This window comes from Archocentrus centrarchus, chromosome 1, assembly GCF_007364275.1.
Source record: "Archocentrus centrarchus isolate MPI-CPG fArcCen1 chromosome 1, fArcCen1, whole genome shotgun sequence".
In the NCBI taxonomy this organism is placed as follows: domain Eukaryota; kingdom Metazoa; phylum Chordata; class Actinopteri; order Cichliformes; family Cichlidae; genus Archocentrus; species Archocentrus centrarchus.
This window is the reverse complement of record NC_044346.1, coordinates 27,423,295-27,527,782: the sequence shown is the minus strand read 5'-3', so window position 1 is coordinate 27,527,782 and position 104,488 is coordinate 27,423,295. Positions and strand designations below refer to the sequence as shown.

The 104,488-nt window shown below is 39.5% G+C and overlaps 3 protein-coding genes across 5 annotated transcripts in view; 2 read left to right on the top strand and 1 right to left on the bottom strand.

Moving 5' to 3' along the window:
- Positions 1–2,623, top strand: part of LOC115778228 (von Willebrand factor A domain-containing protein 7-like) — a 14,384-nt gene extending 11,761 nt beyond the window's left edge. Inside the window, exons 19-20 of the mRNA XM_030726293.1 lie at positions 2,390–2,484; positions 2,570–2,623. Coding sequence (XP_030582153.1) covers positions 2,390–2,484; positions 2,570–2,623 — 149 coding nt within the window. The remainder of the gene's footprint in view (positions 1–2,389; positions 2,485–2,569) is intronic.
- A 2,400-nt stretch (positions 2,624–5,023) lies between these two features.
- LOC115787861 (von Willebrand factor A domain-containing protein 7-like) lies at positions 5,024–22,703 on the top strand. Its single transcript, XM_030740619.1, has 19 exons — positions 5,024–5,122; positions 7,639–7,846; positions 7,988–8,195; positions 8,441–8,526; positions 8,668–8,761; positions 9,922–10,050; positions 10,409–10,595; positions 12,430–12,599; positions 12,697–12,809; positions 15,314–15,430; positions 16,328–16,534; positions 16,672–16,804; positions 17,131–17,283; positions 17,371–17,463; positions 18,132–18,241; positions 18,588–18,752; positions 18,917–19,216; positions 22,059–22,383; positions 22,483–22,703. Exons 2-19 carry the CDS (start codon positions 7,655–7,657, stop codon positions 22,701–22,703), a joined length of 3,003 nt encoding a protein of 1,000 aa, XP_030596479.1. The 5' UTR covers positions 5,024–5,122; positions 7,639–7,654.
- Positions 22,704–31,048: 8,345 nt separating this feature from the next.
- Positions 31,049–102,270, bottom strand: LOC115787502 (cytoplasmic phosphatidylinositol transfer protein 1). 3 transcript variants are annotated; one of them, XM_030740263.1, is made up of 10 exons: positions 101,995–102,270; positions 50,829–50,977; positions 45,347–45,435; positions 42,318–42,325; positions 40,923–40,994; positions 37,519–37,614; positions 36,945–37,100; positions 36,587–36,650; positions 35,320–35,459; positions 34,707–34,833 (listed from the first exon to the last, which is right to left on the bottom strand). In XM_030740263.1, exons 1-10 carry the CDS (start codon positions 102,040–102,042, stop codon positions 34,828–34,830), a joined length of 828 nt encoding a protein of 275 aa, XP_030596123.1. In that variant the 5' UTR covers positions 102,043–102,270; the 3' UTR covers positions 34,707–34,827. The 3 variants fall into 3 exon arrangements, with proteins under 3 accessions (XP_030596108.1, XP_030596123.1, XP_030596114.1); XM_030740254.1 differs by lacking the exon at positions 34,707–34,833 and adding an exon at positions 35,141–35,231; XM_030740248.1 differs by lacking the exon at positions 35,320–35,459 and having other exon boundaries at positions 31,049–34,833; positions 101,995–102,269.
- Positions 102,271–104,488: the final 2,218 nt, after the last annotated feature.

Here is a 104,488-nt window from a genome sequence, read left to right as displayed (position 1 = left end):
ACGGAGTGAGCTTATATCCCTGCAATGCTTTGGCCTATAAAGGCCAAACTTCACAGTAGTCTTTTTGGATCCTTCCCTGAGGATACAAAAGAGAGTAGGTTTCAAGTTCAAGTTCAAGTGGGTTTTTTGTCATTTCAACAATATACACTGTATAAAGTGAGACGAAACAACGTTTCACCACGGATTCAGCGGTGTTACATATAAGTATATCTAAATACAGTTTACAATATCAAAACACAACACAATTTACATAGTGCATTACACTTTTGATGTAATTAACTGTAATTATCGTGTGTTTTGTCATACAACTTACTGGCAGATCTTAACACCTCTTCCTTGTTACTCTTTTTTGTCTTCCTCAGTTAGGCCTATTTAAAAATGTATTCCTATCAGTTGTATCAGTAGCTTCCTGCAGTATTTCAGAGAAACGTCTGACGTACTTAGTGAACATTATTCACATAACTTACAGTTCTAACTCTATTACACATCACATACTGTATCCAACAATGCAACTCTTCTGCATGCTTGTGGCATGAATGTATATGGGCATCTTCTAAAAATACATAGTAGGAAACTCTTTCACTTTGCTTTACATCATTATCTTAGTTTTTTTTAAACAATATAACAAGCAGATGAAGGTAGATTAATTTTTTTAACACATTTTTCCATTTCTGTATAAATATGGACTAAAAAAAATTTTTTTTCATTCAAGTGTAAGAAAACGAAATTAAACAACTTTAATAAATTAAATAAAATGTATTAATTTAAATTAATTAATTTGAATTAAACAAAAATATTAGACTGTTATTTGTGGAAGAACGATCAACTAAAATGCTCGAATGGTAAAAATGCAACAAATACACATGACATACCTTAGACTTGGTTCCTCTATAAGGGGAGTGATGGTGTTTTTCAGATGGGAATAATAATAATAATAATAATAATTAATAATAATAATAAAAATAATAATAATAATGGTTTGTTTCTTTATATTTTTCTGGGTTCTTGTCTGGTTTTGTTCATGATTTCACTTATTCTATGCATTTCTGCCTGCCTTGCGTTTCTATGTCTGGCCTGGTCCACATCTCTGTGTTGGGTATTTATTGTCTCTGTTCCTTCTAGTCTTGGTTATCAGTAGTTATTTTCAATCCCATGTTTAATTATGTTCCGTGTTACATTATGTGAGTTCCGTGGTGTCCAGTCTGTCTGAGTCTTGTCTCTCTCCATTGTGTCTCTGGTGTATGTTTAATAATAATAATGCATTAGTCTTATATAGCACTTTTCTAGACACCCAAAGACACTTTACAATTTCATGCACTATTCATTCGCACCTCATCATACTTGGTGGTGGTAATTTACCAATGTAGCCACAGCTGCCCTGGGGCAGTCTGACAATCTCCGACCCACCAAACAACATTCACAATGACAGCATGCGCTCAGACAGGGACTCGAACCAGCAACCGTCCGGTTAGAAAGTGAGCACCTGCCCACTGCGCCACTGCCAGCCCAAATTATTCATGTGTTTGGGTTCCTTTCCTCCATGTGCCTTCCTCCCTGTGTCAAGTCTGCATTTCTGTCTGTCATTTCATGTTTTACTTTGTTAGCTCTTGTCTCTTGTGTTCTGCTGGATTCCCTGCACTACCCAAGCTCTCCGAAGCTGTGTGGCTAGTGCAGCCCAGCGTCTCAGTACTGTGTTCCTTCCTTGTGCAGACCCAGTCTCTTGTCACAGTGCACCCTGTGCAGCCTCAGGGTAAACTGAACTGGCAGCTTGCAAAACTGGACTTGTTGTTTTCAATGCAGTTACTGATCAGGACTGTTCTCTGTGTTTCTAAACCCTGCCGGACCAAGCAAAGAGACATCTGAATTTCTTGTAAAAGAGTTTTCTGTTTCCAAGCTTGGTGTAATTATGACTAGTCACTGTGTTTTTGAGCCAGCAGATAATAATTAAATCCTAGCCAACTAATATTAAATCTTTGTGTTCTGTTCCGGTGCAGGCAATTTTTGTCTTGTATTTCTGAGTCTGCAACTGTAAAACTGAGATTTTTCTGCTGGTTTAAGGAATTTTGAGTCCAAGTTTTCCATGATTGAGACTATTGACTATTCAGCTTCCTTCTTTGAACTTTCAGCTAATGAATCATCCAGATCTGAGCTGGTGCACGCTAAGACTGCACTTGCCCTAGCTAAGGAGCTCCAGCCAAAGACTGAACAGTGTTTTTATGAAACAGCTCAAGGCATTGCTTAGTTTTTGTGTTGATTTATCTGAGGGACCTGAGTCTGAGTATGTACTCAGTTTTTGTGAAGACTAATTTGTGTTTTGTTCAGCATGCAATAACAAAATCTGTTTGTGCCACTAAGCTTGATTCTAAGACTGGGTAGTGCACCTGTGCAGCCCACGTCAAGGACTGCAGCTTCTTCAGTGGCTTCCTCAGTGCCATTGCACCCTGCACCCAGACCTTCTCCTCAGGTGGGGGTGGCTTGGATGTGGTCTGTTCCCTTTGCACCTGTTCCTGTTCCTAGGGGGAGGGTGGGCAGAGCATGGCCTGTCCCTACATCCGTACCTGTCCCACAGGTGGAGATGCCCAAGGCCCAGCTGAAACTTCAGCCTCTGGAAGCAGCAGAATGAAGGGATTCTGACAAATCATTGGGCAACTCAGGAGGGGAATGGAGATCAACTGAGGATATAGACAGGTGGTGGAAAAAATACCCAGAGGACCTCCTTAATCCCACGTAAACACCTTCTGGGGATGAGGCAGACAACTCACCTATCACTGGTCACTGAGGTAGATAAGCAACTCTATGGTGGCAGGACCAATGGATGGATGGATGGATGTCTTCTCAAGGATATTCAAGTGTACAAAGGAGTTTGCTCATCCAATCTAAATGTGTTTTTGGGGACTTGGAGAAGGCATTCAACCAAATTCCTTGGGGTATTCTGTGTGGAGTGCTGCAGGGGTATGGGGTGTGTGGCCTGTTCTGGGCTATTCAATCTGCAGTGAGTGCTTGGACCACATTCCCAACAATAAGTCAGACCTCGTTTCCTGTGGGTGGTGACTTCCTTTGTCACCAATTCTGTTCAGAATTTTTATGGACAGAATTTCTTGGCTGCATTGATTGCATTGTATATATCATTTTGTTCTATTTCATTGGCCTCTTGGCAGTTTCTGGACACTATTTACCTTTACAAGAAAATAACTTTACTATTTTTGGACACTAGAACACTAAAAAACCAGGACATGAAGCATGTTTACACCTGTAGTAGTGTTTTTTTTTTTTTTTTCTTTTCAGCAGTATTTCTTCTTCTATTGTTAAGCCAGAGTGGCTGTCATGGCTGAAACTTTACACCTCTGGGGTAGCTGTACATTGACTTAATGCAGATGATGAGAAAGATGCCCCAAAAGACTGTCATAGTAACAGAGTGTTTCAAAAGCATCATCACCATTGTCCTCCACTCATTCACCTCATGCAGTACCCAAATGTGTATTCCAGACATACGTTTGAAAGAATTAAAAATACTGCTTGTTCCTTTTACATCCCACTGTCACTTCAGACACCATTTCAGACACTTAATACAAACCAGAGAATAAAGGAAAAGAAAGCCTTTAGTGTCCTAAGTACACACTGTGACCTGAATGAAGAAAGAAAGAAAGAAAGAAAGAAAGAAAGAAAGAAAGAAAGAAAGAAGAAAGAAAGAAAGAAAAGAAAGAAAGAAAGAAAGAAAGAAGAAAGAAAGAAGAAGAAAGAAAGAAAGAAAGAAGAAAGAAGAAAGGGGAAAGAAAAAAAGAGGGTGACTCCCTCTCATTTGTTGATACAGAAAAGTGCAAGAAGCATTTGATACTTCATATTGTTTGGTCTGTCCACATCTCTTTATCTCAGCAAGTGTCATTTTCTTCCCCAGTCTATTAAAACCTGTGTGTGCTTTTCAGTGTGTGTATGTGTGTGTTTCAGTGTGCGTAGTGCGTAGTGTTACAGTGTTACTCACTAAAATTTCCTATGCTGTATACATGGATTCACAACCACATGCTGCCAAGTGTTTTACTTGTCTTTGGTTTTGCACTAACAGCTTCCAGAATGCATCATAATTAAGATTTTATTTTTTTGTCCAAGATAATGCAAACAAGCCCCTCTGTTATGTATTTGAACAAGTTTGTTTGTTTGTATCCCTTGACATTGGAGTCATTTTAACATCAGCATTTTAACAGAAAAGATCACCATGACTGGAAAATCCAGTACATGCCAGTCTCGTAAGTTTTAGAAAATTTTCCAGACTGTTCCAGGCATTACAGCAGAATTTTATCATCAGCACAGTCAGCTGAAAAACACCATTACATCACTTGATTAAATGATTAAACATGTCAACAAATACTAAAGGAAAGAATGAAGATATACAAGCATTCTCTATATAAGAAAACCACTAAAGACAAACATACAATTCACACCAAGTCTGATATGCTGCGTTACTCAATAAACATAGCACTTGAGTGCAATCATCAAAAGCCAACCATCTGAATCCTACTGGGCTGATAGTCGTAGCCATAGCCATAACTGGCCAAATATTCCAAATCAAATGTAGGCAAATAGTAAAGATGTGGCACGATCAGTGCTGGCTAATTGTTCCTGGATGAGGCTGATCAGTCCTTTACTCATCTGTTCCATTTCAGAAGTAATTGCTTGTTATTTGTTCATGCTTTCTTTTAGCGCCTCCTGGTGGTGACGCTGGGCATCCACCACATTCTGTATTTGCTACAGAATGTTCTGAATCTGTGTGTTTTGCACAGGGGAGGAAGACCCAACCAGTGGTATTTCATCCACCTGTCCATTTCCAGAGACAGAAGTCCAGGGGGTTAGTGGAGCAGCAAGCTCAGGGACGCCAGGAAGCTCCATGTCCATCCAAAAAAAAAAAAGCTGGGTTGAACACTGCACCACCAAATCTGCGGCATCCTATTGGTTGACAAGCGGAGGGCGTACAGGTAAGTTTAAAAAGAAACACGGGTGGCCATATTTTAGGGACATCACAAGTCTGATATTCTGTGTTACTCAAGAAACCGAGCACTTAGTGCAATCATCAAAAGCCAACCATCTGAATCCTACTCGGCTGATAGTCAAAAACAGCCAGCTCTCAGAGGTAAGTGTTCAACACTATTCTTTTGTACATTAAAGCATGTAAATTAACTTAATTGTAATATCAAGAATGTGATCAATAATAAGCCATGATGAATATCTTATAGCCATAATTAGCCAAATATTCCAAATCAAATGGAGGCAAATAGCGAATTGCAGTGATTTATTTATTTTATTTATTTTAAAGATGTGGCACAATTAGTGCTGGCTAATTGTGGTGTGACTATTACAGTAAGTGGTCCAGATATATTTGTCATCTGGGGAAGATATTGCAAGTATATTGGTGATGAGACTTGGTTAAGGTTTAATTTAAGGTGTCACTGTGGTAGTTCTTCAGTTTTTATATTTTTTAAGCTTTTCTGTTTTTCTTGTCTCTATTCAATTACTGAAAATATATTTCCCTTTTTGTGCTGTATTTATAGTATTAGTATTAAAGTATTTTTCCTGCACGGAATCAATCTTTATTCTTTTTTAAATACATGTGCTCACCTAAAAAAAAAATTCAAAACAGTGCTTTTTTTTGCTGACCATTTATAATTTTCTAAAAACCAATTTTGTTTCTTTGACCTCATGGATAATTTATTTAAACGGCTATTGGGGTGTATGATTGTATGATAGTTGTCTTGAAATAAATAAGTACATGCAAGTGGCAACAGGAAATATTGAATTTGAGTAATGAACTGTGTTATTAACTGTACTAGAAAAAAAGTAGATTCAATGTGCAAATAGACTGATGAGATAAAACTGAAAGAATAAGACAGCGGGTGCGTCTGCAGTGATGCGGACGCTGCACCAGCGTGTCGTGGTGAAGAGGGAGTTGTGCGTAAAAGTGAAGCTGTCGATTTATCAGTCGATCTGCGTCCCTACCCTCATTTATGGACACGAGCTTTGGGTAGTGACCGAAAGAATGAAGTCACTACCCAAAGGGTGGCTGGCATCTCTCTAGAGATAGGGTGAGGAGTGCAGCTCAAATTAGAGCCGCTGCATGTCTGTCTCTCTGCTAAAGGTAGCGCCGTTGAGAAATGGTTGCATGACCTCAGACATCTGTCCCCCCTGTCTGTGTTATGTTTATGCTTGTTTTGGATGGATGTTCTGTTAACTGCAATTTCCCCATTTGTGGGACTAATAAAGGCATTCTTGATTCTTGCATGTTTAGTTGTGTTAACTTAGAACCTTAGTACAATGTATCAAACATGTTTAATAGTAAACATAAATACGAAGAAATTTAAATGAGCTAATCAATTTGTGATCATTTGTGATCCTTTTTGTAAACAGTCCCTGTACTGTACCTCCCCCTCTCCCTGAAGCCTGTGGCGAGTTAAAATAGCAATCTGCTGGTAAAAGTTCTTGTAGAGCACTGGTCACACCGACACTCAGCCAGACTGAAAATTCAGATCACAGAAACTGAAAATGTCCCGAAAAAAAAAAAAAGTTTTATTTGTTACCAATCTGCCGTTTACCAGGCCAACCATGACAGGATCTGGAACAGAGTGGCGGCAATGTCATCTCACCCCCAAGATAATAACTTATGTCTGTGTGCTGAGAACTGAAAGATCCTTCATAGCATTCTCAGTCAAATGCCGACCACCGGAACCAAACTGGATCCAGGAAACGCCGAGGCACAAAAAAATCCCGGGAATGATTCATGCGGCGGTGGGGTAGAACAAACATACCTGAGAGCAACAGACCAGTAGCAACGCAACCTGTAACACCCGTTGTGCCAAAAAAAAAAAAAAAAAAAATTATGTCTTTGCTTATATGGTTAAAAGAAAAAAAAAGTGCAGTCAACAGCATTTATGAATGCCATGTAAGATGAAGAAATGATCTGATTTGCAAGTATCTTTATGACTCAGTTTTTATTGTTACTATTTACCTACATTATAAGCAATCCAGTCCTTTTTGGCCATCTAAAATATCGTTATAGAATTATTTTCGACACGTTTCACAGATTAACAGGTTAACAAGTCATTTACAACCGTTCAGGCAATTATATTCTGGCAAATACTGGAAATCCCTTTTTGGCAGACGATCACTTTTTGGCGCAGCATTGGTGACATAACTGCAGATTGTCACAGACAGCTTTCTCCACTTAAGACTTTTAACTAAAGTTAAACCATTTCTTTCTATCAACAATCTAGTGGAAGTTATTCGTGCTATTACTACATCCAGACCGGATTACTGCAATTTATTATATACTGGACTGAGCAAAACATGATATCATGATTACAGTTGGTTCAAAATGCTGCTGCTCCACAGTTTCAGTTTATTGTGTCATTTCCACCAGTGCGTCTCTTTTATGATTTTACTTTTTGTTATAATTTACTATTATCATTAATTATTCATTTTATTACCTATTATTTTATTTATTAAATCACTGCTTGTACTATTATTTATTTATTGTTTGCTCTTAAATCTTTTCTACCCTTTTGTTGCTGTGCAGCACTTTGGTCAATAAATTGATTTGAGAGAGTTGGCAATCAGGAACCTCTTTTTCTGTTTATTTTCTCTTTGTTCTATTAGTTCAACACTCTCCATCATGGCTGTGAGACACGCAGTCATGCTCCTGGTGGCAGTTTTCCTCTTCCTGCCAGGTCTCACACATGGCTTCCACACAGCTTTTTCTACTAGTGCAAATCATCGTGACATCACCAAAAGGGCAGTTCTCAGAAAGACAGCTGAGGTCTGCCGAGACCTTGCTGCTGCTGGTGGACGCGACTTTAACCTGAATGTGAGCTCCCAATAAAATAAAATAGGGTCACTCCTTGTACATTCATGTTTAATTGGTTATAGCTGTGAAAAATGTAAAAATACATTTGAGATGTGACATTCTGGATGCTCAGTTAGGCACTTGGCTTTTCTTTGTTTCCAGATTGATGACAACCTGTCAGTTAGTCAGGTGCAAAGGGCCTGTTTCACCTCGTCCACCTCCACTGCTCTGCTCTCTACCGACATCTTCGAAACTGCCCTTAGCGCGATCTATGGTAGCAATGAAAAAGTGGATTTCTCACTGGTAGATGTACCTGAGTTCCATTTTCACAGTGAGGCCTTCCTGGGAGGACGAGATATCATCACAAAAAGTAAATTTTAAAGGGCTTCAAAATTAAGTATTTTACAAGTCATTAAGAACCTGTTCTTATTTAAAATAGAGACCTGGCAGAATGAACTGGTTTTTAAAATGGTGCTAGACATTGATTTATGATCCTGTGTGCCAATTAAACATTTAAATTATAAGTGCAACACAAATGAGAGTTTTGCTTTATCAGATGCATCTGGTCTTGGTTGCATTGGACTCTTACAGTTATTTATTTATTTTTTGTTTGAGGCATGTCTGTCCTGAAGGCTAGTGTGAAGTCAGAGAACTTTGTTACTGCAAGGGAGATTCTTGGACAAATTTGTCACATAATTCAGGTGAGGGTGACAACGATATCCCTGCAGCTATTTATTATTATTATTTACTGAATTATGTTAAATATTTGAAGTATGAAGCAATGATAGCGTTGGAATTTTTTTGTTTGTTTGTTTGTTTTTTGGATTTTCTGTATATTTAAGGACTTTTACAGCCACAGTAACTGGGTGGAGCTGGGGAAAACCACTCCTTACACCACTCTGATCAAACCAGATCAACCTTTTGAAAACTTGGCAGGTAAGATCCTTCCAACACAGGCTGAGAGAGTGAGAAAGAACATTTTTGCCTTGATTTGTATTTGTTAATTTCTCTTAGTCATTAAAGCATACAACTGCTTGTAATCATAACTTGTCTGATAAGTAAAGCCCAATACTCACTCTGCCTTGGCACACACAAAAACACACAGAAACTTCCAATGATAGAGAAGAAGAAGAAGAAAAGAGAGGAAAGAAATTATATGAAGGGAAAAGTGACAACCTCATCGGTTGTTTCTGCAGGCACGTTTTACAACCAACGTCTACCTTTTAAAATGAAATTAAGCGACCTCTAGCGGTCTTAGATGAAAGTGCACGTGAATAAGGTTTTCTCTGGCAACTCCTGAAAAAATACGTGAATATGGATTTCCTGAGATTTCTGACAGGTCTACGCGGACTAAATGGCGTTAGATGAAACCGGAAAAGTTAAAACAATAAATAAATAAACTACCCCTTACGAAAATCCACTATGGTTAACTATGGTTTTTCGTAAGGGCCTCTTTATATAACCCTTTATTTGAGTACATGAGCGTGCAATTCGCTTTATGTAACATTCCTAGAAGCACTTAAGTATTTTTCCCATGGATACTTTGGCTTGCCGACTCGAACAAGCTGGGATTGAATCTTCTGAGTGGCAAACTTACCCATGACTATGACCACATGACACACGAAGCCACAGGTAGGAGCGCTTTTTTGGAAACGCTCATATAGGCCGTATTTCAGGACCTGCAGAAACGAGTGATACTGTCGTTTGGTGAGGACATGTTGTTAAATTCATTTACCCATCAAACAATGGAGAAACATTTTAATGATCATCAATTTACCAGGTGTCAACAGCTGACATAATTTAATGCTTTTATTAGTCATTTACACATGCATGTTGATTTAAGTGCTTAAAGGATAAGCAGAGGAAGATGGATGACTGTTTTTAATTTATCATTTTTAAACTGGACACCTTTTTTCTATTTTAATTCCTCATAAAACCAAATGTCTCTTGCTACATGTACGGTAAACAATTACACCATTCTTACGCAACTGCAGTTCAGAATAAGGCTTGATCATTACCAGACCACAGGTGACACACAAGCCTATATATCATAACTTGTTGGCTTTATGCATAACTCCTCTCTTGCTTTGTTTCAGGTCCACGTACTTCAACCTGTAAGAGCTGTACGGGAGATGTTTGTGCTGACAACATTTTGCCTGAAGTGCTGAAACAGGGCCTCCTGACCTCAGGCTATTTTAGCAGCTTCTTTTCATTGAAGCCTGATGGTAACAATGTCATCTGTGTACAATAGCAAACTATTAAGATTAGTATTTTGTTTGTGTGTTTTTCTAGCAAACTGACTGTTTTTCAGGCACACGCAGCTATTTGCAGAATGCGCAAACAGCAGTCCACAGTAAAACTAGATTAGCTGTAGTAGTTGTTTTAATTGGAAAATATCAAAAGTTGTATATTAAAAATCTAACAACCAACAGGTGTGTTGTCCTACTTTAAACATAATAATTACCTAGCCATTTGCCATAGCCCAATTTTAAACATCTGCACATTTTGTGTCTTGTTGAGCAGTAATTAAGCTATTTACCTAGCTATCATCACTCAAAATTTCAGCCTATATTTTTTTTCTAGGTAAATGTAGTCATGGTGGGTCACTTGACAAGACAAGCAAAAGGGACCCAGTTGGGGGCATCAATAAGGATTCTGTTGATTCAAGTCATGGCACATTTCACCAAAAAGCAGCTAATCTGGCAGTGGATGCCACTATGCAACTGTTGGAAGACATCAGACTAGCTGTTGGAGACAAGAACTTTCTGCGGTATGGGAAAAATTGACCTGAGACATTTTTTGCACTCATAAAATCGTTACTAAAAATTGAAAAGTATTTCTTTTTATGACACAGCTCATTGGGACAAGGGGATGTAACCTTTTCCCAGCTTTCCATCCGGCCCCCCAAATAGTACTACCAGAGATACTATACGCCACTCAATCATGTCACGTTATAACCCATTAAATATCTGTCTTTGACTAGTCTGAATTATCAAAAGCCTTCAGCCACTATATCCATAGGATCCAGATGTGTAGGTAGCTCGGTGGATACCCGCATACAGTCACAGCCCCCCAAATGCGTCACAAACCCCACAGCCTAGCATCTACTATTCTGTTATTGTTAAAATAAATGTGCTGCAATTTTATGCCATTGCGGTTATACTGTGTGAGTCTATGTCGAAATCTTTTTATTATAGTCTAATATTCGAGCCTTTTGCCTTCATTCACACTGGGCAGAGGACTGAAGATTATTTATTTAAAAAGTAGGCACCTCACCATTGCCTGTAAAATGAAATTACTAAAATTTACCATAAGATCCACATTTTCTTTTTTTTAATGCTCTTTTAAAAGAAAAGTGTCCAGGGAGATTTAGAGGGGTTTGCATCTGAACTCTTCATGTTTCTATATTCATTTTAAAAACCTACAACAAAAACAGCTTCTGAAAAGTAGGTTGTACATAGGTAAACTCGTGGCTCTCGTGTAACATTTTATTGTTTCCCATGCTCATATCTATAATGAGCACAACTGCGCACAATTGCAGTGTCAGCATAACAGAGAAGAACATGTAAGTGCAAGACTTGCACATCACATCATTAAAATAAGTTTGAAAGGAAATATGATATATCAAATGAGAATACATCACTTAGGATAAAATATTAATTTTATTTTACTTAACGAGAGCATCTGGCCCTCACACTGACTGGTGAGAAAAATTCAGGCAAATGTAATTGATGACCCCTGCTTTCAAGAGTAAGGTCTATCCTTCCATCTATTTCTTTTCTTCTGCTCATCCAGGGCTGGGTCATGGGGGCGGCAACTTGTACTCTCAGCTCATTCTTCACCACAACAGATTGGTGCAGCGTCTGTATCACTGTAGTTGCGGCCAGTGCCTAGGGCATGCGTTGAGGTGAACCCAACTATGTCCAGCCAATATCTCTCAACCTCACACGAGCTCAGGATCCTTCCCCATCAAAAAGGTGTCCCAATAGCCATCCTTGATAGCCGGGGATTGGTCCACCAGGGCCTCTACCCTTGGCCACTGCCAACACACATTGCACCCAACCCCTACAACCATTCTTGTAGGTGGTGGGTCTACAGGAGGGCGGGCACAGTTCTCCTCTTAGGAAAACTGTGCCCGCTCTTCAAGCACCCTCCCCAGGCCTGACTCCAGGGTAGGTAACCCTATCCCAAGCAGGGTAAACTGTACCCTTAATTTTTCCTCTCATAGAGGTTGTGGGAATGACTCAAAGAGTAAAGTTTTCAAATAAAAAAGATCACCAAAGAGGTAGGAAAGGGCTAATAGTGGAATTTTAAAAAAGGATGGCTAAACAGATGCTGATGCCAATTACCACAAAAAAAAAAAAAAAAACACTTACCTATAAAAACATGGCAAGGAGTCCAACTACACAGGACATAATACAATTCAGAGGTGTAGTTGTAAAACGCCAGCCTCAAAGAAAATACTCTGGGGCTTAAAAGTGATGCTTTTGATGATGCACATGAAAAGTTTCTGCAAACAAACCAGTCGTTCTAAATGTAGAGAAATTTAATTATTTGTAGGATTAAAAAGAACTGATTTTGTTTTGTCACTTGTGTTCTTCCAGATTGATGGGCCTCTCCCACTCCTATGCACTGTGTTTTGTCATTGATACTACAGGCAGTATGAGTGACGACATTGCTGCAGCAAAGAAAGTTTCCTTTGATATAATTGACAACAGCAAAGGAACACTACAGGAGCCCTCTGAATACATACTGGTACCTTTCAATGATCCAGGTACCAGGATATTCTAGTGTTCTCTAAGAGAGCTGCAAAATAAAGTATATTTCTGCACAAGTCTGCAAGTTCATTTATTGCTATATTTCTTACCAAGACTTTGGGCCTGTGATTAAGACAACTGATGCAACCAACTTCAAAGACCAAATCAACAGGCTCACTGCGTCTGGAGGAGGGGACGAACCAGAGATGAGCTTGTCTGGCCTGCAAGTTAGTATACTGTACCTGTATTACTCATGTATATCCATGTGGCTAAACATGGATATACATGTTTAGCCACATGTTCTCCTTGAATCACTGGCTCTCTGAGTGCTGTCCGAAAAATGATGTGGGCTTCGTGGATAATTGGCAAAGTTTCTGGGGAAAACCTGGTCTTGTTAGGAGAGACGGCATCCATCCTACTTTGGATGGAGCAGCTCTCATTTCTAGAAATCTGGCCAAATTTATTAACCCTCCTAAAACCTGACTACCCAGGGTTGAGACCAGGAAGCAGACCTGCAGTCTTACACACCTCTTTGCAGCTTCTCTCCTCCTGCCATCCCCCCAAAACCCCATCCCAATAGAGACGGTGCCTGCTCCCAGTCAACCAAAAAACAAAGCTAAAATCACCAAAAAACTATTTAAGCATAAAAATTCAAAAACAGTAAATAATATAGCTTCCTCAACTGCACCAAAGAATAAAACAATTAAATGTGGATTGTTAAACATTAGGTCTCTCTCTTCAGAGTCCCTGTTAGTAAACGATTTAATAATTGATCAACATATTGATTTATTCTGCCTTACAGAAACCTGGTTATAGCAGGATGAATATGTTAGTTTAAATCAGGGGTCTCAAACTCGCGGTCCGCAGGCCGCATCCAGCCCCGCCCACTACTTCCGCTCCGCGATTTGATGTAAAAAAATATAAGACAATTTGGCCCTTTAAGTTACTTTTTTGACATTTCGCTAACTCCTCTTAATTGGAGGGGAAATCAAAATGTCATAAAAGTAACTTAAAGGGCCAAATTGCCTTATATTTTTGACATCATCCTGTTGGACCTCAGTGCAGCTTTTGATACTGTTGACCATAACATTTTATTACAGCCATAGGTATTAAAGGTACTGCACTGAAGTGGTTTGAATCATATTTATCTAATAGACTCCAATTTGTAAATGGGGAGTCTTCTTCACACACTAAGGTTAATTATGGAGTTCCACAGGGTTCTGTGCTAGGACCAATTCTATTTATATTATACATGCTTCCCTTAGGCAGCATTATTAGAAAGCATTGCATAAATTTTCATTGTTATGGAGATGATACTCAGCTTTACCTATCAATGAAGCCAGATGATGCACATCAATTAGTTAAACTGCAGGAATGTCTTAAAGACATTAAGGCCTGGATGAGCTCTAATTTCCTGCTTCTAAATTCAGATAAAACTAAAATTCTTGTGCTTGGCCCCACAAATCTTAGAAACATGGTGTCAAACCAGATACTTACTCTGGATGGCATTACTTTGGCCTCCAGTAACACTGTGAGAAATCTTGGAGTCATTTTTGACCTTTCTCAGAGTGATGCTGAAAAGCTAATTCATGCATTTATTACTTCTAGGCTGGACTATTGTAATTCAGTATTATCAGGTTGTCCTAAAAGCTGCCTGAAAAGCCTTCAGCTGATTCAAAATGCTGCAGCTAGAGTACTGACAGGGACTAGAAAGAGAGCAGATTTCTCCCATATTGGCTTCTCTTCATTGGCTCCCTGTTAAATCTAGAATAGAATTTAAAATCCTGCTCACCTACAAGGTCTTGAATAATCAGGCCCCATCTTATCTCAAAGACCTTATACAGTAGTCCCATATCAGCCAAATAGAGCACTTCGCTCTCAGACTGCTGGCTTACTTGTGGTTCCTAGGATACTTAAGAGTAGAATGGGAGGCAGAGCCTTCAGCTTTCAGGCCCCTCTTCTGTGGAACCAGCTCCCAGCTTGGATTCGGGAGACAGACACCCTCTCTATTTTTAAGATCAGGCTTAAAACTTTCTTTTTTGATTGAGCTTATAGTTAGGGCTGGATCAGGTGACCCTGAACCATCCCTTAGTTATGCTGCTATAGACCTAGGCTGCTGGGGGGTTCCCATAATGCACTGTTTCTTTTCATTCACCTTATTTACTTTGTTTATACTCCACTCTGCATTTAATCATTAATTGTTATTAATCTCTCTTCCACAGCATGTATTTTTTCTCTCCCCTCAGCCCAACTGGTTGTGGCAGATGACTGCCCCTCCCTGAGCCTGGTTCTGCTGGAGGTTTCTTCCTGTTAAAAGGGAGTTTTTACTTCCCACTGTCGCCAAGTGCTGCTCATAGGGGGTTGTTTTGACTGTTGGGTTTTCTCTGTATTATCGTAGGGTCTTTACCCACAATACAAAGCGCCTTGAGGCGACTGTTTGTTGTGATTTGGCACTATATATATATGACACTGAATTGAATTGAATTGAATTGAATTGAATTGAATTGAATATACATCTGCTTTCGCAGAAGTATAATAATGGAAACTATTACATTACACTTTAAGACTTTAATTACACTTAAAGGACATAGATAGGTTTTATAGAAATTAATGTTGTCCTAAGGTGTGATGTATTTTCATGATAAAGTCTCCAGCATCATTTTCTGAATAACAGTTTTATGTATCTGTCTGTAACAAATAATGCTTTATTTTTCTGTCCTTTAACTGAAAGCTTGCTCTGACATCAGCTCCACCATCCTCTAAAATCTATGTCTTCACTGATGCCTCAGCCAAAGATTCCCACCTGAAAAGCACCATCAATGCCCTTATAGAGAGAACCAAGTCTGAGGTATGCCTGAGTATGGGTTTCATTTTTACCATTCTTGCACTTTAAATATTAGTCCAACCAATAAAGACAGAGAAAAATAGAACAGAAACATGCAATGGGGTCCAAATCTCAGGCCATGAATTGTTATGAATTGTAATGTCAGCTCACAAAATGTGTAAAAATTTGCATCTCTTGGGGAACAAAGTACAGCGTTGCATCGTGGTGCAGAGGTTAGTACAGATGCATCTTTTTTTTAACCTCTCAGTAAACCAAGCTTACTGTATCCAATTACTATGTAGTCATTTTGGTCTACTTTATCCTCCTTTGGATACACCTTATAGTTTCCACAGAGAACAATGCACATACTGTCATAGAACGGCTGTGTGGCAGGCAGGAAGAGGACCCCAGTGCAGAATTCGCCAGACAGAAGTGAAAATTTTAAACTCAGCTTTATTTGTGAGTGTTGAACAAAATGCCAGACTGGACAAAGCTAGTGACAAAAACTCAGAAGAAAAACAAACTTGAGTTGCTTTCCAGAAACAACAGGACACAAAGCAGGAGAACAAATGATGAGGACATGACAACAGGCAAAGAAAACAGGACTTAAATACACCAGGACTGATGAGGGGACTGGAAACAGGTGAAAGCACAGGTGAACCAAATTACACTGAGGGGAGCAGGGGAAGCAAAACTGAACACAACAGACAGGGAGCGGACGACTATCAAAATAAAACAGGAAGTCAGACCCAAAACTGGGAAACACAAGGAACTCAAAAAAAAAAACATAACCAAACCCCACAACCAAAAGAAACCCAGTACAGACAAAATAAAGCAAAAACAAAACACGCAGGGTCAAAAAGACCCTGGAACATGACACATACACTAATGTATTTTTTTAATCTTTCCGTACACTTTTAGGTAACTTTCCTACTGACAAATGTTCTAGCCGTTCGTCGGCGCCGCAGTAGTGATGGTCAAGGTTTGTCATCTCGTGCACTGTCCCAGTCAAATACCCAGCTATATCGTGACCTAGCTCAAGCTTCTGGAGGTCAGGCCATTGAAGTCCCAAAGTCAGCTCTTTCCCTGGTCACGGCTGTTATAAAAGATTCATCAGCTGGTGCTGTGGTGAGGCACTGAGAATGAACATCAATGTCATACTGAGTTGTATCCCTATATTTTATAAGTTGGTGCCAGGTATTTAATACATTTTCATTCAACACTGATTGATTTCTAACTGCACCTTTTGTCCCCTTTTCTTTCAGGTGACAGTTTTCCAGGTAGCAATGGATCCTGGACGGCCTGATAATTTTAACTTTACAGCTGATTCATCAATAAACATGATCGTTTACATCACCGGCGATTCAGCTCTCACCTTCAGTCTCACCAGTTCAACAGGTTCAATTCAAAGACATATTTAGGGCATCAGTGTTGTTAAAGCTGTTGTTTCACAAAGTCAAGGCACTATGGATTGACTGTTTGCCACAGCATTGAAATACTCATAACTGAAGTTGATTAGGTTGTAGATATCTCACAGCGATGTGTTGCAATAATGCTACAGTAGTATTAAAAACAACAACAATAATTATATTTTTTTATAAAAGAGAGCCTTTACTTGTAATTTACCAGCAACTAAAATGTTCCCCAAAACAGTGAAATTTCCAAGGAGGAGGAACATGTTGCAATCATGCTGGTAAATGATGCAGCAATTTTCCGTTTTCCAGGAGTATCTCAGACATCAAGTCAGCTTGATGGTCCTCTGGCATCCTTCACCACAGTGGGAAACCTACGCAGAATAAGTCTCAAGACTCAAAATCAAACAGGTTTTTGGGGAATCAGTGTCAACTCTAATAATCCCTACTCTATTAAAGTCACAGGTCAGTAAAGTATTTAAAATGTAGTGTGTAGATAGTTTTTGATTCTTTTAAATTTCCTAAATAAGATGTGTTTTGTGTGTGTATAAGATCAAAGTTCTGTGAACTTCATCTATACCCTTGTGGAAGTACAGCAGGGAACCGAAGGCAGCATCAGTCCCAAGGAAGGACGTCCTGCTACAGGTCGACTAAACAACAGTGAATTCTTTATTATAATATCAATATATTCTCACCATACCACAAATGTTTGAGAAATGGCAATGACATTTAATTTACTTATTTATGTTTATTTGCACAAAATTCCCCCATTTTTTGTTTGCATTAAATTAACCTTTATTACTGATTAATGTCCATATAATGAAATGAATAGTTTCAAGTGTAAAGGAGCAAAAAAGTCCACATCATAAAGCTGGCAGGGATAGTAGAGGCATATTATCCACTGACTGCAAAAGTGACTGCAGTTTAAACTAAAGTATTTCTAAACACATTATTTGGTATTACTCATAAGCTGCATTTTCACTCACTACTTACTTTCATTTTCACTCTCTCTTTTTTTACATTTAGGCACCAAATATACCTTGGTTTGGGCAGGATTATAACACTGACCACATTTCAAAATTATATTTTATTAGTTGCCACTTGAAGACATGAGTGGTCCTGGTATACGATGTTAACAGTATCAAATACTATCAATACAGTCCTCGGTCAAAGTAAATAAAGGCCACCACATCTACCTTGTACACCTTACAGTACTCTATTCTGAAAATAGAAAACAATTATTTGTTTACATCATGTTGAGCTCTAAGGTTCTGTCACAATAATACTCTTTTGTCTCTTGCTATCACTTTCAGGTGGTAATATCACTCTCCTGGTCACTGTGACTGGAAGTGACACCGCAACAGTTACAGAGGTCACTCTCTTTGACAGCTCAAGACGAAAGGAGCTCACCGGATCAATACAGGCATGTCATATATTACACCTGGCAAATGTAAAGGACAGAACTAGTTGAAATTACACCTGACCACACCACAAGTTTCTAGACTTAGCCAGTTGGTCTGTGCTAATTGCACTTTCCAACAACTGATTTTTCCATAGTGGGATTTAGCAGGACACTTTTTTTTTTTTAAACTCTGCATTACCACTGAGTGATAACTGAGTGTAACTTTGGCCAAAAGAAGGCTTTTAATTTGGTTGGTCAGGGTCACGTATTAAAGTCTATAGCAGAGATTTTGTAGTCTTTCACACCCAAGAAGTGAAAGATACATCAATAACATTGGTCATAAAATCAGTCTCTCTGTTCTCCACAGGCATTAGAAAGCAGCAACTTTCTGGTAACATTCAAAGAAGTCACAGCAGGAGACTTTGTAGTCCGACTGAGAGGTGAAGACACCAGCTCCACATCCCGGTCTGCTTCATATACCTTCCAGAGACAAGCCTCGACCCGGATCACGACATCCAGTCTCTCTGTTACTGTGAGTATGATCATGTGTTTTCTGGCACAGTTCTTTGCATTGATAGAGCAAGATTTTAAACATCTTCCTGTCTAAAATCAACAGCCACTGCCATATTATTACATAAAATACAAAAATAATTGTTTAACTCAAAACTTTCTCTCCTTTCTCTTTCACTTTTCCAGGCTCAAGCTAACACAACCAACATAGAACCAGGCACTACCATCTCCATTCCTTTTACAGTGTCTTCAGTTGAAACTGGGACATTCACAGTGCGAGTCAGCAATGACCGTAGCTTTGGTATTACCTCACCTGCAAATGTCATTATTGCACCAAGTGATGGAGGTAAAGCCAATGGAACCATAAGTTTAAGTGTTCCAGCCAGCACTGCATCAGGCACAGATGTGACCCTTACTATTCAGGCACAAAATGCAGATGCCACTGACATCAACTATGCTATCCTCCGGTTTTCTGTGACTGCCAAGGTAAACAAATAAATATTTTAGGGGACTGAAAAACACTATAAGATTTTTTTGAAAAGATCAGAACAATCTGTATCACTATTCTGTATTGCCAAATATCAGACTTTTAAGTTTATGCAGTGCTTGAACTGTGATAAACCTTTTCAGTGCAGTCAAGCATTACTAGTGTTAAGAAAACAGTATGAGTAGCGTCCAAAGTAACAAAAAAGCATGATTGACCGAGTGGACCATGTAAGGTGTCTTTCTAAAGATTCCATCAGGGAAATCCATTGGCTAATGAACAGAAGTCTTAAGCCAGAAGGTTAATCTGTTGACTTTGCCACTGTGGGCAACACCTTTTTTTTTTAGCAAGCAATCCAGGTGATGAAGACTAAGCCATCTTTGATTTTATATTGTTTGCATGTAGACTGTGTATAAAAGCTGGACATATCTTCCAGGTCTAAAAAGTGAAGCCACCATCAAAATGCCTTAAACCCACATTTTTCCTTATGGCCAGCACGGTACAATTTCTTTGGCTGCAAAGACTTCAAGCCGAAGTCTATGAGAAAACACTACTTTTGGCTACTCTCTTATTCACAAGGGAACCTAAATTACATAGCTCTGCATATTTGATCTTGCAGGTTTAATATACCTTAGCTAATTTACTCTGTGACCTCCATAAACACTTTCTTGATGACACTGTTGATTACAACATGAGTTAAGTTTGTAAACTGTAGTCCTTACTAGAGTCATAAAGGGGCATAAACTTAGTCTTTAGCCAGTGAGCACGCAGTGTCCCTCACTTTCACAGTCAGGCCCACCACTCACTTGTTATGTCCAGTTTTAAGATTGTGATGATGAAAACATTTAGCCCAATACTTTTAACCCAGCATGGGATTTCACTAACCAATGTGTGAGGGGTGGGGCATCTTTTATGAACAAAATACACTGCCTGGCCAAAAAAAAAAGGTCACACACTAATATTTTGTTGGACCACCTTTAGCTTTGATTACGGCATGCATTCGCTGTGGCATTGTTTCCATTGAATTCCATCCATTGTTGCATTAATTTTTCACCAAGATCTTGTTATGATGATGGCAGATTCTGACCACTGTGCAAGGCCTTCTCCAACACATCCCAAAGACTCTCAATGGGGTTGAGGTCTGGACTCTGTGGTGGCCAATCCATGTGTGAAAATTATATCCCATGCTCCCAGAACCACTCTTTCACAATTTGAGCCCGATGAATTCTGGCATTATCATCTTGGAATATGCCCGTGCCATCAGGGGAGGAAAAAAATCCATTGATGGAATAACCTGGTCATTCAGTATATTCAGGTAGTCAGCTGACCTCATTCTTTGAGCACATAATGTTGCTGAACCTAGACCTCACCAACTGCAGCAACCCCAGATCATAATCCAGGTGGTGACTTTTTTTTTTTTTTTTGGCCAGGCATTGTATTATTTGATGAACTTGTTACATGACATAACATGGTTATATTCCCCACACAGCCCTGATTTGCTAAATTAGTGGAACAGTAAGACTACAACCTGGGTTATTTTCAACAATCACCTAAAACTCGAATAGAATAGAATAGAATAGAATAGAATGCCTTTACTGTCATTATACAGGATGTACAATGAGATCAAAAAATAAAATATAAATTAGAACTTCTAAAAATATTCTGAAAATAAAACAGTATGTATAAAATATACAGAAAATAAAATGTATAAAAAACAGAAAATAAGAATATATAAAAATATATACATTATAAAAAATAAAATAAGTGTATACATATAATAATGAAGATGTAAGTATTGCACTTGGTGAATGAATATTGCACTAGTGAATGACTATTGGATATTACACGATATAGGAGTGATAGATATTGTTCAGTATGAATTATATAAAATTACACAGAGATGTGGGTATTGCACAGCTAGAGTGGGTGAGTGTGTGAGGTCAGGGTGGTGATTGCTCTGGCAAACAAACTGTTCTAGAGTCTGTTTGTTCTGGCTTTGATGCACCTGTAGCTCCTGCCAGAGGGCAGCAGGTCAAACAGTTCAAAGCCAGGGTGTGAGCTGTCCTTGATGATGTTTTTTGGCTCTGCTGATGCAGCGGGAGGTGTAGTTGTCCATCAGGGAGGGGAGAGGGCAGCCAACTATTCTCTGTGCTGCCTTGACTACCCTCACCCTTCCTCATCCTGTCTGCCTCAGTGCAGCTGCCGTACCATACTGTGATACAGTACGTCAGCAGGCTCTCAATGGATGGTAGAAGGTCAGCAGCAGGTTTGAGTCCAGGTTGTTCTTCCTGAGGACCCTCAGGAAGTGAAGTCGCTGCTGAGCCTTCTTGATAACAGCTGTGATGTTACCTGACCAAGAGAGATCAGCAGAGATGAGGACACCAAAAAACCTCTCCACACGCTCGCCATTGATGTAGAGGGGGGCTGGGTCAGGCCTGTGCTTTATGAAATCGATGATTTCTTTAGTTTTCATGGTGTTCAGTGCCAGGTTTTTCTCTGAACACCAGGCTGTCAACTTCAGGACCTCCTCTCTGTAGGCTGCCTCATCTCCCCTTGAGATGAGTCTGACCACTGTGGTGTCATCAGCAAATCTCTGATCCATAATACTGTTTACAGTGGATTTTGAATCAGGATGTAGATTACTCATAAAGACATTAAGGAAATTAAATTAATGTCACAGCATACTAATTTTAAAAAATGTTCAAAAACAAAAAAGCAATGAAAAGAAAAAACTGAGATGGCAGCATTTATGCCACATAGATGGCAAATCCAATTTTTGTTTTGTTTTTTGTTTGTACTCTTTTGCCTTTCTGATTTCTTCATCTCCTTTCCCTCCCTTTTCAGGTTACAGATTTGTCCAGTCCAGTCTGCCAGGTAGTCAATATATCAGGTATTTGTAATGTCTCCTCCGTCCTCTGTGAGTTTTCTGAGTGGAAGTTCATTGCTAATCTCACCGATGGCATCAATGGGACTGGCATTGCAAGTATCTCCCTCCGCCAAGGGAATGGTACTCTTAATACTACCACAGTGGTTGGACCTGACACTGAGATTACCAAATTGGTTACCTACACTGCCTCCTGCTGCTCACAGAATGTGGAGCTGGCTGCCGTGGACAAAGTAGGAAATGTGGGGACATGTGTGGGACAAGCTAGAGTACTTACCACACCTGATGCTGAGACGACAACCACTCTTGTAATTACAACTACCCCTGTACCTACAACTACTCCTGTACCTATAACTACTCCTGTAATTACAACCACTCCTGTACCTACAACTACTCCTCTAATTACAACTACCCCTGAACCTACAACTACGCCTGTACCTACAACTACTCCTGTAACTACAACTCGTCAAGTGACCGAAACTACTACTATAAATACAACTTCTCCTGTCACTGCACCATTTAACACAACATCCACTGGAGGGCACACAATGAGCATAACACACTGTGTCTGGATCAGTGTTGTTTTTTCTCTCCTTTGTAAATAAAGTATATGAGCAGAATTTTTTACTAGAATTTAATCAAAATCCAGTGTAGAAAAAAAAAACTGCATCTTTTTCTCATCAGATATTACAGTTTCTTAAAGCTGTTATCATAAGCTTCTCATAATTTTTGATGGAAGGTAGTAAAATAATGGGCATGTTTTTTCAGTGGCTGGTAAAAGACAGCTTCAAGTAAACACATGTATTGAATTCTCTATATAAAATCAGCATTAATATCTTCTTTTACAAATCTATAGTCAGTCTCTTCCTTGATTCTTTTTAATCTGTTGATTAAAGTAGCAATTTCTTAGTTTCCAAAGCTGCGTTTCAGTAGAATATAAACAACACTTCCTACCTCCTGATACCTGCTCAGGGAATGATGGTTGAGAGAACGTCCATAAACAAAATTGATGTAACCAATCCAGACATCACTTCCTTTATGTGTTACCAGTGAATGAGACAACTTGGATGCTTATTGACGCTACTGTGGAAGTTTTATGATTTTACACTTGCTTATTGAAATAAACACAAATATACAAATATATATATATATATATATATACAAATATATATATATATAATGTATTTAAGCTAATAAATGTGATTTAATCAATTTACAAGTCTTATTGTCTCATTCCTAAAGAGGTTACCATGATATGTTGTATTTGCAGATAATTATGGGAATCCTCTGGCCATTATCCAAGAATATAAGATTGAAAGACTTAAAACTGAACACCTGAAAAAGACGGGAAAAAAGCTGAATAGAAGTTATTACACAATTAACCTAGTAAATGATATACTGTATGATCAACCACATACAGTATATCTTTTTTTTTTTCACTCTCTTGCTCTCAGCGGATGGACACATTTTTCTTTTCTCCCTAAGCCTTCCTTATGATATATTATTTATATATATATTTGGATTATTGGTACCAGGATTTCTCCTGATTGGACTTTGGGATACCTGGCTTATCGTGAAATTCGGCAAGTCTGGGCAGCCGTTCGGGCCTTGGTAAGGCCACTTGTGATGGGAATGCAGAGCAGTACAGACTCAAGCTCAGACTCAGTATATTTGGAGCTGAATTGGAAGGGTGTAGGAGTCGGTGGAAGGAGACACGAGCCGGTATGTAGTCTCAGCTTTATTAGGAAAAACTCACAACAAACTCAACTCCAAATATCACTCCTCAAAAGGAGGAGTCAAGCCCTTTTATCCTAGGCCTCTCTCTCCCGCCTTTTCCCTCCTATTCCGGTCTCTCTCTTCGCAATAAGAGCTTGGGGCATTCTGGTGTGAAATGTGCATATATGTGGCCACCACACAGGCCCCCCCTGAACACACAGAATGGCAAACAATACAATAATAAAAACAGCAACCATTTTAACTCAACATAGCAAAAATAAAATACCACATCAAGAGTATCTCCTAGGGGGTTTAACAAGGCGGCCACTACGGCTGTGCTTGGCGACCACAGGTGGTGAAAACGAGGGAGGGGCATAGCCCCGACTACGGCGAGACTGCCCCCTCGCAGGGGAAAAAACAGCAGCTGGGGGCAGGTCCTCCGAGTGAGGCATAGAAACGGGAGGACGACCGCGGCGCGGAGGTTGGGCCAACTCAATAGGACCATCCGGAAACATGTGAGCAGGCTTAAGGCGATCCACCGAAACCCGCTCCTGACGACCTCCCAGCTCAACCAAAAAATCCTTAGGTCCCACCTCTAGCACACGGAATGGACCATCATAAGGAGGTCGAAGTGGAGAACGGTGCGCGTCATGGCGGATAAAAATGTACTTGGCAGACATCAGGTCCTTTGGCACATATGACTGTGGAAGGCAGTGATGCGCCGCTACTGGGGCCAAAAACCTATCATTCCCCGGGAAAACCGGCCCGCTCCTTTTGTCAGCCCCCGAAGCAGATGCACCAGGAAGGAATTCCCCTGGAACCCTCAAAGGCTGGCCCAGGACCAGCTCGGCTGAAGAAGACTGCAGGTCCTCCTTAGGTGTCGCACGCAGGCCCAGCAGGACCCAAGGAAGGCGGTCAACCCAGCTGCTGTCCACCAGCGCAGCCCGTAAGGCAGCCTTCATGGTACGGTGGAACCTCTCGCAAAGGCCATTGGACTGCGGGTGGTACGCGGTAGTGCGATGGAGTCTGACGCCAAGGTTCTCCGCCACAGCAGTCCACAGCTCAGACGTGAACTGAGGACCCCTGTCAGATGTCAAGTCAAGCGGTACGCCAAACCGAGATACCCAGGAGGAGACGAACGCACGAGCAACATCTGCTGAGGTGGTTGACGCCAAAGGAACTGCTTCAGGCCACCGAGTCGTCCTGTCCACCATTGTCAGGAGATGGGTGAAACCCCGGGAAGGGGGAAATGGACCTACCAGGTCTACATGGACATGTTCGAACCTTCTCTGTGGTATGGGAAAGTGCTCCAGAGGGGATTTGGTGTGTCGTTGCACTTTGGCGCGCTGACAAGCAACACATGAGGAAGCCCACGCCCTGACCTCTTTCCGGAGGCCGGGCCACACAAACTTGGCCCCTACCAACTTAACTGAGGCTTTAACTCCTGGGTGCGAAAGAGAATGAACTGCCTCAAAAACCCGCCGACGCCAGCAAGCAGGAACCAAGGGGCGAGGCCTGCCCAATGAGACGTCGCAAAGTAGGGTTACGCCACTATCCTGAAATGAGACATCTTCCAAACGCAAACTGGACTCGGCCGCCTTAAAAGCCTGAATCTCCGTATCCGTAAGTTGGTCGGCAGCCATGGCAGAGTAGTCCACTCCCAAATGCACAGAACTAACCTGCGCCCTGGACAGACAGTCAGCCACCCGATTACACTTGCCGGCGACGTGCTGAATGTCAGTGGTAAACTCTGAAATAGCAGAAAGCTGCCGTTGCTGCCGTGCAGTCCATGGTTCTGAAACCTTTGCCATGGCAAATGTGAGAGGTTTGTGGTCTACAAAAGCGGTAAAGTCACGGCCCTCAAGCAGGAACCGGAAATGACGCGTCGCGAGAAAAAGGGCAAGGAGCTCCCTGTCAAACGTACTGTACTTTCTCTCCGCATCCCGAAGCTTCCTGCTAAAAAAGGCGAGGGGCTGCCAAGCACCACCCACCCATTGTTCACACACGGCCCCGACTGCAAAATCGGAGGCATCGGTAGTAAGGGCAACAGGCGCCTCGGGAGACGGGTGGGCCAGCAGGGCAGCGTTGGCAAGAGCAGCTTTGGCACTGTCAAATGCCTGCACCCGCTCAGGTGTCCACTCTATCTCTTGGTTGCCTTTCTTGCCCTTAAGTGCATTGTACAGAGGGTGCATGAGGTGAGCAGCCCTGGGGGATGAAACGGTTATAAAAGTTCACCATCCCCAAAAACTCCTGCAGGGGCTTCACTGAGGAAGGGCGCGGAAAAGCAGAAACCGCCTCCACCTTAGCGGGCAGGGGAAACGCCCCTTGGGGCGAAACGAGGTGTCCCAAAAACTCTATGGCCGGCAGACCGAACTGGCATTTAGCTGGATTCACAATCAAACCGTGCTCACTGAGACGCTCAAACAACTGGCGGAGGTGCACTGAATGCTCCGCGGCGGAAGGGCTGGCCACCAGTATGTCATCCAGATAGACGAACAAAAATGGCATACCACGCAAAACGGAGTCCATGAGGCGCTGAAACGTCTGTGCCGCGCCCTTCAGACCGAAGGGCATTCGCAAAAACTCGAAAAGGCCAAAAGGAGTGATAACCGCGGTCTTGGGCACATCACGCGGATGGACAGGAACCTGATGGTATCCCCTCACCAAATCCACCTTTGAAAAAATAGTTGCCCCCGCAAGATGAACCGAAAAATCTTGAATGTGGGGAACCGGGTACCTGTCATTAGTCGTCGCATTATTAAGGCGCCTAAAATCCCCACAAGGGCGCCACCCACCGTCAGCTTTAGGGACCATGTGCAACGGGGACGCCCACGGGCTGTTTGAGCGGCGCACAATACCAAGGCGCTCCATGTTTGCAAACTCCTCCCTGGCTATCGCTAACTTCGCGGCATCGAGACGGCGTGCACGCGCAAAAACCGGCGGACCCACAGTGGTAATGTAATGCTCCACACCATGTTTAGCTACGGCTGCAGAGAAGGTGGGAACCGTGAGGGTGGGAAACTCGGCAAGCAAACGCTGGTACTCATCACCTGTGGCAAGCATGTTAGCGAGGGGCAGGGGGCGAGGACTACCAAGTGTACAGGGGTAGGTATCAAAAGACACAGCATCTATCAAGCACCTATTAGCTACATCGACCAACAACCTGAAAGCACACAAGAAATCAGCGCCGAGTATAGGTACTGACACAGACGCTATCACAAAGTCCCAGTTAAACTGACGTCCCTTGAAACACACAGTCACCAACCTCATTCCATATGTGCGAATGGGGGTACCGTTCGCCGCGTCCAGCAGGGGTCCGTGACATTGTCCCAAGGCGTCCGCAGCTGAAGCCGGCATGATGCTACGCTGAGCACCCGAGTCCACAAGCAGACGGCGTCCCGAAGCAGTGTCCTCAATGAAGAGCAGCTTGTCCGAGCTGCCAGCGCACACAGCTGCCAGTGAGCACCGGCCCTCTCGTTTCCCTGGTGCTGGAAGGTACACGGCGGAATGCAGCGCTTCGCCTTCACTCCGAACCGGCGATGATAGAAGCAGAGCACTCTCTCCTTCCTCCGGCGCTCTGCGACGGCGGCCACAGCACCAGCTTCTCTAGCCTCCGTCCCTTGTAGAGCCGCACTCGGTAAAAGTGCATGCACACCGGAATGCCTGGATGCCAGCAAAATCTTGTCCGCCTCTTCAGCTAGCCCGCGGTAATCCTTGGCCCGTATCAGAGCGGAGCTGGCTAGCGCGGTGCGCACGGGAGGGGGGAGCTGGCGCAGGAACAGATGCGTAAAGAGAAACGAAGCGTCGCCCGGGCCGAGCAGAGCCAGCATGCGCTCCATCAGCTCGGAGGGTTTACCATCTCCCAAGCCATTCAGGGACAACAGGCGATCAGCCCGCTCTTCGTCTGAAAGCTGATAAATCCGCAGCAGGTTCTCCTTCAGCGCTCCATACTTGTTAGCAGGCGGCGGGTCCCGGAGCAGTCCCATCAGCCGGCGGGTAGAAGCAGAGTCCAGCGCCGCGACGACATGGTAATACTTGGTGTCGTCTGAGGTGATCCCGCGGAGGTGAAACTGGGCCTCCACATGCTGGAACCAAGGCTCTGGATCGTGCTGCCAGAACTCCGGGAGCTTGACCGTGGCCGCAAAAATAGCGGGAGAAACGGCGGCGGCTGGTGAGGAAACGGCGGCGGCTGGTGAGGAAACAGCGGCCGCTGAGCTGTCGTCAGCAGACATGTTCTTTAGTCGGGGTCACCAATGTAGGAGTCGGTGGAAGGAGACACGAGCCGGTATGTAGTCTCAGCTTTATTAGGAAAAACTCACAACAAACTCAACTCCAAATATCACTCCTCAAAAGGAGGAGTCAAGCCCTTTTATCCTAGGCCTCTCTCTCCCGCCTTTTCCCTCCTATTCCGGTCTCTCTCTTCGCAATAAGAGCTTGGGGCATTCTGGTGTGAAATGTGCATATATGTGGCCACCACAAGGGATTAGATCTTGGAGACATATCTGTTTCTGCACAGCGAGGAACGAACCACGAAAATTCGGATCATTTGGATTTTTCGCCATTGAGAGGTGCCAGAAAGACTAAAGGCTCTCAACAAATTAACCAGTGACAGCCTGTACCAAAAACAATTGTAGAATCTGAAATTTGGCTCCCTGATGGCCTTGGATGCCGGTTATCTCATTCTTCTCCTGGATACTTTGTAACAAATGCTTGACTACTCTCACCCTGTTTGCCTCAGTGCAGCTGCCATACTGTGATACAGTACGTCAGCAGGCTCTCAATGTATGAGCGGTAGAAGGTCAGCAACAGGTCTGAGTTCAAGTTGTTGGAAAAAAACAAAATGAGGTGATTTTTTTTTCCTCATTTAACCTATTGCGTTTGCTTTGTTTCCCTCTTCTTACTGTAAATGGCAGCGCGTGTGATGGCAGCAAGGCCACGGAACACTTGTCTCTGTCTTAGGATGGGTGTTCTGAAATGCTTGTTATATGCTTGACATGTAACAACAATAATTTGGTTCTAAATTGATTCTATATTTATGTACAGCACTTTGGTCAACTGTTGTGTTAAATGTGCTATATAAATAAACTTGATTTGACTTGACTGCCACATGATAGTAGCACTAGCACCTGATCTTATCTGTTTATGTACAGAAAAATGAAATGAAATGAAATATGAAATGAATGAATGAATGAAATAAACCTTTATTGTCATTGCACAATGTACTTGTACATTTGCACAATGAAATTGGGTTACAGATAGAGACGCTACTGAGCCTTCTTCACCACCGCTGAGCTTTTGAAACCCCATTGGAGATCTGCATCTATATACACCCCCAGGAACTTGAAGCTGGACACCCTCTCCACACACTGTCCATCAATGCAGATTGATTGTAGGTTGGACTTCCTCCTTCTTAAGTCTACAATCAATTCTTTGGTCTTGGAAGTGTTAATGACCAAGTTGTTCTCTGAACACCACTCCACTAGCCTTTGTACCTCTTCCCTGTGTGCCGTTTCATGGCTATCAGAGATTAATCCGATCAGGGTAGTGTCATCAGCGAACTTGATTGTGATGTTGTCTGAGTGGCTGCTGATGCAGTCATAGGTGTACAGAGAGTGCAATAATGAAATAAGTTGAGAACTTAATGTAACTCTTAAAGCTGCAGTATGTAACTTTTATAAAAATGTTTTTTACATATTTGTTAAATTTGTCACCATTTGTGACCTGACCACAGCAGCTTTAAAGTGCATAACAGTTCTTGCTGTAGGGACTCCCTTTGTGAACCCAAAACCCAAAAACCCCTCAGGAATGTAATTAATCATGGAGTTGCCGGATTTTATTGCTTTTTTTTTTTTTTTTTTTATAAAAATCTGTTGACAAAAACTTGGGGACAAACTTTAAGTGACCACAAATCTATAGTAAATGTTGCTAAAACCTTCAAGCTTTTAGCTTGGCTTTGACTTTTCATTTTTTTCTCTTTCATCTTTGAGATATTTCATATTTTAAAAAGAATTTTAAACAGTTTTTCATCAAATCAAAATTATAGACTCTTGTCTTGGGACAAATGATTTTGTGGGCGCTCGCATTCATAAAATCATATAAATCACTAAATAAAAATCATATTTGTGCCAAAATCTCTCAGAGAATTAACCCCAGTTATGGTTTATGAATTTTTACAAATAAATGTGAACCCTCAATTACGGACAAATCTTTGCACAGATTCTGCGGCGGCAGAAGTGTAGCAAAGGTCACTTGTGTTAAAAGAGCCAGTTGTATAGCTAGGTGGCCTGACTTGTGTGTTTTCAGTGACTTGAGAAAAACTTTAAGACTTTTCAACCATTAATAACTGCCCTGCAGATTTCTTTGCACATTTGCACTTGGGGTGGCTGTAGCTCAGGAGGTAGAGCAGGTCACCTACTGATCGAAAGGTCAGCGGTTTGATTCCTGGCTACTCCAGGCTGCAGGCCAATGTATCCTTGGGCAAGATACTTAACCCCAAGTTGCTCTCCGACGCAACTGTTGGAGTGTGAATGTGTGTGAATGTTAGATAATTAAACCACTTAGTTAATCATGGAAGTGCTTGTATGAATGGGTGTGCATAGGTAAATGTAAACGTGTTGTATAAGCACTTTGAGTGCTCAGACTGAGTAGAAAAGCGCTATATAAGAACTAGTCCATTTACCATTTACAAATCTGATTATAGACACAGATCTGAACATGGACACACAGATCAAAATACAGATTGCGATGCACACATGTGGATTTAGTTACGGACACACAAAAGTTTTGCTACAATAATAGTGGAGCTGCTAAAGTGCAAATCAAATGGACTTACCATCTGTTGTGACCACATGGGGGGGGGGTATGGGTTCTTTTGTGTTTTCAACATGGTTATTGTCTCTCTGGCTTCCCCTGTGGTATTTAAAATGGTTTACTCAGTTACTATATAAGTTGAACTATTTCTCATTTGGGCGGGTGAGTTTGTTGGATTCTGATATTTTGTTAAGCATATCTTTTGTGCAAAGTTTTGCTTAGTTGACCTCTTTTATGGGCCCACCGATTTCTTAAAATAGCTTATTTTCATGAATTTGTATTTGCTGACATATATTTTTGTCCTTTTTTGTGTACAATAAAACAAAGTTTGGAAATGATACCTGTGCCTATATGTCCTTGGCTGCTTGGTCCATGATAGTGGTAAAAGAATGAACAGAGATGCTTTTGCAATAGCTAATAAAGTTTGTTTATTTCAGAAAAAAAAAGTAAAACAATAATTACAACAAAGAACTAAATTAACCTTGTACTGCAGTAAAAACATAATACAACAGTTTAAGTGGAAGAACTAAGAGCAACTTCCAGCAGCTAAACAAGAATGGCACTTCTGGGGCCTGTGTCACAAAGCAGGATTAATGAGGAAAGAAACACATCTGCACATACTGCAGTACACTGAGTTGTGTTTGTACTCAGCGATAGATCCCAAGTAACTCAGTGATTCTGGTTTGTGAGACAGGTCCCAAATAACAGGAGACAGCACAACAGCCTGGCCGAATGCAAACTGCATCAGGAAGAGGGAAGGAGGAGTGAAACGCTTGGTCCTTTTGTCCAAAGAAATGATGATAAAAACTTGTTTCAAACAATACAGCAATCACAAAATCAGAGTATACAGCAGGTTTACTACATAAAAGAAAACAAAAGCCAATCAACCCTCAATAAACATGGCGAGTAAACATCAAAGCAGCCACACCACTAAAAAGAAAAGCTTAATGTTGTTGTACTAGTTGGAAAATCAATTTGCCCTGCAGGGTCATCAAAAGCAACCGGAGTCAAAAGTGCACCACTACAATGAGGAATCTTGATACTTAACTGAGAAAAGTAAACATAAACAAATTCCGTATGCGCAAATAGATGACAACTTCATTGATTAGACACATATTAAGTCTAGTCCTAGAATAAAACAGACATTTAATCCATGTCTGTGAAAATGCCATCCTAATCACACAAACACAAAAGAATATCCTTCTTTGTCTGTTTAAAATCTTTAAGCATATTCATGTCACATCAGTAATGAAACTTGGAACAGGTTCAATATAAGAAATCTGCTATATTAATCATTAACAACAGTATTTACAATACCTAATGTGTTACTCTTTTAAACAGAGCAGAGCTTAATGTGACACAATTGGATGTTTTGCATTATATTAATAGCCCATGGTAGATCAAGCATGTCCCTGGATCTCTTTGTTCCTGACAAGAGAGGTGGTCAATACCAGAGTTGTAAGTATGTATAATCTATACACACCAGATCAACAGAGGGCCAATAACCAGAATATAGCATTTGTATCCTCAAAAGGCAAAGACAAAAGCTACAGTTACAGATAAATGGCTACAATTTTTTTGTTTTTTTAACAATAGCAAGTGAGAAACTGTACAAAATATTAACAATATTTTATGACAAGATCATCAAGGACCTCTCTCTTTGACCTTCTCTCTCCGAACTTACTATGCTGTATTATGGGACTTTGGTCCAACAAACCCAGCAAGACCGTAATGTAACACATTCCTTCATTGTCAAATAAGGTGTCAAAGATTGGAAAGTGCAAAATGCATTGCGCTGTAGGCTAGTAATTGTATAAGGAGGGGGGAAACAAATAACTAGTTTATTAAAACATAAGTTAGCCCTGTTAATTGAAAATCTGGTGATGTTGCTTGATATGATGAATCTGATTATGCTGTAATTCAGCAACTTTATGTGGAGTCGTATCCTGTTTTTATTCTTTCATAAATGCAGCATTCGAGCCAGAAAAAGCATCAAAAAAGAATGCAATGCATTTTGTATTTTTGTTGCTGTAATAGAAGAGAGTTTGGTTTATATACATGTAGGTAATGATATCATTTTGCATGCAGAGGCACTGAGTTCAAAGGATTTATTAGGCCTACAGAGTATATTCTCTGGACATGCTCACATTTCACTCAAAATCTGGATTTTCTATTTTACAAAATTAGTACAGACTCCCAATGTAAGTATTCATTATTTCTACACAGTTCAATCACCAAATATAGTGAACCAATCCATCCATTTACATTATATCCATGTACTTCATTTAATATATGATGTGAACATTCCATGCAGCATATATAAAAACCTCTCTTTGATTAATACCATTATATTTTACTATCATAGAATAAATTGCTGGCCTGGCATATCTGTTTCTTCTACAGGGTTTTAGATGGTACCTAAGTGGTACAAGTCACAGATAACGGCTCACTGCAAATGATACTTCTGTTCCAAAACGGTTTTCCTCTAACACTGGTGAGACAAAAGATTAAGCACTTCTGCAAATATTTTGCACCTAATGAGGCACATACTCAAGTCAGCTTGATGCACATGCCCTTATCCTCCAATCAAACACTGAGTTACTACTACCTCCACTGCGCACAAAAAAAAAAAAAAAAAAAAAAAGAATTGGAATAAAACCTCCCAAAATGGCCTTGTTCCTGCATATGACATGAAAGTGATTTACTGAGTTGAACAAAAGGATCACATTTATGTCACATGAGATGTCCAGCATTAGTTTTAGGCAACACTTGACTTGGTTATAATTAAGTACTTTTGTTGTACTGACCTCTCAGTCAACTTAGTAAGATATATGCAGTAATAAACTTCAACTGTCATGTTAAAACTACAAATGCAGCAATAACAACAGTTTATTCAAAACATTACTGCTAATATGCAAATGCTCCAAGGTTTCCGATGTGTAAACATTTCCAGGGTTAAGAAGACTAATATACTACATACAATATTTACTGTATCATAATGTCTGTGGAGGTACAAAATGCACGTGTTTGGCAATAAGCAGGGAGAGAAATATACAGTACAATCCCTGCATTTGGAGTGCGTGCCAGATAGAGTCGGGGGGAGACCTGAGCTGTATACTCGATGATTGTACTGATCTTGCATCACTCACATTGATGGAGTTTGGAACGTGAAGGACGGGCAGAATCTGATCTAATGACTAGTTTGGATGGCTCAAGAAACAGTTAGGAGGATCTTTTATGAGGGTTCTTGACTCTTTTCAGTGTGTGTTTTTCTAACAAATTGCTTCTACTGTGCTACTCTAGTGCATGTCATTAATTACATTTCTAACTGTATACAAACAGCCATTTTACAGACTGAAAGTTCATTCATTTGCACATATTGTCAAAACTATTAAACACCAATGGCTCTGTGGTGTTAAGGCAACTATTCAAAGTTCAGTAGTTCATAGCCAGCTTTTTGCTTGATGATAACAACTAAGGAAACAATGAGTGTAATTTATTCAGATGAGTTAAAGAACTGCCAGTCAAAAATTATATTTCTGATGATCTTTGACTAAACACTGTGAGAGGTTGTTAGAATAAATGTGGCTGGCTAGAGTCACAGGAAGAGGAAGCCTGCCACATCAGAGTGGCTTAGCCTACAGCTGCCCTGGATGGTCTCAATTACACAGATGAGGCTTCTAGAGTAATTGTTGTTTGTCCAGGATTATGGCAAATCATTGGATATGGCTAGAGAATTTGACTGTCTGGGCACTGGTGTTTGGAGGTTAGGCTAGTCTCATTTGGGCACGTAAGACAACAGGTTAATCGGAATAATGAAAATAAGGGGTAGGGAAAGAGATTCCAAGTCCTTTTACTGGTCTTCCGCCTCAGCAAGCTCAGAGTTGGAAGGCGGTGTGGACGACGGGAGGTGGTTTGACTTGGGTAAGGGGCTTAAGGTCGAGCCCTGGGGGACGCCACTTGGAGCTGGGTCAGGAAGGGTCAGGGTTTCTGGAGCAGACTTTTTGCGGGGTCGGTCCTTGGGGACAGAAAGTGACTCAGGCGCATCGGTGCACATGGGTGTGGAGGGGGCGCTGGCAGGGCCAGTGAGGGCACAGGAGGACAGGGGAGTCTCGCTGATGGAGATTGACGGGGGAAACATCCCAATCTTCTGGTTGGTGGCCTCCTGGATGGTACGCTCAAACTCTCTCACCTCATCCATTGTCATGTCTGGATTAGAAATTTAAGATTTATTAAGACCAGTGACAGGAAGATGGATAAGATTTTGTTTTAATCCTTTGTATAACATTTTGAAAAGTGAAGATAGATTTTATTAGCAGAACCACAGGCATTTTTTAACAACCCTTTTTTTTTATTTATATAAACTGTAAAGCACTTTGGTTTTAAATCTGCTATATAAATAAAATGTACTTACTTAGTTACTAAGTAACTTGTGTTGCAAGGTCACATTCATAATTTTAATGACCAACATAATTTTACTGCTGGTCAAACTAATCCTTTTACATTACATACAGCATGAATTATATATTTTTTGTAATCATGTATGGCTAGCTTGTATGGGGCAGAAGAAGTGGATCCATGAGGACATGTATATGCAGCTGTGAAAGCTTCAGAGACAAGTCACCAATGGTTAAAATATGAGAGAAGAGGAGCAATGGAGTTAAAAACAAAAAAAACAATGAAAAAGACACATACGCTTGCTTTGTCATGGATCTCTATGTCATCCAGTGAAGATGCATTTGTTGTGGAATGCTCTTGCTGTTCGTGGCAAACTTTAATGTTGGTTTTCTCATGCATTTTTCTCTCGTAATCCCGCACATCATCCAAAGTCATATCTGGAAGAAGGGAGGAGGGGTGGAACGAGGGTCGAAATGTTGGTAACTCTTCTACAAGGTACTCCAACTGAGAGGCAGGTGGGGAGCGAGAGCGTTAGGTGGCAAAGGTAAGCTTTGTTGAAGTTAAAGCCATAGAGGTTAAGCTGCCAAGTTCCCAAGACCCAAAGAGTTTGCGGGATAAAACCAAACAACTCCGAGCCACACAAAGAGGAAAGGACTGATAAGGTCAAGGATGTTTCAAGACAAGGAAAAGCATGAAGAGGCTGGATCATTGCAAACATAAAAGAAACACCTGCAAAACTTATTCCACGGGCAAAAAAATAATTCCACATTAAAAAGATTTCAGGAGTATTAAAGAAAAGCACAGGTTGCTATGGTATTAAGGTTATGGGTTATGAAGGGGGGGGGGGGGGGGTTCAAGGCAAAGACATGGGGCTTATCATCTGTATGCCCTACAGTTAATGTGTTGCAGCCACTTATGCGGGTAAACAGAGCTGCTTATTGTGCAGCCACAAAATTTCACAGAAACAGACAAAGGTAGCTTTCATGTTTCAGTACGGACAACATTCCTCACCAAGCAATAAATTACTAGTTATTCCTTCATTTAATTGCAACGAAGCAGGTTGCAAGGTTCATAACCAAACTCCGTGGTTTGATATGCACTGCCACACAATTTATTTTAATAACACTGGTGCCTTTTTTACAATACACTTACCAATACTGTGTCTATGCATTACTTTGGAATTTCTCCACCATGAAACATGAAAGAATGTGAATAAAACACATTTCTATAGTGCAGGTTTCATTTGAAATAAACTTTGATCATGCTTGGAAAGTGTTTATTATTAGTGAATTAGTGGTGAGAAGATTTTATCCTATAAGAGGATAAACATAACTAGCAGTGACCAGGTTAAATAAAGGCTGAATGATTGTTCATGCATGCCAATGAATGAGACAGTAATTAAACTACAGTGATTTATACAATCAAAGTGCAACAAGGACTGGACATGTCAAATGTAAACATTTTGGGAATTATGCATGTGCTAACACTGTGTGCAACACTGCGTGCTATCACTCAGATAAGAAAAGTAAATACTTCAATGATGCATCATTTTAAAATGACCTACCTATCCACTCATCAACCCAGGCAAAAGCCTGTCTGTGTCCCAGCAGCAGCACATCCCGAACCACCTGTAACACAACACAGTAATGGGCTTCTATACTCACTAAGAATGAATGACATTGGAAGTAAGAGTCACAATGGGAGTTAGATGATTTATTTTGGGGTTTAATGGATGTTTTCATAATTAAAAAAAAATAACAATACCAGTCTTATCATTTGATAATCACTGAATAGTCTAGATGGGAAACAGGCTAGAAAAGCAGGATAGCTCTAAACATCTATTGCTTCAAGTTTAAAACCATTAAAAGAGGAAGTTTTACTATCACAAAAGGTCCACATTCATCTCAAAGTTGACGTCTCACCTTGTGTACAAACTGCTCAACTCGTGTCTGCAGACCCCACACCTCAAACTTTACTGTGACAAGTTTGTATGAGCACATGACGGGATCCTGCGTGTCCCTCCAGCCTTCCTGAAGCACCCCTCGCGATGTCTTCTGAGACTTGAAATATCTTAAGTCCTGTAATCGTAGAGTGACCACGCATGTGATATTATAACCCATATCGACATTGCATCTGCAACCTAGTGGAGACACACTTAGGGAGGAATCTAAACTTCAAACTGAATGGCAGCATTAAATACCACCCACAATAACCCTTTTGTCAATGAAAAATGTCGGACATTTGAGATAAGTGCAGCTCTCTAGTCCACATAAAATTTAACGGATAAAAAAAAAAAAATCATATGAAATGTATTACTATTTCCCCAGTAGAAAGATAAGAGCCTTTCCATTAGAAATGATTTAGCATTAGTGTACTGTTTCATCTAAATCACACTGTTTTACTACTGTTTCCAGCAACACACTTGCACCTCTCCAGTGGCGTTAACTACCGTTAGCCAACAGCTTTTATACACACACACACACCTACATAGCTCACCTCAGACTCTTTATAGTAGCGCTCTGGGATCTCATCGTAGGCGATGTCGATGAAGCAGACTTCCCTCTCCTGGTCCTTTAGCTCAGTGTCAAAGATCTGAAAACAAACAAGGCACATTTGCCAGTCCTCACTGCAGCATTTACAAATTACACACATAAACACATCTCAGAAATGTACTTACTGGTCGGCTCAAAATTGGAACACATTCTTACTGTCATCAATGCTTGACTTGTACCTTGCCACTCTAAATCCTCGGCACTAAAACCACATGTTATTGTCTACATAACCAGTAGGGGTTGCCCTCTCCCATATTTTTATTGTGGTACTTTTAAATGACATAGTGCTGACTGCAATTACTACATCATATGCTGAGAAGTCATCTGCCCTCCATTTTATTGATATTTTTTATTATTATCCTTTATTATTTCTCATAATGATTAGAGGGAATGTTGTGTTGCAGTAAGTAATATAATGCAATTAATGCATGCATCCATTTTTCCATTTATCAGTTCTTGTAGTCTATAGTCAGATCTTGTAAGCTAACAGCATCCTGCTAAAAAATGTGGATTAAAATGTGTAAAATTAAATCAAAAACGGTGGCATACAATAAGCTCCCTTGTTTGATTTGATTTTAAAGGCTAGACCTCTAAAAATTAGCAAAATTGTACTTTCTACTAGAAGAGCAACACAAACATCATAAACTAAACACTGTGGCACCAGATTAAATCCAAGGTTACAATTACATTCTGAAGCTATTCTGAGGAAACAGTGAATGAAATACAAGGAAAAGTGATAAAAGTAGTGACAGGAAATGGGTTTGTGTGAACAGATGAGAAAAAAAAAGGAAAATATCTGCACTCTGTCACTCTGCAAAATATCAACAAACATCTGCAGTAATGAATTAGGGGAATATTTTGGTTTTTGTGGCATTTTTAAACAAAGAAAAAACCAAATTTGATGTAAAATATTTATATTTTGACATTTTTAAAAATATCAAAAGATAAGCAGATAAATAGTCAAAAAATACTAATAGACTTGGGTTATGTTTGTGGATGTAATATTTAATCATGTGAAAATAATATTTAATCTTTTTTTTTTAATGTATAATAACAGATGCTATTGGAAGTAAGCCTCACAAACATATAGTTGATTTTGGTATTTTTTTTTTTTTGGCATTTTCATATCTTAAACGCCTGAGTTGCTTCTTCAATTCTAAGGAGGGCTGTCAACTTGGATGTGGTCCTGAGAGTCAATGATTTGGATGAGAGGTCAAAACAGCTTCATGAACCTAAAAAGATGTGCATTGAACTCAAGGGCTTAAGACTCCCATGAAGTGAATGACTGAGAACCTACAGACTTATTTTTGAGGAAAATTTTGATAATAGTAATAATTGCACAAGCTTTATCCTTTAACTATGAATCATATAAGTGGGTGAGTAGAAAAAAAACAAAGCAGGGCTACTTCAAATTAAGACCATTAAAAGATATAATTAGGTCCATAATTTGCTGTACAAAGACACCATTTTTATAGTTTGGCCTCTGTGTACTACCACAGTGGATTTTAAATCAAATAATCAAGATATGACCAAAGTGCAGGCTCTTCAATTCAGTGGGTTTTACAAAAAATTTGCATTAACTGTTTAGGAACTGCCAAATGTCAAGATGCAGCTTCTACTTTGACTCCTTGCATTTCTTTCCTTATTTTCTTTCATCCTTCCTCCATCTTCATGCAGTTGGCCTTTCTCTATTTCACTATCTTTTAGAGTGAACAAATGCAAGTTATGCTTAATAATGGGCACGAGGACAATTCTTCAGTCTGTTGTCATAAGAAATGGGGAAAAAAAAAACACACACACACACACACACACACACACACACACACACACACACACACACACACACACACAACAACATAGAATAGAATAGAATAGAATGCCTTTTACTGTCATTATACAGGATGTACAATGAGATAGGAGGGCCACTCCTGTTCAGTGCCATGCAATAGAAAATCAAATTCTCTAAAATAAAAAATAAAAATATTATTATTATAGCAGCTCACAGCTGCATTCTTATTATTTCACAGACTCCTTTATAGCAACATACACATCCCAAACTCGTGAATTGTCATTAAAAAAAAAGCCTTTTGTTTATTTGTAGTGTAACGTGGCTGCATTATTTATTCCATCACTAAATTTGAGTGTTTCTGCGTGTGCGTGTGTTGGTAGATGACACACTCTTCTATCACACATTCATATCCGCAGGCATCTCAAACTAAAATCTAATCCGGATCGCACACAGATATTTTTTCAAACACAACACAGATTTCTTAGTTTTCATTCATAAAGCGCATTTGCTGAAGGCGGTTTCTGATCTTTAGATTTAATTTAAAAAGTCGTCACACAGTGATCTTAACCTGCTTTCCAGTAACCGCAATACATTTAAAGCTATTTGTATGTAGCACACCACCCTATCATTCCTTTTTCTTAATGTCCGAGCGCTGGCAGCCTTTCACTCGATGACTAATGCCCACATAAACGTGAACGCAGAGAGTTGGTGATTCCAACAACCCAAATGAAATGAGCTGTCCAACAAGCGGAGCCATTTTTTTGGCAGACTCTTAAGGCTAATGCATTATTGGCATTACTACATGATGGGATTGCACAGGAAGGTCTATGTTGCCAAATCTGCTTGGATAATTTTACTCGTAGCCTTTGGAGAGATCTTATTTATTTATTACCATATGTACATTATGTGCCATTTTCTTTTAGATTGGCTTATTTTGCTTTACATATTTCTCTATGAGAAAGAGAGCAAACAGTCAGCAGTGTTACATTAAGCTGAGAGATTTGTGTGGGAGTGAGAGCCTGCCTGATTAACTGATTGGGCATATGGGCTGACATTAGCAGCAGCATGGGTGTTCGCTGAGAAACCAGAAACAGTCTATTTAACGAATAAGATAAAACTAAAAGTTTAACTTTCTACCATTGTGCTGTATATGGGTCACAATACACAGCACCTATGCTAAAGGTTTTATTATATTAGAACAGGAAGTCCAAAACTAATGGAACACAATGTCATTACTAATAACACATCAAGTCAAATTAATATAACTTGTATAGCCCAAAATCACAAGTTTGCCTCAAAAGACTTCATAATCTCTGCAGCATATAACACTATCTGCCTTTAGACCATCTGGAAGAGCAACACAGGAGGTGTCCATCTGCCTGCAGAGACATTTATGCAACAGACTGCAGATGTACAGAGCAGTCATACTATACTGTGTTCCACTGAGCATGTGACTAAAAGGAAACACCCAAACCACATTTCAAAGCTCCTATCACACACACACACACACACACACACACACACACACACATACACACACACACACACAGTGTACTTACATTGTCATTGCATCCTTTGTTGTCTTCATATTTTGTCTCTATGTGGATGGAAAACTTTGGCAGGAATGAGCACTGTGGATTATCAAAGAAAAAGATGCCAAACCACTTGTAAAAACAAATTAATGAGCAACCGATGTGCTTAACAGAAGCATTGTTGCCTTTACTGCTCTTCTGCATTCCAAAGGTGAGTAAAAATAGAAGCGATGAGCAGTCTATCCTTCAGAAAGTTCACATATTCATACACGCTTTACTGTAACATCTTTCAAAGTGCTTTTATGAGCACAGTGTCTGAGTTTGGAAGTTTTCGTCTCCATCTGTATGTTTATCACTGTATAGTTTAAAACAAGCTGTGACAGTGCAGTACTTACATTTCTACCCCCCTTGCTGAAAGTGACAAAACAAGACAATTTTGTTAGTCTGCTTCAAAAACTAATCTTGCATGAGTGTATTTACACTGACTCATACATAAGCACAAAATGCTCCCACACATGAACAGACAATATCGAGCATTCCTTCACTGTCATAACGCTGTCCTCTTTTTCCCCGCTTATCCCCACACCCAAAAGCGTCGTGACTCGCACTACTGACATTTCTCACTCTGCACAACAGAAGCCCTGTAGCTAAGCCTTAATCACCTTCATATGTCTTAAATGCGACAGCCACAGTTTCAAATGTATCAAGGTCAATTATGGGTCACAGAGGCTGTTCTGATTATTGGGGAAAACCTAGTGTGTGTGTTTGTGTGTGGTTGCTATGTAAGTTGTTTTGATCATTGCAGACACTAACAAACCTAATCCTTCTGCCAGAATTCAGCTGATGCCATACTGGGGCTACACTGCATACAGCAGAAGACTGCATAATTTAATCATGTAAAATGGCATTGCCGCTTCTAAAAAGAGTAAATGGGAAATGTTTTAATATGTAAATGCTGGCATTTTTGTAGAATTTGATAAGCAGTCAGATGTTTCAAACGAAAGACAAGATGCTTAATTTAGCGTGTTTATCAAGTACACAACATAAATAATTAAGAATAGTGAAAGACTGAACAGTGATTTTGGACACAGCAATTGTTTTATGTGCTTTTCTGTAAAACAGTGTTTTTGTACTTCATGACCACAGATTCAATATAAAATAATTACATTACTTACTTAAAACTCAGACTTTTTAAACTCTCCACCTTTATCACTTTTGTCAAAAAGATTGAAATTGAATACTGCACTGGCACAGCTTCAGTCTTTTTTTGTTTTTTTTTTAACGTATCTGTGAGATAAACAATACAGACAGAAACAGAAATGTGTCTCTTCTGAGATCTTCAATTAGCTCTAGAATATTTCCACAACAACTTGACTGTTGTGGGGGAAAGAAATGTGACAAATATGCAGTGAGGATACTTACAGTATATTCTGCAGAACAGCGCATGAGGTGACAGACATCAGGTCAAAGGAGAACACAAAAGAAATAGTTAGTCAAGCAGCCGTTAAAAATTATGCACAGAATGAAAAGTGAAGGCCACAACATATTAGATCATCCCTCCTCACTGACGTTCATTTCTTTCTTTTTTTTTTTTTTCCATTGCCTTTAATCTGTGTTGCTCATCTTGTAACACCTCTTTTTAATGATCAGAATCATTAAAGCGTCACAGAAATGTTCAGTTCTGGGCACTGTGGCTCTGATCTTTGCACTCCTGATTACTGGTTGCTTGTAATGTTGGCAATTCACGCGGTGCAGCTTATTCCACCAGTGTGCTCAATCTAGATCAAAAGCACTGGCAACTGAAAGTATGTAAATATATGTAGGCTTCGACATGGTCCAGTGTCAGTGACACCTCCATGCTGTTTCACATGCTTTTTTTTGTTTTGCTACCAAATTGAAACGCTGACAAACAGAGAAGCTGCGATGCTGTCACTGACAGTGTGATTGGTGTATCATTGTCACATTTTAGTTATCCTTGAAGGTTGCGTGTCAGCATTGAGGGTGAACCTACAATATCTGCAGTTTTTTGACTGCAGAGTCTGTCGCATGTAAATACACCATCACCTTTTTAAAGTTTAAGATTCCACTTTATTGATCACCATCTTTCATCTATGGCAGTCACTGACCTTTAACACTGAATTAACATTTTGCTTAGGGTGCTATAAAAGCGCTTATTTTCAAAGTCACTGCATCCAGCTCACAATCACTGTGCCCATACTTACTATGAGCCATAATGTGGTAAAATCTCCATATGTCCTTCAGAAATTACATATAGAGCTGCTAGAATCTGAGCACCAGAGCTTTCTGAACAAATTATGCCTTAGTTGCATCATGACTTTGACAAAAAGGTTTTACCATTTATTTGCATGACTTTCACAAACTGTTCATTGCTGCAGATAGTTATATCCACCACTTATCCAGTTTCCTCTTCTTTGGACACCACCACCATCCTAATATCGACATTGGCTAATAAATCTTAGGGAATCACCTTGCTGGTGCAGTATAACACTATTTTATGCCTGTCAAACTGTGTTTTTGCAACACGCTGCTAGTAAAAAAGTGGCTAAAGATACAATTTAAAAATTGGCTCTTTGCTGAGTTGTCTGTTATGTGTACACACAACACTGGTTCATCCCTTGATTTAGGTGCCTTTTTTATGCTTGAATGATTAATAAGTCGGTGTTCGGTGGTTTAACTAACAAACAAAAAAAACATTCCGAAAATGGTCGGTACCAGGGTTGGACTTAAAATGAGTGAAAAAGCAACCCATGTGCAGAGACAAATTTTGGCAGATCTTCAGAAAGCCTGCAGAACTATTACTCAAGACCACTTCAAAAAAATTTCAATGAGGTTTGGCTCCTTGGAAGCAAAGACCGGTCAATTGTGCAAGTTTTATTGGAAAATTACCATTACTTCTGGAAGACCTGGCCTGCTGACCTGTTGGAGCTGAATCTGCTGACAGTGCTTGAGTTTGATAGGCCCATATTTCTCATGATAAAGGAAAGTACTTTGTTCTTCACTCTGATAGTGATAATTGAACGCTGCCTATTGGACCTTGGCTGATATGATTTTGCTTAATACAGTATACTGACTGCATTCCTCCACCCGGCCTGATACAGCATCATCATCATGTGACTGGGGAAAGCTAAAAACCTAGACCAGACTAGAATTTTTTTAATTGCATGGATTAATGGTGGCTTGGATTTTACCAATATTTTTCTTTCTGCTATATACCCATCAGTATGTTTCTCTCATTATCTTTTTTTCTTTTACTGACTTTATTGACTATTCCCTGTCCATGTGAGGTGCAGGAACAGTCTGCAAAGCAAAATCAACCACATCTTTTATTCCTTCTAAAGGGCACCAACTGGGATTTTAAATCTTTTAGAAGTTTCCAGATGGTACTGCATGGTGGTTCAAACTTGATCACACATATCAGTGGAGGTATTATTTCATCTTATTTTATTGACTTATTTATTCCATATGACTGACACTACTCTCATCTCTCAAAGGGATCTGGGGTAAGGAGAAATCAGTTGGTATTACTACAAAAAACAAATACATTAAAAAAAAAAAAATCAGTGTAAAGAAAATGTTTAACTGTTGTCTTGTTGTTGTTTTAAATCGATAAATATACAACGTAACCCTGGTTCAGATTACTTGAGTCCTCCTTGTAATTTTAAAACTAGATCTAGCCTTGGTATTATTCATCTAAATGCCAAAACAATTAAAGGTTACAATGTTTTTCTCTGCAACCGCCCCAGAAAAGGTGGTTTTACATAAAGAACAAACTGCATGCTACCATCCAGTAGTAGCTAACAAGCTAATTTTTTACTATCTGTTAGTAAAGATTTTTAATTTCTTGCCTCTTGCCGTCAAACTTCAACTTTTCAAGGGCCATTTTAATCAGCATTGTAGGTTGTGATAGACTTGCCTGAACTAAATATTTGTTTCTTTACTTGCTATATTGTTATATTTGTTCTGCTGACCTCTGGGCCATGTCTCACTTGAAAAAGAGATTTTTGATCTCAATGAGACGTTTACCTGGATAAATAAAAGCTACAGACTTTTGCACAGTACAGTACATCTTTTAGAAATGTCCAGAAAAGATTCACAATCTTGAACCACATTTTATCTCCATGCTTCTTAAACTGTTATACTTTTTCACACTCGTCCACTTCATTTAAAACATGCAGCCAAGTGTTTGTACTAGTTGGCCAGTGCTAAGTAAACTGTGTTTTCACGAAACCAGCTGAGAAGCTGACCTTTGAAAAAATACTGTGCTTACAATGTGCCTGTAGTTCTAGGATTTTCACATTTACTGATTTTCACCTGACAAGTATTAGAGTATTAAGAGACCCTTCTGTTATAACAGCTTAGTCAGTTTTTGATCTAGCATGAGTAGTGAACAGCAGGATAGCCTGAGAAATACATGTGCACTGTATTCTTACCTGTTATGGTGTAAGGGTAGTAGTTCCATGCCTTCTCTGTTACATAGAAGATTTTAGGAACCACTGCTCGAGCCCAGCTGGGTAATTTACTGCAGAGAGGCATTGAGACAGACAAAGACAGATGAGGAACGAGAGACTGTGAGCTTGTACTAGTGAAGGAGGTATTGGGTTGAAACTGCTTCCTTTTGCACAGCAATCATCAAAAACTTGTTTTACACGTGAAAGGAAAATGGACTCAGAATAAAAAAAGTTGAACAAAAGGGCTGATATGAAAAGGGTGCTTCCATAAAGCTTTGATTAAGGGGAGAACAAGTGGTGGCTTAAGAGTTTCAGCCAGTCTAAAGTAATAAATGGAACCAAAAGACTAATAAAAGAACATTTTATAATAATTTATTTTGTTGATACAAATGTGGTCTAACCAGGATATTTAGCTGAAATGAGCACTCTCTTTTCATATACACACAGTTAAACACATTCATACTAGGATGGGTGAAGCAGTTGGGGGTTTAAAGACTAAAAGGAACCAAAAGATGCATTAATGGTAGCAACGAGGGATAAAGAAGTGCTCATCTTTCTCTCTCTCTCCTTCCTGTGAGCCATGAAGCAACATAACTGGTACATTTTTTAAAATCACATTTCAACAATTTCAAAAAAATCCTTGACACTGATATATAACTTATTTATACTTGAAATATTTTAAATATTTGTTTCACAAATTGTATTCATCTAAGTTAATAAAGCTACTTATGGCGACTCCTCATGTGGCTCCTCATGTTTGATTTGCCTGATTTTTACGCCTGATGCCCTTTCTGATGCATGAGTTATGTTTAGATATAGGTGTTACAGATAAACTAGTCATATCAACTATCAAAAAGAAAGCAAATTAGTATTTCCTAAATATCAAACTATTGGTTGTCGGTGAAGATGTATAAGTTTCCTGAGCCTGTAAACACTTTTTCCCTTTAGCATCTCTACATTATCCAACATGTGGCCACCATTTACAGAGTTTGAAGATACTGCTAATAAGTGTATTCGGGGGACTTCATGAGTGTCTGTGCTTGACATTCACTAATCTTCAACTCTTTACTTTGGAAAGCCTAAACCTACTTTGATTGACACGATTTCCAGAAGGAGGACAAAAATGGCGCTCCGTGCAATACGTGACTGCTGTGAATAAAACTGCCTTCAACAGTTACATTTTGTGAACATTGCCAAATATTCTCTCTCTCTTCCAACAAAGAGATTGACACTCCTCCTACACCTCCATCTGCTAATTTCTCCTATTCCCTTCTTACTCTTGTAAAGATCTTTGCCAGTATCTGCTGTGACATAGTCCACATTGCCAAACGTGCAAGCGTAATGGATGCCGGTTTTATTGAGGGAGAGAAAAAAAAAAAAAAAAAGCATCCCCATTTATCTGAACACATCTCAATTTTAATCAACTAACCTTTCTTCCAGGAAAGTTATAGACACAACAAACAAGGAAAACAGTATTCAGGTTGGACAAGATCGTGCAAAATAGTAAAGTACTGTGTGTGGCAGATTGTGAGGGCTAACAAGGCGTTTGAATATGACAGAAAGAGCCCAGATTGAGTTCCCTGCTAGTGACTTAAAGCTAAACATTTAATTGTTGCAGCTCCAGATGGATAGGTAGTTAAAATGAGCAGAACAGTAGTTAAACTATGGTAAAGTTATGTTATTCATTCTATGCAACCCAAACTAATTGGATTTTACATTAACAAGTGTATGTCATGAATATTAGTTGAATTTGTAGTGGCAAATTCTATAAAAATACAACACAAAAATACCATTTAAAAAAATATATAACAATACTACTTGTGGGTTAGATTTTTTTTTTTTTGTCTTCCAGGTGTTCTTGTCAATAGTGTTTCAAGCACACCTGAAGGGAATTTTATTGCATTTGTCACTATATCAGATGCCGATATTTGGGGATTTAAAAATCCCATATATCACATGAAATAAACACCTTTCCCTAACATTTGGTTTGCATGGTGATTTATTTACTTGTTTAAGCTCTGTTCGATTCTGCTGGGATCAGCTGGTTGCTGCGTTTGCTGTGTTCCAAACACGTGTGATGCCCACAGGGAAGTTGCAGAGTGCCCCCGGCGTACAAACTAAGCAACATCAACACTCATAATGTGGCTGAAGGGTGTTTCTCCCTTCACTTTTTTACATTTTTAATTTTCGATTGACAGCTGTTATAAATGCTGATACAGTCAGATCAGCAAATGTGATGATAAATAGGTCGTGCTCTATTTGCCACAAATGTTCACTTGGACTACAGGATGACCTAATTCAAATCTGGTCACTGTGTCCTCCCAAACATGTTTTTGACCATTACTCGAGCAATGTTAAAGGCAGATTTCAAGAGCATAAAACTATCCTATAACAGATGAACCCCTCGTGTTTAAAAGCAGGTGTCATGGAAGTCATATCTGACTAAGTGGTGACAAATACTTTCCAAAGGAAATGTTTTAGAATCTCACATTATAGGGCATTAAATTAAGAATGTTATTTCACTTTAACTGAAAGTACATCAGTTGTTTTCCATACTTATGCACCACTTATCATCTAGCATGAATTTCTGGATAATTTTTTTTCTTCACTACATATAAGACAGTTATGTAAAATGCAGCTTGACTGGTTGACGGAGGAATACACCTGCTATTTCCATTCAGAAGTGCTTTGTATTTAAAGCACTAGGTTCAATGGGCTTGAGAGGGACTGTTATGTGAATGTTATTTATACATTAATACATTTTACCCTATCAAAATGTCAGCTACCCTGAAAAGATGATTGCTTTCAATATTTCCATCACCTGCAAATATAAACATTCAAAAAAAAAGCTGAAAGTTTAAGTGATTAAATCTTAAACTGATTTGTTGTTTTTTTCTGTAACTTTTGCTGCAACTGTTTCCTTTTTTCCATCCTTGCCTGAACTACAATTTTGTCTATGTACATGATTGAACTGGTCTAAAATGAGTAACTAATATCTTGGCAATATTTCACAAAAAACATGCACTTAAAATACAACAGTTACTCAAACATGGTACTGCTGTTGCTTGAGCACCCCAAGGTTGTCATCCATGGATGCAAGAATATAACCCAGGTCTTATTCTGTGCAAACAAATTTTTTTTACCGTTGCCATTCATTTCATAATTTTTTTGTATGTTTAAACAAATCTCCAAGCAAGTGTCTTTCTGAAGACTTTGTTGCTCAAAATGGTCAGTTTAAACAGATGAGGACAGAATTGGTCTTGAGTTCACCCCATAGATTTTCAGTGGGACTCAAGTCAATCAGTAACGTTCACTGTGGTCTTCTGGAGGTAGATCTTCACCAGGCGCAATATGTGTTTTGGATCATTGACTTTAATGACCCACACCTAGTTTTGCTTTCAAAATCTTTACACATCCTCCTTTCTTCATGATTCTTTCCCCCTTGACGAGATTCCCAGTTCCAGACACACTGAAGCATCTCCACAGTATAATACTACCACCACTGTGTTTCACTGTGAGGACATTCTCTGGGTTGTATGCTTCTCCCTTCTTTCTCCAGACATACATATGCAGTATCTATATGGTCAAAGAGCTCTAGTTTTGCCTTATCTGAGCAAAGGACATGCTTCCAGTATACATAATCTTTCTCCAGGTTATCCTTAGCATACTTCAGTCTGGCTAGAAGGTGTCCTTTCTGCAGAAGTGGAGTTTTTCTTGGGCTGCAAACTCGCAGTCCATTCCTGTACAGGGTTCTAGCAATTTGCATTTAAGACTAGAATTCCCAACTTGGCTAAGTCATTCTAGTGTCTTCACAGTTGTTCCCAGAGTCCTACCTCTTACGCGTCCTACCTTTGCCAGGCTTGTTCTGTACTGGGTGGCTTTCTTTGAATTTCTTGATGATCCTTCTCACTCCGGTTCGTGAAATGCTGTGATAAACTTTATATATCCACTTCCTGCTTTGTGAGCATCAAGTCTAATCGGATTTCTTTTGTTTTTGGGATGATGCTTTCTCTAGTGACAGCTCAAACCCTTACTGACATTTTTATACTGTGTGTAAATTGGAAGGTAACCTTCAGTTTTAACTTGATTTTACAAGATTTGAGCATTACAAAGTTAAAGCATATCATTCCACAGAAGTGGTTTCTGCTATAGTTCAATAAAAAGATGTTTTTAAGCTAATAATAGTGACCCTGGTCATTTTTCTTTTTTCTGAAATAATTCTGTTACTGTATGCAAATTGAAATAATTTTGCAGAAAACTAGTACGTTTAGAAATGCTATGTTGAAAATCCCTTGTTCTGTTTAAAACTTTAAATATTCAGATGAGGACAAATTTATTAGTCTTCCTATGAAAGTTCCAGTTCAATACAGAGCAAACTAAATAAAAATACCTGAATGGAGATCCAAATGATCTCTGCATGCTGCCTGTGCCTTCTTTCTTCCTTTCCTCTGCAGAGCAGAGGTGTGCTGACTCAACATAATTAGTTCCTTGGCATAGCGAATGCTGACACGGGTATTTGTGCTCAGACAAATGGCCTACAGCATCTCTGCCTTCTTCCATTTTCTCTTTCTTGACCTTATTTATTCTCTGTCATTCTTTTTTTTCCTCCCAAATTCCCATCTTTCCATTAGCTCATGTTAGACTTTCCTGTAGTCTGTCATTTTGACAGACAGGGTAGTGAAATTTCTGTCATAATTTAAACCTTTCATTTTAATTAACAATAATAATGTGATATATCTAAATACTAATTAATTATAACACTTAATTAACAAGGAAAAAAAAAAAAAAACAGAGCCACTGTGGAAGCCACTAAAACACTGCCAGAGCTACCATTAAACACATAAAAATGAACCAATTGGACTTAAACTATATGTTCTTGATGGGTGAAACTGATGCAGAAGCCATTCTGACAAAACAAAGCACAATATATGTCCATAAATTTTGCTCTGAATGCTGGACCTTCCTCATTAACAGCTGGCAAGAATATGAAGAAGAATATGTTCAGGCAGTGTAAATTATTTCATGTTACACTATATCAGGGATCCTCAAATCCAGGCCTCGAGGTCCGGTGTCCTGCAGATTTTGTTTTGAGCTTATTTGGCTTTTTGGTAAGCTTTAGCTTACCAAAAAGCTTTAGTTCTACACTGCCATACTTGTTCAGTCAGCCAGTGTGGGAAGTTTATGAGTCAAATGATTTTACATTCACTGAGTAGTCCTCTTTTTTTGTAACTTTTCAACCATAGTGGTTTAATTTGTTCTTTCCACTTCTTCTGAATCAAACAGAAAATATGTGCTGTCGGCAAAAAGGATTCTGCCAAAGAAAGACTGCAAACAGAAATGTTGAGGAACTGACTGCAAACCAAATGACAATTAGATTAACAGTGGACAGCATGTAAAAGTATCCCCCACACTATTAATTAATCACATGTTGGCCATTAAACTAGCAGGAAAATATTCCACTGACCTGTTGAGGTAGACTCGCTTCTCTGTGTACTGTCCTTGGCCATGCGTTGGGTCTTCATATGGTTCATTCTGAACAACCTCCACTCCTTCCCCTCGATCGCTCTGTTCATGGCTGTGTTTACTGATCATGTACAGCTGTCCAATCCGGTACTGAAAGACAAAAAAATACAGACAGGGTAAGGTTACATTCAAAACTGTGAGAGAACCAAAAAAAAAAAAACCAAACAATATAAACCAGGGTTATTATAGTTAACGAAAACGAACGAAATAACGAAAACTGAAATTGAAAAAACATTGTCGTTAACTGAAATAAATAAAAACTATAATTAAAAGGAAAAAACGATAACTAATTAAAACTGAATTGTGAGTTTACAAAACTAACTAAAACTAACTGAAATTATCGATAAACTGACTTTCATTTACTTGTTTTTTTGGGGTTTTTTTTAAGCCTTGTGGATTGATATGAAATCATTGTTTCCGCTCTCGGAGTTTAAGCTGGGAGCGCCACAGGACAACTGTGTGAGTGCGCATGTGCGTGCGCTCACCGCGCTGGTCCGCAAAGTAATGGCTGCGGTCTGCCGAGAAAGCGGCAGAGTCCCGTATGGAGGTTCTTTGAGTACAAACACCTGCACACGACCACAAGGTAATTAACACACACAATCCAGCTACACAAGCATAAATGCGGACATGAGGTCGGCAACTTCTGTAGCTTGTGTACAGAGGCCGCAAAGACCCTGCAGGTTTAATTAGCGAGCATCTAACCAAGCTAGCTCCAAAACAGAAGCAGCTTCAGGCGGTGAGAACATCAGGATGCAGATGGATTTGACCTTTGACTCCTTCAAAGAGTTTGTTTTTGTTTAACACCACATGTAGGCGTTATTAATCTGCTGCACTGATGCTGAAGTTTATTGTGGAGTTTATTGTAGAATTTATTGAGTTTGGGAGTTCATGTTTTTCTTTGTTTCTCCCTGTTGATGTTCATGTGTGTCCTTAATATTACACAAATTTAGCATGTCTTGTGAACAGTTGGTTGTTGACTATATTTCTTTAAACTGTATCTTTTGTCAAGTTTTCATTACACAATAGTCACTTTTGCGCCTTGAATCTTGCACCTGATCAGGTATGAAAATACTAAAACTAATACTGAAACTAACTGAAACTAACTAAAACTAAGCATGAAACCAAAAATAAAAACTAATAAAAACGAGCAAAACCTCTCTGAAAACTAATTAAAACTAACTGAATTAGAGAAATAAAAGTAAAAACTAACTAAAACTAAACTATAATGTAAAATCCAAAACTATTATAACCCTGATATAAACACAGGTAACCAATTAATCCGATGTTAAATTAAAAATGAAAAGGTGTACATTTTATTCTCATTTTGGCAGCTGCTTAGTATTCAGTCATGTTTTGGTTTTTATTTTTAAAGGCAAATATTTGGTTGATGATACCATAATACCATTACCAGAAACACTAACAAAAAAGAGCATAAAGAACAAAAAACACTCACACTTTGTAATTCACTCATCTCTAAAACTGTCACTTAATAAAGAGCCCCAAACTGTGCTTCACTCATCTACAGCCTTTCTGAACCCTTGACTCAGTCTAACATGTTTGTTATTAGAAATGATGACTGCGGCCACAGAAAAGTAGACGCCATCAGCAGTTAGGGTCACCTTACAGTAGTAAGCAAGTAGAGATTAGGCTGCAGTACAATATTTAAGGACATTCTAACGCAACCATGAATTCCACCTGCTTATCTGTAGCACCATATGAGACCATGCAATAGCTCTTCTTTGAGTTTTAGATGTCCAGAGGGATGTGGAGATTGTGAATGAATTGAAAGCTTAAAGTGAGCATTTTGTGTGCTTTTGATATATAATGATCATATATAATGATTATTGTATAAACCCAAAGCATTGTTTTGTGTAAAAAGACCCAGATAGAAGAGACAGTAATGTGGAAACTACTTTTAAGGAGGAAAGGAGATGAGTGTGAGTGAAAGACAGAGGAGCATCAAAGATGGCAACTTAAAGAGCTTACATCAGATACAGAGGATATAGACTAGAAATTCTAGATGGATTATAAGAGAGTAAGACATAAAAGTGAGGCACCATATGCTTGGTCACATGTATGCTTTCCGTTCTCTCTGAGCTCCTCGCTAACACATGGGACTGCGAAGCGAAAAGAAAAGAAAAGAAAAGAAAAGAAAAGAAAAGAAAAGAAAAGAAAAGAAAAGAAAAGAAAAGAAAAGAAAAGAAAAGAAAAGAAAAGAAAAGAAAAGAAAAGAAAAGAAAAGAAAACAGTTGGGACCTGGTAAATCAAATTAACCATATTTGCATGGATTTACCTGACCTTTACCAACCTCAGCTGCTGGCTGAGTTGTGACAGGCTGTCAAGGGAAAATGAGGTGCTCAGGTGTTCACCTAAACTAGCTCCCAGAGGGGTCTCAAAATGGTGTCAGCAGCACCTAGTTGCTGCTGTAAATCTCTGATGGATACGCTTTTTTGGAGGCATGCAACAAAATAAATGAAACCATTATGTAAAACCCCCAAAAGTCATTAGTCCAAACAAGCAGTCACAAGAGAGTCCATAATATTAGGGGGGGGGATATAGAAATATAGAAAAATATAATAAAATAGAAAAACTGACAATTTGTTAAAATTTTTTGAACACAATACCTCAGAGTAGATGTATGAGGGTCAAATGATATGTATATATATATAGTATGTTAGTGTGACTGTATATTTCTGACTTAATTAGCCTAATTAATTAATAGTCTGGTGAAAGCCCATAAAATACAGCAATGTGTCTTCTACTGAGGAGGGGTGATGGTCATTGTTATGCTTAACAGAGCTTTCAGTGGCCAACAGAGCCTCGGGGACAAGAGTGTAATCATCTGAAAAATAGACACTCCCACCAAAGCAGGACGCAGACACAGGGCGGGACACAGATGATGAATTAGTATAGCTTTAGAGCAGTTCTGATTAAGTGTGGGCCACGAGGAAAAAAAATCATCCCTTTTGAATTTTAAACACTTCATAGCTTTCTGTTTAAATGAACGGAAGACTCTGTGTGATCAGAGTTTTGCTGGATTTTTAAAAAAACTGCACCAAATATTCAACAACTGTCTTGATACAGTACATGATATCATCAGTATGGGCAGAAATTCATATATGCAAAACTAAACCATGTAAACACATAGATGTGCACACTATCATCCCATTTTACATGTATGTTCCCTTATGACACAGTAACCACAAGTATATGGAGTACTTTTGTATATTATAAATCAAGAAGCAGTAACTGCTGCATGAAATGCTGCTGTGAGCCTGACATAATGAGTTTCCTGTGCTTACATTCCTCCGCTGCATCACCAGACTTTTGCATCACCATGCAATCTATGCATTAAAGGTCACAGACACAGCTGCATCTCCTTGGCTCTGCGTCCTCTGTGGTGGGCTAGTTTCACAGTGCAAAAAACACGACATGACTCACATCCTTTGTGGTTATTTTGTCCAAGGCCCCCCACTCTTTAGACAACATATATATGTGCCGTTTTGCAAAAGAAATACATGCATGCATGCTCGTGTCCCCACACACACCCACACACACACACACACACTAACCATTAAAATAGTTGTCTAAGCACAACACTATCTGACTAAAGAGTCAGACACAGCAGTGAGCTACAGTCAGAAATTAAGACACACAGCATTTAGTTGAACTTGGCATTCTCCCTCCTTGCAGACTGGTGAAATTAAAGCCAAAAAAAAAAAAAAAGCATGAAAATAATCACTAACACTTTTCTTTAAAAATTCAGCCTTACATTCAACAGAACAAAAATTTAAACAGATGGTTTTGGTTAAACACCCTAACCTAGACTGGCTATGACTTAGTAAGCTTGAGTGCAAAAGCAAGTGATCATTCATTGAAGCTACAGGTCAAGGTTAGTTAGCATGAAAACTGGAAGGGATATGAAACAAGCAAGTTAAAAAAAAAAAAAAAAAAAAAAAAAAAAAAAGCCTACCAGTACTTCTAAAGCTCACAAATAAACACTAAAAAAAACAAAAAAAACAAAAAAAAGACACTACAACTCTACAGAGATTCAGGATTTTAGATGGCATTTTAAGTGTATAACTATTACTGCCTTGCTCTCACATTATAGTTGAAAGCAAAACAGCTATGATTGTGTATAAATCACTGTTTCACCAAAAAAAAAAAAAAAATTCCCCTCCAACCTCTCAATTTACAGTTATACCGCATTTTATTTCGTTTATTTCATTCGCTTTCAAAGTGCTGGTGATGCATAGTTTCTGAATTTTGGAGAGCCATGAGGACAGCATAGAGAAGAAGTGATCCAAACACTCTACTGAAATCTAATTCATTACTTAACATAATACAGTTGGTGCCTCACATTCAACCAGTGTAATTTGTGTTAAATGGACTGTAATTTAATTAGCATATTTCTAGTCTTTCTGACCACTCAGAACTCTTTTACATTACAAGTAATGTAAACATGCCTTAGCCTTAACTTCCTTTGGGATCAATAAAGTATCTATCTATCTATCTATCTATCTATCTATCTATCTATCTATCATTTTTATACACATCAACACAGGATTGTACTTTATGACTTAAGAGCTTTGTCTATTGCACCAGTGGATGCATCAGGGGCAGCCTGGGGTTCAGTATCTTGCTTAAAGACACTTTGGCATGCAGAGCGGGGAGTGTTTAGGGGATCGAATCACCAACACTTTGATTAGTAGGCGACTTGCTCTACCACCTGGACCACAGTCAGTTGTTTACAGTTGGGTGTCTGGTCACCTCCTGATTGTTAGCTCTGTTTGTGGAAATCCAGGGTTCTAATTGTTCATGCAACTCAGCACTAACTTTGCTGTTTGGTGTCCACCAGTTTTTTTGCCAGTTGTTTTCTCTGAAAGATAATAATTTAAGAATGAAATGAACAAAATACAGAAAAAGAATGAGCAGACTAAGCTGACAGTTCTCAGAATACATAACCATTTTAACAGCCACTTACAACTAAAATTTCTTAAACTTTAGCTTTAGCAGCTGAGGAGAAGCCACTAAAAGGTTCAGTGGAGTTCAGCAAGTTCAGTCTACCGTAGGGCTGTCATGTTGCAAGATTATGAAATTCATCAGGCAAAAGGAGATTTTCTGCAGTCACAGCATACCTTCAGGACATTTTGACATCAGGCTCAGTCCTGAAATAACCCATGTACAGTGTGGTGCTCTGTACACACAGTCTTTACTGGAATACTGAAATGCATAACCAGGGTATACCCTCCAGCGTGGTGCAACAAGTTCAGTTGTGAATTTTCCCCACTACTAAATATTCCAAGCCTGGCATCACCAAGAGCAATGCAAAGCGTCAGATGCAGCAGTGTAAAGCACACCACATCTGGACTCTAGAGCAGTGGAGACGTGTTCTCTGGAGTGACAAATCACACTTCTCCGTTTGAAAATTCGATGGACCAGTCTGGGTTTGGCAGTTGCCAGGAGAATGGTACTTGTCTGATTGCATTGTGCAAATTTTGGTTGAGGGGGGATTATGGTGTGGGGCTGTTTTTCATGAGTTGCGCTCGGCCCCTTAGTTCCAATGAAAGGAACACTTAATGCTTCAGCATACCAAGACATTTGGACAATTTCATGCTCCCAACTTTGTTGGAACAGTTTGGGGATGGCCCCTTCCTGTTCCAACATGACTGCACACCAGTGCACAAAGCAAGGTCCACAAAGACATGGATGAGCAAGTTTGGAGTGGAAGAACTTGACTGGCCTATGCACCTGATAGAACATCTCAGTGTCTGACCTCACAAATGCACTTCTGGAAGAATGGTCAGAAATTCCCATAAACACACTCCTGAACCTTGTGGAAAGCCCTCCCAGAAGAGTTGAAGTTGTTACAGCTGCAAAATGTGAGCCGACATCATATTAAACCCTATGGATTGAGAATGGGATGTTAATCAAGTTCATGTCTGTGTGAAGGCAGACAAGTGAATACTTTTGACAATATAGTGTATGAATCCAAATATTTTGGGGCTGTAGCAGCAAAGCATATGTATTTCTGCTTTTAAAAAAGAAAAAGCTCTATATATAACTTGATCACAGCATATATCCAAAGCTATTACATCAAGTTCTTACATCACTGCTTTTGTCAAGTAGCCATTACAGTAACAGCCAGGGCAAACTGCATAACGTGCTATTTTTGCATCATGTCAGTTTAGCCTCTCCTGCTTCATTAATAAAAGTTCACCTTTTCATTGAAGTCTCGAAGGCTGCATTTCTAAAAACAGCTCTGGGCTGTGGGAGAGATCAAGCCTGCCAAGTTAAGAGCTACTGTAAATAATGCATATGCACTCCATCCCTCTTTTCATGCCACACAGAAACTCAGGGAGTGAGTGATGTCAACTGAAAGACACTTAAGTGACAGAGGACAAACCGAGAGGGACATCAGGAGTTTTGTGTGCCCTTTTTAAGGACAAAGTTAAAGAAAATGTGAGTAAGGTACAGTCACCTTGAAATAAAAGCTTTAAACACAGGGTTATAGAAGTGTGACATCAGCTTAATTCACTACTCATTTAGACAAGAAATGTCCTTATGCATTGACTGTGTCATTGATAAGCCATGGTGGCCTTCTAAAAAATATCAAGGACTAGCACATGTCATTTTGCCCTCTTTTGTGGGTCTATGTGATCATTTTAATTGTTAAAGAACACCATTAATATCCATGAACAGGCAAAAACCAGGCAGCTCCATACAAGGACAAGTTTGCACAACAAAAAAAAAAAGAATAAGATAAGTAAATAAATAATCAATCTTGTACTGATTACTAGAATAGCCTGCTATTTTCTCCCTTTGAAGTAATCACTTCTGTGAAAGCTGCAGTGCAGTATACTCAATTTGTCTCTTTTCTGAAAATCTGCACAGCATGATCAATCATTCAGCTTTATGGCACAGCTGGCACAAAGAGGCCAGTGCTTGCCTTGCCTTTATTTGATTTGTCCGATAACAAGCTGCTCTGGTTTGTTGTTGCTCATTAATCAATACTAATAAACTAGAGTGTGTTGCCATTATCACCCCCCATTACGGGGTCCTGGGCTGGTTCATTGTAACCCAAATTCACACACTGAGAGAACTACATTCTTACGGATGTGAAACAAACCCACTAAGGTATCTGGCTTGAGTGTCTCTATGTGCAAACTGCATAATCAGCACCAGTAAATTTCCATGTAAGGCAAAGTGTTCTAATTTTTACTTAAGTTTTGAGAAGACTTGGTGATAAAAATCAGCATCTGCCACTTTGTTATAGGAAAGCCACACTTAAAATAGGAAATGATGCTGGAAAATCATCTGCACACAGATTCTGATGCAGCTGTCCAAGAGAGAAAAGATCTCAGTAAACTAGCAAGCTACAGTATAATACTGATGTTTAGGGCTACACAATCAATCAAATTTTAATCTCAATCATTTGGCTTGCCATAATTGAATGAACATGATGGATTTATATTGGAAATCTGCCAATAGGAGGCAAAGCAAAAGCAAATCAAATGCTCCCTAAATCATTACCTGATGACGTGCCTGCAAGGCGCTAATCATAATTGTTCCCTTGAAGTTTCCTGGATGTAGTCTGAATGAGTAACAATAGATTAATAGACAAGACACACTTACCCATTCATAAGAATGGGTAAGTGTGTCCAAACTTTTGGCTGGTGCTGTACAATATACAACAAATAACAGAATCTCAAAACAAAAATCCAATGTCTGGCCCAGCAGAAGGCGAAGAGCTTGTCCCTTGAGGTGGACCATCGTTGATTGGATTTCAGGCAAGATATGCTAAGCAAGAACAAATTGATGGCAAAAAAAAAGTGCTGCAGAGTTGTGTCTGTGCCACAAAGCAACTCAACTAACTTATTCAACCACCTGAAAACAGACCACAAAATGGCAATATAATGAAAGCTGAAACAACAAATACAACGGATGTTAACGTGAATGATCCAACATCAACTTAGACATCCACAAAGGGGGCCTGTGCAGTTCATTAGTGTATCCATCAAGTTCACAAAGACACACTGAAATCACCAAGATAATCATATTCAGTTTGTCCAATAAACATGGTGAATAAAAGGCTTTGGGAAATTGGGGATATATTTGGGGATGTGTTATCCTTTGGGGGAACAACAGAAAAAAGTTACCCCCCACTTTTGAATCATTTTTCAAAAGTGGCAACACCTGCGCTGAACATCGCAGGGGAAAAGCAGAGGGACAACAACTGCCAAGTACTTTGCTATGAGTTTTATTCACATCCATCAGGTACAATGAGTGGAGTGAAAGACTTTATTTTGGTGGTTCTTTAATCTAGTTGTTGCCGAGTACCCCAAGATTTACTAATTAATTAGATAAATGGTCTTGAATTTAAATATACTACCCACTATAAAAGAATAACAACAAAAATGTCTAGACAGGAATCGCTGCTGTGAAATAATAAAATCATCACTGACATGAGGATCTTAATCATAAAAATGAGTTTTCCCCCTCCTAAAACATCTAACACCAATTTGCATTCAGCGTGTCTGGGCTCACACTCAGAAAAATACTATTATCACTTGATTATCACATAATTTAAAATATTCATTTTTCTTCCCCCTCCATTTCAGCTTACTTCTGTTTCGCTTTTTTCTACCTACTGTGTTACTATCTAAAGAAACCATAAACAGAAATAGCTCATTAAGCAAAAATCGTGTACTACTGCTACAAGTTCCAATAGCTTAAAGGGTCTAGACTCAGACTTACTTCTGCACTGGCTGTATTAATAAACAACATAGCTGTGTTAAGCTCTATCGATCAATATATGGTTTATCTGAACTCCCTCAGCATTTCTATGCAGTCGATAATACTACAGCACTGTCATCAAGAAAGGGGAGAGTCAAGGAGGAGAAAAAAAAAAAAAAAAAAAGATGAGTTGGCATCCCTGTATGGGCTGTAAAGCAGTGTTGTGTTCGGGGGGATGTGAGTGGACCAAACCAAAGAGAAAGAAAAGAGAAGAAGGAAAAAAGGAAAGAAGAAAAAAAGGAGAGGGGTTACTGAGGAAACAGGTACGGGAGGGATAGGGAGACATCAGAAAAGGAAAGGGGAGGTATGATGTGCACGACTGTGTTTCCGGACCTCTGGGTACATAGTAGAGGGAACAGAAATGAATGAGAGCAATAAAACAAGACAGGGAAGAATGGATAGAGGAAAATATAGAATAATTATTCATCTGACAAATTATCTCCCTCCTGTGTGACAACATCTCTCATCAAAGATGTGGAGGTCTTAAATACTTTAGGTCTACCTGCACACTCAGAACAACATAGCAATGAAAGATGTTCAACTTAGCTTTTAATTATAGATAAGAGTGAGGCTGTGGGGCTTAGCCAAAAAAAACACTGAATTAGTTTAGCAAAAAAAAAAAAAAAGAAAACACCAAGTCTATTGCTGTTGGTGAGAATGAGTTCTAATAGTGTTTACAAAAAAATAGGTAAGTATAACTAAGTAAAATTGAAAACATCTTAAAAAACATTGTTTTTTGCTGTAATCGGCATGCCATTTTCCATGGCCAGTTGAAAAACAACAAAAACCGAAACTGTTCAGCAAAAGGCCAGCAGTTGGATTTTGAATATCCACCAAGCACTGGCAGATATAAATAATTAACTGGATATTATAATGATGTCCAGTCAACATCATTGCTGACATAAATTGCTGTTGACATTAATGTTTCTCATACAGTATAAACCCTGATATGTTCATGTCCCACACATTCTGTTAATCAAATTTCCAAAATGTGATTAATGAAGTTGAAGAGTAAAAGAATAAAAGAAGCATTTATTTTTAATCCTGAATTACATTTACAGAGTACAATGGCCCAGTTTTCCATGCAGGGATTATGTCTAATCCTGGACTAAATACTTTTTCCTATTGTGGTCTTCATTGACTTTTTCCTTTTAGTCTAGGACCATGCTTAATCTATGACTGGGAAACTGGCTGAATATGTTTAGTTTTTTTGAGTATCTGTATCCCTTACTATGTAATACTCAGAGAATCAAAAGTGACCACTCCACCACTTACAATCCTAGTTTTATTTGACAAAGGTTAAAAAAATGCTATTACCAAGCAGTTTAGTTCCTCGGATAGGATTTAATTTATTTAGTGATTTGTTTGAGTCACAATAAAACTGGGTAAAATCTACAGCATCAAGCCTAGGCTATTAAGCTGACATAAAGAGCCTGACAAATGAGACAAGTTTAAATCTATGGCACATTTCAGCATCATTTTACAATTAAATGAATTCCATTAGAAAATTGAACCCCATAATATACTAGTTTAAACGATACTTTGCTTCCCAAGCACAAGATTACTGGTTAATCTGATGGAGTGCAAATTATATTTTACAGAGAAAATGAAATTAGCCTTCACTAACGAGATACACGGTGATCTATCATTCGCCGAGTAAGATAGAAAGATGTAAGGTGGAAATATGTAGCCTTTCCAAGCACGAGATTCCCATCAGATCAGATGGAGACAAGAATGGCTCCAGAAACTCTTCACATAAATAATGCAAGGTCACACACTTCACACGAGACGATTCACTTCTATGTAGCACATATTGTAACGTTCAGAAATCTCTAAAGCTCATCTTTTAATTTTTAAAAAATTTTTTTTCCAGAGCAAGTAAAATAAATGACCTCCTACATAGAGAAGTCACTGATATTAGCCAAATACTCATACAAATGAGTAAAGAATCAGTGAGCACATAATTAACCTGCAGTTTAACAAGGCTGCTCCTGAGCAGCCATGTCAGCACACCTCTCAGTTTGAATGCCAATGTGAGGTAATAATCAACACTAAAAGCTCTGATAATCACTGTGTCCACTTGCACGGGGCCACGTTAATGCCCTCTGGGAGTACTGTGGCAGCCAAAACTGAGGGACCATTTTGTGCTTGGCAGGTACTTACACCACTGACAACTTGTAGGAGCAACTTTGAAAGGAAGGCTGTATAAATTAGCTCAGTGTACTTCTCTTAGCTGCTGACTGAATGAGTCTGTGAGGGTAAGTGTAAATAGTGACTCCACATTAAAGTCCCGTGATTACATAAGCTTAAATGTAAGTTACTCAGTGGATACCACTGAGGACTTTGTTACTGGAAAACAGCAAAACGAATAGCTTTGCTTGTTTAGCTTCTCTAAAGTGTCCAGCTGGGTGAAGGTGATTTAAGTTTCTGATTAGGTTTTCCTGCTGGTCCCCCTGCGGTTCACTTTGGCAGACTTTGTGTGTTCACTCATAGTGATGAGCTTCCACACTAATGGCATGTTAGCGTGTAGGTATGAGTGTGCACGCAACTATTCCCCTGTTCCACTGTGTGTGATTTTGTGTGTGTGTTTGTGTGATTGTGTGTGTGTGATTGTGTGTGTGTGTGTGTGTGTGTGTGTGTGTGTGTGTGTGTGTGTGTGTGTGTGTGTGTGTGTGTGTGTGTGTGTGTGTGTGTGTGTTGCACATGCATGAAATGGACTGGCTCATAATTGGACATATGGGAGGCTGATCAGCGAGTCACCCTTAAAAGGCAGCATCGGTATTAGCCCCATAAATCCAGTACTATGAGGACAGTAGTAGTCTGGTCCATGTGATTGTGTTCTTCGAGACAGGTCAGAGTTTTACAACACATTCATTCTGCATTTATTTCTGAAATGTTACTTAGCAAAGAAATACCTTAAAACAAACACTTTTTTTTTTTTTTTTTTAAATGCTGGAATGCACAAGGCTCCCATTTTCCCCGTCTTTTACTGCACCATTTTTACACAAGAAAAAAAAAAAAACAAAAAAAACGCTTGTTTCTTTTTCTTGTGTGTTTCAGCTTTACAGTTCTTCACTTTTAGATAATTCTGCACTGGACTTTAAAATTATTTAATTTAGCTCAACAGCTCTCTGAACCCATAAAGTAAAATGTACTTTTTCAGGAAAATTCCAGAGCCTGTGTGATGGAAATGCTGTAAAATGTGTATGCAAAAAATATTTAGTATCACCTCTCCATGTAGCTAGGATCACACAGGTCTGCAGCATTTGATACATACATCTAACACACACACACACACACACACGCAATCCTATACCGCTGCCACAACCACAGGGCCTGTTCTGTGCACATTTAATCAACTGGGTGGCAGTGCGCAGTGCATTGAGCTGCACTCTCCAGATAAGATTATCCTTTAGCTGTAGCCCTGACAGTCAATAGGTGGACAAGGGGCATAATTAGTGTTTGTGTGTGTATATGTGTATTAGACCAAGGGAGAAAGGGTAAATGAACAACACAGACAAAGATGGTAAAGATAGAAATTGAGTGAATAAGAGAGAAAAATACAAAGACAAGTTATCAGTGTTGCCCAGCAGAACACGATAAATACAAGAAATCCATGTGAAGGATGGAAACACATCTGTACCACATCTATGCTTATGCCTTCTCTGCTCCCTATTCTGGGGGTACATGGAGAATTTACAGGTTGTAAGCAGGGGTGAAAGTAAGCCAATATGGTCCGGTAAAAGATTCTGCGCCGGTATGCAGTACCTGGAAGAGAGGGAGCGGCTGTCTGCTGTAAAGCCGTCATTCAGAACCAGTCACAGCTGCACTTTGGGTCAGAATAGATCTGCTAGCAATAAGCAGTCCAAAACATGACTTAATCAGTTAATAAATAGCTTTTTTTCGCATTTCAAATTGTTTCTGAACTGGTCCTGCTATGCTGGAGCCTCAATTCTCTAGCTTCCCCCCCCCCCTCTGAGCTCGAGGCTTTTGTCAACGGTCAGCCTTTAAAACATTCACCACTGCGTTTAATGTCTGTCTGCTTCATACAAAATATCCCAATTAAAAGCAAAGAGAGATTAACTAATTTTGTTTCATTTCATTCATATTTTGCTTAATTTCAACAACACAGCACAGCTCTAAAACACTGCTTATGACCGGAGATTTCATTTACACTACACGAGAGCGCATTTACCTCCAAAACACAATGGTTGTCAAGGGGATTGAGGTTGGAGAAAGTTTGGTGATTATTTCTTTCCAGGAGTTTTGTATTGGTGGACAGAGCCACAATGCGTGGAGGTGGTCATCAGTTGTGTTAAGTGTGCAGTGTGTGCAAACATCTCAGTCCCTTAACAATTGAAAAAATATATTCCATATTGTCAAGTGCTTCTATTTTTTGCCTTATACAGGTAGGCAACAGTAAAGTAAAATATTGATACTTTCGCCCCTGGTTGTAAGTGAGTATACATCAGAAAGTGCTGTGTGTGTTCAGTGGTAAAACAGAACAGAATGTTCAAATGTGTTTCTGGTCAAGTGGTTTTACTGCTTTAAAAGTGTTAAAGCTTTTTATTTAGGGCAGTCAATAAATGCTCCCAATATGTGCCAAAGTTAGAACAGTGGTGTTCTTCTTTCATTTCAGACTGCATGCAGTTTCTTAGACAGCCTCAGTCATCAGCCAAAACAGAATGATTCACAATCAAATTAATGCCATAAACAAGGCGCAACATTCATCTATGTGATAATGCTGGCATTTTTCACATTGTCTGAAGGGCACAGAATGAATGTTAAACTATAGAAAATAAGAACGGTACAAAGGTCAATTCCATTAAACCCTACTGAATTATCACATTTAAAAAGGTAATTATTTAAAAATGTTTCAGTTGTTGTGTATTGCTTTCCAAGGCTGCTGCCTTGACCTTTAAGTAAAACAAACTGAGCTGAGGTGTCTGCCTGTGACTTAATCTGATACCTGTCAGCTCCAAGTTCCTGCTAATATGAGATAAAATGCTGTCCAACAGAGGCATAGGGACAGGATGCACATCTCGCTGCAGACAGTACAATTAATCACCCAACGTATTATTATTCATCATATCACCACCCAAGTGGACAGGCCTTAGCACATGATGCACAGTAACATTTATACACACAAATCCAATGCCAGAGACAGTTAGGCAGCTGTTTTCCTGTGGCTAAGATCATGGTTACGACACCATAAGGAAAATGAAGAGTCAAGGAAAGTGCTTGACTCTAGTATTTTTTTAGATAATTGTTTTTCAACCAGAAGAAAGCCAAAAATTACACATAAAGTGAATAAAGTACATCCATATGTAAACACAAGTTGGCAAATCTGGATGCACCGGGAATATGCCTTTACAGGAACAGACACTGGAGCATTAAAGCAGCGCCAGACAAATTTGGCTGATATTTTCACATTAAAATTTCACTAATTCAAACGCTAGTTTGTCTGGATAATATTACACCCGTTTGGACTGAAAAAATGCTCAATATATTAAGGGAAGTTAAGTCAAATCCCGAGCTGGGCTGGGTGAAGGTCATGGTAGTGTGCCATGAATTCCAGTTCCTGTCACAATAGCAGTCTCTAACATGCCACCAGTGTGTGTTTGTGTGTTGTAGTAACTCGTCATATTTTCAGTTGGGGCAAAAAAAAATAAAAATTCACTATGTTTTCTTATATTTAAGTTTACTTGACTAGTTGGTTTATTTACTTTTATTTTCACCTGCTATTCATTTAGGTTAAGGTACTAAAACTACTTGGTTTGGGTTAAAAATGCACCTTTACATATCATTAACCACATGTAGAAAATATCAGCTGCTGCTGTGATAGCTACTTTCTGACTCTGTGATTAGAAAGGCAGTAAGAGTTGGGTGATAACTGATTCTCAAGGCAATATGCAAACACTACTATTTTTCACTTTTTAGAACAAAAGGAGGAAATACTTCCAATTAGCAAAGCTGGCAAGCAGACTGGTTCAAGGAATTCAAAGTCAATGGGTTTAAATTTAGCATCCAACAACATCCAAAGTATTATCCTTCTTATGTTAACCTTATGTTATCCTTCTTATGTTAATGTGCTACCATTTTTTTTTTTTTTTTTTTTTTTTTTTTGAGATATGCAAACGCTAACTTAATGGAACTAACGTTTTACCTTGTAGCAACCATCCAAACATTTCAGTCTGTGTCCTGTAGTCTGTGAGCAAAATATAATGCTAACCTTTTCACTCACACTGTGGACTGCCACTGCCATGTCAACTTTAAATACTTATAACTGAAACTGAAAGGGGTTGCCCATCTAATCGGAGTTAATTACTTTGTTTATCAATAATCTTAAAAGATGATGTCATACTGTATCTTCTAGCCAAGAGGTTTTGGTGCCTCTCTCTGCTTTGTGTGGTGTTAACCTGTGCAGTGTAAAACTGAAGAGTGAGCACACGATCACTGCCTATGTTCATGTCCATTAAGTGATAGTCTATGTTACTTAAAATTATTAACAAGAATTCTCAATTAAATGGGTTATTCTGCCTATGGGTGGGTTATACTAGTAAAGGATCAGAAGACATCCACTTAGCAAAATATCAACACAACTACCTTCTGTGCTGCTGTGTGCAGTCCCAGCGCAATAGTCCTTAAGTGCAAAAATGTAATTGACTATTCTGACTCAGCCTAAATAAAATACATCTAATATTAGTTTGCAATTTGCATGTGTATGGCATGGTACTCTATCCCTTTACTGCATGTTAATCACACTCCTGTAAATAAAGGGGTAGAGAACTGAAGATTATCACTGGAGCAACACAATGTCAATATTGTATTGTGGTTGCTGATTGGCTCCCTATTTGGATCATTCTGAGTGTCTAAGCCAGATTAGAATGAAAAAATAAATAAATAAGCAAATTAAAACTAAAGGTTCTGCCCTAAGAAGGACAACAAGAAACCATCCTCCACTGGCCACCACACACACACACACACACACACACACACACACACACACACACACACACACACACACACACACACTTCACATAAATTGCCTTGCCCCCCTTGCCTGGCCTGCAGATCTATTGAGATATTTAATCAGAATTTCAATAATGGATTCTTGGGGAAAAAAAAAAATAAAAATTTAAAAGGATACTGACGTTACTAATTTTTTTAACCAATTAGTCTTGTTTTATATTTTAATTTCCTATTCCTAAAAATACAAGAGAAGGAAACTTGTGCCTCTATGAACCAGCTTCATCTGATGTAGAAAGCAAGAGAGAGGAACTGAAGGAGCAGCATAAATCACAAAGGAGGAAGAGGATGCAGATAAGGAGAACTGTTCCTGATTCAGTGGATCCTCCCTCCTTGTCCTTTCTGGCCAACACAGGGACTGTAAATCCCCCCCAGAAACTTGATAGGATGTAAACAAACTCTTAGCCCTGTTCCACCAGACAAAAACCTGTGCGTTTGCCGGGAGGCACTAACACCTAACAGCAAGTCCATATTAGGTTAATTGGTGAGTCTAAATTGGTTGCAGGTGTGAATGTGTTTGTATCTCTGTGTTAGCCCTGTGATAGACCTGTGAACTGTCCAGGGTGTACACCAAAGCTTGCCCTATGTCAGCTGGGATAGACTCTAGTCCCTGTGGTATGGACGGACGGATGGATATTTACCAAGTCAAGTTCTCTTGGAGGCATCTGGATCTGAGCTTTTCAGTAAATAAAAGCTAAAAAATAAAAGTAAAAATGATTACCACGCTCGGGTTATGCCTAGTATTCTTACAGTTCCATTCTCTGTCCTTACTATAATCATGTCATCTGTCTTCTGTCACTTCATTCATTCCACTAATATGTCATTTCACCACTGCCCTGTAATCTAATTCTATTTGCTTCCATGTCAGTGAAACTCAGAATCTGTTTTTCATTTTCACACTCACTGCTTTTTCTCTTCACACTGTGACTGTGCAGATGGTCAGATTTCTGGGAGTTGTAAAGGTGTCATGAACATGGAGAATAACAGTTAATTTTGGGACATTTATTTTTACTCTGCAGACTTTAGTTTGGTCTAAAAGTAGTGTATGAGCTGCATGATTTTTCCAGGAAGTTCATGAGGTAATTTTCCCTGCTCAGATGCACTGCACACAATAGCTAAAACGGTAGTTCTAACGTTTTTCTGCTTTTAAAAGTCTTTTTCCACCTATTCTTTCCTCATAATACTTCTTATACATAATTATCTTTATGTAATTAACCTTTAAAAAAAGCCATGGGTTTACCTGAGATTTATTTCTGAACACCGAACTTTATTGCTCCAGTTTTATCTTTACTACATACTGCTGTTTCAGTCCACCCTACTCTTAGTCTTCCTAACTACACCTCAGGATTGAGGCTGACAGGAGACAAGTGAAATAATATTAATTGAGTAGACAACACATTGTATAATAATATAGAGCAGCTTTCCAAGTGTTACACTGAACATAACGAGAGTGAGACCGAGAGTGAGAGCAAGCAAGAGGGAAAAAAGCTGAGAGGGAAAGTGTCATTGTATATAGATATATAGACAGTAAGCAGAGGAAATCTGCCAGCTGGGCTCTTTAAAAAAGGAATAAATTCTGCTTATCAGCACCTGTAAAGCCAGTAACTTCATAGTAATGACAATCATTCATTACTGACAATGGTGTCAATGGTGGTGATGTATATTTCCCAAATTGCCATAGCACTTATTTAAAGAGGGACTACTAACACTTTTCATTATGAGTGGGAAATGTACATAAGTCATATTTTGATAACTGAATGCCAATTAGACAAAATAGTTTAAATGCTTACAAAATAAGCACTATATTTCGATGTTTTACAGGTCCAAAAGGGACCATATTATACTCATCTCCAACTCCATATTTATATTCTTGGACTTCCGACTTTGCATGATTCACAGTTGTGAGTGAGTGAGTGAGTGAGTGAGTGAGTCAGACAGACAGACAGACAGACAGACAGACAGACAGCTTAAGGTGAAAAAAGGAATTGCCAACAAGCCCCTATGTTTTCACAGTTCTGTGTGGGCTGTGTGCTCATGTAAGGTGCACACTTTGCTTTGTCTTTAAGTATTGTCATTACAGTGCACTGCATGTTGAGGGAACTAATATGAAAAGCAATTGAACTGAATTTTCAAAGAACAAGTCCACTGTAGGACACACAGCAAACCACAGGTCTCCAGCATATAGACAGACTTTGCGTGATCTGTACTGAATGTGTGTGGGTGAGGGTATGAATAAAAGAGTAACAAAGACCGTGTGTGACTGCTTGTCTGTCTGAATTCTTTAGTGTTTATGAATGTAGTGGCTCAGCAGACGAGTGCAGGTGAATGGTTTGTATTGCACTGGGAGGTTGTAAATGTGAATGGCAGATTGAGAGAGTGAGCATAACTTAAATGAAAAGGTCAGAATGGGTGACAGTAGCTTTGATGGGAATCCCCACTGGGATATTTATGTGCATGTGTATGTGTGCGCATGTGTGTGTGTGTGTGTGTGTGTGTGTGTGTGCGCGTGCGCACGTGTCTGTGTGTGATCACCAGGGCTACTCACTGTACTATTTTTAGCCTTGCTTGTTGAGGTTTTACTTCATCATTGGGGACTAAGAGCAATCAATTTCAGGGCTTCCTCTTTCTTTTTCCTTCGTTTTCCTCCACTCGCCATCTACCATGATATCCTTACTCTCTTTTCCAGCATTTCTCTCTGCCTGTCCCCGCCCACATCCCCAACTCATGGTTTTGGTTCAGTTTGGTGACTTCAAACAATTATCTTAAACTGAGCTGTTTCAAAACAGTGCAAGTACAAGTATTAAAAAAATAGTCTCAGCATTAGAGCCAGTTTCTCCAAAGTCTAGTTTAAGGAAGGGAAACAAATAATGACAATTATGTTGATAATATGTAAACTCAAGATACTGATCAGATTAATATGGATTAATCTGTTAAATATGTCTGATTAAGCCTTAACGAAACCCTGTTAAAGTCTGATTGCAAATAAAATCTTAATCACAATGATTTGCCAGGATAATAATCTTATTGATTTCTCTGAATTAAATTGGAACAATTAACAGGTGGCATTTTAGTAAAGGCATTTATTCCTCTAAAGGTAAGAATAGTTCTTTTATTTAGTATGTTTTCTTTGCATGTATGGCTCAGACACATGAGTAAAAATAGCATAGCAATCTTCTTGCCCTAAAATCAGCAGTTACCCAAAGATTACACAGAATTTTATTTGGGATTCAGCAACCAATTGCAAGGAGTCGGTCAGCCAGAGGTTGCACATATAACACACACTGGGCAACCATTTTTGATTGCAAGGTGAGTGCACAGGCTGCAACCAGTCTCCAATGTGTTTCAGTCAATCTTAGTCAGTCTGCACCAATAAGCACAACTTGCCAGCACGTCTATTTGTGAGTCAACCGGTTGCCAATTGGTTGTATTCTGGTTATATTCCTATATGAAAGCACGGTTGTCATGACTGTGTCATTTTGCAGTTAAATCACCACCATGTAGCAACAATATTATGTGTGGAGGAATTTATGAATTTCTGCTTCAAATCAATGGTTCTGGCTGGACTCTGAATCCAAGTAGTTCATGTGAATTTCTGTGTAAGTAGACAGTAACAAACATGTGATTTTCCCCAATTTATTAGAGTTATGCAATTGCCAACTTGACCCCATCAATTGCAGACTGACACTGTCTTGTTGCCATTTTATTGCCGTCTCCAAAGTCACTTTGAAGGCAGCAACTGACTGATGAGCGTTTGCATACCTGGCCCCCGTCTTTGAAGCAAGTACTTCAAGGTAAGAAGAGTTCATTGCACACAGTTGCAATACTTTTGGTTGTGCTGCAGTCTCCAACTACTGTTTTCACTATTGTGGCTACAGCATTAGGAGACCCAATATACTGCACCACTAACATAGAAAGCACAACAATAGAAACCTGGGCTTGAAAGAATGCAAATAACTCTAATTTTGATCTATCAAACATGAACCAAACTACAGTATCTGCCAATAAGAGCTTAAACAGTTATATTTTTTCATAATCAGAAGATCAAGATAGGCTTCTTTAATTGTGATTAATTGCAACTGAAAATTCTGGCACATCATCCAAGCCAAATGCAGAATGAATGGGTTTATTTTGAAAGAAGAAAACTGTAAAAAAAAACTTTGACACAAATGAAAATCAGTTTACATTCCCATTCATCATGAAAACGTTCTCTCCAATTACTCCTGAGTACAAAGTTTACAGTAATTCACAAAATGTGTTCAGTTCAGTGAGAGTCAGTGTGAAACTTTGCTACAGGTCTTATTTCTGTTGTCGGTGTTTGTCCACCAGAAATCACATCAAAGTATACCCATCAAATAAACATACCCTGGCCTTCTGTTCCTGCAGTAAGCAGACCCAAATTACACTGGAGGACAGATTTACTTACAGACCACTGTACCGGCTGAAGGAGGCTTTCAGTTCCAATGTAATGAAAAACAGACTGTCCATCTTTTTAGAAACAAACGGCTGCATTCACATCCTCTTGAATAGTGAAGAGTCGCATTCATTGCCATCATTCATGCTAACAGACTACTCAACACTCCTGTCTCTCAGTGTTGCTCATTATTTATTATTTAATTTACACACTGACTTAACTGTTGAGCTGGTGGACTATACAGGTTTTTTCCTGCATAGGTGACTTATCTGTTGAGCTTTTGGCAGATTTAGAACTTTTACTTCTTATCTGTTCATTGTGTGGTTGCGATAATATCCATTGGAATTTTTTAATTATTTTTTTTTACCTTTTAGATTTGCTATATTTCACCCCCTACCATATCCAGGCCTCATACTTTCATCATACATTAATGTCTATGTCACCCTCAGTGACCTGCGCATTACTGATTCAGTGTACTTGTGAGTGGCATGCTGGACTATTGCATAATGACAGTTCAGATAGCATTACTGTTCATGGTGGTGTAATTCTACACGTGCTAATGACTGTCCATGCAGCATGACGGCACGGAAAGGGAGACGAGGTAGATTTCTCACCACCCATGTTCACATTACTCCTCAGTCATCAAAGACATTGTTTTAATAAAGAGCAAGACAAGAAAAAGTATCTTTTCAAGAAAGATATGTGGCAAAATGGTGAAACCTTGTGAGTAAAATAAATAACTAAATTAATAAAATGACATTTAAAATTCAAGTTTCAAACACACTGTGTGGCTTAACAGAAAACACTAACTGGTTCCAGCTTTGAGAAAAAAATGTCTGGAGTTACCACACTTATCTTATCAGTGGAAAAGCCCGTTCACTATCCAATAAAGTCAAAGAGGCCTAAAAAAAAAATTTGCAATTCACTGTCAATGCTGCCATTGCTGAAATTTGTGATTTGAATTTTTTGTTTTATTACTGACACTGAAACATGCCATTTCTGTGCCTTTAGTAAATTTACTTTCCATCACTTAAATGCTTTATTAATTAAATGTCATTAATTGCCAATATTTCAGATTTATTTTCAGTGCAAATGTAGCAGATTTGCGGCATTTTAACTCTTACCACCTACAAGTATTACCTCACATTCAAAGGAGAAGTTCATAATATCTTGTATCTGTGCGCTGCCATGCCATATCTACCCAATAACATTTTATTACTCTGGGAGGCCAATCGGGGCTTTCTTCTCCATTTTTAATTGTGCGCTTTTCCATCCAGGACTAATGTTCAGACCAGTAAAGTGTCCAAGTGAGAGTATAAATAACTACACCATTCCAAGTTATGTAATGGCAGGTCCATCCATATAGACTAGCACTTACATAAAAGGCTCATTGTCCAGTCACATTGGTGCAAAGCAGCATTTAAAATAGTTTCCATCCTCACAAGTTGCAAAATTGTAGGACAGAAATCTGGCAACCAGTCATCCTGGCATCAGCGGGGAACATCAAAACACATTTGACTCTAGTTTCTGTAACGTAAACTAAACACACTGACTTGTCTCCCCTGTACTCTGTCATTATTATTATGTTTGTGTTAATCCCAGGAAGGAATACCAAGACATAGCTGAGGCTCTGTGCGGTTTGCCTTTTTTTGTATTGTGCTTGGCTTTCCAAGCCCAAGGAATGGCTGGCTGCTGTACACGCTTTAAACACTGGTCTTGTAACACCTACAAAACCCTGCATTTCAGACTGGATAAGGTTTTTTCTTAATGAATGCAAAGCAGGTCTCTTGGATAAGGATCAGGAGCCGCAGTTTCAGGTGCTTTCTTTCAGCAAAATGACACCAGAGTTTAAATGACACTGTTTCCAATAAATTTAAGCAGAGGGTGCAAATAAACTGCTACAAAGATTACTGGTGTGAATTCACTCTGCGACTACTACAATTGCTGAAATAGCTCATAGAACAAACTGCCAGAAACAATTAGCCTTTAACCTATTTCATCAGTCCAATTTCATGTTTCTGCTGCTGTTAAAATGCGTGTCACGCACTACTCCAAGAGCAGCTCTCTGTGGATTTCAGGCTTGTTTAGCTTTGTCCCTTATACTGCATGTATGTAACTATGCTGCTGAACAATAAGGGGAAAATGCCACAGTGCACTTGTTAAGGCAAATCCGCTCACACATTCACACACAGCCACAGTCACAAGGACTTTGTGGCGTTACCAAGACAACCAAAACACAAGAGCTAATTATAGTTACAGCTATAGACTCTGGGATAAAACTCAAGCACACTTACATGGACAAGCACACAGAGCAGCTGTCAATACATCCCAGTCCTTACAGGCTTTATGTCAATGGACACCATTCTTACGTAAAAGTGAACACAGCTGCCTAACCTCATAGTATAGATATGTGTATATGTGTGTGCATCTCTCTGTGGAGAAGATTTTAATGACTGTATGCACAAAAGACTTAAACTTTTTGTTTTTCTTGATAACAACTTTGATTTACACATGTTGGCTTCTGTCATCCCACGTGCACAACTGGTTAAATATATTTTGAAAATATTTTATTTCACTCGCAGAATACCAGTTCCTCCCAGAGTGCAAGCACGCATCTGATTATTCCCTTTGTATATTCTAATAAAGGACGTACACAGGTAATGTGTTACTTGTGGTAATTAGGAACGAGGTGACAACTAGCTCTGGCAATATAAGCACATTAAACTAGTAAATTGTGTCACAATATTCTAAGAAGCAGTTAATATACTATTAAGGCTGTGCAATTTTTTGTATTAAAGGGTTCAATAATGGAAAAGCAAATATGCAGGTTTCTGTGTAAAAATATGCTAGAAGACATGCAATGTGTATTAAACTACATAAACCATACTCAGCATTTCACAGCAGCCACAGAAATATTGCAATCATCCAACTTCTGCTGCTAATTTTCAACAAGTATTCCTTTGGGTGCTCCACCAACAATCACACTGCTCTGTGATTGTGGCTTCAAGCTTGCAACAGAGAACCAAGTAATTTTATAAAAAAAATTCTTTATTCTTTTTAGTCTTTACTGCAATAGGCCTCTGCAATAGCCTTATGGCTCAACCTGGTGAGCTATACTGGTACCCCCGAGAAGAAAGTAAATATTAAATCCACAAAGCAAATGCTAAGTACTTTAAATATAGCAGCTAGAAGCTTCCTAAAAAAATTCTTTACTTCTCTTTTTTTGCTGAAGCACACATTAACCAGGGTTACTTCTGACAGAAATACACTAATCAATGTTGAAAAAGGAAGCCCAGGAATTGGATTAAGCAAAGCAGACCTTCAGACCCTCTCTACCCTTAATATCCTCTAACCAGACAGAGCAGCTGGACTTTAGAGTTAGGCTAAATCAGTTTGGCCATTTCCTCTGCTCACTGTTATACAATCTCTGCAGTGCTTTTCCACATTTTGCATCTTGAAGAATGTAAACAGCAGCAGCTCAAGACAAACATGACCAACATTTTATCAAATGAAAAGTCCACATCTGGTAAACACTGTCCCACCACATTGCTTGCATATAAGCATCAAGCATCACTAATGGAAATGCAGTGTCTTTCTGTCACCATGGAAAATGGACCAGTGAGACGGGTGATCCGGGCTGTTTTGATGGATCTTGAATTCTTAAAACTTGAATTCTTAAAGATAAACTTCTGATGAACATTTCAAAAGTCTAAATGCACAGGTAGGTTTTTTTGTTTGTTTTTTTCAATTTTCCTTTATTTATTTTCATGGCTTCATCTTGTGGTTTTACTGTTATTCACAGTTGTTTCTGAAAAAGCAGCATTATGTTAGAAAACAGCCCCTTTTCACATTTCAATACAAAGCCAGTGTGCAACTTTTTTTGCCCTAAGGACGGACTGTTTGTCCTATGGCTCAGTTGGTCTCAAATGCAACCCCACACTTGTCATTCATCTTGATAAGCCCTCTTTCTAGCCTGAGGCTGAGGTACACTTTTCACTAAACAGAAAATAAGGAAGGAATGTGAAAGGCTCTTCCATGTGGAAACAAATACATACACACTAACACAGCAAACTTTGATTGCAGTCAGGACACACACACACACACACACACACACACACACACACACACACACACAAAAAAAACAAACAAAATCAAACTAAAACCACATAAAAACATAATGATGTACATCATGTAACACTGTTGGCTGGCTGGAGGTTCAATAAAGGAAAATGTCAGCATATCCTTCTCAGAACTGTGTGTGTGTGTGTGTGTGTGTGTGTGTGTGTGTGTGTGTGTGTGTGTGTGTGTGTGTGTGTGTGTGTGTGTGTGTGTGTGTGTGTGTGTGTGTGTGTGTCCGTGCCCCTCAGATGTAAACCCACTTCAGTACCTTGGACAGTTTCCTTCTAGTAGAAAAGTGGGTGGAGTCATCCATAGTCATTTTCACCACAACAATAATTTTGTAGCTTTATGTAAACTGATATCTACACATAATTAGAAAAACTAGTTTTTTAACTTTTAAATATATCCTTTCCCTTGCCAGATGCACAGTAGATGCAAACCCTGATCTTTATTTTCTAGTGCTTAGGGGAGCCTGTGTTTAATATTCCAGGCAGTGCTTAAAGCTCAAAATGGTACAGGTTTCATTTTCATGGATATACACTGGTGGCACAATATGTGGCTCAGTCTTAAACCGGCACATTTCTGCATTGCAGCAGTGCCCATTTGAGTATACTGCTATTATGGGAATTACAAATTGCAGTGAAAACCATTAAGTAATTTGTTTAGATTTGATATGGCAGATGCCTAGTGGATTACAGCTGTGGATAGATTAATAATAATTAGAATTTCTGAGACCACTATGGTGACTCTAACCCTGTTTAAATTAGACTCAAGGCTGACATTCTACTCATGGAAGTGCAGCCAAACAGTACTTTGTGAAGTGCATATATAAGGCTTGAATGATGAGATTAGAAAATGGTCATAATCTTCAAGTGAGCTAAATGTACTTAGTTTAGTTTTCAAGTGCTTTTTACTCAATGGTTAGGTTTATGCACCATGTACTTGTTTGAGCAAAGAAAAGATCGTGCTTTAGGTTAAAATATGCCCCAGGTCTGGGGCGCCTGGGTGGCTTGGTGGTGAAGCCAGCGACCACATACATATGCCGCGTTGAGGTGCGGGCGGCACGGGTTCGAGTCCTGGCCCATCGCCAATTTGCCCGCGTGTTTTCCCCTGTATCTTTTCCCCCATTTCCTGTCCCTCTCCACTGCCGATAAATAACACAATATTACACTTTTACATTACATAAAAATGTACACCTGGTATTATTGCAGACAGCAGAATATAACACAGCCCTGGAACCCAGTGCCAAGAACTGATACAATGCTAGTATTAAAAAATAAGCTGTATTCCTCACCCTGAGCTAGAATCTTTGAGTCATTCTTGGTGAATCGCTGCCCATCTTTACTTCCAAGAACCTCTGCCTCTCTGAAGACGCTCTTTATACACCTAATCGTTTTACTGAGCTTTTGCCAATTAGTTGTAAAATGTTCCACCAGCTTTTAGTACCACCTGCTTTTCCAGGTTTTTGTTTCCCCCATCCTAATATTTTTGAGACATGTTGCTGCCATCAAATTCAAAATGAACTAATATTTCTCTTAAAATGGCATATTTTCATACACTTCATGTGTTTTCTGTGTTCTATGGAGAATAAGTATGGATTTATGAGATTTGAAAGCTATTTTGTTTTTATCTATATTTTACACAGCACCCCAATTTTTAAAAAAATTTAGTTTGTAGATGCGTTTTCCTATATTAGGTGTACCAGCTGTTTTGTATTACCATAACTAACCAAGAGGCAGACCACACAGAATGCAGCAGGAAAAAGAAGCAGAGACCGAGCCAGCTGAAGTGTCCTTTTAGAAATAGTTCTCTCTAACGCCTACACTTCCACTGACAACCAACTAAACTCATTCCAAACTTTTGAGCTGCAAACTACAGGGCCCACTGCCTGGGTAACCGAGCTACAAACAGAGAGCACAAAAACTCCACCAGCGAATGACGAATAACAACCCTGAAAACCAAGGAACAGTGGAAGCACAGAAATGTGCTCAGCTGGCGGTGTTTCAACATGGGAACCAGAGCGTTTCCAAATCACTCTTCTTTTTTTCCTTTGGAGCACCACAGAGCTTTCTGAGAAGCAATGAATGACCTGATTTTCCCAGAACTGATAATGAGGTTTATGCTGATTCCCATGGTAATGATTATGGGTGAAGGTCAGAGGTGAGGAAAGGTGCCACAATGTATGACATCAAAGTGAGGATGTAGGAAAATGTTAGACCATTACCCTTCACAGTAAAAACTCTAAGAACAACAGTTAAAAAAAAAAGACTAAAGTATGCACACTAATCAAAGCCTGCATATGCCCACAGCCCTTTCAGTAATGCCAGTCAGCAGGGTTAAGGCATGTTGGGAATCTTGGGAAACAAGATCACTGAGACATGCATTCCTCCTCTCCCTTCCCAGATTTAAAGATTTCTCCATTCCAATCAGGACAAGTTTTTCTTAAATGAAACAGAATTTTAAAAAAAAAAAAAAGGCTGGAGACTGTCTTGGAACATAGCATCATTATGATGAATAGCACCAACACATGATTTCAGTCAGTGCACCATGACAACAGTCTCAGTGACAGTCACAGAGCAATGCTGTACACCACTCAGGGTGACGGGACCGGCTAAGTGCTGCAGAGTCTGTATGACAGGCTGACACAAAGTGAGAGTGTGTTATTAAAGCAGTAATGGGGTCTATTTTACCTCCCCACCAGCAGGTAGATCAATAGAGCTCTTCTTATTGAGTGTCCACTGCAGCAGTTCCCTGAGGGGAGACAATTGCGCGTGAGCAAGAATAAGACAGACAGAACCTTTGTGTGTGTCTTGGATACTATTCCAAACATTTCTCTGTCTTAAAGTTAAAACTGATGCAATAAAAATCTCAGATATTTCTGTGATGGTACAACAAGAGTACAACGTGCCTCTGACATTAGTGCTGAGTAACAGAAAAATACAATTTATAAATCTGTCTCCATTCCAAGTTGACCAGTGATTCCCCACCCTCAGTGGATAAGCCACTGATGCTGCATTTTTACCATTTCACACTGGCATTTTCCACACACAAGAAAGCCATATATTTTTTAAGAATAAAATCTAACCATTCATGATCCATAACAGCACTTACATGCCTTAAAATAACTGGCTTATTATAGGATGGCTGTTAAATGAAATTTTAGAAAAAAGGAGATATCCACAAGTGACGAAAATTCACATCAAACCTATTGACAAATACTGTAAATCTACAATCAATTTGCTTTACATCAACAATAAACCAAGACAGGTATGTGTGATGTGCATTGCAATGCCAAAATTTCACCACATAGTCACCACAAAGATATCAACTTTGAAAAAAGAAAAACTTTCAGCTTTTGTTCAACTTTATAGTTGGCATAGTCAGAACTGATATATGCATTAAGAAAATAAGAACTGGTATATACTACTGTAATGTTGTATAATGCTCTATATCTACTGGATGTGGATATGGAATAATGTTTGCTATCAGCAATTGCCATATCAAGTGTATCTGTTGACTTGCATTGAGATTCTACTGCCCACTACTGACCAAAAAAAAAAAAAAATCATTAATTCAATTCAATTCAGTTTTATTTATACAGCGCTAATTCACAACAATAGTCATCTCAATGTGCTTTATATTTTAAGGTAAAGACCCTAAAATATTAGAAAGAAACCCCAACAATCACCAGCCAGGACTGCTCATAGGGGTCTCCCACTTCTGACAGTGGGAGACTTCCCACAGTAGAAAGTTTTTCCTTCTGACAGTGGGAAGGAAAATTTCCCTTTTAACAGTAAGAAACCTCCAAAGTTTGAGGCCTAATCTTAAAGGTAGAGAGACTGTCTGTTTCCCAAATCCAAACTGGGATTAATGCTGACAACTTTGTTCTACCTCCCCAAGAGCAGAGGTCTTCTCTAGTTTAACCTTCCACAAAGAGTGACATTTCACACAATTACATTACTAACAGTCCTGCTGTGATTTAGTCTATATATGGAGCTGACAGAAACAGTGAGAGTCAGAGAGGGAGAAAAACGCTGGCACTGAGCAGACTGCTGGAATAAATGAATTAAGATAGAATGTAATGGACTTACACAACTAAAAAGAACTGCACTACAGGTTTGGAGAACTCTGTCTTTTTTTATGCTTAATGAAAACTGTGTGTGTGTGTGTGTGTGTGTGTGTGTGTGTGTGTGTGTGTGTGTGTGTGTGTGTGTGTGTGTGTGTGTGTGTGTGTGTGTGTGTACACAACTAGAAAGTTACAGTGGCATTAAAAAGGCATGAGGTGGCGTGACTGGAAAGGCGACCCAAGACATTTCTGTCCTTATAAATCAGCATTTATTGTTAAATTGCCAATTTTGTCAAAGACAGCAATAGCCTGGAATCACAAAAGGAATACCGATTACAGTACTGTCAGATGAAAAGAATGCTTGGAATATTTGAAAACTAAATCTTGAACAAAAGGATGTACTGTTAACGTTTTGAGCAGAAATTAAACCACATTTCCAATAAACCCAAGACTACCACAGGTTAAATGCCAACAGTTGACATACTGTAGCCAGTTAAGTGGAGAGCAGTGTTGAGTGTAACCCATTATTATAATCATGTTACATTATAACATTACAAAAAAATGTAATAATATTGGGCAAACAGGAAAAAAAGGGGCTTTTTTCATGCGTACTAGCACTACAGTCAGATGATTTCAGTTTATGTGGAGATGGCAGAGTGGTGAGAAGTGGAGAAACAGACATTACTTTTATCTTTCTTTACACAAAGGACAAGAATGTTACGGTAAAGTGCAAACTGCACCCAAGCCAGAAACAAGTATGCATTGCTACTATGTGACAACTCTTTGCAAGCACCTGCAAAGACACCGTGATAACAGAGCTAGTAGAGAAGAAACCCGAAGGTTGATCCAAGCCAAACAGCTAAAGCTGACAAAATTGTCAACAGGTAACAAAAGCAGCCAGGTGCAGTCAGGCTGGCAGCACTGTAGCCTTCATCTCGGTTTCATCTCTGTAGCCACAACATTTTTTCTGTGAACTGCTCTTTGGTCTGGTTTTAATACATAAAAACAAAATGGATCTCAGACCATGTTGCAAAAAGTAATCTAAAGACTAGTGTAACAAATTACTTTATACAACTTTTTTGAGTAACGCCACCACTGGTGCAAACAATGGGAAAGCATTCAAAGTGGGGGGTAATCACTGAAACAGCACACTTCACATGACATGATTGGCAACCAGGAAAATGTGTTAGCTGTCACAGATGACCACAAGCACAAAGGCAAGACGAGCAAAGTGCAAAACAGATTCAAATGGAAATACTTTCAGACAAACTCGCTGTACATTTATTTGCACATACAAAAATTGATGCAAGCATTGGGGGAAAAAACAAACAAACAAAAAAAAAAAACACAACTTATTCAGCTCCACACATCTAGTTGATTTCTTGATGCAAGCAATTGTACAGTATAGTAGAGTATAAAGAGATGTTTGAAGAAGAAGTTTACAGCACTAGACCCATGGAGAGGTACTTCAGTTGCAGCATATAGATGCTCTTAGAGAGCCAACATAGCATAAAATCAAGTGTAATGAAGCCTCATATTTCACCTAGAAAGTGAAACGCAACACAATTGGGGGGTTTTGTGTGTGTGTCTACTGAGTCTACTACACAAACAGGAAGCCTGGTTCAGATATCAGTATCTCTTTTGGTGCACCTCCAGAACTACTGACCAAATTTTATGTTCCAGTACTTGAACTCTTCTCTGTCTATTATAACAGGAACTATTAAAAAAAACAACAACAACAACAACAACAACAAGGCCCATACCAGCATCAACCACTATTTTTGGCATTTTTAAGACTCTCTGCTTTGTTGGGCCAGCAAACAGAAAGAAGCTGACTCATGAAGCCATTTGATTCTTCAGCAGCAAAAAGGTCTCACAAACAACCGCTGGTAAAGCATGATGACTGACTTAAAAGCCTTCTGTCTACTGCCCTTGACCTTCTGTCTGTTTTTTTTTTTTTCTGTCAAGCTTGTCATGTTTCCATAACAGTGTTGCTAACAGTGGTCATTGTTTCAAGGTCAAAAACACACGGGAGGCAGAGCATAAGAAACATACAGTTAACTAGTCTAAATATTTCATTTAAAAAAAAAAAAAAAAAAAAGATGGACCAGGTAACAACCTGTTCCGTCTCTCATGTGCAATATGTACACCCTCGAGTATGCACACTTTGAATTTGTGAATTTTGTGGCAATATTTTTTTTTTTTTTTTTTTTTTTTTAAATATCAGGTGATTACATGTGAACTACAACATCAAACTGCTGTTTCCACAAATGGCCAGCAAAATACAGGCTTGGTCTGTCATCTCTATTTGGTCTTAACAAAAGGCACTCCTAAGAATTTTTTTTTTTTAACCACAAAGAGATTAATTTCCCACATTTTGCTATCAACTGACAATGTGATCAATAATAAAAATAATGTCTCTTGTAGTAATCACTGTCTTGTTTAAACAGGTTTACAAATGTCCCTAGTCATTAACTATAACTAATTTTTCTAGGTCACATTAATAGCTGATAGTGTGTGAGTAAACAAAAACAAACTCACGCTCTCAAAATTGCATAAGAGCTTTATACCCCTAAAGGCAATTCAATGTCTACACCCACCCTCATGTGTGCCCATGAGTGATTTTCCATGATGCTGAATCTGTGGCTTCTGTCATGGTCCTGGGCCGGTGGCCCAGTGTTTTACATTTTGTTATATAGTTCTGTTTTATTATGGTTTCGTTGTTTCTGTCTCCCTGTGTTCTGTTCTGCTGGTGCCTGTTATCCCTCTGTGTCAATATCGTCAGGTGTCAAGTCGGTGTGTACTATGTAAGTTACTTCCTGTTTTATGTTGATAGTCATCCAGTCTGTGTTGTGTTCAGTTTTGCTTCCCCTGGTCTTGTCCTTGTAGTTAGCGTCACCTGTGTTCCCGGCTGCTTCCACTTCCCTCGTTATCCTCCTGTGTATTTAAGTCCCGTGTTTTCAGCGCCTGTTGTCACGTCGTCGTCTTGTCTTCGTCTAGCGCTTTGTTTCCCCGTGCTGTGTGCCTCTGTCAGTTTTCCCTGTTTTCTGGAGTTTGATTTTGTTCGTGCCTTTTGTTAGCTCTGACTAATAAAGCCAAGTTATATCCTACCTGTCTGGCGTATCCTGCGTTGGGGTCCTCCTTCCTGCCTGCCACACAGCTGATCCATGACAGCTTCATAAATTCAAGGCCTTGTGGCCATTGTTTCAACTTTTGAGTGACCACAGACCAATAACCACAAGCCACCTGTAAACAAGTATGCATGTACAGTACCAGTCAAACGTTCTGACAATGGGTGAGTGCGTCCAAACTTTTGACTGGTACTGTAACTCATCTCTCCAATTAATTTTTGTGTCCTGGACAGGAGTGCCCCATGGTGAATATGATCTTTTGGCAGACACACCTTATAGTTATTGTTCTGAACTTTGCAGCATCACTTCCCTTTTCTCAAAACCCACAGCCCACAAACTTAATCCAATCCCAATCATGAGGCGAGCATGTTGTGCAAATGCAAAAACCAAGTCATTTCACAAGAAGAGCTGCCAGTACACACACACACACACACACACACACACACACACACACACACACACACACACACACCAGGCTGAGTTTAGGCATCTGAAAGCACGTTTAAGATTTTAAAGAGGGGTTGATCACTTTCCAAGTAATCAAGCCCATGGTAGAAACCTACACTTAGTGAAGCACTAACAGCTTCCTACAAAAAAAAGAAACTGACTCCAAACATTCTTTTCCAATTTTAAACTTAGAACCACTGTGAGTTTTATCGTTCCATTTTTGCCTTGTTTCTTCCTCCTCATGAATTCCTCTTTTTTTTTTTTTGGCTGTGCTCTCTTTTTTCCCCCTTCTCCACGTCGTCACACTGAGCAGAGAAACCGCCCAGTAAAAACAAAGACAGAAGGAAGCTTGACGTTTAGCCTCAGCATACGGTTCAGCCCTCTGGAACAGTTCCAACTACCATAACCAACTGGTTGCGTCATCCTCTGCAGATACACTGCAAATTTGCTTCTTTTTTTTCCTTTTTTTTTTTACACACATTCATGACACAGTCTGTGAAAAGAAACTTATTATTTAGGTAGACAAGATAGCTCATATCAGTGTAAGGTTACCAAATGACTAAACTAAACTTCTCAATGTGTTCAACAGACAAAAAAAATGTGACTGCTACATGAGTTTTATTACATTATAATGAAACTCTACTACATACTAGCAAAATACTTCACATCATTAACTTTACATTTGCAGTTCCAAGTGCTTAATTCGTAATTTTTTTTAACACTTTTGGAATGCTGCACAATACACTCACAACAATGCTTGTCAAGTGCTTGTCAAGCATACTGGCAACAGTAACAAAAGAATAAGTAGTCATCTACTAAGGCCTTTTGGGTCTAGTTTTCAGAAATACACACATACACAGTTTCCCCTCCCACTGACGTCAAAGCCCTATTAAGGCCAAAACAGTCCAGCAGCAATGCTTCTCTTCCCCCTGTATTTCAAGGAAATTACTCAGCTTTTTCCAAAGTATCTGCACTGTTGATTCCCAGCCAGCATGTGTGAGCATGTGGGTTTGGCATGTTTGGCTGTGTGTAGCTGTTTGCATTAACATCAATGGGGGTGCAAAGGGGAAGGAAGTTGGAAAATGTTTGGAGTTAGAGAAAAGACAGACCCGTATCTTTATAATCACAGTGCAAGGCATTTGTGCCTCAGAGTGAGGTTAAATTCACTCAATTTTATTGCCTTTGCACATCTCAAAATGGTGTTAGAACCAGTATCCTCAACATAGACAAAACAGCTTTTGGCAGAAATTACTGTGTTATACAATACCTCACATTATACTTTGTGATTAAGAAGATCAGATTCAGGAGGAACTTGACGATGCTACCACACCACAAGGTAAATTGCTAAAATAAATAAATAAAAATGTTATTAATTGTTTCTTCCAACTGGAGATAAAAGAGCAAAGCCAAATCCTCATCACTTAGTCCCAGCCCTTACCCTCTTGTGTTTCCCTACTGGCAGGCTGATCAGTCACTGTTGTGGCTCTTCTCCCAAAATGGGAGTTAATCATCTGGGACTGCAGCAAGCAAACAATAGTATTTGTTCTGCAAGTTGGAGGGTCATTTTAACCAGAATCTGCGGCAAGCAAAGAACTGGCTCATGTGCCGCTACGCTGAGCTCACAAAGACTGCAGGGCAGAACAAAGACTACTGCCGTTAACTGCTCCCCAACACAGTTCAGTTGCCATCCTCACAGAGAGGCAGCTCATTATTTCTCTGTTGTTTAGTTATAACAACGTGGACCTGCCTGTATTATTTATACATTCTTTTAAGAAAGCACCACAAATAGAATCCAGCTCTGCAGGAATAATGCATGTAGAACACTCAGTAATATGCTACTGTTGTTTTGTCATTGCTGGTGTTATTTCTTCTTTTCTTGTCACTGTGATACAAGTTTAAGAAACAGGTTGATGTGAAAGATATTTAAAAGATAGTATTTTAAAATTCCTTTTCTTTCCTCTCTGTTGAATTCCGGGATTGTGATGCTGGACTTTGAAAAGGGGTTGTCCTTTGGAGAGAAAGATGTGGGATGAGAGTGAGTCATACACATACAAACACATACGAGCGTGCACACCGAGAAAAGAAATGTGTGGGAAGTGATCAGCAGATGTGTTAGCACTAAACAAACACTACTCTTCGGGGCCAGAAAGCAACGAGCGAGAGTAAAAAATTAGCACAGGCTGATCAATATGAGATGAATCATCCCAGGAGTCGGCGAGTCCACATAACCTCTATAAGTTCTGGAAAAAGGCTCAGAACTGAAATCACAGAGACTTCAAGCGCCAAGAACTGGAAACGGCTGTGCAAAAATAGATGAATGATGTGACACATACCATATAAACCTTTACCTAGCAGCCTTACTCTGTGTAGTAGAAGTCTACACTTCCCACACTGCTGGCTTGATGTTCAATCAGTATTAGAAGTTCACACTTGCATTTGTGTTTGGACTGCGTGGGTATTACGTATATGTTGGTTTGTGTATTCTAAGTTTGTCTCAGATCAATTGCTTCTCTGCTTCTAACAATGTTTCCTCAATTATATTTCCTTAGTAATGGCGGCAGACAGATGACTGGTGTACTAGAAGTGACGTTATGAAAAGAGAAAATAAGCCAAACTGAGAACAAATGACAGTGACAGAGGAGTTTCTGGAATTTCTAAGGGGCCATAAGGGGCAACCCTACTTTAACAAGAGCCACAGTTAAGTAACCTGCTTTTTAAGGCCTCTTTAGGTCTATTTAAACAGCCTGCACATCTGCCCCCTGTTTGTCTTTCTGGGGCTGTAAAACCTGGAAAGTGAAAGCAGGGTGAACGGTGATGGAGGGAAGGTAGTCTTTATGAGATGCACACTTGGATTGCTTGCACCAATTACATCAAATGAACAGAGAGGGACTTGGGCATACAAATCACACTTCCCCACTACCCCCCCAATTTCCACCACTACACCGAGGATGGCTGTATAGGAAAGTATGAAAATGAAGCGCACACAGGAGACAACTTAAAACAGCATTATGTCATTTTTATACACCAGCAATTACAAATAGCAGCTGTCTGAAACACAGACAACTTTGCAAACAAAGCAAACAAACAAAGCAAACATGGAAGATACTTAATGTTGAATTTTTTTTTTTTTCCCTCCTTTTTTAACTGACTGGCTTTCCCACCTTCGGATGTTCATAGTGACATATATTCCGATTTGAACTGAAACCACCAACATGTGCACTATACAGTGGTGTGTACTGTATCACTTCTGGTTTTCATAAAATATTACTTTTGATTCTTTATAAGAGTGTATGGTATTCCTGCTGGAAGTGAGTCGCTTGTTGCACTTCACTTTCAAGCTGACGCCTGGTCACTTGTGGACATTCAAGGCTCCAGGTAATGCCGTTTTGTATATACTACGAGGCCACATGTCAATCAGCGGCATCATGTGCTCTCACTAATAGTTGCTTCCGTTGTTCACCTGGAATGTGAGCAAAGTTCATCTCGAGTCCCGCCCACTTGGCCTTGCCAGCAATTATTTTAGTCACCATGCGTCTTTCATTTTCTATAGTCTGATCACCACGATGCCTTAAATCACTTCCAGTGTGGATGCAACTTTAGTTTAGGAAAGTTTATCTAAAGTTTCGCTCACTTTGAGTGGTTATTTCGCCCATATTCATCTGAAGTTGCCAAATATCATTCACTTTCTCTGGTCATCAAATTGGTGTGATTCGCTTCAAGAGTGGATGCAACTATAATGACGGACAGGTAGGAACTTCAGCTTTTTCCACACTGAAAGCAATTCATTCATTGTGCATCACTTTGAAGCTGACAGGTGGTCACTGCTAATGTATTTGCTACCAGCTCATATGTCAAACAGTATCCTGCACTCTCATTGGTAAGTGTTTCAAAAAGTGCAAAAGAAACAAACTGTTTAAAACACAATCAGGATGACAAAAATTTATATATATATATATATATATATATATATATATATATATATATATATATACATACACACACACACACAAACATTTATCTGTTTTTTTATATAAAACTTCACAGAGAAGCAATGTGCTCACTGTCTAATTAAAAACATCGATTTCCTTTTGTACTTTCCTACAAGCTGACTGCCAACTATCAATGTGATCAACCCTTCTGTTATCTAAATGATTAGATAAGCACATCTCTCTTCTTGCTCCTCCAAACATTATTCCTCTTGTCCTCTCCTCTGCAGTATGTAGCTTCCATGTATGTGCACACGCACACACACACACACACACACACACACACACACACACACATACACACACACTCCAGTCAATACATCTTAGCTGGCATTTTCGCTCCCTAATCCTCTAAATCACACAGCAAATCAGCCATGGTCACGGCTGACTCAGTTGAAGAGGACACTAAAATAAGGGAAAATACACACACAGATGCCACACACACACACGCTCCAGTGAGGGAAGAAATCAATACTAACTCTTCTTTTTCAAAGGAGTTCAAAACATGACCTACCTTTACAATCATGTGGGGAACTGTACCTTGGTGTGGAAAATAATTTAGCCCCCTCTCACCTTCACTCACACAGTCTCTCACAGAGAATGACTGAGCGTCATTGTGAACCCATTAAGATAAGACATGAAGTTTATTGGCTTCATTCAGTGAGTGATCTTGGTGTTCCTTCATCAGAATTCCTTCATGTGGAGGTGCCAGGGGAAATACTGGCCTTACATCTAACCCAGGTTAGTAGAACACAGCACTCCCTTAAAAATCTTGTACTCAGCCTACTAGGACCTGGCTCATTTTCAAGTTGACAAGATCTAAGTGTGCACCTGAACGGTGGCAGAAAAAGATCATTTTAGTCCTGTGGCATTTCAAGTTTTAATGAAGCAACATCTTTTGCAAGTAAAAAAATGTCTGTGTATGGCAGTGTCAATCAGTCAGTATAACACTTTGGATGCTTATAGTGTTTCTGCCAGTTTATCACAAGCAAGATGACTCCCACCAAGCACAAAAGCATTTTAGCACAAAAATTAGATTGCTTAATGTATCTTATTAGCCCAATGTTCCTATTAACAGTTTTCACACATATTTAAAACCACTTGGAAGCCTCATTTCCTTTCCCCACTGGGGCTCCGTCATCATGCATTGTCTGTTTGTTGCCAGAAAAGCAAAAGAAGCTCATGACATTTCATGGTACATTTAAATTTGCTCAATTTGTTTGCATGTGCTGGATTTATCGAATATGAAAATACACCCTGCCAAAACATAACTTAAATGCTTTTAAAAAAAAAAAAAAAGCAGAGCCAATTAACCCTGGCATTAAGGTATCTAAGCTGAAACACAGAAAATACACTGCAAGCAAGTGATTGGTGCTAAATCCCAAATTTGAGGTAAAGTAAGACTTATTCAACTGCCTCATTATTTGGCAGTTATCCTAGGGATAGCCTTACACCATAATCACTATAATCCAGCCCGCTATCAGGGTAATGGTAGGGATGGATGGTGCTGGTTACCATAGAAACGAGAGATGATAATGAAGCGTGTCAGCATATAGCTATCTATAGCCTGTCTCATTTGCGTGTGTGTATGTATGTGCGTGTGTAGGCTGAGACGATAGTTCTTCCAAAGATGCATTGCACCTGTGTGTGGGCTGCAGGCTTAGAACAGCATGATGACCAGTGTGCGCAAGTGTATTCTTATCCTGAGTATAAAACCAGCTCAGTTACACATGGCGGGACCAAACTGAAACTTTCTGAAAGCGAGTACAAAATAGATTCTCATATGAATCATAACTATATTAATGCCAAATGCATTTTGCATTGACGCACCTGAGGACCTGACCTGTTTCAGTAGATAGCAAAGCAACTGAAGTAAGTTTACCTGGACAAAAGCAAAAAAAAAAAAAAAAGCACAAAACACACATTATACTCTTAAAACACTCTTAAATCTGTTACGATTTCAGTGGCATCGTGTAGTAGCAAGCAGCACTAAACCAAAGATGACTCTTTTTAAACCCATCCTTCCTTCTCTATATTTCATGGGAATACTCAGCCTTCACATCCTCTTAGTCTACCTTTTTTTCCTTCCCCTCCTTCTTCTTATTTGCATGCATTTTACCAAATGAAAGCCTCTACTGAACCTCCATCTCCATCTTAATACCCTAACCCCATCTTGGTAAGTCTTTCCTTCTCGCCTCTTCACACACTAATGGGAAAAAAAAGGCAGGAAAAGAGGGGGAAGGAAAAAAAAAAAAAAAGAGTTCCAGATTTAAATTTTCTATTTCTCTGCAATGCCTCCTCCTCTTCTGCTGCTCAAAGTCTCTCTGTGGAGAGACAGCAGGGACCAGCAGCTACTGTACAAGTACAGGTTGTGAACAGGACATCAGCTCTGTGCATGTATACACGTACACAAATACAAAATACACACACACACACACACACACACACACACACACACACACACACACACACACACACACACACAATGTGAAACTACAGACGGTGAAAAAGGACCACCAGCACATTAAATTAAATCAGATGGCAACTCACTCTTCATAGACTCTAGAGCTAAAGGCTAGTCAGAGAGAAAGGCCAAAGACCTAATCAGGACAGAGCACACACAGAACACAGTAGATAGCCAGTCACACTCAGTGTATCCAAATAAACACAAGGCCACTTTAAAACCATTTTCATACTGAAGTACTAGCATTATCAACGTGGCATTTGCTTGAGTAATGAAGATATAAGCCTAAATCAAGATTGGAGAACCTCATCGTATTTATGTGGAACCTGTGATAATACTGATAGCATCTCAAAAGAAGCCCACACTGTAGGCTGACCAGAGGGATCAAAAGGGAAGTGATTAAAAACACGAGTTAACATGTTGTACAATGCATCATTTTTATTTTGTGCTCTCTTGCAGCCGAATGCCAGTCTATGCTGTAATAGGTCATAACAAAAACAACCGACTCCAGTTTACGGTTTTGTGTAAATGTAGGCTCAATAATCACAATATCACAACACAAGTGCAAAGTCTATATTTGAGTTGTTAAAGTGTGTTTGTACATATTCAGAGGACCGTGAGCAGATTCAAATCCAAAAGCAAAAGCCAAAAATCAATAGAAGTAACCTTCCCAGATAGTATATTACTTTATACAAACAGACAAATTACATATGTAACAGCAACTTGATGTTGGCATGTTATAAACAACCAAAATCAGCCATTTCAAAAACTTAACTGTTGCATAAGTAAACGCTTGTTCCATAGTACACTGAGATAATATTCTGTTAATAGCATATTGTTAGATCAGCATCACATAACTGGGTTTAGTACCACGCAGCACTACAAAATACACAGAGAAACTACCTAAAAGGGAAAGCAAATCACCTTTGAAATCTTAACAGTGCCAGTAATTAGAAAGCACCTATTTTCTCATGCTGTATACATTTCAAGTGTTGTAATTTCCAACACTTTACTCAGACAGAAGTGATGTGTTTACTGTGTTTATCGTGTTAGCACCCCCCCCCACCCCCCACCCCCTTCCACCCACCCAACCACACCTACCCCTCTGCTTTTGGCAGAAATCTACTTAATAATTCATAAAATTCATAAAACACAAAAGGCGATGTGGAAATTCGGTTGTGGCAAGATAAATAATAGAGTGTGCACGAGCTTGGTTAAAGCCATCACTGGGAAATGCAGGGGTTGCTGTGGAGAGCAGAACCCCACTGACAGCTGCAGACATAAGTGAGTTGTGGGCGATATGACTAACAGTGCTAGTTCAGTGAATCAATTTTAATCACCCATTCACTCATATCGCCTTAACATAACAGTGTGAGATACAAAGTCGATAGCTTGCTTTTGAATGACAGGGGACATTTTGGCACTGATGTAAGAAAAAAAAAAACAGGACATTAAATGGCATAATATTGAGGGTAGAAAAAACAATTAATGGGAATTTTCCACAGCTTTCAGAACTTAATTGAGAAAACGAACAGATTATTTGCTAATGAAATAAACTGTTTGACTTAATATGTATTAATAATCTATACAAAAACCAGGACACCACATATTGTAAAAAAGCCTTTTGAGTCGTCTTTCAGAGAAGCTCTTGAAGCTTGACAGACTTCTCTGCTGCGCCCAAAGTATAAAAAGCAGAGCTGTGCAATATCATATTTTCTGTGATAATACCAGGATAAATTTTTATTTGATATAAAAATGTTATATTGCAACATCATTGCAACACAGATGTCATGCATTTACATTTCCTACTGTGCACAATAACGGCATAAGCCCAGGCATGTCTGGGAGCAAGAGCTGTCTCAGCCTCCGACAATGCTTTACTACCTAAAACGCGAGCTACAGCCTCCAACAAAGCACAATACTCTGCAAAATTTGCAAGAAATCTGTTCGCGCTAAAAGTGGAAAGAAACTTGGGCAAAAACGCAGCGTAGATTACAATCAAGCTACAAAGGAGGAGATACTAGGAGCTTGTGATGTGTAACCCAAATGCAAACAAATGACTCAACCAATCGTCAATGGCTGTACCCCATCTGACAGGAAGAGGAAACGGTGGATGGAAATTACTGATGTGGTTACATGGTGAAAAGCAGGGCTCTGAGCAGCTGCTTAAAAACTCGACCCAAGATAGGACATCCCAGGTAGAATATAGTTTTCAGGTTTAATATGTGATGTGCAAGCTCCTTTAGAGTTACCAGGTTAAGTTACTTCAGTTATTGTTAAACTAAAGTGTTAAGCAATGTTTTAGTTAAGATTTTCAGGCAAAACACTGCCTAGGCTACTTTTGTGCTTACATTTGACTTATGCTGAGTCACTGGATATAATGCTGTGTCACTACTATTGCAGTATCCACTGGTATCTTGTTCCAGTGGATTCACACTGACAGTATCAATGACAGCAGTTCACTTGAAGTTTACTTACTACTCAATGCTGCGACCAGCAAGCATCAACAAAATGCTGTTCAATAATTGTTTGGTCTAAATATCATTATGACAATTTTTTTCTGAAACATTGGGATGTAATTTTGAGGCTATATTGCCCACCCCTAATAAAAAGAGACAAAAAAATAAAAAAATCTTTACATGGGTCAGCTGCTACATGTGATTCTTTACTGTCACTATATGTATGCACATCTATGCCCTGGGAGAAAACCTCACAGTGATCAATTTACACACTCCATGTGACTAGATTTGCTTTTGCAATGCCTCCGCACTTTATTAGTAGTACACATCATGCATATTATAACACTACATCATCATCATCAACTCGCCTATCATCCTTAATTTGTGAAGCATTACTTCTCTGATGCCCTTGCTGTCTGCCACTGGCACTGACTAATCACTCCACATGTCACTGCGTAATGGAAGAAAACCCATGCAGGCAGACCATTCCATGTAATTCCTGTCATCCTTCCTGCAAACTCTCTTCAACCACACCCCTGTGAAATCTCTCTCAATAAACAAAGAAATGTGCGCAAATCCACTTGTAGGTGTTAAACTGAGTACAGCAAATGAATGTCTATAATGTCAAGTGCTATAAAGAGGCTGTGAAGCTTTATCTCGCACATAATTGTATTAACTTACACTCATCTTCTATCTAGCCTCTCAGCCTTGTATCATATTTGTACATATTTTGGTGATTTTATACAAGGGAGTATTCACAATTACACTAAGGGCCAAATAGAAAAGCAATCCTTTAAACTCTTATGGCAGAGTGGAGAGCAGTGACAGTAAATAGGACGTTTACATTTTACTCTAATCTCAGCATGCTTTTTTTTTCTTTTTTTTTTTTTTTAAAGCATCTCCAAGACACGGCATTAGCATATGCACTCAAAGCAGCAAACAGTAAGCATTTTCAGTGACATTTCCCAAATTGAACACAGCAAGAAAAGTTGCTTTGGTGTAAAGAATCAGCTGCTTTGTCTCTATTTATAGCCACACTTTACAGATTTAGCAGCCGCCTTCAAACTGTGGCTGCCAGTAGAAAATGTCTCTTATCCCTCCTGTGATTTGTTAATGCAGTGGAAGAACTCTTTTCTCCTCATAGTGACACAAGGCTGCTTTATGCCAAAGCTTGATCAAAAAGACCATGCGCTGCACTCATTTAACTCTATTACTTATTTTTATTTGACTTTATGGGAACAACAACAAAAAATGATTAAGTGATATTCCTAATGGAATCTGAATGTTTTTCATTTTATTTAAGCTTCAAATAAGCTTAGAATTGGGTTTTCACTCTTATTCAAAATGCTGGGAACTACTGTCCCTCTTTTTGAGCTCATCATCAGTCTTGTATGAGGATCTCAGGGCTGGAGTGCTTGATGCTGCTATAAAGCACAGGTCACTGAAGAGCACATGAAGAGATTGCAATGATTATGTGTGTACTGTTAAAAACAAAACAAAAACAGAAACACAGATACACTCATTTCATCCTAAAGTATGCCAGTGTTGCATGATGATATCATGCAGCTCTTATATTATGAAACAGCCTTTGTGCCAATACAATCCAGATACACTAGCACACTGGCACACGAACACACACACACACACAACCATTTAGGAAATGAGAATAGTCTTCATCCGAGGATAATGGTCCATCACAACCCATGATGGTTTCCTCTAGAAGAGTAAATGGCAGTAAATGAGATGCTGATTGAATCATAGCATTGTCATGTATACCAGATGGCAAAAAGGTCTTGCACCTTACCGTGAAACCAACAAAATAAAGAGCATCCAACAGGCCCCGTTTCCCAAACAAACTCTGGAGTGGGTAGGATGGATCTAACAGTGAATTGAGAAAAATAATATTCTGAATGAATGAGCTCTGCTTTTGAATCAAATATATTCAAAAGATATCCCATTTTGATACTAGGATATCTCGGAGCTTTCGGGTCATCTTTAGGTCATATTAATATACTACGGATGACAGCCAAATGGAAGCAGGTAATGAAGCAAGAACTCAAACTTCCACCTTACTGATCTCAGAACAGAGATAAAAGAGAAGTTCCCTACAGGTATCACTCACTTTACACAACTTTATATTATACTTTATTACATCATCCATTCTAAGCACAGGAACACACAGTCCTCCAAGGAGACTGTCTGCTTGAATTACCTTGCCTAAAAAAAACAAATTGATTCATGTGCAAAGAAGCCTTGCTGTCTTCACTGACCTACAGCACATTTGTTCTTATAGATTTTCTACTTTTCATCCTGTGGACACAAGGAAGTTAACTGCTAGTGTCATAAACGTTTGCTCTGGGACAAAGTACCACTTGACAATAGCAGCCAATCAAGTTAAAGAGGCACATCCTTTTTTTTTTTTTTTTTAAATCCAACATAAATTTGATATCCAGGGGAAAGCGACAATATTGCCAACACGTGTAACGTTTTACTAGCCTTGTGAAAATATTACTGAGATAAAATTCACTGAGTACCTCAAGCGATGGAAGCTCATGTTACGTGAAATGGTTCAAATTGCCAAGCATGAGGACTGCTACAATGTCTGTACAATATGAACACTTCTATGTGCATCTATGACAGATGCTCCCTCATGGCAAAAACCACAAAATGACTCAGCTGTTCTAATCATATTAGAGCACTTTGTAAAGCTCTGCCACAATACAGCTAACAGATGCTAACTGCACTTCTGTAACAAAGTTGCTTTTAGACAACAATATGAATATCAGCTGTGTAGAAGCAAACCAGGTGTTCAACCCTAAATGACACTACAGCAAGGTATGTGGGTTTTTGGCAAGTGTGCAGGCATGCTATATCATGATAAGCATCTTCTTTAATGAATTTAAGCAAAACTGACAGTTGCAAACATATGAATACCTTGAAAAATGTTGGGTGAGCAAGCAACCTACATGTCCTTGGAGGCATTCATCCAGACATTCATTCAAGCAGCCAACCCTAAGCCTTCCCATTTATACAGTCACCCTTTTATACATCAGTCCATCTCTAGCTCCTAAACAAGCATTTTCTGCAAAATGTGGCTTTATCACTGCCTCCAAATGATAAACATGGTGGTCAATAATGAGATATGCCTCTGGATTTCCTGTGAATATGTCAACCTTTTTCCAAAAAAGATGTTATCCCAGCTCAAGTCTTTGAGCAGATTACAGTATTTCACAATCAGATGCTGTTATAATCCTTCAGTTATTGCCAGCACTAACACCCCATCAAACAGGCATTCAGCCAAAGGGTATGACTGTCTATCAACTACACCACACAGACTAAAAACTCATGGATATTCAGTTAATTCAGTTTTGAGAGGGTGTGTTTTTCACTGTCCTCTGCTGAATGTCATTATCCTCTGAGTCACTACAGTTAATGAGGGGGGGAAAAAAAGAAGAGGCTGACCTTCTGCAGTGAGGCCCTGCTTCGGTTTTGTTTTCTCCTGAAAACATCATGTGCTCTCGTGACAACCTTATTCAAATGATACAGTCTAGGTCTACATCTGACCACAACTCTAATAGATTCTCCAGTGCTCTTTTCAAGACACAGATGAAGCTATTACAGTGTGAAATTGTACTTGTAATGAAAACTTTAGATTCACACCAAGACTACCATCTCAAGCAACTGTGCTGCTGGTGCCACACAGAAACTCAGGTTAGCCAAAGGTTGGACAAAAGTACATATCACACAAAGACAGTGAGGTGCAAGTGAGAGCTTCTGCAGAAGAAAAAGATATACAACAGTCAGAAAGAGCGGAAGGACAAGTACATCCATCTGTGTCCTTCTATCCATTCCTGGAAAGGATAGAGAGGTGGCTGATGAATGGTTGAGCACCACAGTGGCTGATGAAGTGGCTTTCAGGAGAAGAGAGCAGACTTATTTCCAAGGCACTTTAAAAAGAAAATTATTATTTCTTGACTAAGTGGGTCTGGTTAGTGTTACATGTAAATCTTCTGAGATGGAACTTTAAACCAATACTCAAACAGAGAAGCTATGCTGTGAGTGAACTGCTTCAAAGTCTTGAGTTACACCGAGTCATCCTGGCTGTTCTTATTACACTGACAAAATTAAAGTTAATATGAGCAAATCTTTTCATTCGCTAGGAGAGTGCAATCTACACTGTTTAAAAAAAATTAAAAGGAACATTTTTTTTTAAATCAGAGTGTGGCATCAAGTCAATTAAACTTCGGGACTATGGATCTGGTCAGTTAAGTACCAGAGGGGGTTGTTAATCAGTTTCAGCTGCTTTGGTGTTAATGAAATTAACACTAGAGGGGCAACAATGAGACAACCCCCAAAACAGGAACGCTTTTACAGGAGAAGGTCACTGACAGTTTTTTTCCCTTCCTCATCTTTTCTGACTGTTTTTTCACTAGTTTCGCATTTAGAGTCTCAGTCTCACTACTGGCAGCATGAGGCGATAGCTGGACCCTACAGACATTGCACAGGTAGTCCAACTCCTCCAGGATGGCACATCAATATGTGCCATTGCCAGAAGGTTTGCTCTGTCTCCCAGCACAGTCTCAAGAGCATGAAGGAGATTCCAGGAGACAGGCAGCCGAACAGGGTCGTGGAAGGTCCTTAAACCATTAGCAGGACTCCTATCTGCTTCTTTGTGTAAGAAGGAACAGGATGAGCACAATAAAATAACCTCCAGCAGCAAACAATCAATCAGAATCAGACTTCATGAGGGTGGCCTGAGGGCCTGATGTCCTCTAGAGGGCCCTGTGCTCACTGCTGGCACCGTGGAGCCTGACTGGCATTTGCCATAGAATACCAGAACTGATAGGTCCACCACTGGTGCCCTGTGATTTTTACAGATGAGAGCAGGTTTACCCTGAGCACATGTGACAGACATAAAAGGGTCTGGAGAAGCTATGTAGAATGATATGCTGCCTGTAACATCGTTCAACATGAATGGTTTGGTGGTGGGGTCAGTGATGGTCTGGTGAGGCATATCCATGCAGGAATGCACAGCACCCTGACTGCCATTAGGTATCAGGATGAAATCCTTGGACCCACTGTCAGACCCTACACTGGTGTAGTGGGTGGTCCCGGGTTCCTCCTAGTGCACAACAATGTCCAGCCTCATGAGGTGAGAGTATTCAGATAGTTCCTGGAGGATGTAGGAATTCATACCACTGACTGGCCCCCATGCTCGCCTGACCTAAATCCAATAGAAAACCTCTGGGACATTATGTTTTGGTCCCTCCGACACCTCCAGGATGCACTTCAGACTGCTCGGTAATGGCCTGGTCTTGGAAGAGATCCCCCCAGGACACCATCCACTGTCTTATTAGGAGTATGCCCCAACGACATCAGGCATGCATACGAACACATGGAGGCCATACAAATACTGAGTACCATTTTGAGTTGCTGCAATGAACTGCTGCAATATTTTTTCACCTTGATTTTCAGGGTGTTCTTTAACTCAGCTGTAGGTTGCAGACTGATAATTTTCATTTCTATCCTTTTGATGTGGCATCCGTTCCTAACACAATATACAGTCCATATCAGTATAGATATCCCGCATGATTTTTTTCCCCATTAAGTTCTGATGTCTTTTCAAAGTGTTAATTTAATTTTTTGAGCAGTGTACAATGAGTCTCGCAAGCCTTTAACATAAGTAGAAACTTTTGCAATTGCAATTCCAAAACAGATTAATACTTACTCAAAAAAAAAATCTAAATTTGAGGCTGAAATGAGTTTGAGGCTTTTCTCTGAATCTAACAATATTGCCACTTGGGATGCATATGAGTCCAAGCCTGTGATGAATACTGTTCTCTCTTTCTGCCCCACCTTGTTCAAGCTGCATGTTTCGCTTTGTTTGTTCACCGGCTATTCAGTCCACTGACTAATACACAGTGGCTGGCTTTAATCTCCTCTACTATCATGATGCTCTTGTCTTCCAAAAAGTTTATTTTTCTTTCTATGGCTATTCCTGACAAAAGCCATAGTTTGTCCTGGCATTATACAGGGGATCAGTCTGTATTACAAATCAGCATTAAAATACACACAACAATAGATGCTATTTTCCAGAGAACTAATTGGTCACTATGATGTATTTTCATGTGTCGATCCCTCATTAACCCCACATAAACCGTCCCAAAGCAGGTTAGTTCTATAGAATGAGTTACTATGGCAATGTAACCAAATAAGGTAAGTCACCTCCACAAGGCTGAAAACCCAGAGTAAAACCCTGCCACTAATCCTGCTTCACAGTACACACCTCAGGTGCTGTAAATCTGGTTTATTTTAGATTTAGAGCTCACAGGTGTGTAAATCACGAATGGAAAATTTAGAACCTGCCTAAGCAAGATTTCTTAAGCCCAGCATCATTTGAAAAACTAATCCAAGGAAGCCACTGGGAATCATTTTGAGGCTAAACTCTGGTATAAATCTGAATGAAGAGCCAGAAAGATGAAGAACACTTTCTCTGGCAATTCATTTTTGTATTTTGCTATAACATTTGAATCTCAGCTGCTTTTCAGTCACATCTGTCCCTTCTCATCTTAGCCCGGTCTGTGAAGTGACAACTCACTGAAAAGGAAGCTAGGACTATAACAGTCTGACATCTACAAGAGAATCAGCAGCTAGTTTAGCTGAGCATAAAGAGTGAAATCTCTAGTTGAGGCCCAGCTAGCACGGGGAACCAGCCGGCTGGTAATGTCTACGACTATTTCTTGGCCTAGAGTTGTGACTTTCTCTGCTGCCAGCCAGACAAGCTTGTGGTTAAAAGATTAGACCAGACCAGATGAAAATAATCTCATGCAAGACCACAATGTGTTGTGCTTATACTTTTTTTTTTTAACGCATTATTTTATATTTTACACAAACAAGAGGTAAACATTTAAATTAAGCAAAGCAAAATGTTAGTGTGGTCTTTTAAAATAATAAGCAGCCCTTCGTGTGTGTGGGTGCGTTTGTTTTTTTCTGGTCTCAACTCTAAATAGAACAGGAAGAAAATTATTTATTAGCTTTTCTTTAAAGAATAAGAAAAGCAGCATACGGATGGAAAAAGGCTACAGCAGTAAACACGTCAGGAACACACCCAGACAGGCAACAGATGATTAAGAGGACAAAGAACTGAGGTTCACAGAACAGCTCATATGCTCTGGTATTGCTAAATGATTCCTTCAGTGTGCATGGGGTTTGTTAAATTTGTATAAACACAGCACGGATAGCAAGTCCAACCTCAGTAGTAGGGCTCGAGTGACGCAACACAGCAAGCAGCAGACAGTCATCTCTTCCCAGAGACAACGCACAGAGAGAGGTGACCTTACATGTTCCCAAGGCTCAGAATCTGACTGCACGTACGTACACTTTATTGGTTTGTGACCCCAGGAAACTTATAAGAAAAAAGAAAAAAAAAAAAATCCCAGAACTTCCCGCATTACCCCCCATTCTGCTCCTCTCCTCTCTTCTCGTCCTCTCTGCCATCCTTTCCCTTCTGTTCAGCGCATCAACAGTCAACACAAAGCAGTGTATCCTTATGCATCATCTGTCCACTCTACCCTTCTTTCTTTCATTATCTTAATCCCTCCATCGTATCCCTTTGGACCAGCAGGAAACTTTGGACTTTCAGGAGTGAAGGGACGACATTCAGCTCAATGTGCGCAGACTTGATAAGAATAATAAGAACAAACAGGCCAAACTACAGCCAAATATGTTCCTCCCAGATCATTAAGGAAGGTCCTTTCTATAACAGGACTGTCAGCAAACAATGGTGCCCCGCTTCCTGTGTTTCATCCAAACGGGGCTTTATCTTCACAAAGAAAAAAAGAAACAAAGCGCACGGCCCCTGTGAGCAGTAATGAATGACCACTCTCCTTGTTTGCTGAAAAGTAAGACTAATGTCTCTATCCCCCCATTTTAAATATTACATTCTGAGTACATTATAAAAGCTTCAGTGTTGTTTTAGTGTTCTGGTCCGCACAATTCTTTCTGTATTTCTAGCTACATACACACTACACTTTAAATTTCAGCACATTTCTAAGAGCACAATTAAGTATCTTTAAACAAACCTCCATTAGGATCTTACAGCTTGACAGTAATCAGCAGGTTTTTTTGGTTTTTGTTTTTTTTTTTTTAGGGGGGGGGGGGGGGGGGGGGGGGGGGTTAAGTTAATCAAGAGTTTGCATGTGCATTTCTTAGTTGGGTCTAACCTACATTACAGAGGAAGAGAAAAAAATAGTGACAGGAAGTTAAAACAGCAGATGCCAAGCAGGCCAGGTCAAAAGTGCACACATTATTTTTAAATGTAACCATTTGAAAATGAAAATGTTATTGGCTCAGCATACACATAACAACTTAGGTTACGTTGTTGTCAGGTGTTACCATGTATCAACAAACTTGTCAATTCTGGAAAAAAACAGCAGCATCCAGTGTTGTGCTTTGAATTTTTCGAGGCAGGGTAACCCCCGTGTTCGATGTGATCACAGATTGAGCCTTTAATTACACTCTTCTTGATTCTCATAACTACCATCTGTTCACAAGATGAACGGACGTGACAAGAAAGCGCTCGCTGCTCCTCTCACTTTAAAACATGTGCACAGGAAAGGCTGCTTTACTGAAGGGAGGGGAAAAAATGCATGTGTGAATGCAAAATGCCTACAGGATGCTAACACACACACACCACAAAGGTATTCAAGAACACAGGCATGAGCACCCTGCCCCTGTAACACCCTCGTGTAAAAAAAATGAGTTCTCCCTTTTAACCGCAGGTCTCTACATGAATCGGTGGTGTGAAGCCTCATTCGTGGCTTGTGCTGAGAAAAGTGCTACCAGCAGACTTACTGGTGACCATGAGAGGAAAAATGAACTTATTCCATGTCGCAAGACTTTCCCGGTAAATGTAAAATCTTGTCAGCCTGTACTGCAAATGGGGAATGCGTATAATTCCACTTCAGTGAGAAATCCTCTTTCCCCACCACTCTAGTCAGCGATTTCCTTATAACCTCTGAAATTTCCAGTGAAAGCTTTTGGAAAACAGGTATAAACTTGATGCAGTCATTTAGAGTTACACAAGAGGGGTTACACAAGTTTGCGGTAGTGGAAATCAAGCACCACATCAATGTATGAATCTGAGAGTGAAATAAGGAAAATATGAATTAATAAGTTCCCCCAGAAGAAATCTGAAAATATATTTTTCCACCTTCATTTTTCCTTTTTTCCTATTATAATAAGTTTGATGCGGTCTGATTATCTGCTTCAAGTTTTACCCCCTCACCAAGAGATGACCAAGTCTCCTGTGAATTTTACTCTTAAAGTCCGGAATGACAAGAGTCAGTGGAGGGCATTGTTCCACGTGACTATACCAGCCCTCAGCCATAAGACAAGCAACAACTACACCCGCACATCACAACAGCAAGAGGGATGGGAATGGATAAGAAAACAAAGGCCTGGGTGACAATTGAAAAAGGTGCTGCTGTGCTGTACAACAAGCATGCCAGGACAAGAGAGTGATCGTCTTCACCTTCTAATTTTAGACTATGTCATGAGACCAAATAGACAAATAGGTTGAATGCAAGACAATGGACCATTCTTTCTGGTATCAATGTGTGCGGCATGTGCGAGCAGTTATTAGTGTGTCGACCCCTGCTCTGCATTGTGTTACTCTCATCGTGTGCACCGCTACATTAATGCAATGCAATATGCATGTAATTGCCTGCATGTGAGCAAGTGAGAGTGTGTGTCCGTAAGAGGTATAGTATGTCATCCAGAGCGCTGATCAGCTCATACCGGTCCCACTGGATACAATTCTACACCAGCTGATCAAACAATCAGGTCTATAATTGTTTTGTTTTATGTTTTTTGTTTTATTTGACGGAAGCAGTTCGTGATGTAAAGCCTCCTGTTTGTTCTCTAAGACAGGATTATTGGAGTTCTTTGTGCTGCTACGCGTTATTGGGCAAAAAAAAGTGGTGATAGAGGCAGAGAAGTAGACATAAAGAGAGATAACGGACTCGTCCTCAGTGAAGTGCTGCAAGTTAATCTGAATGCATTTCTCAATTCACATGACCTCCTGCCACATGTCTGGGACAACAAACCCACATCGTTAGCCGCTAAGGTCGTTTGAAAAGAACTGAAGCCCACTCGTGATTTTAAAAAATAGTAATAAAATCAAGTCGCAGAAAACTTACCTCCTCTACTGTGAGGGGCATGCATATCCTGTACTCCTTCATCAGCATCTTCCCCCCTCTACGCGTCTTTTCTGTTTATTCACAATGTGTCAAACCAGCCGAGTAAACGTTCCCTCCGCCGCCCGACGGGATGTGTGTACAATCTGGAGACGTGTGTGATGGTTAGCCCGACTTATAAAACGCTCCCCGAGTTACGGCTGAGTTCTTTCATCTGAACCGGCGGACACCGAACACAGAACGTGAGAGGAGACGTGAACTCGGTTCTGGGTTGTTCCCTCCCCAGCGCACTGATGCGTCAATTTAAAGCGAGCGACGCCAAACACAATCGGAAGTGCCAGAATTTGAACCTTTAAAATAAGCGCAAACATGTGCGACGGCAATTGTAAGCAATCCTATTTTCTAAAAAATATACATAAAAAAATATATACATACAAATGTCGTTGTTTGGACTATTTTTTATCTAACTCTTTATCCTGCATTCCAAGTTGCAGAAACTTGGAAAAAGAAGAACACTTAATTTGGGGTTTGATGGTATTTTTTTTTTTTTTTTTTAAGAATTTGCACCACGACAGTGTCATATCAACATTTTGACCTGTGCAAGGCTTCTTCTTCTTCTTCTTCTTTTGGCTGCTCATTAGGGATCATCATAGTGAATCATCTGCCTCCATATCACCCTATCCCTAACATCTTCACTACCCCTTCTCTTTGCATCTTCACTGTTACACTTGAGTCCCTCATATTCACACTCATGTATTCTGTCTTGTTCTGCTGACTTTCATTCCTCATCTCTCCAGAGAATACCTCCACCTCTCCTGGCTCTCTTCCACCTGCTATCTTCTCTGACTATATATCAGTGTCATCTGTAAACATCATTGTCCATGGAGACTCTTGCCTAACCCCATCTGTCAACCTGTCCATCACCACTGCAAACAAAAAGGCTCTCAGAGCTGATCCCTTATGTAATCCCTCCCCCACCTTGTCACTCCTACCGCACACCTAATCTTTGTCTCACTGTTCTTATGCATGTCCTGCACCACCCACTCCTGACTTCCTCATGCAGGACCACAGTTCCTCTCAACCCAGGTTGTTCCTCTCATGTGCTTTCTCTAGATCCAGAAAGACACAGTGCAACTCATTCTAACCTCTATACTTCTCTCAGGCTTATGTCTTTAATGGTTAGTCTAAATTTGTTTATATTGTGTGGTTGCTTATTAAATCTGTTTTTTAATGAAACTGCAAACAATTAATACAAGTTTGATATCACATGGCTATGTATGGGAATCAAATACTGGTCGAACTGACCTGGGAATTTGGAGGTAACAAAGAAAGACACAAAGGTACATTTCTTAATTGCACTGCACCTATTTAGCCACAAAGACACCTTATTTTCACCATCAAGACACCAAACTAAAAGAAAAGGTCTTTACTGTATTGTTTAAAAAAAAAAAGAAAGAAAGAAAAGTGAGTATACAAGATTTTAGCAGGTTGCATTTTATTTCCGTTAAGGTGTGATCAGTCGGACTATTATTTTGAAAAAAATATTTCACCGGATGTGGCATTGCCGTACGCGGGCTGGCTGTACAGCGCTCTGTTGGGGAGACCGCTAGAAGTAAATATCTAAATTACTGACGAGTAAAACCTGTGCTTCTTAAAGCAGTGTTTGTGAGACAGTCTTCAGCACATAGGAAATTCAAATTTGGACTCTGTCTTCAGAGTTAGGGTTTAAACAAGTCCTTCAGTCGGATAAGAATGAGGCTCTCTGTAGCCCCGACCCACGCATACTTATAAAAACAGCTCGTAGGGGAATCGGAAAATCTAAGCATTTAACAGCAGTCTGGACCGCTCCTTCCTTCCTCTGCTTGGCCGGCTGAAATACGAAGCGGCTCGGTGCAAACAACGGTCGACCCAACCACAGCACAGGAAACATCAGCTCACTGCTGCACCCCTTCCCCCCCCCGCCTGCTTCTCACACGTCTACATAGTGCTGTCTCTCCTTTTGCTTCGCGGCCACACAAACACATTTAGCACATATGCACGCACATTTAACACATAAGTTTTAGATAGTTTTAGCAGTCCGCAGTGCAGGGCAAGTATCATGGGAGCACGCTGACAGTATCAGACCCTGCAGCATTTTAGGATGCTTTGGGGTTTGTAATGCGTCCTAAGTCAGGATGGCTTTAGACAGCTGGAGATGAACTAAGGACAAGCTAAATACAGTTAGTTTGTTGGTTTCAGTTGCCTTCCTTGGCCCTTACAATTTCGGACAAACTTTTTTCACAATGAATACTACAGAGCCAGCACAACAAAAACGTCTATTTACAGACTGTAGCTACTGATGTTGGTCTTTCATTGGGATGTAAACAAACTGTAATCCACCCATTAAAACACACACAGGTTTCACAACATCTCTGAGGAGAAGAAGTCAGGATGGTTAGCTCACTTGACCAAACATTTGGCCTTAAGAGTTTAGGAACTATTATTATAATCTTCCATA

Coding starts and splice junctions, on each gene's coding strand:
- LOC115787861 (XM_030740619.1), top strand. CDS start 7,655: ATGGCTGTGAGACACGCAGTCATGCTCCTGGTGGCAGTTTTCCTCTTC. Junction 8,196..8,440: donor ACGAGATATCATCACAAAAA/GTAAATTTTAAA, acceptor TTTTTGTTTGAG/GCATGTCTGTCCTGAAGGCT. Junction 18,242..18,587: donor AGCTCACCGGATCAATACAG/GCATGTCATATA, acceptor TGTTCTCCACAG/GCATTAGAAAGCAGCAACTT.
- LOC115787502 (XM_030740248.1), bottom strand. CDS start 102,042: ATGCTGATGAAGGAGTACAGGATATGCATGCCCCTCACAGTAGAGGAG. Junction 37,615..40,922: donor ACAAAGGATGCAATGACAAT/GTAAGTACACTG, acceptor GTTTGTTTTCAG/ATCTTTGACACTGAGCTAAA. Junction 37,101..37,518: donor GCTACTATAAAGAGTCTGAG/GTGAGCTATGTA, acceptor CTACGATTACAG/GACTTAAGATATTTCAAGTC.